This window comes from Paroedura picta, chromosome 6 (genome assembly GCF_049243985.1).
Source record: "Paroedura picta isolate Pp20150507F chromosome 6, Ppicta_v3.0, whole genome shotgun sequence".
In the NCBI taxonomy this organism is placed as follows: domain Eukaryota; kingdom Metazoa; phylum Chordata; class Lepidosauria; order Squamata; family Gekkonidae; genus Paroedura; species Paroedura picta.
In genome coordinates, this window is record NC_135374.1 from 82,640,280 (window position 1) to 82,784,458 (window position 144,179).

Sequence of the window (144,179 nt, forward strand, 5' to 3'; positions counted from 1 at the left end):
AGCACAGCTGTGAATTCCTTTGTGATCCCCTAGCCAGGGCTGTTCTACAGATAATCCATTTAAAAATGTACTCTGGCCTTGCTTTCCCAAATGCCACATTACAGCCTCATCTCTTATGGCATTCTGGCTGGCCTGAATGGAAGCCAGTCAATGACTAAGACGATTACATGTTCAGGATCCCTTTAAGAAGAAAATGGCTTAGAAACCTGCAATTGGATTGAACCCATAATCCCCTGAAAGCAAGGTGGCTTTTCAAATCCTGATGCTGAACTAATGTGTCTAGGAAGGAGCAGTTTAAAGAAAAGGCGGCTGAGGCCGTAAGCTCAGTACAAAGCTGCTCTTCCCTTTTTTACCTCCTTAAATGACTGAAATATATTTAAGTGCTTATCAGTTTGCCATAAGTCAGTCTGGTATTCACCTCAGGCATCTTCCTGAGGGGAAAAAAAGAAACAATTTTTACACATCCCTTGAGCACTCCTAAAAAGGCCTGTGCTCCTTAGAATCTCTGTTTCTATAGCATTTTGGGCCTGAATTAGAAAGCAGCCACAGGCAAAGGAAATGGATAGATACAAAACATTCCTGTCCAACCTTGTGACTGTAATTCAGCCCCATCTGGATACATTTTTATTTTTATTTTTTTGTTGTCTTCAAACTAAGACAAAATGCTGGAATCCATTAGCAAAACCTACCCAGTTTAGTCAAACCACTTAGGCATTCTTTGTTTGAAATGGCAGCAGAGACAGGGCATCATGAGACAATTGCCGCAGGCAGATGATTTTTAGGACACCAACCTCCCACCCATCTGCTGGCAACACACCATCACTTGCCATCCTTCCAGATTTATTTTTCACATGAGAGTCTGGCTACCATTTCTGGTTGCCAGTTGCCAAAGCAACCCAAATGTTAGCTGAATGATGATAAAATTAAGTCATGTTGCAACAAACTGAGTAACTGCTATGGGACATACATAGATGTTTGTTTTAAAAAATACCTGTCTGTCTGTCTGTCTGTAAGGTAAGGATCAGGTGAACAGGCAGTGCCAAGTACTGTACGGCTGCAAGAGCAGGGAGGCAGGTAGACAGGTGGGCAGGCAGAAGGGTTATAGCTATCACAATGGTGAATTGGGGCTGCTGAATTGATTGGGTAAGGTATCCAGCCAAAGCTGACCCACATCAGTGGCCAGATTACTCTGGGAAGCATTCTTTTTAGTTGATCTTGCTGGTGACTAAAGAAATAAGCCTGCATAAAACATAGCACATGCCATCCCCTCTTTGCCCCTTGTCCCACCTGTATGAAAAGTTACAGGAGAGAAAAGGGAAGAATTCCACACTAAGCAATAGCCATGATGACTGGACACAGGAAGCTGCCTTATACTGAATCAGGTCCTTGGTCCGTCAAGTTCAATATTGTGGGAGAGTGAGGGATTTTAAAGAAGGGGGGAAGAGACCTTTCAGAGAAAAGGAGGGACAAGGCCAAGTCTCTCAACTAGGAAGAAACTGACCTATCCTAAACATGCTGAGCTGGGTAAATATTATCAAATATGCTGATTCAGAAAGTCAGCACAGGGGACTTGGAGCTTTGGAAGATGCCAAAAAAATAAAAGAAGATAAATCAGCAGAGAGACATGAGGAAATGTTCTAGAGCCCCATAGAATGAAAAACAGAGTTAACAGCTTCTGCACAAGCAGAGAAGACCATCACTACCCTTTGGCTGCTGGGGCAGCAACAGCTGTGGGAGCCAACTCAAAGCAATACCAAATAAATAAATATAGAATACAAGAATATGGCATTAATCCAGGATGAGCCTTTGTCGAATTTTTGGATTATTTGCTTTTCCCAGGAAGGCAACAAAAGGGTGATTGCATACATGCAGGAGAATATCCTGGGTGAACTGAAGTTCTGGCAGTGTGGCAGCTTCACCCGAGGCAGTCTGACAGGAGACTTCCACGCAAGGTAAAACAAGCACATTTGGTATCTTGATAGTGATTAGGTTTTGTAGGAGGACTTGCATTTGCTGATAAAATTATATCAACAGACCAAGGTGGGTGCCCAGCTTTGAGATGACAGGTAGACATACTGATGGCCCATTAGTAGATCAATCTTCAGTTTAAGATTTATTAGCATAGCTTGACTAAAGAAAAGCCCTGAACTCATCTTCTCCAAAGGAAAGTTTTACTAGCTCCTTAAATGGCTGCCAATGTGTGAGTTTAGGTAGGATGAGGTCTAGGAAGAGATCCTTATAGCAGCAGTGGCATGGTAGGAGAGGCACTGTCTACTACCACCTTAGCCTCAATCAGTGAAAGATCTTGAGCTACCCTTCTTATTGGACATGCTCCTTTTTTCTTAACAAAAAAGCAGATGAAGCTTTCTGTGGCCTGGAGACTATTGGGTAGAAAACTATTATCTGCAGGAAGCTCCCACAATGAAAAGAAGTAACTCAGGTGGGATCATATCCAATCAAAAGACAACTTGTCTGTCCATGGAACTAGTCTCTGAATTTAAGTAGCCATTGATGGGTTCATGTAAAGAATTAGATATATTTATTGTGTTTTAAGAGCCTCTTGTGGCGCAGAGTGGTAAGGCAGCCACCTGAAAGCTTTGCTCATGAGGCTGGGAGTTCGATCCCAGCAGCCGGCTCAAGGTTGACTCAGCCTTCCATCCTTCCGAGGTCGGTAAAATGAGTACCCAGCTTGCTGGGGGGGTAAACGGTCATGACTGGGGAAGGCACTGGCAAACCACCCCGTATTGAGTCTGCCAAGAAAACGCTGGAGGGCGTCACCCCAAGGGTCAGACATGACTCGGTGCTTGTACAGGGGATACCTTTACCTTTACCTTTATTGTGTTTTAACATTTTATTCTGTGAACCGCCACAGGTTCTTAGGAAATGCGGCAGTATATATATCAAAAAAATAAATAAATCAAAATAAATAAGATGGAGCTCTGTTGAGAATTAGATATATTAAGGTTGACAAATAGGTAATTCTTAAATTGTTTTCAATTTATAAAGTTGGTGGCTTTAAAACATATTCCAGTTATTACACCTTCATTCAGCATGGACCTACTTGCTTTCGCAAATGAAGTGAGGTTCCTAAACGACTTGGCCATGGCCCTTAAGAAAAGCTATATGCAGTTGATTCTGTGTAATCATAACTGGTATTTTCTATAGTTCATGGTCATCCTGAGCAACAGAGCAAGACAAGCAAACAAACACCAGATCATTATATAAACAGGGAAGTTTATTAGTCACTACAGATTCCATAGTATTTAACTCAAGAGTATGGTTGTCAGCCAAACTGGAATGTGACCAAAACACTGGATCTATTTTTACACTCTGCCCACACACATTCCTTTTGCATGTCATTTGGTTATGGGACTTGTCACTTCTTGTTCAGGGTGTCTTGTAGGATGCTTTTTGTCTCTCTCTCTCTCTCTCTCTCTCTCTCTCTCTCTCTCTCTCTCTCTCTCTCTCTCTCTCTCTCTTTTGATTGTATAAACACCCACATAATTCCTACAGCAAAAAAGGCTAGAGGAAATTTTTCTGTGTAATACATAGGGCTGACAGATCGGCAGCCTTGTTTTGCCTTTAGCTTGATGGGGACCAAGTATTAGCAGCACCACAAGGGGTGCAGAGGATTATTAATAAATCACATACTTCCAGAGAAGTGAGAAATCCATCTCCTCCCATGACTGCTTCTCCCTCTCTTTTTAGTAGGAACCTCTGTCCCTAGCCCTTAGCTACACCAGATTTAAAAGCAAAACTATTCTTTGGGTTGCCAGTTTGGTAACAGTGTAGACATTTGCATGTCAGAGAACACACTGATACAATGTAGAACAGGCCACACAATACAGATACAGTCAGATACAGACACTTTTTATAATCTAAGTTACACTTGTCCATGGTTTCCACACAACCTTTTTTTTCTGCTGTCCTGCGACCTTAATGTCCAACATAACTCTTTAGCTGTTCTTGTTTACATCCGTATTTGTGTAGCTTTTTATCCTGTCATTCCTGGATCATACATCCCGAGAATAATACAGAAGTTTTCTGCAAAACACAGATGATAAACATAAGCTTCTTCTTGCAGTTACTTATTTACTTATTTAATTTATCATATTCTTCTCTTGTTGAGTCAGGCCACTGGTCTATTAAAGTCAGACCGATTCCACATGAGAAATTTTTCCTGGATAGCCTCTCATTGCTCACGGGTTTTGGTGCCGCTTCCACATGACATCAGCAGCAACCTGACGCTCTGCAGTGGGTGGTGCAAAGTTTTGTCAGATTTGCTCCATGATGAGGGAAATCGCCAAATACCGATTTCCCACTGCAAGTCATGCTGCAAATCAGGGCACAAACAGGGACAAGCCTGCCTGGAGGGAGAAACATGAGACAACCTCGATAGAGTTTTGCCCACCCTCCTCTCTCCATTTCTTGCTTGAATTTTTTTTTAAAATGGTATGGTCCACATTGCTACAGGACCACAAAACAACATGCCCTCAGTAAAAATAAAATGTTCTCTTTAATGTGTATGGGATCAGGCAACTAAAATGCATTCCTATTTGTTTTCCGGCAGTGTGGTGTGAATGGGGAAGGATGGGGGTATGTGATCCAGCAGCCCTCTCCCTATAAGCTTGGCATTTATACTCTTTATTTTAAATATTTATTATGAATTCAAACAATCATCAGCCTATCACAATTCTACCCAAACATATAGAGAGACCATTATACAAAGAATCCCAAAAAGCTATCTAAGGAATGTGGAAGGGCAATTTTTTCTTTAAAATGTGGAATTTCCCCAAAGCAATGCAGAAGTGTATTTTTAAAATTAATTTTGGTACTGGTGGGGAGGAGTTTGAGTCCCCCAAACAACTGCTGTGAAGGGATTGGTGGCTTGCGTTGATTGACAACCGGAGGAGTGGGGGGAGAAGTTCAGGGTGTCAATGCTTCCTGCTTCTCTGCCGCCTCATCAAGAGGCAAAAAGCCATGATGAGACAGCAGGATAATGCAGGAGGGGTCTCCCATCAGGAAGTGTGCAAATGTGTGGTTTCCTGTTGCGTGTTTGCAAACAGGAGGCAGCATGCATTTTACAGCTCCGTGTGGAATTGGTCACAGTATTATCTAGGAAGAGAACTTTCAGAGTTTTTGAATTGGAGAAGCTGCAAATTGAACCAAGAACTTTCTGAATGAATAAATGATCTATCACTGAGCCACAAACTTATTCCAGGATTGCAAAGTATGTGAAACTGGTTAAAGAAGAATGGCTGATGGAACATGCATTTGGTGTTCTACAAAAGGCAAAGCCAGTGCCACTGAGCACATTACAATGGCTGGTGTTCATTAATATTTTCATGATGCTGTACATGCGTGGGAGGTGATTTGCAATACATTTCCGTATGCTTCACATAGAAGCAATTCCGTAACTGATGTTTATAATCACCTGACACACACAGGACGTTCAACAGCTGACTACTGTTTTGGGTACTACTCTTCATGAGTGGGTGTGGTTGAATTTCATTGATGCCTTGAATTAATTACCAAAATTATTGGGCACAGCATACTCATCTCTTCTTTTGAACACAATAATTTAGTTTGTTTATTATTTAGGCTCTTTATTTTACAGTACTAACATAACAATCTAGTCCTCCTGCTTCATCTGCTGAGCAAGACAGGTTAACAACCAGAACTCCTTTGTGTCAGTGAGACACAAAACGATGCCAGGGCACTGAAATTATGCTGGCACAGAAATACCATTGTGCCAGTGACTGGCTGCATCAAGGAAATCCCTCTGCTGACGGAACACTGACTACACGAGGCAGCTGGGCAGCAGTGGGGAGGGGGGGAGAGCTTAGTTGGTATCTAGTACTCTCAGAGGTTGCTTGAAAAATAGCTGTAAAAATAGTAAGCAAAAGATACAGCACAGCTCACTTATACATAATGGGTTTTAACCTTAGGAGCACAGAGACTCCAGGAGCACTCCGGTTGTAATTACATGAGCCCGTACAATCTTCAACATTAAATACATCACATGCAATTGAGTGGCCACATTCATGCAAAACAAGCCTATCATTTTCCACATGACATCCCAAGTGTAGTTGTTGATGAGGCAGTGCAGTGCTTGAGGGACAGCAGTGCCTGGCAAGTCAGCAATTATCCATAAGCAGCCAAAAGTTATTGTGCTTCACCAGACTCTCACCAAGGGGCAGTGAGTGCTAAAAATATGTCCAATGCACACCCTTAGGTTGTACTAGGAGTGCTTGTCTGATGTGATTATTATGGACATAAAATGCCACCCAACAACTGTGTGTGTGACATATAAATATACTACCAAATCACAAGTTTATTTAGGACACACTGAGGTATCGCAAGGCTAAATCTCCAGAGGAATACATCCTTATTTTATTCTGATAAATTAATGCAATCAATTATGTCCAAGTTTTCAGACTCATTCTCTAATGGCATTGCTCTCTCTGTCTTACAGGAAGGTATTTCTTACTCTGAGTTCTTAGCCTCTGAATTCTTCATTGCAAAAAAGAAAGAAAAGAAAAAAGGGAAATGATAAAGAGCTCATTGCTTTGCAACCCAAGCTGAGAGAACGAGGTTGTGGGAAGAGGAGGGAAATTAGCCGTGTTCCTGCATCTCAGCAAGTCTGGGAGATGGCAAGGTTCCCAGTGTGGGACACCAGAAGAAACTAAGTTATATCAGCTGCAAATGGATTTCTGATTCCTTCCCTTTAATTTACTGAAGGTTAGTTGGGGGTCATCATCTGGACATAAAATTGGGGTCACTGTGGGTGGGCAAGTAGTTGTGAGTTTCCAGCATTGTGCAGGGATTGGACTAGATGATCATGGAGATCCCTTCCAACACCATGATTCTATGGCTGCCAAATAAGTCCTTCTTGCAAACAAGACATGAACATCCAGTTTAACTGGCTGCTGAACACCTCTGGTGGATGAAAAATAAGCTGATCTGGCAGGTGTCTGAGCATCCTAACCATGAACCAAGAAAGGCCATCTCAAATTTGCCCTCAACTGTGAACTAACAACGTAGCCTAAGGCAAACAGCTGCTTGTCTTACAAATCTGCTGTAACAATTGTATGCAAGGGACACTGGACTCTCCAAATATTAAACACTGCAAGGATTTCTTTAAAATGCACACTACACAGTTTCCATTCTTACCCTATAATGAAGAAGTAAGTTTAGAAATAAGTATATTTTCCACATGAATATATTTGGCTTAAAAAATACCTGTACTGTTCAGAATTGAACCAAAAAGCTATTTCTAATAAATGGTCAGTTCAAAATATTTTTTCAGTACTTGAACAGCAATAGCCAAGATAATGAAGGCTGAAACCAGATCAGCAAATGTACTCTCAGTAAATGGGATGGAAGCAAAGAAAGCTGCAAAATCAATTTAATTGTAGGGATGATACAGAATGAATCAGCAAAAGCCAAGTATTTATGGCTACACTGGAAGATCTTTACTGCTGCCTGATTTGGAATCTAAAATCCAGAAGCTTAAAATATCACAATTGAAATATTATCTTTCTTCAAAAGAAAAAGAGAACACTCCATGAGGTAGGGTGAATAATAGTAGAAAACCTGAATGGAAAAAAGTGGTATAACATTTACTAGCACTGCCATACACAAGAGAACCCTAGAAACAAACTAAAGAGTACAGCACATAGAAACATGTGAAACACTTATAAAATGGCTGAAACCCCTGGAATATGTGCAGGAAGATCCAAGCAAAAGTTGAAGTTACATTTAGGACAAACGTATGACTTAAGTAAAAACTGTCAAAATTACATTCTATGATACCTTTGAGTCACATATATGAAAAGGGAATGGACTGAGGTTTTATTGGGCTGTAGAAAGAATTGGGAGAACTTTGGTATGGAGATATGCCTATCTACTCTTTGTTTGCCTAAGAAATCTACAAAAGATAGGAAGACCATTAGCCAAGTTGAAGAATGACAGCCTCACTAAGGTTTCTAAACTTACAATATAAAATACAATATTCTTTTTTCAAAAAATGTGCACATAATTAGGAAGGATTAATTAAATTCATTTTGCCATCAAGTGACAGGTGACTTAAAGGCAACCCTATGGGGTTTCCAGGGCAAAAGTTGTTCAGAGGTGTTTTGCCATTGCCTGCCTCCACTGCAAGTCTTAGTGGTCCATTGCTTCCTTAGTAGTCTCCCATCCAAACAAACACCAGGACTGATCCTACTTAGCTTTTAAGATCTGGCTAGTCTAGGCTATTCAGGTCAGGAAAGCATTGAGTTAGATAAAATAATATAGGATATTTAAGAATAGGAAATTAATTTGAAATACCTCATTTTGTTTAGTTTGTTGCCAATCTTATTTTACATTTTTGGGGGGTGGCGAAACAATCTACGTTAACATGTCCAATTAACTGTAACATTTAAAAAAATTGTGACAGCCTTGTGAAGGTTTCCTGTCCCAAAATCTCATCCAAGTCAGTGTGGAAAACATCCTAAGCAACCAAGAATTGTGTAGGCCTTTGTAGACTAATAACTCTTGTTCAGATCTATTAATAAGAAACATGCTTTCTTAATTCCTGCCATTCTTCACCTTCAAAAAGCATAAGCTTTTGAGAGTCAAAGCTCTTTAATTAGATACATACCTAAGAAAGGGAACTTTGTCTCTTGAAAGCTTAAGCCCAAAAAATCTTGTTGGTCTCCCAAGAGGCTTCTGGATTCAAATCTAGCTGTTCTGCTGCAGACCAAGTTCGCTATCCTCTGAAACTGTCAAAAAAGTATGTGCTCAAAAAGAAAGCACTTTGTTAATTATTGTGCCAATAGGACTGCCATCCTTTACCCTGGTGGGCTTTTCATACTTTTAAAAATCTATCTTTCCTTCCTTCCATCTATTAGGGTTGCTAGGTGTACCTTTCTAGCACCCAATGGAAGAATTGATCTGTGATCTGCTGTTGCATTGATGCGGTCACTTCCGGATTTGTGCTGGAAGTGATTTTGTGCGTCAAGGTGATACTGAAGAGCCCCCTCCCCTCTCATTTCCCCTACTGTACTGTCAAGTGGTGGCAAGGATGAGGGGCAGGCTAAGGAGTCTGCCACTATACCTACCTTTTACGCTTCTTGTTTTTTTATTCTACCCTTCTTCTGGAAAGAAAAAAAAACATGATGGATCTGTGGCCACCCAGCAAGCTTTATGACTGTACAAGCATTTGCTTCCAGGTCTCATAGACCCTTGCTGACCTCTACACCAGCGATCCCCAACCTGTGGGCCGCGGACCACATGTGATCCTTCGACTAATTGGAGGTGGGCCCCAAAGGATGCCTTCTCCCCCCCCCCCGGTCCTTTACTTCATCCCCCCCAGCCCTTTACAACACACTTCATTGTTGTGGCGTGTCTGTATCTTATTTTGAAGGGATGTTTAAACATTACCATAGCGATCAGAGAGCGCTAGGGCAGTGGTTGAGAGTAGAGGAGTAAACTACCCCCCCCCACCGGGCCTCAGTAAAAGGCGTTGAGTGGTCCCCGGGGAGTGGTCCCCGGCGTTGAGTGGTCCCCGGTAATAAAAAGGTTGGGGACCACTGCTCTACACCATACTAGCCCCCCTTTAATGTCTGCAAGATGAAATGCATACTGGGTGGAGGAGAGAGATGAACTCCTCCTTGTTACAGAACTGATTACAGTACAAGAATCCAGCCTGGGAAAAAATTGAGCTCTATTGACAGTGCTTTAAAAACAACACTCCAGTACAATATTGTATTCTCTGATGCTTTATTTACTTAGAATATTTATAACTTATTCCCATATCTATTCATGTTTTCTCTCCTACAGTACTTTACACAACACATTTGTTGCAAGCAAGAGCTATTTGCAAGAGAAGCCTTCTTCCATGATATAAGCTTTTAAAATTGAAGCCCTATAATTCGATACAGGGGAAAAAGCTTTCAACTGGAAATCATTAGTCTGATTTTTTTAGTATCATTCTCTATGTGATTCTGAGTAAAGTGAAGATGTCATCTCGTCAGCCGACATTTTGCTCATTTACATCAGAAAGGAGAGGTCCAAAAGGACCTTTCCACATGCAGAAAACAGCCCTTCTGCTATACTGTTACATTTTTAAAAAGTGAAAGCAAATCCTAAAAGATTATTTTGCTTGCTCAGATGGTCATGAAAGGTGTTTTGTAAACAGACGCATGAGAACCACCTGTTACATCAACTGTATGCATCCTGTGCAAACATCTGTAGAAATCACTAATGCCTCTTTTATTTCTACTGATGTTACTTTGAGATCAACCCAGTCTTGTCTTATTTTCTTGTTTCAGTACAATTCATTAGCGATGCTCCCTGATAAACCCATCATTTTTTTCTGCAGTTGTGAACTGGCAAACGCAAGTCATTTCTGATGTCTTCTTACCACAGAACCAGTTGTTTACAAAGCCATGCATCTGGTGTCAGCTTTGAGAAAAGGCAAAATAAACAATTACATTAATTAAAAATGGCTTTACTTGCCTTACATCGTGCCACTCAAAACCACTTGTTCTATAATAAATAGCATTCACTTCACCAAGCCCTTGAGGATAGTGAAGTAGATTACACTGTCCATGTGATGCAACCATACAGCTTTTCTTACATGTGTAGGGAATGCCATTAGTGGAAAAATTACTTTTGCATATGAAGATTGAAGCTTCTTCGGTGTTGGAATGGGAAGCTCCTATACAGATAACAGTCACTTTGTCCTCAACAAATGTCTAAGTGGAGAATGGGGCAAAATACATTTTAGCATCAGTTCGGTGAGATTTTGTTTACTTATTAAGGACATTTTACCGCACATTCTGTCAGAAAACCAGGATGAGGCAGAAACCTGTTTTGTGTGTGTGTGTAAAATGTATTTCAACAAGAAGGAATCAAGGGAGATTACCAATGTCCAATATTCCATTATGTATCACTCCTGAGACTTGGAATCATCATTTTACCTCTATCTCTGCAAAGCCCTCTGGATTTGACTCAGATGGGTTCTTCTAGTTGAGCCACCTGAGACTGACTTATGGCACCTGGTTCTCCCAGAGACGGTAGGCTTTTTAGTTGAGCAAATGTGATCAGGCAAGGCCCCGGGCTTGACAATACCAGTCAATCTCCTGAACGCCAATCTGGTATGGTGGAGTAATCTACTACCCCATACTTTTCACTCAAATGAATGTCTCAGGAACTATTGCTATAGGCTGGAAACATGCAGTCATAGTTCCTATATACAAAAGGGGGGGGGCAGGAATGATCCTACATATCATCATCTTATTGGCTTGTTGTCAACAATAGGTAAGGTATATGCAGCCTTTCTCTATTCCAAAGTTATGCTGGTTTTATCTGTTTTGCTGTGCTTAAGAGCTGTTTTATGCTTATTATTGACTTATTAATAAAGGATAGGAAAAAAGCACTGGAATTAATGCTGCTTTCTGCAACTGATAAATCAGGCCAATGATCTTGTCTGCTTTCATATTAGCTGAATTTTCCCACCTCGGGTTGTAATTCTTTGGCACAAGGTCTGACAGAATACCAGGAACTGTCTTTGGACAGATTTTTGTTTGACAGTTTACTTTGTCCAGGGGTGTGGCAGGTTGTTAACTGCAGAGGGGCTCCCAAAGATCATGTGTTGATAGGGTGTCCCAGTACTAAAGCAGAGGCTTTCCACTTTGAGTTACACCAACTTCATATATGTATGCTCAACACCATATTTTATCCAGGACCAAATAACTTCTAAATAAGCTTAGATCCTACTTAAGACTTTCCTTGGGCACAACATGGAGGAACAATTTTGCACAACTCTCCCTTCTTGCAGCATCCCCCAGGAATCCTGAGGGATGGGGGACTTCTTGAAATAGCTTGGGAAAAGTCCTAGGACACCTAGAAAGGAAGAATTGGTGAAATTTACCCACCCACAGAAAGGCTACTCAGGATCCAAACAGTTGACTATAAAATAATGCTTAAAAACACACTTGAACTGTTTTAGAATAATTAATTTCAGCTATCTAAAGACATTACTGGATACAAAATAAAAGTAAATATTTAATGGATAATTCAACAAGTAAATTATAAATGCTAGGAGTCAAAGAGATTACTGTATCTACAAGGGCAATTAACTTTGGGTCTGTTTACATGTTGCTAGAGCAGTCTACATTAATAGTGTGATTTACTGAATATGCCTTTTAATCCTTTGTACTCATGCCTCTTTGTACATTTACTGAAACTATGTACACTTGTCAGAACAATACCATTTGAAAGTTTTTGCTTTAAAGTAATTGTACTATGTACAAAGAGTCAAGGATTCATCAAAAGTAGAATACATATATCAGAATTTTCTTCTTGTGACCTTCCAACTGAATTCTCAATATTAACTGACTGACCAAGAGATGCAGTAATTTATTTTGCTTGAGTAAGATGTTTTTATTTCAGGCAACTGTGATGGAGATAAACTTAATTGCAAGCTATAATACAGTGACTCTTGAACTTAGGAAAACACTGTTTTGCAAACACTTAAAATGTGACTCACTGTCATCATGAACAAAAGACGCTGCCTTTGATGCTGAATCACAAAGGGATTAACTGTGTCATTAACTGTCATTAATGTACAACTTGCATTGTGGAAGAGATGGAGGAGATTCATTTACAAGAAATACTGATTTGTCCACTAATAGGCAACAGCAGATTGAATAGCTATGTCCCTACTCAACCTTCCTGTTCCTACTACTTTGCTTTGCCTTGTCCTGCTTTGTGTTTGCACTTTTCCGATTCTTCTCTCACACTAATTTCCCTTCTTTTTACTTCTTTTTGCCCCCAGTTTCCTGTTGTTCCTACTCAGCTATTGCTACTCTAAGACAAATGATGAAAACCAGCATTGTTGGAAGAAATAAGGAATATACCTACTAGCCACCATTTGTGAAAAAGGCATTGACATGAACAATGGATGAAGCCTTATACCAATTCAGAATATTGGTCAATTTGCCTTGGAGTTAGACAAGATGAGATAGAGTCACAAACCATTTTGTCTTCAAAAAGTTAAATTACTGTCACATGGATATGGCTTAGGACACATGGGTATAGAAAAGGAGGTTTAAGTGTTCTGTTACTACAAGATTATGCTAATGAACCTCCCCATGCCTTATTAATTCTTCAGACATAACACATGGAAAGAATACCTCATTGTTTGCCATGTTTTGTTTCTGTAAAAGTATTGTCAGGCCAGTTTTGATTAGAAAAAATGTGCATCAATTAATGGATGGAAGGATTTCTGCCTTATTTGTGTGACCCTGATCCAAATGTGGCCTCGCTGTTACTGTAATTTTGTTTTGTGGAAAGCCTGCTTGGTGTAGTGGTTAGGAGTGGGGACTTCTAATCTGGCGAGCTGGGTTTGATTCCCCACTCCTTCCCCACACGCTGACAGCTGGGTGACCTTGGGCTCCCCACAGCACTGATAAAACTGTTCTGACCGAGCAGTGATATCAGGGCTCTCTCAGCTTCACCCACCTCACAGGGTGTCTGTTGTGGGGAGAGGAAAGGGAAGGTGATTGTAAGCCTCTCTGAGACTCCTTCGGGTAGACAAAAGCAGCATATAAGAACCAACTCTTCTTCTTAAATGATACTGGAAAATCCAGTCAAGATCTCCCAATGTATTGTCTGTTTTCAGCCCCACTACTGTACTCTGACAACGTCTGTCTGAGGTCTCAGCAATAGAAAGGAGTTTCCCAATACCTACCACCTGGTTGAGGTGCCTGGCTTATGGCACCTGGTTCTCCCAGGGACAATAGGCTTTTAAATCAAACAAATGAAATCAGGCAAGGTCCCTGGGCCTGACTTAAATTGTCAACCAGAATATCATGTGGACCCTTATCAAAAACCTTAATGGAATCAAGTTAAAATATGTAATAACTCTTTCAGAAAAGAAGATAAGCAAGTCTGACATGGCTTGTACTTGAGGAAACCATGTTGGCTCTTAGCAATCAAAACCATATTTTCTAAATGATCAAGGACTATTTAAAAACCTTTCCACAAATAGGCAGCATACAGATGGGTTGAATGTTACCTGGATAGAAACATATTTCAGGGGTGACAGCCAGAGAATGGGCCCTGGGCACCGTACAGCTGGGTCAGAAGGGAGCCACAGAGGCTGTGACTCATGCCCTGCCTGCAGCAGAGCTTCCAGTGGTCCTATGTGCCCTCCACCCATGCTTGATGTCCTGCAGGTGAAGGATTGCAGAACAATGGTAGTGGCCTGTCCAGATACTGTGGACCTATGGGGGGTGTGGCACTCCTCCACAATGGCCTGCCACTCAAGGGCCATCCAGACCAGCACAAACCCCCATGGCCTCAGGTCTATGGCATCCACCTGGGCCCACCCTATTGCCTAATGTTCTGGCACCTTCCCCCTGGCCTACCCTCTAAACTGATGGGGGGACTCGCAGCCCTAGACAACTGACCCCTCCACTGCTGCCCATGGGAAAGGTGTCAGGACATAAGACAACAGGGTGGACTCAGTCAGTTGCTAGGAACCTGAGGCAGGTTGCACCATTCTACCCAACAGCCACCCAAGCCAGTGCAAACTCTCATGGCTTTTCATCTGGATTAATGGGGGACCTTATACCCTGAGGTGGTCGGATCCTCTGCTGCCACCAAGGAAGAAGGTGTCAGGCAACAGGGCAGACCCAGGGCACAAACAACCAGGGAGGCATTTCTTTTGGGCAGTTACAGACTTCAGCTCACCACCCCACCCCTGTATCACCAAGCCCTGTTCAGCTGCCCAAGTCACATAATTAGCTAGATACGCCACTATACTTGGATCTTCCTTTTTCTCCTTCCTGAAGATGGGGACAACAATTGCTCCCCTCCAGTCTTCTTGCACTTTACCTTTTCTCCAACAATTATTTTTAAAATATAATGGCCATAGACTCCAAAATTACATAGCGGGTTATTTAGTACCCTTGGATCCAATTCATATGGCTATGAGGACTTGGTTTCATTTATCCACTCCATGCCTATCCAGACATCATGAATTCTCTTTTTTCCAGGTTGAGTAATATCTCCCTTGCAAGAGGAGACTGAAGCAAAATGAGAATGTTGCAGTCTTCCTCTCTCTTCACCATCTGCTTAAATTCTACTTTCCTCTTGCCATAATGGGTCTACCACTTTTTTTTCCTTTGAACATAACCAAAGAATCCTTGTTTGCTGTATTTATTATCTCTCACTAGTCTAAACTCATGCTGAGCTTTAGCTTTTCTAACACTCCCTACAAGCACCGAATAGTTGTTTATATTCATCATTAGTTATATGGCCCTCCTTCCATTTCCTGAGTCTTTTTAATTCTCAGATCCATAGTAAGCTGCTTATTTAGCCACCCTGCACAATGCAGGAACTCACCACTACCTGTCCACCCACACTGACCCCTATTTTAGTCATTATTATTATTATATTATTATTATCATCATCTTTATTTGGATTTATTACTAGCCACTCTCTGCAAGCCCTCCACCAAAAATCTCTAAAATCCAACTTAGCCTCTTGAACTCTCTTCTCCTTAAGTAATTCTGACCATTGGATTCTACCGAGCATAAATGTATGTTTATTAAAATTAGCTTTTCTAAAGTCCATTATTTATTTATATATATATAAATGTATGTTTATTAAAATTAGCTTTTCTAAAGTCCTATATATATATATATATATATATATATATATATATATATATATATATATATATATATATATATATATATATATATATATATACACACACACACACACACACACACACACACACACACACACAGCTTTTTCATTTCTCCAAGAGCCAGCTTAGTGTTGTAGTTAAGAGCAGTGGCCTCTAACCTGGGGAGCCAGTTTTGATTCTCCACTCCTCCACATGCAGCCAGCTGGATGACCTCAGGCTAGTCACAGTCCTGTTTCAGCTCTTCTCACAGAGCAGTTCTGTTAGAGCTATCTCAGCCCCACCTACTTCACAGGGTACTGTTTTGGGCGTAGGGGTTGGTGAAGGAAATGTGATTGTAAGCCACTCCCATAAGGTAATGAAAAAAAAAGGGTGGGGAAACTTCTTAAATTCCAACATTACATAGCTGCTACTATCCAAGGTGCCCACTACTTCTACCTCATCAACCAATTCTTCCCTGTTGGTGAGAATTAAACCCAAGACAACAGACTCTGTTTCCTTCTCTATCTTATGGAAAATGAAGTTATCAGCATGACAAGTCAGAAATTTATTTTTAGCAGAGTTTGACTTCCAACAGATATTTGGGTAGTTGAAATTTCCCATGATCACTGTGTCCAGTCTCCTTGAAAACTTTGTAATCTGGCCTAAGAGTGTCTCATCCAACTCTGGGTGATAGCAGAACCCTACCACAATATGACTGGTCTTTCTTACCTCTTTTGTTTTTACCCAGAGAATCTCAACTGACCTTCCATCCTCAATTCATCTATTTTATCACAAGTATACTCATCAATAAAATGTAATGCTACTCATTAAAAAAAACCAAGTACTAATACTCCAGTCTTGGGATGAGAAAGTTGGCAACGCAATTCACTTGCAGGAATGTTTCACACTTGTATGGAGACAGATGGGGCCAGCAGCAAATGGTGGGGTAGGAGCCACTGATCACTTACATAGACAGTTTTCTTTCTCCTATATTTTTGTGAACTGCAACTGAATTCAAGGGGACTGATTGGCTGTTTTGGCAAATAATTATCATACGGCTGTATTTGGATGTGTGACACAGTTTACTAATTTAACAGAATTAATTTTTGCTTTATATTCCCACTGTCATGATGGTAGTTCATAGTCTGAGGAAGAGTGCAAGCATTCAAAAGCTCACACCTTGAATAAATCCTTGTTGGTCTTAAAGATGCTACTGGACTCTGATTTTATTGTAATACTTCTGTCATCCCACCAAATTTCAGTAATGACTTCTAGGTTAGAGTCCCCTTCATATATCAGGGCTTCACGTTCCTCCTGCTTGCTTCCCATGCTCTGATAGGTCGATAGATTAAGTATCTTATTCTCAAATATATCAACTGTGTTATATCATTCCAGATATGAGTACTTCTAGTTACTTTTCTAGTTAAAACACGAGTTCATTTACATTGTAACTATGGTGGAAAATGAAGAAATGCAATACATAATATAAATACTATAAAATCTGCCTTCGTCTTTGGTCAGTATTAGGTCAAATTTTAACCAAAATGATCATTAAATTAGAAAATAAAACAGGATTAACTAAAATCATATGTAAATGCTGGACTAGCACAACTGCCATCTGCAGAAGAAACTCTGACTCATTAATTTAATGCATATGCTTGAACCAGATCCAGAATTTAACAGTTGTGTTTATATGATAAATTAGATGGTAACTTGACATGCCTCATGAATCACACGATACAGAATCACAAATAGAAATATCCCCCATGATTCCCATATCTTTCCCCCCCCATTTTATAATCCTGTGAACTTTATTGACTGATTGTTAAAGAACTCATATAACAAGTCCAGACCCATTGGTATTCAACTACAACTGGTCACAACCTGAAGACAGTAAACTTCCAGTGCAAGGACAGCCACTTTCCTTAAGAATCTGGATGTAGCCTTCCTCAGAAGACCTGAGACAATGTCTTTTCATCTTCTCCTTTATCAAAATATGCATTTCCCTCCTCTTTGTCCAGCCTTCCAAGGAAGCCTCTTTCTGTTCCTTCATTTTTTGATAATAAAGCTAATCCAAGACTCACAAATTTGAAGCAGTGATAAACAGGTTAGTATAAGTAAGTTAAGTATATTTTAACTATTTTTCCTGAATATATTTGAATTGTCAACAGCAAAAATGACAACAATAATGAAAATTAATGCAATACTCATTAAAAGCACAGGCAGATATCAAATGAGGCTGAAACACTTGCCACACCCATGCATCCCACTCCAGTCTCTCTTTCCATTACTGCTTCCTAAAGTCAATCCAAATAAGAAATTGAGGCAGCAAGGAATCAGAAGAGGGATGGTTTCAAGAACAGCCTTGGAAATCTATGACAACCAATATGAGTCAAGAGTTAGTACATCTTAGCTAAGATGGGTGCATCCTTATCTAGTTTTTAAAAAGGATGCTTGTTCAATGCAGTCCAGTCTAGTACAATCCAATCCCAAGCTACTTCAGCCTGACCCTATTGATGTCAGTGAGCGGAGTCTGGAGTACTTTTGCATTGGATTGCACTGTTCATTTCTCATAGAAATGTAGGGCTACATTTTGAAAGTTATTTTTAACCAGAATATGTAATATTTTTGCACACAGCGGGACATACAGAATGTGAATCTGGTAAACACATTTTGCAAGTATCCATATCGCCGAGATATACATGCCAGAGGGGTAGAATCCACTGCAGCTTCCAGCTGAGCAAGCTCAGATATGTACAGCAGACCTGACTATACCCTCTACAATGTACCTCAAGCAATATGAGCATTCCAGGATGCTTTCTCAGCTGGCGTTACACTCTGTCCAAGCAGATAAACTTCCTTAACAAGTATGCCATCCCTGGCAACAATCATCATCCACTGTCACTGTGATAAAAACATGAAGCCGAACTGAGCCTGAAGAACTGCCATAACTTGCAAGTCATCAAGATTAGATGCTTATGTGGCATCAATTAAATAGTTTTTTTTAATGTGTATATTATATATTACATTTTGTATTGCAGCCTAGTCCTAAGGGCGTTTACTAGGACATTCTTGGAATGAAAAATAACCATAGCTAAGCATGGAGGGTGCTCCATGTTTAGAATCTTCAAGGGTAGCATGTCCCTGAATACCCATTACTAGGGGCAACATCAGAGGCTGCTTTGCCCTCTGTGCCTCTGCTTGTGGGCTCCCTGGGACATCTTGTTGGGATCTGTGGGAAACAGGATGTTGAACAGAAGAGCTATTGGCCTAGTCTTGCAGGGTTCTTCTTACTTACCCCCCTAATTTCAAGAGGACATTCCTAAACAAGCATGCATGGCATTATAGCCTTGGTCTCACAATTAATTTTTCACCAGAAGGCATGTAACAATTTCTTCTGAGCAATTAACTTGCCACACTTGCTGCACAGCTACCATAGGCAGTGAGTGACACATATGTATACATAACTAGCTTATAAGACACTTGTAAATGATTTGTTCTTTTTTAATGAAAAAACCATATTGTGACAGGTTGCTATTAAGGCACTACATGAAGACTCGTATTCATCACAACTATTTGGGATTCTGTCTTCAGCTCAGGAGAAAGAAAAGGCCTATGTCACAGAAGGGAGCTTGTTAAAACATGAATCATACTCGAAAACCATTACATATGAATAACAGCCAGATCAAAATATGTGTTAGGCTGGAAAACCATTACATATGAATAACAGCCAGATCAAAATATGTGTTAGGCTGATAAAAACAAACAGTTTTTTTTAATAGTCCCATGAAATCTCATGACAGTTTGAATCCAAAATAATGGTGTGCAGTCAAGGCGAAATACAGTGTTCAGTGATTTCAGCAGAAAATGTGTATGCGTTTTCTTTCTCACCATAATACATGAGAGTAAAAGGAACTTAATTTTGGCTTGCTCATAGCAGTTGATATTCTTGAACAATACTATTCTCGAGTTCAACAGAGGCTGAAAGTACTACAGTCATAGAATCATAAGAGTTGGAAGGGTGATCCAGGTCCATCTAGTCCAACCCCCTGGGGAATAAGGGAAATTCACTACTACCTGCCCACCACACTGACTCCAATTCCCTGCCCAGATTACACCCACCCCCAAATACCAGAATCCCTAGCAAATCTACCCTGGAAGAAATTCGCCTTCTGATTCCAAAGTGGAGATCGGCATTTTCCTGGGCATGCAAGAAAGGGCCACAAGAGCCAAGCACCAACACAGTCCCTTCTGCCCCACATACAATCTGGCTAAGTTCACAGAACCAGCATTTCTTTGATGTGGCTATCTTGCCTCTGCTTTAAAACTTAGAATCATAGAACCATAGTTGGAAGGGGTCATGCAGGCCATCTAGTCCAACCCCCTGCTCTATGCAGGATCAGCCCTAAGCATCCAAAAGCATCCAAGAAAAGTGTGTATCCAACCTTTGCTTGAAGACTGCCAGTGAGAGGGAGCTCACCACCTCCTTAGGCAACCTATTCCACTGCTGAACTACTATGACTGTGAAAAAAATTTTTTCCTGATATCTAGCCTATATCGTTGTACTTGTAGTTTAAACCCATTACTGCGTGTCCTTTCCTCTGCAGCCAACGGAAACAGAATCCTGCCCTCCTCCAAGTGACAACCTTTCAAAAAAGAGGGCTATCATATCCCCTCTCAACCTCCTGTTCTGCAGGCTGAACATTCCCAAGTCCCTCAACCTATCTTCATAGGGCTTGGTCCCTTCCAAAGAAGGTGAACCCACCACCTCCCGAGGAAGCCTGTTCCATTGAGGAACTGCTCTGTTAGGAACTTCTTCCAGATGTTTAACTGAAAATTATTTTGAATTAATTTCAACCTGTTTGTTCTGGTCTAATCCTCAGGGGCAACAGAAAACGACTCTGTCCCATCTTCTATGTGACAGCCCTTCAAGTACTTGAACATGGCTATCATATCACCTCTTAATCATCTTATCTTTAGGCTAAACAGATCAAACTCCCCCAACATTTCCTCACATGTCTTGGTCTCCAAACACCTCACCATTTCTGTTGCCCTCCTCTGGATGCACTTGTTTGTCTACATACTTCTATAATTGTGGTGCCCAAAACTGAACACAGTACTTTAAGTGAGGTCTAATCAGAGAAGAGTATCAACTCACACAATCTGGACACTATCCTTCTTTTGATAAAGTTATACTGTATTTTTTTACTTGTATTGTAAGCTGCCATGAGATGACTTTGGTTGAGAGTGGTGGAGCAAAAATCTAAAAATAAATATATAAAATGAATGAATGAATGAAAATCTCATCTGACTTTTTAATTACGGAGTCATATTCACTGTATGGTTTACTAAAATCCCTAATTTTTGCACATAATACTAATGCTAATCTCCCTCATCCTATAAAATTAATTTGTTTTTTCATACCTAACTGCAGAACTTTACATTTATTACTATTAAAAATTCATTTTATTCATTCTAGCCCAGTTTTCCAGCCTTTCAAGATCATCCTGTATCCTTTTTATGTCTTCTGCTGTGTTTGCTACCTCTTCTCAGGACATGTTTTTAGTTTGTACTTGAAGAACTTGTGGAGAAAAAATTGGGATGGGGGAATCCCAGAAGCCTTACTACCACTACCAAGAACATAGTAATATAACAACACAAACCACCTTTAGCCAGGATGAGAACTTCATTAAGGGGCTTTCCCCTTCTATTCACATAAAATGAAAATTTGAAATACTTTAAGTATTTAAGTTGGTCCATTAGCCACAGCTAGTGCTCACTAGCCTTGCATGTTGTATGAATTACATCCTGACTTTTCCTCCAGTGCATCTTTTACACAATTCAAAACACCAGCTAAGTTTTAGTAGAGTGGTAGCTCATAGAGCACAGGAGACCAAACTAGATATTTTTTGGAGGCAAAGCAGAATTTGAGTGCCTATGACCTTGTTCAGAAACTGAACATAGGTTATTTCCACAAGACATGGAAAAGGTGAGGAAGCAGGCAGGAGCACACCTGAACATCTTGTCCCAATGCCACTGGCTGCTGTCCTCATCCTGCCCCCGCCCCCGCCCCCACTCCCAATCAGAAGTGCTCAGGTACTGATGGCTGTAAAGGGCCTCTGGCAACCCAGCTACCTCCCCATTGATAACTAAGCTGTCGCTAATGGGGCACCACAGCTAAGCAATTTAACATGATCAGATTCATCTTTCTCTTTGCCTTTCCTACTAATTATGTGATCTTTGTCTTTCCTACTAGAGGATGAAGTGGCAAGAACATCCTATAGGATGCTGATGAGAGCCTAAGAGATGGCACTGAAGGCTGCAAAGAGGTATTTCTATGCAGCCTCCATTGTGTCCTGAAGCTCACACCCAGTCCAATTCAGTCCCTTACTGCCCTCGAAGAAAGACACTCAAATGATAGTCAATCAACTTTAAACTGTAAGGCCTTTGTGAACCACTTCATGGGCAAAATCTTGCTCATCTGCTGCAACTTTCCACCAAGCCTTAACAGTTAAGAGAACTGGAGGTTCTTTGGCCACCTTCAAGAGATAGTTTTGAAAACTTTAGGTGGCTTTCACACTGTGTATAGGTTGCTAGCTTCTATGAGGCCAACCATTTGCCCCCTTGACCTGTTTTTTTTTATGGCTCCTTAAATCAGATGATAAGATCTGGAAATTTCTCCAAGAAATGATTAATCTCTCTCTGTCTTCAGAGACATTCCCAGTGAGGATGAAGGATGCTGTGGTCCAGCCATTATTGAAGAAACAATAGCTGGATCCACAGGACCCAGCCAGCTATCACCCCATCTGGAGAAGGTAATTGAATGAGTGGCTCTGGACTAATTAACAGTATACCTAGATGAAGCATCAGTTTTGGATCCACTCCAGTCCAGTTTCCAACCTGGCCATGGGGTTGAAATGAATCTGATCATTCTGACAAATGACCTTCAAATTCAGATGAGCATTGCTTGTGTTTCTAGATCGCACAGCAGCATTTGATCTAGTAGAGGAGTAGTCAACCTGTGGTCCTCCAGATGTCCATGGACTACAATTCCCATGAGCCCCTACCAGCATTTGCTGGCAGGGACTCATGGGAATTGTAGTCCAAGGACATCTGGAGGACCACAGGCTGACTACCCATGATCTAGTAGATCATGAGATTCTGGCTCACTGCCTTGCCAACATGGGGAATAATGGCTGATCTCCTTTCCCCAAAATTGGGTTGCTATAAGGGAAGAACTATCATGCCACTGTCAACTCCAATATGGAGTGCTGTATGGTGCAATCCTCTCCCCAATATTATTTAATATTGGGCTTGAGTGTTATCAATATGACAGCCAGGTTTATCTTTTGATGAGCAGCCAGCTGAACATTCCACCCAACTCCTTGTACAGGTGCCTAGGAACAGTGATGGAATGGCTTCAACAAAGCCACTGAAGACAGAGGTCCTGTGGCTGGGAAGGAAGGGATGAGAAGTTCAAGTGTAACTTCCTTGTCTTGATGGAGTGCACTGGCAAACAACACAGACTGTCAGGAATCTGGGGTGACTTTCAATGCCTCCCTTTCTATGGAAGTATGGGTCACAAAAGTACCTCAACAGGCATTTTTCAACCTATGCCAAGTGAAGCAACTAGCACCCTACCTGGACCCAGAACACCTAGGCACAATGATCCATATGACAGTCACCTCCAGGCTAGATTATTGCAGCTCACTGTACACGGGTTTACTCCTGACCCTAACCTAGAAATTACAACTGGTCCAAAATGTGTCTGCCCGAGTCCGTACAAGGACACTGTGGAAAATCCACATTCGATTTGTTCTCCAGCAGCTGCACTGGCTGCCAGTTGAGTCCTGGATCAGGTTCAAGGTGTTGGTTTTAACCTTCAAGATCTAACATGGTCTGGAACTTGCATATCTTAGTGAACGTCACTCTGAATACACCCCCTGCATCAAGAGCACTTCGCTCAACTAGCTCCACTTTACTGATATTCTGTGGCCCAAGAGAAGTGTACCTGGCCTCAACCAGAGCCAGGGCTCCAGTCTGTTGGATTCAGTTGCCAACAGAGATCCAGGCCCTATGGGAACTTTCAAAGGAAAACAGCACTTTTCCATCGGGTTTAAGATAAAGGCCAAGGCCAACTCTTCTTGACATCTGTATGCCCCCCCCCCTGTTCTGTTCATCCCCGCCATCTTATGCCTGGCTGGTTTAAATTTGAACTCCCCCCAGGTATCCAAGATGGAGCATATTTGTTTTTAATGTATATGAAAATGATTTATATTTTTGTATGGAAAGTTAAACTGCTGTTAGCCACTCCAACACTGTTGAGGGGTGACATAGAAATATAAAAATATATAAATAAATAATGTATAGAATGGCAGTTGTAATTCTCATTACAAAATTCCTACTACATGTGGCCACTGGGATTGCCAAGTAAAATTGCAAAAATCCTGGCTGTATAAAATCTGTTTCTGTGCCCGGCTCTTCTGCCTACCTGTTGCGGTCTCTTATCAGTCTTGTTCATCATCATATCTGGTAAGTCTTCATGGAAGTCCTATACCGATTGATGACCATGACAAAGAGGATGTACAACAGTCATGTGAAACACTAATGGTTCAAACAGTAAGGATTTGCCTAACATTTATATACCGCTTAAATGTTTAAAGGACTATAAAACTAGCCAAGGATCACTTGGTGCATTTCAGGATTATCTGTGCCTGTAGATTGTGCATTTTCCACTGCTGAGCTTCCTATTAATTTTCTAGACACTAGAATCACATTTTCTTTAAAATCAGTAGCAGAGCTAATATTCTTATTTGCATTCAAATGTTGTTTTATAGTTTGATGGTTTAAATATTTGTTTTAGTAAACACAGTTTACATTCCTAACAAGCCAAACTAAAGCTGGTGTTAACTTCCTTGCAGCTTTAAAAGGGCGTTAGATAGATCCAAGGCTCAATGACTGCTGGTTACCATATTCACAGGGAGCAAACTTCTGAATACCAATGCTATTATTGGTACCATCAGGGAAAAGCCCTATTTATTGGCGGGCTTGACATATCAGTGGTTGGATCTTACGTTCTTATGTATCGGCATCCACAGAGAATCAGACCTGCAACAGCTTCTCTCTCGCTTATTTTGTGTGTGTGGATAGCCTGATGAAGAGTTCTGGAGAAGTCGCAAGCCGACTTGCAGCTTTGCAGGGCTTTCCTAAAGCTGCTGATAGGGCCCGGCTTCTGTTGTCGGTTCATTCCACGTTTGGAATACTTTCCCACCACCCGCTTCCGCGTTTTCCTCGGCGGCCCATGCTACAGTGTTTCCAGCCACATGGCCTACTTTCGGCTTCTCCCAGTTCCACGCGCCCGCCGGAGCCACCCACTTCCACCTTCCACCCGCCTGCCGCTCCCTGCGTGGACGGCTGGCGCCGTTCCATTCGGTCTCGGCCGCTCCCGAGGCGTCTGCGGGGTGTGAAAGCAAGAGAAAGGGCAGGCAGGCGCGTCAGGGGGAGGCCGGAGGACGAAGGCTGCACAGAGAACGGCGAGGTCGAGGGCGGACTTTTGTTTCCTGGGCAAGGCGAGAAAGGCCAGCACGGCGGCAGCCGACGCCTCAGGCTGTGTCCAACCCTGTAGGAAGGGGAAGGCGTGCAACAAACCTTTCAGGTCCTTCCACTTCCTAGACGGCGGGCGGCTGGGGAAAGGGAAGAGACCCAGTAGCAAGGGCGACGACGTCGCACGGGCAAGAGAGTAGAGCAGGTTCCCCCAGCCGGGTTGCCACCGCCGGGGCTCCTCCCTCCCCGTTCTCCACCCTCCCCATCTCTCTCTCTGCCCGCCCCGCCCTCCCGAGGGCTCTGCCGCAGCTGCAGGAAGCCAAGCCCCGCCCTCCAGCTCCGCGTGCCACCGGCTGGCTGGCTGACTGGCGAGTGCGAGAGTGAGTGAGGGACGCGGCGCTCCCCGGGCAAGCCCATTGTCTGCGCTGAGGCGCCGGCGGGAAGCGCGCGAGGAGTGGAGGCGCACGACGGAGCCAGAGAGGCAGGCGCGCGCGCAAGGGGAAAGACGCTGCGCCCGGGCGCGATGTGGGGCTCCAGCCGCCGGCTTGCAGCTGCTGGGAGACAGAGGCAGGAACTAGCGTGGGCTCGGGGCGGCTGCAGTTGGTGAAAGAGGGAAAGGCCGACCCGGCGACCTAAACTTTGCCTGTGTGCCTGAGAGGACGCGCCCAGTTTCTTTTATTTGTGTCGTTTGCCCTTCCTCACATGGAGACGTTGAGCGCCGTGAGGGCGAAAGTAGGGGCAAGAAGCCCGGGCAGCTACGAGGCGGCCGGACCCGGCGAGCCCAAGCCTGCCTCGTCCTCGAGTCCCGCCGGCCGAGGCTCTCCTGCTACGGCGGCTGCGGAACCCCACGCGTACAGACTGGAGGACCTGGAGACCTTGGCCACTGTGGGTGAGTGAAGGCGGGCGGCAGCCAATGAAAAACAAAGGACGCGGGCAGAGACCGCACTCCCGCGCCCCCTCCCCCCGGGCCACCCAGGCGGGGTTGTGACTGAGGCGTCTCTTATCGGAGAGGACCACCCTTTCTTTTCGCGCCCCCCCCCTTTCCCGCAGTACGAAGAGATCAGTGTGTTTCGTAGTTCCGAACGCCGTAGCTTCCCCGTACGCCGTAGATCAGGTAGTGAAATATAGCCCTGCAGTGACCCTTCTTTTGGAAATGATGATCAGAGAGTCAAGGCAACAGGAAAGCGGTTGCTACCGTTTTTGCTTCCCCTGAGCCTAACCCCAGAGGGTGTTGCCAGCTGCTAAAGCTGTGCCATCGCGGCAACAGTGGGCAAGTGATACCGTTGGCTTCTCTGGGCTTCACACAAGCCATTCGTGCCTTCAGCCAAAGGCCACTGACTTCTAGGCTCCCTCTCTATTCTAAGCGCTTGGCATTTCCTTCCTGTTTTCTCATCTGGAAAGCTGTTCTGGTGTTTTATCAGAGACAGCACAGGGAGCTTTTCCAAATGTCAGTTGAAAAGCTGGCAGGTGCCACCAGGGTCTTGAGACCTGCCAAAGTCGACTTGAAGGAGTCTGATAAGGTGTGAAGCTCTCTCTGTGTGTACACACAAGTGAATGGATTTTGCAGGCTTCTCTCTCCATATTAGCACAAAGCTAAACCAGTTTTGTCAACAGTGTGTGGTCCTGTTTATCCTGGAATACTAAAACTACTTTTGGGTTTGCAAGCCACAGGCCCTTTGAACAGAAATATTTGCATGCAAAGTGCTTTGAGTCCAGCAACTTCAGTGGGTGTTCAGCTCACTTAATTGACTAATATGCAATTCAAGCAGCACATGCAGTATGCTGTAAAGAATCTTGATGCTTGTTTTCATAAGAACTCTGAGGGAAGTAATTGTTTTAAGGTAGTATAATTTCATGCCTCTTCAGGTGAAAATGAGTATTTGACTCCTTTATGGTTCCCTGACAAGTTCTGCCCAAGTTCCTGTTAATATCAAATATGGTTTGTATCTGTAGGCTTCTTCCTGTGTTCAATTGGTAGATTTTTCATTATATCTTAAGCACTCTAGCCATTATTCACATGTGAAACATGAATGGGTTTCTGTATTCCTTCAGCACTACAGGTTTTTTTAAAAAGTCTTAACTATTCAAAGACAAGGGAGCCCTCTCCTTGCAGAAAGATCTCAGTCCCATATTTATATTCTTCAAAGATGTTTGCTTCTGGTCAGCATAGATAATTAATACTAGCAGGTCACTAGAAAAATAATACAGCACTTAGCTACATTGAAAGAGGAAGGAGACATCACTGAAAAAAGCAGAGGATGTTATTATAGGGTCTTATTTTGTCATAAGGCATTGTGATCATATCCTCTGCTGCTCATCCACTCTAAGTGTTCAATTTTCTAAAGTGCAGTAGTCAGTAAAAGAAGAGAACACAAAGAAGAGAACACATGATGAAAACAAACTGTTTCTTTCCTTGGGTTTGTAGGCTTCAGGAAACAGCTTCCGGGAAGGTGTTTGTACTATGGGTATTGATTGCTCATTGTTATCCTTACTGCAAAAACTTCCTAACTAAAAGATCTTTGTATTTGTCTTGTCCTCAGAAGTGTAAGATGGGCCTGTCTAAACAGGTTTGGATAATAAAAAGGGAACCGTGAGCTCCTCTTTCCTGACTTTTCCAAGAAGGAAAAACTGTACTGGCTACCATAGGCCAATTGCCTTTGACAAAATAGAAAACAACAGTATTTAGCTTGGCATCCTTATGGTTTCTCCTGTTAATATTTAGAGAAGTTCAGTGTCATCTATCTGTCACCATTGTTATAAGGTGTAAGGTCTGTAACATCTGTAAGGTATTACTTTCCTCATGGGGAAAATGTTGAGTAAAAAGGTAGTGTTAAAAACTTGTCAGTTTGTATTCCATTGTTAATTTTGATATTATACATTGTTATATGCATGTTGGATTTGTAAACAATGTAAGATACTTTTCGCATGAATAGGTTCAAATGTTTAGGTTATATAGGTTAAGTGTCTTAAAATAATTATGTATGCATTCTTTTGCATGCATTAAAAGATGGCTATATGCACTCATGTGACTTAAGTCCTGACTTTATTCATAGTACCTACATTTCCTTTAATAAAGTTCAGTCAGTTCCTCTTCCAGAATTAACTGAATGAATATATTGACTAAATACAGAGTGGCATGATCATTCGAGTCTACTGGTGAAATAGCCAATTTAATCACAAATTGCTTATACGGATTTTATAAATACCTGGGTGTTCTCTTGTTATCAGTTGAATTGTATATATACCTTTATGTGCAGTAGAGACTTAGCACTCCTAAATTTCTGGTCAGGAATCTGAATTCTGATTGCATTCAGTTTGGTATGCCACAAAATTATACATCTGCCTAAATGTAAATGTTAAATGGGCTTAATGCTTTGAGCCAGTTCAAGCAACTATTCATGTGCTAATTGGAGTTTGTGTGTTCATGAATGTGCAAAAGAGTAAGAAAAATGTGTGCCTCTTGGATTAGTCCAGTTTTTTGCAAGTAACAATTTGGAAGCCTACAACATGCTTCTTTATGGTTATTTTTGGTGAGTGCTGTAGCATTTTTTCTACTAAAGTACTGATTTAAACCCAGGTTCGGTGGTCCACATTGCACCACATTTGAACCAGACACTCATCTAACAGTCTATCTCAAGCAGATGACATTTACTGGCATTCAGAATATGTGAAATAAGCATTACCAGTATTAATAGGGAGTTAATATGATTGTTTAGAATCTTTCTGGACCTGGTTATGTGAGTGAAACAGCCTTGGTCACTCAGGTAGATGACCTGAGCTGGGAGGCAGAAAGAGAGAGTGCTGTTTTTAATTCACTTGGACCTCTCACCTGCTCTTGGTACCACCAATTCTTTTGGACTGTCTCACTGAGCTGGGATTGAAAGGTACCATTTTGTGTTGATTTCAGGAATACCTGGAGGGTAGGCTTCAGAAGGTGGTGCTGGCTTGGCCTTTGGGGTCCAGCAGGGTTCTGTCTTGTCCTCTGTCTACATTGGTGAGATCATTCAGAAGTTTGAGTTGTGTTGTCACCAACATGTTGATGACACTCAGTTTTATCTTGTACTTCTGACTGATCCCAGGAGTACAGTAGAACCCCCAACCTGGTACCTAGAGGCAGTTGTAAAGTGGATGTGGGCCTGTAAACTGAAGCTTCATCCCAACAAGATGGAAGAACTGGTGAGCAGAAGGTCTGACTCAGGATTTAAGGTGTTACACATTATCAGTGGGGTTATACTCCCTTTGAAGGGACAGGCCCAAAGTCTGGGAGTACTTAGACCCATGCCTACCATTTGATAAGCAGGTAGCAGCCATAGCCAGGAATGTCTTTTACTAGCTTTGACTGGTTAGCCAGTTGTGACATTTCCTGGGTAGAAAAAAGCTGGCCACTCTGATGCATACCCTGGCTACATATAGATTAGACTAGCGATCCCCAACCTGTGGGCCGCGGACCACATGTGGTCCTTTGACTAATTGGAGGTGGGGCCCGAAGGACGCCTTCTCTCCCCCCCCCCCCCCGGCCCTTTACTTCATCCCCCAGCCCTTTACAACACACTTCATTGTTGTGGCATGTCTGTATCTTATTTTGAAGGGATGTTTAAACATTACCATAGCGATCAGAGAGCGCTAGGGCAGTGGTTGAGAGTAGAGGAGTAAACTACCCCCCCACCGGGCCTCAGTAAAAGGTGTTGAGTGGTCCCCGGCATTGAGTGGTCCCCGGTGATAAAAAGGTTGGGGACCACTGGATTAGACTACTGCAGAGTGCTCTATATGGGTCTGACCTTGAAAAGTGTTCAGAAACTTCATTGGGACAGAATACCTGAGCCAGGATGTTAATTGAGAAAGGTCACAGGGACTATATCAGCTCAGTACTGACCTATCTATACTGTCTCCTGATCTGTTCCTGGACATAATTTAAGGTGTTGGTCTTAACTTTCAAAGCCTTGTGTGAGTTGGGAGTGCTATTCCTGAAAGATCACCTATTCTCTTATGAACCTACCCACCCACTGTGGTTATCTTTGCTCGCACTGCTTCAGGAGTCTTTTGAAATTAACCAGATGGGAAACTGGGAGGGCACCAAAAGTCTGGAACTCACACCTCTTCTGTCCCCATCTTCTGGCATGGTGAAGACTTGTTTGGTTCATTTGGAATTCTTTCAGTGACCTTTCTTCCCAATGTTTTAAGCTTGGTTTATAATAAAGCTTGTTTGGGTCAACTTTAATGGCTTTTAGATGTGATTTTTATTACATATCTCAGAATCTTACACTCAGAAGGGGCCATATAGGCCATCTAGTCCAACCGCCTGCTCAATGCAGGATCAGCTTATGTTCTAATTTGTTGGCCTGCTTGGTGTCTCCACCAGAAAATAAAATATTGCATTTTAATTGGAAATTTAAAAAAAAAATTCTTCTAGGAAATATATTAACTGAATTTATGGCTTTTAAGTAGCTATTATAGAGATTACAGCAATTTGATCATTGCAGATGCCCAGTTAATGGAATGAACTATTCTTAAAGACAGGCTTTAAAAAAAAACGGTTTGTTTCACTGGGATTTTAACAGCCTGTGTTCAGGATTGCAGCATTAATGCACATATATATGATAGTATCTGAGGAAGAGTGCATGCACACGAAAGCTCATACCTTGAATAAAAATGTTTTGACCTGAAATGTGCCACTGGACTCTAAATTTGTTCTGCTGTTTCAGACCAACATGGCTACCCACTTGAATCTAAATATCTGATTGCTATGCATGCTTTCCTATGAATAACAAGAACAATTCATTAGTTGATACATTACGTCCTACACAAGGATTTGATGCTTGTTCTGTCTTCAGAATAAAGAAAGTTTATTTTAAAGCATGTTGTGGAAATGCAAAATCTTGTTTGGGTACTTTACTGGAAAGTGTGATAGGTCAGAGGAGCCAGAAAATAAAAAATGAAAGTTTACAACGTCTCATTTTCTCATCTGTTTTCTATGTCATTATTTTCCAGCTAAAATTAGCTGTTGTACAACTTTAAATTCTGTTGGCCTTCCAAACTGTCCCCTCTTAAAATGTGAAAACCAAAGCTTTGATAGAAAGATCATACACATGTCTAAGCCAGTTATTAGTGTAAAAAAACTGGGGTGTATTTTGGAACTTCACAACCTTAGCTTAGACAACCATTACTTGTGTCCATCCCCTCATTCCCCCAGAGACTTCTGGCACATTCTGAAAGTTCAGGGAATTAGTGTGTTAAATTTTATTTTGCATCAAGCAGAAGCAGTGAGAAACCCATATTGGTTTTTACTTTCTCCAAACTTGATATAAGGTAAAGGTAAAGGTATCCCCTGTGCAAGCACCGAGTCATGTCTGACCCTTGGGGTGACGCCCTCCAGCGTTTTCATGGCAGACTCAATACGGGGTGGCTTGCCAGTGCCTTCCCCAGTCATGACCGTTTACCCCCCAGCAAGCTGGGTACTCATTTTACTGACCTCGGAAGGATGGAAGTCTGAGTCAACCTTGAGCCGGCGGCTGGGATTGAACTCCCAGCCTCATGGGCAAAGCTTTCAGACAGCTGCCTTACCACTCTGCGCCACAAGAGGCTCTAAACTTGATATAGTTGTATAAAATACAGTAACTGTCAAGTTTTCTGAGAATTCTGGGCCTTCTGGCAGAAATGGTTTTGCTTCACCTTGCATTGGTATGGGCTTTGGAGGAACAGCAACAGTATTCTCTCTCTCTTTTGCCTGTGGCTTTCTAAAAGTGAAAGATGTTACCCATCTCTTGTTTGTTTTTTTAATTGTCCGAAGAATGAGTGGAAGAGAAACTTTGTGGTGAGCATCAGGTAAAGGGAAGATTGCCATAAGCATAATTATTTGAACCTTTTGGTATAAAACCACTGTCTAAATAGCTAAATTTTTACATGATATCTGAAAGATAAAAGGGCACGATAATGAGCGGAGTACTACCAAGAACCGTTTTATCCCATGTCCATTCATCTGAAGGCCAGGTAATAATACCAAACATCAATTTAAATTATCTGGCGTTCAGATGAATGGACATAGGATAAAAGGGTTCTTGGTAATATTATACTCATTATCATGAACAAGTGGCATATAATTCAGGGCAACCTGAAGTTTCTTCTTGATTGTGCCCTAATGCTATAACTTGTTTATCCAGAAGGCAGAACATTGCCTGCCTGTAGGGTGACTGGGATCTGTTGCATCACCGTGTCTCATCACTGTCAAAAGAAATGTCACCTGACGCATCAAGTGCCTCTTTTTCTCATGCTGTAGCCATATTATTTGCTGGTGCATGTGAGAAATACTTAAGAAGGTGAAGCACCAAACTTTAACATTAATGACTCTGTATACATAATTAAGGAGTCATTATAAGAATTCAGAAAGCAAACATAGGTAAATATTTTATTTATCTTTTGATCAAACTAGTAATTAATGTAGCAGAAAGATGAGAAAGCTAGTGATTATTCTTGTGGCCAAGGAACAAAAACTGAAGCTAGCACACTTGTCACATTGCATTGCATGCATGTCCTATTACAAACCACAATTTTATTGTTGAAAGGGCTTCTTCAGTAATCCTTATGTGATTTTTTTGGAGCCTTATGTTATCTGACAGTTGATCTTCTGGAGTCTTTTTAACTCTTTAGAAAGGCTAGGACACTATCTGTGAAAATTTCAAAGGAAATAAATTACCCTGTATAAGATAGCATGTTCTTTGAAGTAATAGAAAATATTACTTCTCACTTCAAAAGTATTCATTTTTGTTTGTTGTGCAAAGCCAAAAAGACAATGACTAAAGGAAGTATAAAGATGTTATACCTACATATGCCTACATATTTACATCTTCTTGATGTCCCACCCCTGAGAAGAGCTTTTCTCCTGGCACGAATGAATACTTTCCCCTCAAAGGTCTTAGAGGGAAGATTCCACCATATCCCATACCATGCGAGACTCTGTCCGTGTGGTTCTGGCTGCCCTGACTCTGTCTCACACATTTTGTTAGATTGACCCTTATATGAGCAGTGTCGGGATGACAGCTTTGTTGCTTTGCTGGGAAACAAGCCTTCTGTAAGTAAATCTATGACCATGCAATTTCTGCTCTCTGACAAAGACCCAGAGGTAACCATTTTAGTTGCCAGAGTTTTAACTAAGATGCTTTTATAATATGCTTCCTACCTTGTATTTTATCTTTTATAGTTTATTTAATCATTTTAAGATCTGTTTGGTTATGTAACCACATGGCCTATTTTATTATTTTGTTGAAATTTTAAACCCTATTTTTATATGTCTTATACATATTTTATGCCAATAAAAGGTTACTGACTGACTGTTACAGAACCACACAACATAGTGGATGAACAAGAACACGAAAATGCCACAATGAGACCCTGGACAATTAGATCATCCTTTATCCCCCTTGGATACAGGCAAAAAGCCCATCAACATGTATAAAGTCTATTCAAACATATCTATACCATTGGAGATAATGAAATCAACACCCAGAGCTTGGAACAAAATACAGCAAGGGGGAACAGGCCCAGAAAAACATTGTAGGGGTTGGCTTAAACCTACAGGTTACCAACTGTCATCTAACCAACCAGAACAGTGACAGAAACTTCATCTGATCATCATTCATCAAAAGCAGATCTCAGATGGGAGCATGTGCTCTCTATTCATCCATTGTGTTGTGTTCTTTTGTATCCTCATTTGCAGTGCACTGTTACTTTCTTTGGTTCTTGTTTTGGCTTTATACTGATGTATTGAGCACTTGCTTGTTTTTTTTCTTTGATATTTTAGTTGGTGAAGACCAAGTACATTGGATGATAATATGTCTCAGAATGGTACACCATAATTATTGTTAACAGTTGGAGGACCCTAGGGCTTGTGTGTTCTCTCCCTTCCTTCTTATGATCACAGTTTCAGTGATCTAAAGCAGGGCCACATGAGAGTCCCCCAGAGGTTACATGGCTTTTCCCAGAAGTTCAGATGGCTGCTGACATCACTAGACATCACTGGAGCCTATTTCCCCTGTTGATCTACATGCCTAGTTTCTTTCTTCACAATGGAAATGGTAAATGATTGATTGATGTAAGGGCTAGCTCCCATACTTTACTTCCATGCCCACTTCTCTGAAGGGTCATGTCACCACTTCTAGGGTCCCTTGACGCCTGAAAAATATTCCAGGAGTTCCTCCATGGTCAAAAGGTTGGGAAAGCCTGATCTAAAGACTTCTGCTTTCACAGTGAGAATGTTCTGTCATTTGTGTACAGTGCAAATTCTGGCTTGTAGGAAAGAGCAAATCCCTATTTGAATTTGGATGCAACAGTAAACTGTGGTTTCCTTCAGAAGTCCTTAGATAGCTTTGCCAGAGTTGAGGAGGGAAGTCTTGAACCCATAGATCTCTCTCTTCAGGTTCTTCATGTATTAACAGACTCATCTATTGTTGCCTCTGAAATGTTTTAATATCTGGTACAAACTCCTGAAATTCTAAAGCCAATCTATTTTGCATTTTTAAATAATGATGACTACTTAAAAGTGGTCAAAGGGTATTTTTTTCCAAGCACTTAAAATCCTAGCATTAGCTGTAGTGAAAGTATATGGCTAGTAGGATGGGATGAGAATAGAAAAATGTTCACTTTAGCTCCATGTAATACATTTTTGTGCAGTCGTTTTCTGTGCAACTCAAGATCAAATATTCATGTATGCATTCTGACAATCTATAAATAGCACTTGTAACATTTCAGAAAGATGCTGAAAACAGATGAGGGTGAAATTGTTCAGAGATTCTGTACTCATTACACGGCTTGCAAAGAGCCACATCTTCATTCACCATCATACAAAAGCCATATGATGGCCCTGTCTGTTCAGAAGAAGTAATGATGCACATGAAAGCTTATGCCCAAAATTAAACTTGGTCTTAAAGGTGTCACTGGGCTCAAACTTGGTTCTGTTGCTTCAAGTGAACACAGCTATTCACCTGAACATTAAACTATGGCTACAACCTTTTAAGTTAGTGGTATACTTCTGCTCATGTAGAATTATTTCTCCTCATCACTATTGAACTTTAGCTAGCACTTATATATGTGGAGTAAATGGATCTCTGTATCGTCTTCCTCCTCGTTATTAGGTACAGCAAGCCAGGCAAGACAGTGAGATTGCCAAGACTCCTGGATGAGGGCCAGCTGGCCCAGGAGGAAAGGGAGTAAAATAGCCACTCCACTCTCCTAGGCTGTGTTGGAGGTAGTGGTTTCACTCCCTTTTCTCTGCAGCCAGCTTCCTGTTCTCTCAGCATTTATCCTGGTGCTGAGCAGAAGCTGTGAGGAAATGCAGGAGGGGGGTTATCAGAGAGGATGGACTGTTTAGTTCCATCTGTGCCATGATGTCTGCAATGGGGCTTACAGTTTACCTGTCACCAATCCATCTAGAGATGGATGTTTTAAGTTGTGAGCCACCTGATAACGACCACTACTACCGGGCAACGATCTTTCCTATCTTTCTGAAACCTGGGGCTTGTGCCACAGTGTTTCAGAGAAGAGCAGCAGATGGAATGTCAGAGACCCCCACATATGGCTCCTGAGTTACCGAGTGAGCATGGCTGCTTAGAGCTGTTTATTCATTGTTTGTTGTATATATTATATTGGTCTTACTGCATTTTTTTAAATTGCAATTTGTCTTGATCACAGTTTTAAAAAATGGATAATTAGCAGCCTGCCAGATTCTTCTCAACTGGTTGCATGTATAGCATTTTTATCACTGTCCTCTGATATTCAGAGGTACAGTGTCTTGAAATATACATGTTCTGTTTTACCATTGTGGCTAATAGCTGTTGATAGGTCTGCCCAACGTTAATTGACTATTTTTTTTCTAAGCCATCTAACATGGTTGCCATCACTAAATATTTACGGGTGAGCTCTACATATTGATTATGTCACTTCTCCGACTAATTATCCCAGAATAGATCCTGAAATTGGTGTAATTGTCTAGATGTAAGTTAGGAATTGCAGTGTAATATGTGTTTAGGGCTAGCGATTTGGAAAGGGCTACTCCTCCCTTTGGCTGTCAGTCAAGATTTGATAGGTCATAGGGTAAAAAGCTTGCACACCTGGCTGCAATTATAGACGAATGAGTGATGAGCATTTTGCACCCTGGCCAAAGACAAGGGGGGAAAACAGTGATGAAAGGATTGGTTTAGCTTCCACCTGGAAGATACAATTGAAGAAGGTTCACCTCATGTTTTAGAAATTGTAGCTCTGGAGAAATTATAGTAACTTCTGTGATGTTTTGGGTTCCTGTACTGGGTTTAACTGGAACCGAGCTGTGTAATCTGCTGCTGATACTATTCATTTTTTCCCTGTTCCCTGGAACATCTTTAAAATATGAATTATGTTTGATATTGTTTTCATTCTGATTACCAGTGGTTGAAGCAGTCTACTGGCATAGATTTTGAATAGATTGTAGAATGTGGTGTTGATACTTGGCATAAGAGAACCAAAAATAAACACCATTCCCTTCAGTTGCACGTCTACAAATGTATTTGTTACTTCATATACTGATGGACAGATGGTACCCTAAAGATGGCTACACTTGCCAGATTTGCATACAGGTACAGGTTGGTAGCTTGGCAGTTTCTTGACTGCATGTCTATAGAACCAAACACTAGCAAACCAGTTCAGCAACATTTTATTTAAGGTTACATTCATACAAGGAACAAACTGTGGCTAGTGTTGCATAGTATGATTTCAATAGTTCTACTACAAAATTAATTTGATACTTGCTGCTTACAGTGTCTTCATACCCCTTTTAAAAAAAATGCTGGCAGTTTCTTGTAAGTCACAGTTCTCAGGTCTTCAAACTCTTGCAAGGGGGAGAAAATATCTTTAGGCTTATCATGCAAATAAGTATGTGAAAGTGAGTAGCCTGCCTGTGCATATATACCAAAGTAAATTACCAAATAAAGCAATACTTTCAGCCATATATGTGACTCTTAAGCAGGGTTTCATGAAACACTGGGGTTCCTTGATGGCCCTGGAGGGGTTTTTGAATGGCTGGGAGTTAATGTGTGTTATGTGTGTTAAATATGTATCGGGTGATATGACCTTATATGGTCGTGTTGACCCTTCAAAAATGTCCAATGATGGGCTTGGAGGGTGTGGAAATGGGAAGAGCCCTGGGTGGGTATGTACACAGGTATTCTGCACAACCATATTCTGTACAATCATGCTATTTCTGGGGTTTCTCAAAGCCTGAAGAATGTTTCAGGGGTTTCTCAATGGTAAAAAAGTTGAGAAAGGCTATTCTAGAGCCTACATAACACTCCTAAAAATAATAACATGGGACTAATAGGAACTGGCTCTTGATATTTCGTATTCCTGTGTTTTGGTGAAATTTAACTTACAGAAAGCTGTTTCTATTTTGGCTTTGAAGTTCACAAAAGCATTTTTGATTTCTGTTTTTCTACCTGCTTCCAGCATTTTCTAGACATTTTAGCACTGATGCTCTACAAGTACAACGTTTTGTCAATCAGTGAGTATTAAGTCTGGTTACAAAACCTGTTACAAATCACAGTGTATGCCAGTCTGGATATTTTTGCATATCTTAATTCTAATAGGTCCATGTTCCAAAACAAACAGTTGCAGAAAAATCCTAAATCTCTCTTCCGGGGTATTATTATTATTATTATTATTATTATTATTATTATTATTATTATTATTATTATTATTATTAGATTTGTTTCCCACCACTCCCTTACGGCTCGTGGTGGGTTACAGTGCCTTAAAACTCTCATTAAAACCCCATTCAAAGACATAAAACATTACCGACATGGCAGAAATCAGTAAACAATGTTATACAATCTTGTACAATGTTGTACAATGTTAATTTTTGTTCAGTGTTATACAGTACAGCATGCAAAATGTGTTCTCAGTAGCATATATGCTTTCCTAATGAAAGAAGAATGCTACTTTTTTCCATATAAGAACTGAAATGGTTCTGCTGTGGTTATGGGCTAGTGTGAATGAATTTACGAGGTAGCACAGTAGTAAGTATTTAAAGTTTTGATAGAACTTTACTTATTAGTAGTGATGCTTTGCTGAACCTCGTGTTGCAACTCCTTTAGATGTGAGTCAAAATGTGTGATGGGTTTTACAAGGAATTAGAAGGCAGGTGATAGAGACATATTTTTCTGTAAGAGTACACACTTGTATCTTCATGCTAAAGATATGATGCCTAGATTACAAATATGAAAGGAGTGTTCTTAATGAAGACCTAATCTCTTCTGATGGCATTGTAACAAATGAGACTTGAAAGCATTTCACTCCATTAGGCAGAACAGCACAGTGCCTTTTTTCTTGAATGACTGATCTTGTAGTAGAAAAATGTTGATTGACTAAGTATAATAGTACCTCTTGTAATTTGGAAGACTCTTTAAAGTATGTAGGATTGCTGTTTCGAGACAGTAAAACTTGTTTTCCCAGGTTTAAATTAAAGAGGAAGGGTGGAGAGTAAATGGCTTTGTGACTTGCCCACATGATCTAGTGAAGCATGCCCTAGCTACATTTGTGTCTGTGTGTGTTGAACTCTAATGACTTTATAATTGCATAACAACTGGATAGAATATGGTATGCCTTGGTGTCGAGGAGTCAGCCTTACTTTGGAGGGAGATGTCCACACAGTGCTAAAGGCTAAGAACAAAATTTCTCTTCATTCCTGTCCTAAACTGTAGTTTAAATAAGCTTTGTCCATTTCATATCTGCTTTCAAAACCAGGAAGTGAGAATGACAAGTCTCCTTCACATTGTAAAGTGAAACTTACATGATGAAGTAAATGCTGTGAAATGGGCAGCCTCCAAATGAACTAGAATACCTCACTCATTATGAAATGAAAGTTTTTCTGTGGCTGGCTAGAGAAGATAGCCTACCTGTTTTTGACTTCTTTTGTTGTTGGTTTTTGTTAAGCTTTGTTTTATGAATGAGATTCAGTAAGTACTGCCTTGCTGGAGCTACTGTGTGGAGAATGATAGCACAGAGTCTTCCAGACAACAAACGCAACAATAACAAGTTTATTAAATGGTGTAAAGCTGAGAAAGGAAGGATTTGTCTTTTCTTGCTGGTGAAACTACTTTAACATTCATACAGATATAAAACAGAAGAAGGTGAATGCATAATAGTTGCATGGTGGAATCATATTTTCCCTGTGAAAGAATACTCTTGCACTGGCACTCAAAGAATGTGATAGCCTTAAGCTGAGAGGTAGTCTGAGGAAAAGTATGAATACCATGCAAAAAATAAGTACCAACTGCACACTTACTGTACTCAAAAATAATAGTATAGAATGCTGCTAAATTAATGACTTAAAATTAAATAAGAGTTTGAGTAGGCTAATCATCCACGGGGACATTAACTAAAATGTTGTAATTTAGTAATAATACTGTATAAAGGAAAATGGTAGAACCAGAGCATTGTTGATGATAGTATGTTGCAGACCTGAGTATTCCCAATGACATGCTGGAGGTAATTTCCAGTACTTGGCAAGATAGTAGCATCCATATCATTTATGAAGATGGAATTTTATCCATAGGTATGTGTTAAACGTATAGAAATAAAAGCTTGTAGACTATTAATTTGCCAAGAGAACATTCTTTTCCATTAGGAGTGTTTTTGAAAGTTTATTTCAGAGAATTTTCAAGACTTGTAGAGATAAACGTGAAATAAAAATAATTCAGCAGGCTCTATCTGCTTGTAGGGTAGTTGTTTGATACATTGCCTGCAATAATTTATCTATATATATAATTTATCTGTTTTTCCACCACTGTGTCTTATGGAACATTCCCAGTGGAGTGCAAGAGATCCTGTAAGAAGGAAAATCATGGAGATTTAATTGTTGTTTGTTAGTAAATGTGACACCCAAATTTAGTATAATATTTACCTGAATTCTCCTCTCCCTTCAAATTCAGTGGCACAAGAGTGCAAGCTGTCCTATCATGCAATAATGTAGTATGATTACCATGTTGATGTAACATGAGGAATTTTGGTACTCTCTCTTCAAAAGCCAGATTTTGTAGGAAGATGTATTCTGTTAGAAGTTGATCAGTCTATTACCAAAACAGAATCCATTTGTTAATATAGTTATAAATAATGCAAATAGGAATACTAACTGGATTTGATTTTAATAAGGGAAGATTGTTAATTCTTCACAGACTGTAAATAAGAAGGCAAATGGATTGCTTGCTCTATTTTGCAGGTAGGCATGGCTGTAAAATGTGATAGAGAGGTCCCCCTAACACCAGCTTTAGAGATAGTGAGTAAATGAGATTTAAAATGTGTTTATTTGTCTTCCTTCCTCATCCTGTCAGCAATAGAGCCAAGCATGCCAAACTGAATGAGACCCCAACTTACCTTTTCATATTCCAGATATAAAAGAAGTAGTGGTTCAAGATCTAAAACCATTCAATGTCTGCAAATTCATATTAAAGCACAAAGAAAATACAAATTTGCCTCTTACCCTGGGGATGAGGATGAACTGGGAATATACCTGTTTTGTGAGCCATGAACTATCAGAAAATTTTATCCCCCAGATGAACTGGTTCAGTTTGTGACCAGGTAGAATGCCCCCTCAGCATGTTAGAGACACCAAACTATCAGGGGATCTTTGGCTAACTCCCCTCCACCTGCCCATCAAGAGTGGTGATGATTGGATTCATCAGTCCAAGTTATGGCTCCCCAAAGAAGGTGCCTCATCCTCCATAGTTTCCAGTGGAGGGGAAAATAGCAAAACAACAACAACGCAAGCCCCTCACAATATAATCAAAATCCCAGAAACTGTCTGCAGTAGAAACTGAAGATGGGTGGTCATTTTTGCAAGCCCCACATCACCAGTGCAATGTACAGGGTGCCCATCAGTACCAGTACAACCAAAGAGTGCCTAACAGAACCCAGTGTGAATGTGGCAATGCCAGCTCAACAAGACTGATGTCAAGCACCGAATTACAATCCAAATAATAGGGTTTGGTAGACCAGCAGAAACAATGCAATGTACTGTTGCCCAGCAGACCCCAGGACCTCTGTGGCAATGTTAGTTCAATCACAATCCTAGCAAGGGAGGCATTTTTGTAAGCCCAACAGAACCTGTACAATATATAGAACACTCAGCAGTAACAGTGCAGACACAAAGTGCCCAGCAGAACCCGGTGCCACTGTCATTGAAAGCATAAAATAATTGATCTCAAAGCACAGAGTTACAAATCTAAGAAAGGAGGAGAGGGATTTTGCAAGCTCTCTGCAAGAAAATCGGAAGGAAACTAAAAAGAACACCAGCAAAAGGAGTGGGATTCTTGTAACTGACAATGTTTGGTTAATATTATATCTGGAAATGTATCTATGCATGAACTGCGTACAAAACGATTAAAAGTTCATGGAAAGTTGTGACGGTTGACCTGCTATGAATTTCATTTTGCAAACCATGAACTGGTGAAAATTTGTCATAAACATTCATTTGTAGCTAGTCTGTGCCCATCCCTATCCCTACTTCATATATTGCAATTAACCCCAACAAACACCACAATTCCTTTCATACTAAAAGAAAATAAAGTTGTCGGGTTATTTGTAAACAAAATTAGATCATAGAAGTGAGTGCTTATCTCTGTGCCATGTTGTGCCTTATATGGGTGTTTGAAATATTATATTTCTTCTGAACAGAATCTCTTTTTCAGTAGAAAGCTAGGCTAGGGGGGAAATGCAGGGAGAAATACACACAGAAGTGTGATGCAGTGTTTGGCAGCAGTGTTGGAGATTCACTTCCTCTTGAGTGGTCCACTCTGCATTTGTTTAAAAATAGGTGCATTTGTGTGCACATGGACATTACAGCCTTGTTGCCCAAATTAGATATTTGAATGGGGAACTTAGCTAGCAAGAGGATTAATGACGGGATCTTAACCAGTGTATATCAGGGTTATTCTCTTTTAAAAACTCTTTAACCAAACCACAATAAATGAAAGTGGGTTTTTTAAAGAAGAAACTCAAAATAACTTACTCACTTGCACACCAAAACAAATGAAACACACACATACACAAGAATTTAAACTTAAGGAAATCAGGCTTGAATTAGAATAAAGAGGGAATAGAGGGAAATTATTGCTGCCATTATAATGCGAAGGAGGGGTTCACAGAGCCAGTAAAATCCCACCACTTCAGGACAACAGAAGAGCAAGTGGTGTATGCAGGATATCCAAAGCATGTGTGCGTGTCTTCACACACACAGAGATGGATGCTGGTGCTCAGCTTAAATAGGAAAATTGTGACCTTGGGCCAAGGTTTGGCACAGTAGCCCCTAGAACAATACATTGTGTTTGACAAAGAGATTGAAAGGCAGGCGATAGGTCTGTTTGGAGTAAGGACAACGCTCAGGATGGAACCCTGGAAGTCTCCTGGGAACCAAAACAAGAACTTTGATTGTTCTACCAGGGTAGAATTAGAGATGTACATGTAACTTGGGCACCCTTGGATTACAGGATGGGAAATAGCTAGGGTGGAGTGTGCTTTTACTGGTCACAACTAAGTTTCACAGCAAAACAAAATCAGAGTCCAGTGTAACTTTTAAGACCAATAAAGATTTATTCAACGCACGCGCTTTCGAGTGCAAGCATTCTTCCTTGGACTACGAGTCTGAGGAAGAGTGCTTGCACTCAAAAGTTCACGCCTTGAATAAATCTTTGTTGGTCTTAAAGGTGCCAATGGACTCTGATTTTGTTTAGTTGTGCTGCTTCAGATCAACATGGCTACCCATTTGAAACTGAGTTACACAGGTGTGACAGGGAAGGAGGTTTGGGGGTTGATGAGATTAGTAACACCATACTGGAGGTCCTATTGTCCTACCAGCATGCATCCTGGGTGAGAAACCAAGCACTTAATCAACCCCTAGCCATCTCATTTTAAAATGTGGATGCTTTTTTGTATCTGCCTGCATTTTTTCTGGAGTAACAGACTTTGGAGTAACAGATACAGTCTCTGAGCATTTTATCCTTAGTTAAATTAAAAACAAAGTTATGCACCAATTCTCTTTGAAAGAAACATAAAATCTGAATGTGCAATACCTCTAATAATGGAATAAAAATATTAACTCTATGATCCAAATAAAATTACAGTTAACCAAATCTAGGATGAACTTTTTTTTTGCAGTCTGAGTTATGCAAAAACTCAGCTCCTTTCTTACCTTGCCTAATTAAATCTGGATCTAAAATTCATTTTACATTTGAAAACATCTGGAAAAGATCTGAATGAATGGGAAGAGAAATAGGCATGGAAGTTGTAGGCATCTGAGTGTTGGACCCATCAAGTGATGGTTTGCTTATTATATGCTGGATGCAGAGCACCATGCATGGAGTTGTTGCTTGTGGATCAGATATTTTACACTTTTTGCAACTTTCCAAAAAGCAGCTTGTGAGTATCAAAGAGTGTGGGGGCAGTTTGAGTGGGAGATCCAACCTCATTACTGGATGAGCAGAACTGCATTGTATTCACTCAAGGACAGGTTTGGTTCCAACCCTATAGGATAAGACAAACTCTAAATTTGTTTCCATATATAGAAGTATACTTATGTTATTTAGTTAGTTGGTTAAAAGTATCAGAAGTAAGCATGGTTACTTAAAATTTGTAGAATAATTGTGATGAATTCTCTTTCTAGGTGTGAGGCATGCTTTATCCAGTCTCTGTGTTATGCTAGGAGTAGAATGAGTGTTGGCACATCTATTTGCTTCTAGGCATTTGTAAACTATGTCTTTAATTAGCATTAGCAATGCCCATGTAATCCATTACAAGTCACTACCTCCCCTCCCAAGGCCTGTACTTTTTAAAGCATTTTTAGTGGGCTCTGTTTCACTTCTCTGACCTGGATAGTACAGGCTTGCCAAATCTCATTACATCTTGATGGTAAGCAGGATTGGCTCTGGTTAATTCAATCAATCAATATTTTTGTTTTTATATCCCAACCTTACGATGTCAGCTCAAGGCAGGTAACAACAAAAAAATTTAAAAGTCAATATAAAAGACCACCAGAAGCCCAAGGTTACTGTGTGGTTCCAGGCAATGACAAACAACATCTGAAAGTCTCTTACCTTGAAAACTCAATGGGGTATCCATAATTTGGCTGTGACTTGACGTCACTTTCCACGCCCACCATCTATCTCACTGCTGCATTCTTTTTCTCCCATGGTGTATACTGCCTTGCTATACTATGTAGGAATTTATATAACCCTTTGAAAGGACTGTAATACTGAATGTACACACATCTACATCATCTTATCTTACATTTGCTTTTCAAAAGGATGGATGAACATTTTCTATTTCTCTGTAGCAAGGCTCTTTGACAGTTACCTGACTATCCTGGTATTTTGAAGAGTCATGGCTATCACAAGCACAGTGGCAACTGGGGGAAAAAGTTGTTCTTGTAGCTCACTGGAAATGGATTAGCATTTCTGTCTAGAAGTCTTCCTGCGCAGCACTTTCCTCTACCGCTCCGTTTTTTAAATTTTAACTTTCCTTGCAGGTGTTGGGAGTATTTTAAACAACCTAGAATATTTGTAAACTTTTGTGATATCATGTCAGATTGAGAATTTAAAAAAAATTGAGAAAAAAGGTTATAAGTAAATCTGCTCATGAAAAAAAAATGAATAGACAAGTGTTACTGTTGTATCACAAATATATGTTCTTTTGTGGTTTCAGAATGGAACGTAGGAAAAAACATATTTTGACAATATTTACAGAAGCGATCTATTTTCTAAACCCCCCAAAAAAACCTAATATACTCCTGTATAGTAAAATGTACTGAAATATACATACTTGTGCACACATACAAACACATAAGAATCTTCAGCCTCAATACATCCTTTGTGCAATGGCCACAATATCAAATGTCAAAAATGCTGGTAAGCCTTTCCCATCTGGTTGAGCCAGTTATATCTGATGTTGCTTTTACAAAGTGATTTCCAATAGACTCAGCATAGTTAATTAATATTCAACACATTTCTGTTGAAATACAAAGTTATCATGATCTAGCATGAAAGAAAGAAAAAAATCTCAGTAACACTGTTTTGCTTTCACCTTGTTAATGATGTATTTTCAAAATTGTCAAGCCTTTAGAGTCCTTTAGTATATACTCTGACCCAGTTCTGGTGATTAAGGTTGTGACAACCTGATTTGTTCATAATGATATGTGTGTGAAAACCACACTCCTACAAACACATTGGGTAATCCAGCAGTTTATTCATTCTAATCTGTTTTGTACTGGTAAACAAGTGATGTTATCCCAAGGCTTATATGCATTCGCTCTCCTTGCTCAGGAACAAGTTAGGATGCTTTTATATCAAGGACTGGAACTAGGGTTCTAGAGCTGGGCCTAGGGTTGCCAGGTTTCCTGCTGGCCACCAGCAGTGGATGGGGGATAGGGTTTTCAAATCTAGGTTAGGAAACCCCTGCAAACTTCTTCTGGATGTTTAGCCAAAAATTATTTTAAATTAATTTCAACCCATTGGTTCTGGTCCAATCCTTTTCTTCTTCTCTTTCCTTCTAAATATGTTCTCACTGTATATTTTCTGATTTACTGGCTACCTGCTCCAGTTTGAAAGAGGGAGCTCTAGGAAGAAAGAGAGAGAGAGAGAGAAAACTGCTCTGGAGTTGCCATTTTGCATTCCAGCTGACGGCTTCTAACAGATACCGGCATCATGACTGAGGGGGGGGGGGTGCAACAGGGTATTCTTGTTGGATGCCAACTTGAACACCTCAACATTACTTCTGAACATTTACAAGATTATGAGAAGGCTCAGACAGGCAATGGTCCAGAGCATGCTGCCCCAGCAGCAAAAAAGACAGACACTGTAGCTGAAAGGGAAGATTGTGCCAAAAAGAGGTGCAATGAAAAAGGCTTTGCAGAAACTCAGGCTTGCTTTCAAGGGCTGACGATCACTAGCAGCCATCTTGCCGGGCCCCAGGACAATGGAATACTTTGGACTGAAACTAGTCAGATGGGTGTACAGCCTTATTGCCCCAATTAGACTACCTAGCTGATAATACAAGTGGCATCAGTTCTGTCAAAATGGTGAGGGATTCTCAGATAGATCCCCCCCTCTATCTCTGCACCCCCGCTACCCACTAAGGCAAGTCAAAAAAGGATAAACTCGGTCCCCTAAAGATAGACTTCTTGAATGAGGAAGCTAAGGAAAAAGAAAAGGGAGAATTTCTTACTGAAGATGATGAGGAAATCCAAATCCCAGAACAGTCAATCCAGTTTTTTAAAGGCAGAAAATGAAACAATCTCCTGTATGCCAATAGTCTAAGAAAGAGCCTAGAGTCATTTATGGTCTCAAAGGCAGTCAATAATTTTTTTCCTTAGAACTGGGCTTCAGCAAAAAATGCTTCCCAGAATTATTTGAACAGAAAATTAGGGCTGAGTAGGTAAAGCCAGTAGCAAATGAACTGTTTCCCTCCTTTATTAAGAAGTTATATTATATACTTTGCCTGTCTATGCTGAGGAGTTCTTGCAAGGCTCCCTGGTGGTTGCTGTTGTAACAACAGTGCATGCTTCAGGTCATTTCTCTGAACTTGGAGAACTTTAGAAACATGGTGGACAGGAAGGCAGAAGCTGCTCTGCGAAGGGTGCATGAGGCAATGGCCTCCACCACTGGCTCAGTCATCAACTGTGTTATTAAGGAAGGTCCTTCAGTTGCTGCCAGAAGACACTTGTGGAATAATTGAAGAAGCTAATAATGCATCTTCTTTTTCTGTGGATGCCACTCTGGTTATGATTATTTTTACTTCCAGAGCCATGGCTCCAATAGCATCAGTGAGACGCATCTTTTGGCTGGGGGCCTGGCCAGCAGTTTATCATTCCAAATCTATTGTTACTGCATACCTCTTCAAGGGGAGCAATTGGCCAGGGCCTCCTTAAATTAAATCTTAGTAGAGTTCAGAGACAAAATGACAATGCTCCCAATGAATAGAAGGCATGACTCCCGCAAGCCATTCCAATCATATTCATTTCAACAGCAACATTCCCTACCCAGATTTCAATCACAAGGTCAAAGGGATCCTGATATCAGCCTAGGTTGAATTTTTTCTTTGGGGGGGGGGGGGGGCTTCAGGTCCCAGATAGACCTGAGAATCCTGACCCTAGATTTTAGATTTTAAACAAAATATGCTTTTCAAATACTATGTATGTGTTTATTTATTCCCATCAAGTCACGGCTGACATACTGTGACACCTTTGGGTTTTCAAGGCAAATTACATTCAGAGGTGCCTTGCTGTTTGCCATTGCCTGCCTCAATGCTGTGACCCTGGACTTCTGGTGGTCTCCCATCCGAATACAAGCCTGGGACAGTTTTTCTTAGTTTCTGATATCTAGCCTGAGCAATCCAGGTCATGGAACTATATTATATACAAGCAAGTTTGCAAGAGCATAGAAAATTAAAAGAAAACCAAGAAACCACCACTTTGGCAGGTAGCTAACCATTGTTTCTAATATCTACAGAGATTTTGCTTTTTCAGATCCTTCAGAGAACCAAAGTAGTCTCTGTGTAGCTGAATGTATCATCTGTCCAGCTAGGCAGTTTTCAGGTGAAGAGAAGTAGATGCACATCTGTAGCAACATCTCTTCTCCTGCCCACGACTCTGATAATGTGTCTTTGCACAAGATGCAGTCCTCCATTTTCCAAGAAACAAACTACAAAGATTTAGGGGAGAAAATACAGCTCAGCAGTAGAGCATATGCTTTGTGTGCAGGAGGTCTAAGGGTTAATTCTTTGCATAGTTAGTTACAAGGTTCAAGTAACAGGTGATGTGTAAAGCCTGCACCTGAGACCTTGAAGAGCCACTGCCAGACACAGTAGGTAATACTGTCCTTGATAAGGTCCGACTGTGTAAGGCAGCTTCCATATTCATGCACAACTGTTTTCTGTATCTTTAAAATATTTCTCCTGTGGCAAAGTATACTACAGGCTCTCCTTGTTGAACTAAATTTATGCTCACCATGGGCAATCTCATAACCATATTGGCAGGCCATAGGAGAATACTATGTAAAAGCAAATACAGTTCAGTGCCATGGTGATTTTCTGATCTATGCCTTGCCAGCTCTTAGGGAGGTTTTTGGATTGCTTGTTTGGTTTTTTGTTTAAGATTCTGAACGTACAATTTTATAAACATTGACGCAAAACATTTTAACTTAAAGGAAAATTTGCTTGCCATTGCTAATTTAAGTTAATTAACTCAAAGTTAGAACAAATATTTGATGCTAAATTAGGAACTTGGTGGGATCTTTAAACAATTCAGAAATGTACATAGAATTAATTTCTTATAAATGATAATATGCAAATAGAAGAAGGGTTTCTATTAGATATATGGCATGATGAGAGAATTTTAGAAATTTAAGCAGGCCTTGATTATTGTCTTTGGATCTAGAAACTATACCACAGTTTTAGGGAACAGACTCATCCATTACAAATCCAGTATTTTTGGAGTCATGTGAGTTGCCTCAATCAGGTCTCAAAAGAGCTAGTTTATATAGTTTATGGAATTTGCTTCATTATTTACAATTTAAAAATCTATTATGATGAACCTGATGGATCCAAATGATTTTCTGATGTCTAGGGGATTTTCCTGTTGATATGGTTGGTACTCCTGTTGACCTTTGGAATGAAAAAATAACCTCGGCAGGTGACATAAATGCATCCAGGCACCCCGTGTCAGGTGTCATATCCCAGGTAGCCCCTTGGTTTACTGAGGGGCAGTACACAATGGAAAGACAAGGAAAAACAGCTAGATCAATGGTGGAGGGACACAGTTCAAATGCAATAGGACACAAGGAAAAGTTCATTTTAAAGCATATTTCATGGCAGCGAAGAAAAAAACACTTTCCCACCACTATTTTGCCTGTACAATATAGGCCAGCAGACCTGCTCCACGTATTCAAATGCATGCTGTGATCTGGCCTGTTGTGACCATTTTGCTCAGCACAGATAAAATCTCTCACATGTATCCCAGCTTGGACTTTATGTTAGCAGGAACAGAATCAAATTGTGCCAGAGTGCCAACTTGTCCAGTTCTGTGGGACAATTTTCAGTTTAATCGGTCTGAGGATGTGGACAGGATTCTTGGAGGTTTGAGGAAGTTTTAAATAGTGTGATACTTCTACTTTGACTCAGGCAATCTCAATAATTATTGCCCAGTCTCAAATGTTCCATTGTTGACTAATGGGATTGAATGAGTGGTGGTTGGAGAACTCCAAGCTTTCCTGGAAGAGGAAGTAATTGATATCCCTTTCAGCTTGTTTTCAGATCTGGTTATAGAACTGAAACAGCCTTGGTCATGTTGGTGGATTACTTACACTGGGAAGCTAAAAGGGGAAGTGTAACTCTTGATTCTCCTGGACCTCTCAGCATCTCTTGATGCCATTAATTATGGTATCCTTCTGGACCAGCCATCTGGACTAGGATTGGGAAGCACTGTTCTGCATGGTTCCAGTTCTACCTGTAGGGGAGGTTTCAGAAGATGATGCTGGGGGACTGCTTTTCAGCCCCTTGGCCTTTGGGGTCCTACAATGTAGCGATCCCCAACCTGTGGGCCGCGGACCACATGTGGTCCTTCGACTAATTGGAGGTGGGCCCCGAAGGACGCCTTCCCCCCCCCCCGGCCCTTTATTTCATCCCCCCCAGCCCTTTACATTACAACACACTTCATTGTTGTGACGTGTCTGTATCTTATTTTGAAGGGATGTTTAAACATTACCATGGCGATCAGAGAGCGTTAGGGCAGTGGTTGAGAGTAGAGGAGTAAACTACCCCCCCCACTGTGCCTCAGTAAAAGGCATTGAGTGGTCCCCGGTGATAAAAAGGTTGGGGACCACTGCTACAAGGTTCCATCTTGTCTTGTATAATAATATGATATTAAGTAAAATATTTGTATGAGCCTCTTGTGGCGCAGAGTGGTAAGGCAGCTGTCTGACAGCTTTGCCCATGAGGCTGGGAGTTCAATCCCAGCAGCCGGCTCAAGGTTGACTCAGCCTTCCATCCTTCCGAGGTCGGTAAAATGAGTACCCAGCTTGCTGGGGGGTAAACGGTAATGACTGGGGAAGGCACTGGCAAACCACCCCGTATTGAGTCTGCCATGAAAACGCTGGAGGGTGTCACCCCAAGGGTCAGACATGACTCGGTGCTTGCACAGGGGATACCTTTACCTTTACCTTTAAAATATTTGTTGTCATTCTTAGCATTTTAACTTGTTAGCATTTCTAATTGCAGTCATGCAAAATACCTCTACCGGTTGAACAAATTAACGTTTAGTATATGAAAATGTTCTACTGAAGTGTAGAATATCTCTATCAATGGGAGCCCACCAAGATAACATATTGCATGCTAGCACAAAGAGGATTATGATGGTGTTTCCCCATGCTATAGTTATAGCAGCACATTACATGGAAATGATCCTGAATGTCTTCATTGTGAACTTTGTAGAACCTGTTGAACCTTCTCTATAGCATTATATACTTTGTTTGTGCCCCCACCCTTTAAAATCTTCAATAGCACTGTTGTTGTTGTTATGTGAGAAGTCGTGTCCGACCCATCGCGACCCCATGGACAATGATCCTCCAGGCCTTCCTGTCCTCTACCATTCCCCGGAGTCCATTTAAGTTTGCACCGACTGCTTCAGTGACTCCATCCAGCCACCTCATTCTCTGTCGTCCCCTTCTTCTTTTGCCCTCGATCGCTCCCAGCATTAGGCTCTTCTCCAGGGAGTCCTTCCTTCTCATGAGGTGGCCAAAGTATTTGAGTTTCATCTTCAGGATCTGGCCTTCTAAAGAGCAGTCAGGGTTGATCTCCTCTAGGACTGACCGGTTTGTTCGCCTTGCAGTCCAAGGGACTCGCAAGAGTCTTCTCCAGCACCAGAGTTCAAAAGCCTCAATTCTTTGACGCTCGGCCTTCCTTATGGTCCAACTATCGCAGCCATACATTGCAACTGGGAATACCATAGCCTTGACTAAACACACTTTTGTTGGCAGGGTGATGTCTCTGCTTTTTAGGATGCTGTCTAGATTTGCCATAGCTTTCCTCCCCAGAAGCAAGCGTCTTTTAATTTCTTTGCTGCAATCCCCATCTGCAGTGATCTTGGAGCCCAGGAAAATAAAATCTGTCACTATCTCAATTTCTTCCCCATAGCACTGTAGTTCTACTTATTTCTGAGGTGGAAGTAAATTTGTCAGACTGTGCCTTTTGGTGGGTTCATTATGTCAAGATGCCCCAAATACTTCTTATCTAAAGTTGCAATTTGTATTCCTGTTGTATACATGAGCTTCCTGTCTTTGAATGTTTTCTATACTATTTAAGTTAAAAGCACAAAAGTATCTTAGAGTGTTTTTCGTAGAAACACCACATCCTTGTTTTTCATAGAAAGATGCACTAAACACATTTTAGATTTCTCTTTAAAGGGGTGGGGGAGAGGGTTTGCTTTGCACCTTTCATGAATAATCCATAAGTAGACAGACAAGTTATGCTTCGAAAGGATGTCCTTGATTTGACTGTTGAACACTGAATCCCAAGCTATGAAATAATAAAGGTAAAGGTAAAGGTATCCCCTGTGCAAGCACCGAGTCATATCTGACCCTTGGGGTGACGCCCTCCAGCGTTTTCATGGCAGACTCAATACGGGGTGGTTTGCTAGTGCCTTCCCCAGTCATTACCGTTTACCCCCCAGCAAGCTGGGTACTCATTTTACCGACCTCGGAAGGATGGAAGGCTGAGTCAACCTTGAGCCGGCTGCTGGGATCCAACTCCCAGCCTCATGGGTAAAGCTTTCAGACGGCTGCCTTACCACTCTGCACCACAAGAGGCTCTTTATGAAATAATACAAATCTTTTATTAGGCAAAATGTTAATTTTGTTGAGTAATGCCTTTTCCATCAAGGAGTCCTATTCCGTGTCTGTCAGTTCACACCACTGACAGCATTTTAAAAGACATTTTTCAATCTAAAGTTTCTCAACTATGTCATGATTTTAAAATTGTATCTGAAAAGTAACAATTAAGTTACCTTTGTGTGATAAAAAAAACATGTTATATGTGTGTGTTCCTTGAGCTGTAAGGAACTTTCAGCTAGTTTAACAGGTGCGTACTATAACTGTGCCTTTTTTTTTTTAACTGAGCCTAGTGATTTATTTTGGGATGCAGATGTTCACTTCTATAACTGCAAGATTGAACACATTGTGATGAAGCTAATTCTGAGCACTTTAGTGCAAATAGTGCTGGCTATTGTATGTACCGAAAGTCTTTAAACAGTGATGGGGATTGGTTTCAATTAAATTGAAGTTATATTTGTTACAGCATTTAGTTCATGTGTCTTCCTCCACGCCCCCTTGTGTGATCATATCAAGACATACTGCATAACTGAGCTTCTGAATAATATTACCAAAGCAGGAAATTGCTCTAGTATAATACAAAGTGGCTTTTTATTGCTCTGTGAATGCAACGGAAAACCTTTGTACCTTGAAAAAGTTTGCTTTTTTTTTTTTAAGGCCCAGTTTAGATTATTAGGTCACATATTCTTGTTGTATAAAAATAGTTTTTGTAAGTAATAAGTTGCTTTCTAATCCACATGAGTTCATTTCATTTGTAGTTTATCAAATGGACAGTTAATATCTTGTGGAAAATTCTGTGGAATGGGCAACTGTACACAATTGTCAAGTTATTGTTACACTCTCCCCATTTTTTTAGTACTATAGAGCAGTGTTCCCCCAACCACCGGTCTGCAGCCCAGTACCGGGCTGTGGATGCCTCGGTACTAGGCTGCGGCAGGGGGGAGGGAGGCGCCGGCGCTGGTGCACCTCCCTCTCCCCCCGGTCCCTGGACCTCCCTCCCCCCCCCCGCCCTAGTCCCCAGCCCAGAAAAGGTTGGGGACCACTGGTGTAGGGAACATGACCCTATCTCATCCGAAGCTAAACAGGGTCAACTTGTGCAGAAATACAATCCTGTTTGCAAATAGATTCTTCCCATTTTGATGGGAAGGCCTGAATGATGGTGTAGGTCAATGTTCAGGAATGCTGAAATCTGTACTTGAAGGCCTGCTTCCTTCCTTTATGAGTGTTCGTGCATTGGGTTGCCACATTCATATTGGCAAAACCTGGGATTTTGAGGGTGAAGCCTGAGGAAATCAGAGTTTGGGGACAGAGGGATTTACATGTTGTATAATGCCATGGAGTCCATGTTTGTAAATGGAAATTTTCTCCAGGTGAACTGATCTCTGTCAGCTGGAGATCAGTTGTGATCACAGGAGATCGCCACCATCTGTGGTCATACATCTCAACTCTCAACCAAGAACATACTTGTTGTGCTGTTTTACCAGATTTATAGCTGGTTGCTGGTAGTAAAACACATGATAATGATCTTAAACCAACTTAAAGCAAAAGTGTTTGGGAAAAATGTAAGTTTTTTTTATTTTTACTATAAAATGTTTTAAGGAGAGCAACAAAACTCAATGCATAAATCTGCAAAACGGGGGTAGAAAGCTTCTGAGGGGAAGACTGAGTTCTGATTTCATGCAGAACTAATTATTTGATCAGAAACTAGCTTTGTATACATAGCTGCCATGTCATGCAGCTTAGGGCTTAAAACATGATAATTAATAATATACTTTCTTCTGCTATAGCAGCGGTCCCTAACCTTTTTATCACCAGGGACCAGTCAACGCTTGACAATTTTACTGAGGCCTGGGGGGGGGTAGTTTTTTGCCGAGGGACGTAGCCGCTGCAACCTGAGCCCCTGCTCCACTTGCTGTCCTGCCAGTGCCCCTGTCTTCCCACCACCCGCTGGGGGGTGCTGCCAGCAGCAGCTGCGCAGTGCCACGCTGAGGGGGAGCCCCAGCCATGACGTCCGCTGGAGAGCACCAAAGGTGAGCTGGCAGCAGAGTGGCAGGGCAGCCTCTGAGGCAGCAGCCAGGGAGGAGGATGAGGAGGAGCTGCGGCCCGGTACCGGATGAACCACGGTCCGGCACCAGTCCCCGGACCGGGGGTTGGGGACCACTGTGCTATAGGCTCCACTCATGTGGCTCTTTGGTGTGTATATCTTCCTCAACTCCCGTTTTGAGCTTAGTTGTGTGTGTGTGTGTGTGTGTTCTTGTTTTTCGCTTGCGTATTTAGTCAATATGCATGATGGTTTGTTTGTCCTTGCAAATATGTATGCATCATAGTAATTAGCCTACTCAGCGATCACATTCTTACTATATACTGATGGCATCATATAATTCTACAGTCTTTCCACTCATTGTTGGCAGATTTTGTTTTCCAGATGCCACACTGTAATTTGCCTTCACAAGGACAGACAAGAGTCCTAGCCAGTTGGGAGAGGGCCCAGTTGGGGGCAGGGGAGACTTTGTGCCTTCCAATTGGGCCCTCACTGGACAGACCAGAGTTCCAACAAGTCAGGAGGCACTTTGTGCCTCCCGACCCACCCCCCACCAACGGAACTTAAGGGCCAATCATTGGGCCAAAGTTCTGACAGGGCCTGCCCAGCCAAGGACAATCTGGAGACATCACTGCCAGTCAGCCCCTGACGAACGCAGGGAGAGGAGGTCAGTAGAGCTGCGAAGGGGGATGAGAACAGAGTCTTGGACAGGCTGCGCCAGCCCTTTTCACCCCAAGGCTCCCCTGACTGTCATGTCCCACTGTAACTTGCCTCAGAACCCTGACAGAGCTGGCAGGAGGCTGGTGAGTGCCCTCCCTCCCCCCTCCCCCTCCCTCCCCCTCCCCCCCTTCAGGCCTGCTGGGAAGGAGCCTCTGACAGCCCCTGACTGAGGGGAGGGAGGCTTTTCTGAGACCAATGCAGGGGAGTTTGAGGGCATGATGGTGGGCATTCCTTTTGAGAGGGCGGGAATTTCTCCTTCTGCCAAACAGCTGGCTGACAGTGAGGCCACAGAAAAGCCCCGTCTCACTTAAAATACTGTTCTGTCCAGGGGTTAGACACAGCCAAGCCATGTGTATTTCTTCTTCACAACTCTCTGCAGATTTGAGGCCTACTACACAGTGATATTCTGCAACCGAAACTGGATGCTGTTGTGGAGGTTCTTTTGTCTCCTATTTCATCTGCACAATAACCCTGTGCAGTAGGCCTCAAGTCTTTCAATTCAACAACAACCCTTGTGGGAGGCCTTAAATGTTTCTTCTCTACCACAACCCTGTCCAAAGTAACCCTTTCTGCCTGGGAAGCTGATCTTTATATTCTGTAAATGAGCTGTAATTCCAGGAGCTCTCCAGGCCCCAGCTGGAGGTTGACTATGCCTGGGTTAGAAATATTCCTGAAGGTTTGGAGGTGGGACTTCAAAATCATACAATGCCTCAGTGTCTGGCATCAAAAGTAGCCAATTTTGCCTGCAGAGCTGATCATTATAATCTAGAGATGAGCAGCGATCTAGATACTATGGTAGAGGCTTGCAGACTGCAGTTGGGGGAGGGGGGAGTTGTGCAGGTGTGTCCCTCCTGGGCTATGGGCTATGGCCCTTACCAGCAACTGTTTGTATTCTGGGGCACAAACCGACAGACAGACCAGCATTAGTCTTGTGAGTGTGGAAAGTGTAGAAAGATCTAAATATAGAATATTTACAGCCTGAAACTGTACATAGTGAGCAAGTAAATGGCTGGAGAGACATGGGAACTGAAGGGACTTTTTCAAGCTTGGCCTGGCAAATAAAAAAACAATATACAAAATCTTACTAAGGTCAAGACTGCTGTGCACAGGGAGACCTCCTTTTAGGATTGCCAGCTTCCATGTGAGGCTCTCTACCCTACCTCCATCACGGAGAGTCTGCAGTGGGGAGAGGAAGGAAAGACAACTGGAAACTGCTTTGAGACATCTGAGGCCTGCTGGGTCACTGTGGACCATTCCCAGTTCTCTCAGACCTCTCACAGCCCCACATACCTCGGAGGTTGTCTGTTGAGGGGAGACGGAAAAGATGTTTGTAAACCACTTTGAGACTCCTTTGGGTAGTAAACAACAAGGTACAAAAAACAAACAGTTCTTTTTCTAAGGAGCAACCATGAAAGAAGCATGTGGGCCCATAACATTTTATCAACAATGAAAAAATGAAGACAGAAGGAGCAAGGTGGACATTTGTGTACTGTGACTAACCCTTGTGTATTAGGACAGGGGGACATTTCAATGTCTGTGGCCTAATTCACACAAGAAGGGAAATGACGCAGAACTGGGAGGAATTGGTTGCCATGTAATCTCCCCCTAAAAAGAGTGTCCAGTCTGAATTTCCCTTCACATATCTGAAGACATGGTTCTGGAAAGCTCATCTGTAACCACTATGCCATAATTCCCAAAGGTCGGTCCTCTCCCACACTCAATGAACATTCCAAACCACATGTTTTGACACCCATATCTCCACACCCATGCCCTCATTTGTCACCATGCCACCACAACCTCCCACACAACCTCCCACACATTCAACCCTATGCCCTTACAGACTGAACAACTCCTCCCCTTCCTCTTCCCACCACCAAGCTCTAGTGCCTGTTGTATTCCTGGATACGGGCTTTGCCCCTAGTAGTCTACATCAGTGGTCTCCAACCTTTTTATTACTGGGGACCGGTCAACACTTGACAATTTTACTCAGGACTGGGGAGGGTAGTCTTTTGCCAAGGAACATTGCTGCCTGAGCCCCTCCCCTGCTCCACTTGCTTTCCCGCCGGCGCCCCTGACTTCCCGCTGCCCACTGGGGGTTTTGCCAGTAGCAGCTGCACAGTGCCATGCCGAAGGGGAGCCCCAGACATGGCGGCCGCCGGAGAGCACCAAAGGTGAACTGGTGGCAGAGTGACAGGGCAGCCTTCGAGGCAGCAGCCAGGGAGGAGGATGAGGAGGAGCTGCGGCCCGGTACCAACTGATCCACGGACTGGTACCGGTCCCTGGACCGGAGCTTGGGGACCACTGGTCTACATAATTCACAATCCTATTTTGAATTTTGAAATTCCTCAGCTTCAGAAAGAACTGTAGAGTGCTGGAGGTGGAGAGCGTAGATAATTGGAGGGTATCCAGGCTTCAGGGAAAGAGCAATAAATGGTTTGTCCATTTTTGGCATCTTCCTGTAATCCAAATTTATTACTATACATTTAATTAAGTACAGCATTCTCTCTTAAATGCAAAAAGTGTATTTATGCTTGAGGTTGTCAAAAAGCATATAATTAAAACTGGAGATTCAAAAGGTAAGTGACCACTTGTCTGCCTTTGCCATAGGCAGATTTCTGTTACATAAAAATAGGTTTCAGTGTAGTTAGGAAAATTGTTCAAGAGGACAAGGACTTGTTTGAGAGATTTTTAAAAAATTAATGTTAGCTCAGACACTTATCCACTGCAGCAGTAATAGCTTTGTTTTCAACATCTTGTTTGGTCGCTCTTTGCCAAGGCAGAAAGTTGCTTAGGAAAGTTATACATTTGTTAATGGGTCTAGGCTACTCTGTTTTTCCCTGGAACATCGAAAGCAAGATGTTTACCACATGTCTGGAACAACCTGTCTGATTGTTTTTGGAGGCTTATAAATAGCAAAGCCATATTGGTTAAATAGATGGTATTAGAGCTTTGGGCTTTCATCCTGAATTGTAACTGATCCATTGGGAAATTAGGAGCAAATCTAAACATTCATGCCACATAATTTTTGTTACAAATATTATAAATATTCAGATACTCTTTATAGCTGTCATTATAGTCAACACCATAGATTCAGACATTCATCACAGTCCTGCCCTTCATAAGGGTTTACTTTCCACAAAACCTGGTGGTTCTCATTTTGCATGGCATGCAGCAGGAAGAAAAAAGTTGTCGTAACTGTTTTTAGAGGATTTCCGTTCCACCTGAAACCTGCTTGAGGTAGCTCATAAAGTAAAATATGATAAAATCATATAAACTGCACATTATTAAAATTAACAGCATACTGTATTCTACATTCTACAGACTGGTTTATGTGTATGTTAACTTTAAAAAAAGAAGAAAACCATTTTTAAACACATAGGTCTCTTTCAAACAACCTGTATTGGATGTATTTGGATGTTGTGACACAATACTAATTTAACAGAATTAACTTTGTTTCCACTGACATGATGGTAGGTAGTCTGAGGAAGAGTGCTTGCACTCAAAAGCTCACGCCTTGAATAAATCTTTGTTGGTCTTAAAGGTGCCACTGGACTCTGATTTTGTTTTGTTGTTAAACAACCTATGTAATCCATTTTAGCAGCCAGTTGCTAATGGATTTTTGTGCCATTTCAAATAGAACCATTTTAGCAACTGGCTGCTAACAGATTTTATTTACCTGTTCATACAAAACTGCTTGTATCCCATTGGCAAAGTGGGGCTGAGCTGTTTTTGGTGTAAACTGCTTTCTTCCATTTTCACCTATTCTTTGTGTTTCTGAGTCATTGTAGTGTGCTGTTTAAAATGTATGCAGTTCTTTGAATAAAGCCACTTCCCCTCCCTGCCTTTTCCCCCTGTGAAACTATTGAGATGTCTGTGGCTGTTGTTAAATCAATAACAATAGCACTGGGCTATTTTGATCTAGCATTATAGCGCTCATTTTAGAATGTTAAAAAAATCTACAAGAAAGACTGCTCAGTGAAAAAGGGCAGGGGAAAAGGGGCTCTGAAATGGCCAGGACACTTTCAAAATGGCTTACTAATAAGATGAAATTCACTATGTAATTGGCCTAACAATGGATAACCTTTGATTTAGAAGGCTAATGTGAAAGGGGCCTTAGTTTCTCCATGGCTTAAAGACAGTGTTTAACTTTCCATGTGCTGAGTTTGTAATTGAGCAAATATATTGCACAAATGGAGAGGAGAATGAAGATATAGAACTGATTCCAATACTCTCCTTGCCTCATTTCTTCAATGATTGTACACTCACTAGGAAAGGTGTCATGTTAACTGAATATTGTATAGCTCATAATATCATAAGACTAAATGGTTTAACAATTTTCACAGCTGCAAATGAATTTTCTTTTCACCCTGTGAGTGACAGCAGAATAATTGACTGCTGCCTATGCTCAGCAATTCTACTTTCTGCTATCAGCCATTCTGCAGTACTGGACTAGCTGCAGATGTAGCATTGGTGGGAGCTTGGTGGAAACCATCCCTTCCTCCAGGCCCAGTGGCAGTATTAGGCATAGGAAGGACTGTTTAGGGGATGGCCAAAGGCTTGTGTGCTGGCCTCCCCAAGGTGAGGGGACCCCCATATGGGGTTGCATGAATATGGAGCCATGCAGCACACTCACTCGGTTGAGAGGACTTACAGCTGGTTCACATTTCCAGGCAGATTTGGAGCTCGACAGAGGCTAACACCCACTGTGCTCCATTTGGTGCTGCCTCCCACAGGATAGCAGGCCTAATTGGGTTCTGAGTGCCTGGCGGGCTCGCCAGCAGAACTGGGACAGTGGCCTGCTGCCTGAATGCCATGAGCAGCCAGCTGGCTGCTAGTTGGCAGATGTCCTTCCCGTGCAACACCACGCTCAAGGTTTAATAAAGCTGTGGCCACATTATGCCAATTTTTGGTGTCAGAGTCCTTATTGTGATGTGAATAATACCCCCCTGCCTAAGCAATATAGTTTCAGTGCAACCAGGAATTGAGAACAGCTAAGGTCTGCACTTGGATCATGACATAATAACAAATATTATGAGAAGAATTAGATGGTCCTCCAAGTTTGAAGAAAGCTTTAGCTCTGTTTAACTCACCCCTGTTGATAGAACTCAGATGCACTCTTATTGAAGCACGTTCATGCAAAGAAGACCTCTCTGTGTATTCTAAGACATTCCTTCAGTGTGGTACTATGTCTAAACCTTTAGTCACATCAACAATAACTTTTCATAGTTTGACAAGATTTGACCCAGAGAGAAAAAAATAACAGATGAGTATATAAGGAATTTTAGCAAACAGGAGATGTAAATAATCTTATATTTAGATCATAAAATAACTTGCCATCCGTTTCTCTGAAAAGAAGAAACTGTTTTACCAGAAAAAAATGGCACACTTTGGCCATGCCATAAAATATAAGAATAACCATACTTTTTGGAAAGCCATCTTGGGTTATAAAAGCAACAAATTGCCCCGTTCAAATTATTCTATCTTACCTCAATCCTGAATCAATCATTTTACGAATATTTGAGGGGGACCTTACGGCCCCTCCCTCCAAGGTTTATGATGCTGTGTTCCTAGATATTCATAGTTGGCCTCTTGTCAGTACTGAGGTAGTAGAAGTTCTAATTTTGGGAATAAAACCTGGTCCTGACCGCCTTCCGGCAGAATTACTTTAAAAATATGCTGAATGGTGGGCCCATCCATTAGCCAATCCTTTCACTATCATAAACCAATTTGGAATAATGCCTAATTCTCGGCTGAATTCAGTAATTATTTCCATCCATAAAAAGGCAGTGTTGACCAGTCAGACAATTTTATCCATCATAGGCAAATTAGATACAATATTTGTGTACCTTATCTCTCTGTATGTTCTGAACTAGGCCAAAACCGTATTGAGATCAGAGCTTGGTTCTCACTGTTAAAGTTCTGGCTACAAATACATTTCAATTCTGAGATTGGTAGTTTACTGTACTACCTTATAAGTGACTCATATAGAGCCACATGGTTGTCAGTGCTTAAGCTAAAACTGAAACAAATTGGCAAATTCTAGGTGGCAGGCTGGAAACCTTCAGGAAAATGGAAGAACGACAGGATGAAAGAGACAGAGAAAAAGAGAGGGAAGGGAAGGGAGGAAGGCATCAGTTCTCTGGAGAAAATAGCTGCTTCAGAGGGTCACTGGCCCTTCTACTCCCAACCCATAAAACAGAGTCTACACAGGTCACCACTATCCCCACCTTCCCATCCAACCCCACAGTTTTGAAAGGCTAGGCCAGTCACGCTGTGGGGGGCTGCCTCCTTCCTGCCCCCTTGCTCCCATCTCCCAAAGGCCAATCTGGGTGGGGAAGGCCACAGGGAATTGCCTCTTTACCACCTACCCCCACATCTCCCAAAAGACAGGCTGTTTGGGGAAGTGGGTGGGGGGTGAGCTGCCTCCTTTCCACCCAATCCCCATCTCCCAAAGGGCAGGCCAGGCAGTGATCAGTACACATGGAGAAAAGGGCTACTTGGGAGTGGGGAACTCTCTGGATTTCAATCCCATAGGAGGTGCAGGGATGCCAGACTCCAGATGGGAAACAAAGAGAAATGCTGTGTGGCATTAATTGCTGATAGCAATAAACATCAAATAACACATACACTTGTCACTGTTTCTTCCTTCAATGAAAATATTTAATTGAGAGCACAATTTTCTTGAATAACTGAAAACCTTTCATTCTGTACATGCTTCAGTTCAGTTGAATATAAAAATAAATCAAAAACAGTTACAATAAACCATGAAAACATTAGTAGGCAAAGAACTTACAGAGGGTTTCTCAATTACTGCCTCTATGTCAGCCTTTCTCAAGATTTTTCACCATTGAGAAACCCCAGAAATATTCTTCAGGCTTTGAGAAACCCACTCGTTAGAGTTGCCAGCCCCCAGATGGGACCTGGAGAACCCCCAGAATAAAAGCTCCTCTCCAGACTGCAGGGATCAGTTCCACTGGAGGAAAGAGCTGCTTGGGACAGAAAAGGGGGCTGTGTAGCACTCTCCTCCTACACAAACATAGAGAGACAGAGAATACAGAAGACAAGAATGTTTTTCCCTTCTCAAATTGAAAAACTTATGAACCACACAATCATCTCTCCATGTAGGAAATACTTGAGTGTCTCTCTCCTAGGATTGCTCAGAGAAGCTATTGGCCAGAAGGTCCAAATTTAAAGGAAAATAATCCCATAACAGTCAATGAGCAAGTAAAAACAGGCTCATACCATCCTTCTGCAACAGCTGCTTCTCCCTGTGCTCTAGCTACATCTTTCAGGCAATGGCAACTTGTACAGCTTGGTGTAATGGTTAAAAGCAGTGGCTTCTAATGTGGTGAGCTGGACTTGATTCCCTGCTCCTCAACATGCAGGGTGACCTTGGGCTACTCGTAGCCTTGTTAGAAACTGTTCTCACAGAGCAGGTTCTTTCAGAGCTCTCTTAACCTCACCCACCTCACAGGTTGTCATTTATAGGGAGTGGAAGGGAAGGCTATTATAAGCCACTTTGAGATTCCTTTAGGCAGTGATAAGCAGGGTATAAAAACCAACTCTTCTACTGGGAAGGTGCTACTGGAAAGCAGTGTCTCCCCCTCCAGGGCCTCATGGTGCTTCTGTGCCCCATCTACAGTTTCCTCTTCTTCCAGACCATTAATCTCAAATTTACTCTGTTGTGATGGCTTTGGGAAGATTGCAGCAAGACCAAGGTGGTATCCATATGGAAAGGGAAAGCGTACATCTTCCCAGTCCCACCTACATCAGCATTATTTCCCCTGCTGCAATTGCCTTTGATGGCTACCCCCAAAGCATTTATCCTTTTTCATATTGCAAATTGCAAACCTCACATGAATCATAGAATCATAGAATCATAGAATCATAGAATCATAGAGTTGGAAGGGGCCATACAGGCCATCTAGTCCAACCCCCTGCTCAACGCAGGATTAGCCCTAAGCATCCTAAAGCATCCAAGAAAAGTGTGTATCCAACCTTTGCTTGAAGACTTCCAGTGAGGGGGCACTCACCACCTCCTTAGGCAGCCTATTCCATGAGTAAACATTCCCAGAGCAGACGCTTTTCCTGGCTGCCTTGGGTCCCAGAGGGCTGGCAGTGCAGTTTCCAGGCCTCCCACAGTCTCAGAAAGCACTCAGAGACTGTGCCAGGAGGCAGCTCATCTCCCCCCCCCCCATATGTCCTCTGAGTTAAATGAGGCCAGGAGGCCAGGGCCACTTACTGGCAGCAGGGCATGCTCTGAGGCTGGCTCCTCTTCCACCCAACAAACATCAGAAACTGTCAGGGAGGTGGAGAGCTGGCCAGTTATTAGTCTTTCTTGGCTGAAAGCTTCTTCCTGATTGCAGCTAAACTACTAAGGCGGGCCACTGTTGGCTAAAGGCCATGACTTACTCATGTGTAACCATTCCCAGGGTAAAGGCTTTTCATTGATGCCCTTAGCACCAGAAAGCCAGCAGTAGGGCATTTCTGGGCTTCTTCCAGTCCCCCCTCCAGAAGGCATGAAGAATGCAGGTTGCTTCCACCCCCATCCTCTGAGTTGAAAGAGACCAAGAGTCCAGGATAACTTACTGGCCATAGGGCATGTCTGAGGCTGGCTCCTCTTCCACCCAGCAAACTTCCGAAACTGACAGAAATTCGGAGGTGAAAAGTCACATCCCTTTCTATGAAAGACTCTGCTCATGTGAGATGGGTCTGCTTGATTTCATTCCCCATATAAATCTTGAATGTCCTTTCTTTGAAACTCTCTAGGAAATTTCTTCCAACTTTACTACAGGATGAGGCCTACGTGGGCAAAGCCCTGGCAAGCAACCTCCTTTTGAAAAACATCAATGCTGACTTTGCCAGAGAGATTGCTGTATTCCTTGCTGTTGTTATCATGTTCAGTTCTAATCCTTAACTACTATTTGTTGATTTTTATGAAATCCTGGTTTTATCAAATTTTATTCTTTCTAATTGTAGTTCGCCAATTGTTTGTTACAGTGATTTTATAAACTATTTCCAATAGTTTTTAATAGCTAATGTATTTTTATTCTGTTGCTTTGATCTCATGATCAACCTTATTGTTATGACTTTATTGTTATTACCAATCCTCCCACTATGCTTTTATGACTGATATATGCCAATAAGGGTAATTGGCCCCACTATGCTTTTAGTGGTGGTTTGCCAGTGCCTTCCCTTGGCAAACCACCCCGTATCGAGCCATGAAAACGCTATAGGGTGTCACCCCAAGGGTCAGACATGACCCGGTGCTTGCACAAGGGATACCTTTACCTTTATGCTTTTATAACTTATATATATGCCAATAAAGGTAATTGACTTACTGAGTGAATTTTTACAGATAATTGATTGAGTTGTATTGTGCAGGAGATAGTTGGATCTTGTTGTAAGTTACCATGAAACAAAGTTGTTTACTAATACATTTATGCAATGACAGTAGTGTTGAGGGATTTAATCTCATGTTAGGTTTCCCAGGATAGCAAATGACACAGGTGAATATATTAAGAACACTGTTTTAATTTTTCTCCTTAAAGCACTGTAGTTCAAGCAAGGTGTGATAAGCTATTCCTGATAAATCAGTTTTATTTAGAAGGTATTTGTGTTATTACTTCACATGTTAAAGTTTTTTTGCTTCATATTTTTCTATGCACTGCTAATGTGAAATACCTCATTAGCAGTGCATAGAAAAATATGAAGCTGTGTTTTGAATAATCATATAGGAACAGTAATGACTTTTTTGTTTGGGGTTGTGTTTTGTTTGTTACTTAATGTTTATTTAATGTATATGGGATACTCTTGTTACTTCAAGTATTATTATTTACTAGAATTAAAGCCCATTGTAGCAGGTACAATGGGCACTAGCATACGGGGAGGGGGAAAAGAGCAAAGAGAGAGAGGTAGAAAGACAGTGATTAAGAAAGAGAGATACAAAGAGAGAGAGAGAGAGAGAGAGAGAAAGAGAAAGATCAAGAAAGAAAGAGATAAGAAAAGAGCAGGAAAAGAAAGTGATAGCAAGAAATATAGGTAGAAGGAAAGAAAGAGAGAGATAAAGATAGAAAGGAGATGATGATAATGATGTCATCCATTGAGTCGTGTCCGACCCTTGGCAATTCTACAGGAAAGTCTCTGTCAATGACTGCTTCTTTTAGTTAGTCATGGTCATCCCTGTGTTGGCTTTGATCATGTCGAGCCAGCAGATCCTTTGGCGACCACGTTTCCTTTTGCCACTGATCATGACAAGCATTAATGATTTTTCTAATGAGTTTGATCGAATGATGTGTCCAAAGTACATGAGCTTTAGCTATAATCTCTTGCCTTCTAATGACATAGTTGGTTTGATCCTCTATAAAACTGTCTTGTTGGTAACTTTGGCTGTCCATGGTATTTGCAGAACACAGAGACAAATTTGGGGGGGGGGAGACAGAGAATAAAGAGATAGAAATTAAGAGAGAGAAGTAGACAAAGAGAGGGAAAGAAAGAGAAAAAAAATGACAGAGATAGAGAGAGAGAACAAGAGTGGGGGGGGGGTAGAAAGAGAGTAAGAAAGAGATGTAGAAAGAGGTAGAAAAGAGAGAGGGGAGAGGGAGAAAGTAGGGAAGGGCTGCTGTGGCATCTCTCAGGCTGGCCAGGGCTTTTTACATCCAGTGAGGTTGGGATAGGCAGTGGCAGACAGCCCTCCCGGGTACACTTTCCGGTGGGCCGCAAAGCCCTCTTGTGGCCTTGCAGAGGCCACAGGAGAGCTTTCCAACCCAGCCAGCCCAACACACACACACACACACTCACCAGCAGGTTCTCTGCACGGTGGGCAGGAGCTCAATGGTGTTAAATTTGCCAGAGCACTCCTGGCCGGGGCTGTTGGGGGGCAGGCAGTAGTGGAGCTGGACCAGTCAGGAGTCCAGATAGGTGCTCTGCCCAGGAGGGCTCAGAGCTTTTATATATATAGCTACTGGTTACAGATTGGGACCTTTACAAATAAGTTTTTGTTAAGATCATATAAGTACATCAGATTTACTGAAATGTTTCCCAACTTCTAGAACACTTTATCTTTACATCCACCAACCTTAATTAGTATGCATTCGATTTGCCAGTTTGGTTTAGTGGTTAGGAGTGCGGACTTGTAATCTGGCATGCCAGGTTCGATTCTGCGCTCCCCCACATGCAACCAGCTGGATGACCTTGGGCTCGCCACAGCACTGATAAAACTGCTCTGACCGAGCAGTGATATCAGGGCTCTCTCAGCCTCACCCACCCCACAGGGTGTCTGTTGTGGGGAGAGGAATGGGAAGGCAACTGTAAGCCGCTTTGAGCCTCCTTCGGGTAGGGAAAAGCGGCATATAAGAACCAACTCTTCTTCTTCTTCTTGCATCTTATAAGCAGGACTTCTGTCCATTGGGGTGAAAATACAATGGAGTTCAGATCACTGTTTCTTGTACTGTTTCATGTATATGGTGTAGTGGTTAGACTTCTAATCTGGTAAGCTGGGTTTGATTCTCTGCTCCCCCACATGCAACCAACTGGGTGACCTTGGGCTTGTCACAGCCCTGATAAAGCTGCTCTGACCGAGCAATAATATCAAGGTTATCTGAGCCTCACCTACCTCACAGGGTATCTGTTGTGGAGAGAGGAATAGGAAGTGATTGTAAGTCTCCTGTTTGAGAAAAGTGGCATATAAAAAACAACTCTTCTTCCTTCTTTTCCTTGTACTGTATATCTGTGATTAACTTCCAGCCATCCTGTATGCTTACAAATAAATGAATGGGTGGATTGTAAGGCAGTGATTTTGTTAAAACCTTAACACAAGTCAAGGGAAGCTTCTCTTTTTATTTGACATATTTTATGTTGGAGAACAGGATTTGGTTATGCTTTAGATTTTATCAAATAAGGATTGTACGTAGTGGTGTTCTTTAAAAAAAAACTACTTTGTATTAATTTCATTCCAATGTCTCTGAAAAATGAAATAATTCTTTTCATTGGAACAGAAAGAAAGCAAGGAAACATCCTTAGAATTCAGACAATAATAACATAATGTGTTGCTGTGTTCTCAGCTGTCAAAGTAATGATTGCATCATTGATAATGTATATACAAGAGATGCTTTTGGTAGTTGACTGCATGGTAGGATTAATATAGTTTTCTGTACAGTCTTTCATTAACCTGTATCTTTTAAAAAGCATATTTAAGTAGCTGTATAATTTTCAGTTGTACTGTAACATAAGTTGAATACCAAAACTGACAGTCGCCAAGGGAAATGGGATCCTTGAAGCATCTTATCAATGTGTACAATTCTAAACATAATTAAAATTCAGTCTTGTATCTCCAGATGCATCCATTTATCATAGTTTACATAATAATATACTACGAAATGTGGTTTTCTGGTATTTAGTAACCAGCTTATTTTAAAGTGTGAGAAAGGAAGTAGCTTTGCATGCATCAGAATCCATGGGTGTAATTCCCCACTCCCACCCCCAGAGCTGAGTCCTGGTGTACCACTGAACTGAGTTAAATGTTTTTGAATGGAAGGTGCCCTCAAGTTACAGCTAAATTGTGGTAACCTTGTAGGGTTTTCCTGGCAAGAGACATTCAGAGCTGATTTGTCATCACCTGTATCTGTGTAACAACCCTAAACCTCCTTAGTTGTCTCCCATCCAAATATTAACTGGCCTAGTCTGGGCCATTCAGATCAGAGGGAAACATTTTTGCATTTGCTTTAGAAATAAATACAATTAAGGAATGACTCCATCATTAACAATATTAAGTACTCATAAAATGCGTATTAAAGGTAAAGAATGTAAAATGTGCAATTGTCTACAGCTTTGAGAGATCAAGGCAGAACATATAAATTATATTCAATAATCTTAGTTCCCTGTGTCTGGCTGTGGCATACTGCAGTTTAGAGCTGACTGAAAGAGTCAATTTGTAACAAAAAATCCAAAATGATGAAGCATAGAAGTTCAGTTGAAACTTTCTTCAGTGTTAAGTTCGAACCATAAATAAAAAGTTAACTCCTTGTATGTTTAATCCTGTGGGATTGTCTCAGGGAAAGAAACCTACACACAGAGAAAAGCTAATATCTTGGTCCATATATATTTAAGGATATGACTAAATGGTGACAGCATGTGAATGTATTTGTCTGGTTCATGCATTGCTTGTCTATATTTCTCGTGCATCGTAACTACAAAATGTCGTTCTCATTTGACACAGTTTGTTTGTTTTTTTTCATTTTTAGGGACAGGTACTTTTGGGCGGGTTCATCTGGTGAAAGAAAAATCAGCTAAACGTTACTTTGCATTGAAAGTAATGAGCATCCCAGATGTCATTCGACTAAAACAAGAACAACATGTGCACAATGAAAAATCAGTCTTAAAGGAATTGAACCATCCATTTCTGATCAGACTGTAAGTCTTTCCCACTTCTTATGTGTTTTTGTGGAATACTTTTTCAGGTTTATCTGAATAAATACAGACTTTTGTGTAGTTAATGTTATACATTCACTTTTGAATGTAGAGAATAATTCTGAGGGTACTGTTTGCATATGTTTTGTCATCTATTTATTTTTAAACTATTGCAAAGAAAATGATTTTTAGCATCCAAAAGCATCTTTAGTTTAAGAGTCCATGTTCCAAAACACTTAAAAATGAATTTCATTCATCATGTTGCTTCTCTGTCATGTGAGCCGTAAACACATATACTTGTCTATATACTAAGTTCTGTGCAGTCATACACTGTCCTGGTGTTTCACTTGACATTGGACTCAAAGAAGTTATCCAGGTTGAAATTCAACAGAAGCAGCTCTCAGACATTACTAATCCACAAATGAAATATATTCAATTGAGAAATGCTATTTGGAGTACTGCATAATCTGATCTTTCTCTGGAAACCAAACAAAATGTCAGGATGGTTCCTTTTATTCCCCCAAAGGGCGGGTGCAGCACCAAAACAGATAATTTTTTCAGGTAGTGGCACCCCCCCAAAAAAAAAAGAAAAAAAGAAAAAAAAAGAATTAAAACATTTAGAGGCATTTGGAGAAAATGTAATCCTTAAGATTACAGTAATATATGTAGGTTTTTTGTACTCTAATTTCTCATACTTGGCCTTTTAAGTGATATAATCTAACCATAATGACCCGGAGAAGCATCACAGAAAACCTTGACATTGTTCTTCAATGTTGTTTGCTTAATCCTTATTGAAATCTACCTTTTTGTTTTAAAGTTATCAAAATCTGTAGTTCTCAAACCTGTACATACTTATATCCAGAGATTGGCACCGTAAACAGACAAAAATGATCTTTCTACAAACCTGAAAAGCCTCCCACTTGCAGGAAAAAAAAGAAGAAATCTTCTAATAAATAAATAAAAATGAGTGGGTTAAACCCTGCCAAAATAATAGAAGCAGCACCTGTAGCTTTAATAAACAAATGTCCCTTGTTGCCATTGATAGGCAAGCACAATAGTATTTCAAGTCTTGGTTTCAGTCAGTGAAAGGCAGTGGGATAAGGGTTATTTTGGCCCTTGTGGAGAGAACTCATTTGGGCCAAGGCCAGCAGAAATCACTAAGCGGCTTGCTACTATGCAATTTCCATGATTTACCCAGGCCCATTTACTGTTCATGAGCCACCCCATGAAAGACAGTTAGTGGTTCAAGAGTTGGTCTAGGATGAGGAGATCCAGGTGGAAACCCCCAGTCTGACCATAGGCCAATTACACACTGTCAGCTGAACTTGTATCACAGGGTTGTTGTGAAGATAAAATGGATAGTGATATATACTGCTTTTTTCCCATTGTGGAGAAAAGTATGGTATAAGTGAAATAAACATAATAATATATAACAATTATAAAGGGAGGCATTTAAAAAGTCTGTGGATGGGAAGGAAGGGAGCAAGAAAGCAGGGAATAGTAAAATATCATGGTTTGCAGCAGTGGTCCCCAACCTTTTTATCACCGGGGACCGGTCAACGCTTGACAATTTTACTGCAGCCCGGGGGGAGATAGTCTTTTGTCGAGGGACATCGCTGCCGCCTGGGCCCCTGCTCCACTTCCTTTCCTGCCAGTGCCCCTCGCTTCCCGCCGCCCGTTGGGAGGCGCTGCCAAGGGGGAGCCCCAGCCATGGTGGCTGCTGGAGAGCACCAAAGGTGAGCCAGCGGCAGAGTGGCAGGGCAGCCCCTGAGACAGTAGCTGGGGAGGAGGACGAGGAGCCGCGTCCCGGTACCAACTGATCCACGGACCGGTCCCGGTCCCCGGACTGGGGGTTGGAGACCACTGGTTTGCAGGAAACAGACGTAGGAGAAAGTGAGGTGCCCCTTGTTTTTGTGGGTTCTGCATCACATTGCTGGGCCCTTGTTTTCCCAGATAAGGGCTGCCAGGGAGACAGAAGCAGGGAAGACTTGGGAGGGTATGTTGTGTGATAGGTGGAAAGGAGAGAAGGAAGCAGGAAAAGGTAAAAGACTATCAGGGCTTTCAGAAAATGGAAAGCAGAAATAGTGGGATACAAGAAAATGATCTGCCTCTGTCAGAAATCCATGCAGGTCCCTGCTAGTTGTATTTATTCAACTCCACTGCTATTATGAATGGATCAGCATTTTGTTTATATTTTGTGGGAAAATGAGAGGCACATTTTGCTGTGTATGAAAAACTTAATTTGAGGTTGTGTATCTGTTTTTTGTTGAATAGAGCAGTCTTTTATGTGAGAGTTTGTAATAGCTTTTTATTATCAAGAGAAAGGTTTATGATTGTTACCCTCTAGGAAAATTACAATAGCACAGCAGAAACCTTTCCTAATATTTACTGTAGTACATACTGGTGAGCAAATTGAGGAGGATCCTGCCACTTGGCTAGGCTCAGCAGAGTTTGAAGTCTTTCTCCAGCATAAGAATCCTTCCTGCAACAGAAGTGTTCATTACTTTTTAATGCCCATTTATACTTATTCCTGTGATTGAAACTGCACGAAAATCTGTTCTTAAATGTGTTTTACTGTTGCTGTGAGTTTGTGGTGGAGTAGTACACACCAACCGGAAATGTGAAATGCTGACAAGTAAAAATAGAGTACAGATTGCAAGAGTGATTTCAACATAGTAAGATTGCATCCTGATATGGTGAAGACGATATAGTGAGCAAGAAAAAAACAGGCATACTTTTAAAAAAAGTATTTCTGATTGTAATACAGGCTTCTCTCAAATTAGTAGAACAGATATATATGCTGTATATAACAAGTAGTCCATTAAACTCTTAGCTAGCTTATTTTTCATAGCAACTTAATTTAGAATGCAATGGTCAAATTGTTTTTCAAAGTTATGGTAGCAAAACAGGAATTAAATACCGAGTAGTATTACTGCAGAGCCTCCTGCGGCGCAGAGTGGTAAGCGGCAGAAATGCTGTCTGAAGCTGTCTGTCCATGAGGTTGGGAGTTCGATCCCAGCAGCCGGCTCAAGGTTGACTCAGCCTTCCATCCTTCCGAGGTCGGTAAAATGAGTACCCAGCTTGCTCGGGGGTAAACGGTAATGACTGGGGAAGGCACTGGCAAACCACCCCATATTGAGTCTGCCATGAAAACGCTGGAGGGCGTCACCCCAAGGGTCAGATATGACTCGGTGCTTGCACAGGGGATACCTTTACCTTTACCTTTATTATTTCATAGCTTGGAATTCAGTGTTCAACAGTCCCAGTTGACCCAGTTGCTTGCACAGGGGATACCTTTACCTTTTTAGTATTACTGCAAGATATCTATTGGATCTGTAAGTAAAGACAATCTTTTTTCTTTTTTTCTCTTTTTTTTCTTTTTTTCCCTTCTTTTTTTTTTCTTTCTTTTTTTCCGTAAAAGCAGTCATTGCTGGATTAAATTCAGATTGTGACCATGTCCCTGGGTTTGAAGGTTCCTCTGTGCTGTTTTCTCCTCCAGAGTTTTACTTGCTTTGAGAAGAAAATATGCAAATAACATAGTGGAGCAAGTATGCAGGACACAGAGTTAAACCTCCTTAATTCCTAGACCTATAAAACTGGAGAAAAGTGGCACTCTAAATGCTAACAAACTTTATTTTAGCATAACTGTTTTTGAGTCCAACCTCACTTCTTCATATTCATAGGATGGAAGGTCCTATAGAGACTTTTATAATCAAGATCACTGAGGGGTGGGGGAGAATGTAGCAGACTGAGACATGTTGTAAATCCTGTTGTGTATTGTTTCAATGAGAGAGTTTATGTAAGGGACCAAAGGGACATGGTTGTGATACAGAAACATAAGAAAGGTCAGAGGATCCAACCTCTTGGGATACAGGTGCAGAAAGTGATAACCATTTTTTAAAAATCACCAACTTTTAAGGCAATGTAATAGATCTCCTTGGATGTAATAGATCTCATGGCCACCTCATGAGAAGGAAGGACTCACTGGAGAAGAACCTAATGCTGGGAGCGATCGAGGGCAAAAGAAGAAGGGGATGACAGAGAATGAGTTGGCTGGATGGAGTCACTGAAGCAGTCGGTGCAAACTTAAATGGAATCCGGGGAATGGTAGGCCTGGAGGATCATTGTCCATGGAGTCGCGATGGGTCGAACCCAACTTCGCACTTAACAACAACAATAGATCACCTCATAACTTACTTAGCTTTCAAATCATAAAACAAGGGTTAAACTATCTGTTTGAATGGTATCTAGAGCAGCGATACTCAGTCGCTTGGGATTCATGTGTGGATCTTTGACATGCTACCTATAGCACCATTTCCTTGTCTGGTTGGGACCATGATTGACTGTTGGCTTGCACCTTGGGCAAAAAAAACCTCCTGGTAGAGGAATAAAAAAAGCTGTGAGACTCCCTAATGTACAGGTCATGTTATGGAAAGAAGTAAAAGTGACTCTTTTAGCTGTCTATAATTATGAATGTCCATTTCCACAAACTTTACAGTGAGTATCACTAAACTAGAGTTAAAAGTAGCTTTTTATGAAAGATATTTCCCTTTCAGTAATTGAGAGAACCTCTCATATACTTTATTGAAGGGTCTGCTGTATTTTCCTGTTGTCAGTGCAGATTTTAAACCACAAAACACTTCTTAGACAATTGTATCAATGGTACATAATTATTGGGTAGGATGGCTTCTCCAGGAAGTGCTGTCATAATATGGTGCAAATGAATGTTTACTCACATTTCCTCTGTAGAATATCAGATTTATCAAGACTAAATAGCCTCAAATGATCTCTAATGATAGGGATAGATATTGCCCCTAGGAAGTAAAGAGAGTTGAAATTCTACAGGTTCATTTCCCAGGTAGCAGTCCTTGAAACTTTAAAGAAACACTAAAAAAAAAAACCAGAAATATCTCCGGGGAGTTTGTGTGTGTGAACTTTACTTCCTTTGCTGCTTATTGGTCAGCAAACTACAAAAGTTTCCCCACTGGACTATGTCCTTCGCAACAGCCATGTGTTCTTTGTTGTTCTTTCTGTTTTTCTTTGGGTTTCATCTGAATTGCCAAGCTATGCAGCCCCAGACAACTGTCCCATTGTTCTTCTAGGTGATATCTGCCTTGACTAGCCTAGTTCATTCACCTGATTGTGGTACTTGGGTGTTTGCCCCAGTTCTAAAGCCCCTTTTGCTTTGGTTGTTTGGAATTCCTCTTCACTTTCCAACTGTGATATTTCTGTCTGTCCTTCAACCACTGAATGAACAAACCTTGGTATAGTGTTCTGGTCATCATAAGTGAGGAAATTATTCTGAGTAACCATTATGTATGTACAGAAATATGCTATTTATTCTGAGTGGTGCAAATTTTGCTGCATGTTGCTTTCAGATCTGTAAATAAATGCTCAGGTCTTTTATGATTTTCTAATGAATGTTCTGTTTATCTTTTGTTACAGATTTTGGACTTACCATGATGAACGCTTTCTATATATGTTGATGGAATATGTACCTGGAGGAGAATTGTTTAGTTATCTGCGCAACATGGGACGCTTCAATAATAGCACTGGACTCTTTTATTCTGCAGAGATTATTTGTGCAATAGAATATATCCACTCAAAAGAAATTGTTTACAGAGACTTAAAGCCTGAAAATATTTTATTAGACAAAGAGGGGCATATCAAGCTTACAGACTTTGGATTTGCTAAAAAACTGGTTGATAGGTAAGATATAGGTATATACTTTTGGTATTGAGCTTGTGGTGTTTGCTGTGAAATTGGTTCTGACTCAGTTTTAACATACGTACTCGGTATCTAGTTATAATTATACATTTTATAAAGAGGACTTTGAAAGAGACTCAGCTAAAATATGAAAACTTTTTGAAAGAGAACTCTTTAAAGAGTAGAAAATATTTTCTAATATATTCAGTCAAATTAAAGTCATCCAGGTGTTAACTGGTAAGTATTCCAATAAAGTTTCCTAGTTCATTATATCCTTAATCTAGAGAAATCTCATATTTGAAAACAGTTACTGTTGTTATGGCCCAACATATTCTGAAACTGACTGCGAGAATCCTGCTGTAAGAGAAGTCAGGGTAACTGGACTTTGTGGAAGGTAGTTAATTTGGTGCAGAGTATATATCTAGTATATAATCATTATAGTGTTCACTCACTTCCATCAGTGAATGGCTCTCAGCTGTAGAGGAGTTGGATGAATATTGGTAAATATGTAATGCCAGTGTGGGCATTCCGGCCCATGCATAATGGGTCAAGGTGGCATCAAAATACAACAGTTTAGTATCTCTCTCTCTCTCTCTCTCTCTCTCTCTCTCTGTCTCACACACACACACACACACACACACACAGAAGCAGTAGTAAGGGAGCTCTTAGATCAGCATGTGTCCAGGCAGCTTTCTCCTCTCCCTGTGAAGAAATGGTCCAGTTCTGGGAAAGTAAAAATATCTATACTAGTCTATACTAGGTATAAAGGAAGGCACTCACTTGGCTGAAAGGAGTCTTTGGAGCTGACCAATATCTTTCACTCAAAGAGTTCCAGGGAACTATGGTATTTCCCAACTGAAAAGATTAGTTATAACTGATACTGCTTCTCAAAACTGTGTCACCACCATTACCGATCTTATTCTGTAATATTCAAGGGGATTTGGGTAGTGTTAGAGAACAGCCTTATTTCATGCATAGGCATAATGTGCTACTCAACTCTGCCTGGACTGACTGTGCAATATAGGACATGTACTTAGAATGTGTTGCAGAATGAAGAAGTTCTTCAGCAAACATAATAGCAGGGAAAGTTTTTTGGTGTGACAGTAAAAAGTTTGGAAGTATTACCATTATCTATGAGGATCTTGACTGATATAAATTAAAATCAAGTAAAAACATTTAAGCTCAGAACATTAGTGCTCTCTCTCATGTATGTGTATTGACTTGCAGGAGGGCATTATGTGCTGGAATAAGATACAACAGACCAATGTTGGGTATAAACAAGGCCACAGCTTGGCCCACGGGACAGGGAGTTAAACTGTTGGCACAGTTTTGGAGAAGGAGCCTGATCTAGCAGTCAGCAGACTGCACCAACACCCCACGGAGTTCAGAGGCGCCCTGTGGACCCGCACTGTTCCCATCTGGGAGAGCACATCCCCTTGTTTACTGAAGTCCACCCTAAGGGAAGTGACCTATGAGGGTGCCAACCTCATTTGGCTGCCCCCAGGCCACCTGGCAAATGAGCCCCAGGCCTTCCAGCTCCAGCCCAGTAAGCAACACTTGTATATGTGCCATCTCTTAGGGAGGCACCAAATCCCAGGGAGTCCGATTGCATACCAGACTCCCCACCAACAGGCTCCATCCCATGCAAACATACAGCTGTGACAAATTATTGACTGTATGACATCCACCTCAAACTCTGAACAAGGCTGCGTACACATCAATATAGGGTGGGTGGGAGGAAAGGTGCTCATGTGGCATCCCAGGTAAAGAGGGTGTGACCAATGTCTTATATAAGTGCCATGGGTCCCTCTTTGCCCTTGACGCTCTGCATGCTGTGTTCTTGCAGCACATACCCCTAGTGGGCCTCTGAGGCAGTCACGTCTGCCTTCAGCAAGCCCTCCGCAGCATCAGTCATCAGCCACAGTAAGTCTCAAGCATGCTTTTGTGTAAGAAAACTAAGGATTTTACCTGATTTTTAATTCATTTTATTTGCTCAGTTGTAATCTCTTGACATTTGCCAGCTTTTGCTGGCAAATCATAGCAGAACAAAAAAAATCATGTTTCCAGCTCAGAATTCATATGGAAGATTGAAACTAATAAAATAATTACTGTTTATTAAACTGACTTTCTACAACAAAACTTTCCAGCTTGATAAAGCTGGATATTTGTTTCAGTACAAAGAAGTGTAGAGAAGTAGCAAGTCCACCTTTCAGTATAGTGCAACAGAAAGAACCAATTGACTGCCAGTATATAAAAATAAAGTATATTTTTATAGGTTTAGGGCCTCTGGGTTATCTGAATGTATTCTTGCCCTATGTGGAATAACTGTTTGAGCAGAGTTGTTGACATGGTAGCTTTTGGGCATACTCCCTCTCTTTTTTTGTCACTGCATGATTTCTGTTTTCCATGAGAGCTGAAGGGAATGAAACAGGACAATAGATGAGTAGAGAGCAGTTGGTGGTTGACTCATGCTGAGGAGGACAGATTGTGCCAATGGGAGAATTTTTTTAAAGGCTATAAATGCTACAGTATTGACAGTAACTGAAATGTCTTATGTATCTGCTGCTACTACTATGTTTGCAAAATGCCATGCCACAGAGTTATTACAATTTATGTTGGCTTGGCTCATTGTAGCTGTTTTCACCTATACTATCATCTGTCCAGTATGACCTTTAACCAGCTGCTTTGCAGATGAAATTGATGTTTGGTTGTTTTGGAGCTTCTTGTTGAATTATCTGAAGGAGGATATAGCATAAAAAGAGGGGTCACAACTCTACTTTCTCAGCAAAACTGTCACACAGCTTCCTTGTTCTTCCTCATTGTCTTACCCAATAGTGCCATTACTAGACCCTTGGCTGTGTGGATGAGATATAGCCTCCTGAGATGTAAACAGTAATGTGGAGGAGGCAATACTAATTTGAAACAGTTTCTTCTGAAGGATGACTTTCAAGAGTTTAACCTTCCCCCATTTGTATTGTCTGCCTTCTGCCATAGGTTTGGACTGTTTAAGTTTGACTATGTTTCTGGTGGTGTCACCTTTTCAGTTTGTAGTTGTCTCTTTACCAGGATAAGAGAATGAGCATTACGGAGGGAGGGTGGTTTTGTAAAGTTGGGGAATAGTTTTGGTTGAGAGCTTAGTGTAATTCAAATTCAAATTTATTTTAATACAGCACTGCGGCCAGATAAAACAGATGAAAGCTTAGTGTAAAATAAATAAACCCAGAACCATCCACGCTCCTTCATCTGAGTTAGGAGAAAATTGTTCATACTGCATAGAGAAACCAATGCATTTTTTTAAAAAGAAGAATGCCAGGTAGCCTCCATTCTGCAACAGACTAATCAGACTTTTAAATATATATATATATATATATTCTTGATGGCAGTTTCTCAATCACCTTATTTGTAACTTTCTGTTTGGGATCCAGAATGTTTTGTGAAGTATTGCTGTATGGCTTCAGCCATGCTTTCATTTCAGGAGGTGTGTAGATGCTGATCATGCATGAATATATATCTCATTGTCATGTGATTCATATCTTTAATAAGTCCTGGTGCTTTCCAATGTCTGGCCATGATCATAGGCTGGGATAACTGAATCTGCACAGGCATGAGAGAATATTGATTGGCAGGTATTGTGACTTCATGTGGTGGCTTCTGCTATTATAGAATGGAATTGCTTACTACATGATGAGGATAGATAATGAAGAGAACTTTGTGACAACATTCATGTTGTTGCATGTGCCCTGAGCCAGACCCTGAAAACAGGAAGATTTGCTTTCATGAATCTCAAGAGGAAGGAAAAAGCCATAGATGGTGTAGAACAGGATCAGGGTTTCCTGAAACCCTGGAGTTTCTTGACAGCCCTGGAAGGGTTTCCAGAATAAGTGGGAGGGAGGGAGGGAGGGAGGGAGGGTGTGAGTGAGTGAGTGAGTAGGAAGAGGAAGAGAAGGAAGTGGAAGAGTTGGTTCTTATATGCCGCTTTTCTCCACCCGAAGGAATCTCAAAGCGGCCTACAGTCACCTTCCCTTTCCTCCCCCCACAATAGACACCCTGTGAAATGTGTGTGAGAGAGAAACTTGTTAAACATTTATGAGGTGATATGACCATATGTGGGAAGGGGCCCTGGGTAGCCATGTATATAGCTATGCTTCGCAACCATTTTCTGCACGATCTCTCCACTTCTGGGATTTCTCAAAGCCTGAAGAATGTTTCAGGGGTTTCTCAACAGTAAAAAAGTTGAGTAAGGCTGGTGTAGAACCCTGAGTATGGTACATAATACATTTCTTAATGAAAAGGTTGCTATCATCCAGCAGAGCATATATACAGCAGTCTTGAACACCCAGAGATGAAACCTTTTCCAGACAATGAGAACAAACTGGTGCCAACGCAGTGCTTTCTGTGATCTCTCTTTCTGCCACCTTAAAGCTGGGCTGGGGATCATCCCCATTCCCAATGCTTGAACAGCCTATTTCCTTCTCTCTTGAATGTGTTGTTATATTTTCATGGCTTCAACTCCCTTCTTCTTAGCTCTGCTTATTAGTTAGAATTGTAGATTGCATGAATTCCATTGTACAGAAGCCAGATGCTCTCATCATTGTATCTCATTTTAATAAATGGATATTGTTTTGAACACACCCACCTTTGCTATGAGAGCCAGTTTGGTGTAGTGGTTAGGAGTACAGACTTCTAATCTGGCACGCCGGGTTCAATTCTGTACACCCCCACATGCAGCCAGCTGGGTGAACTTGGGCTCGCCACGGCACTGATAAAAGCTGTTCTGACCGAGCAGGAATATCAGGGCTCTCTCAACCTCACCCACGTCACAAGGTGTCTGTTGTGGGGAGAGAAAAGGGAAGGTGACTGTAAGCCCCTTTGAGACTCCTTCGGGTAGAGAAAAGTGGCACATAAGAACCAACTCTTTCTCTTCCTCTTCTTCATGATATACCCAGGAGCAGGAACCTGAAGAAAACATCACATGGTATCAGAAATTACCCTGATATTTTTCAAGGGTCTGCAACACTGTACAAGATTCTTACCCTTTGCATTCTTGCTTCATTGCATAGGAGGAAAGGCCCTTGAGGTGTATAATAATACTCTAGGGTGTTGGCAAACCCTGACAATAGAACTGCAGCAGAGATCTTACTGTGAACAAGGAAAAATCCTGTCCTTGAGATATTCCAGTTCTGGCAATTACAAAATAATGAGGTTGCTGAAAATAGATTATGTTGTTACTGAGCTAAGAAAAAAAGGCTAGCCTTGTAAATTTGGCCCATCTCTGTACTTTATGCTAAGGGGCAAATCTGTGTTTAGCATAACTGATTGAAAACTTAAGGGATACATTTAGAAAAACCTGTCCTCACCCTTGAGCAGGCTGTGGATATTTGCAGAACCTAAGTTCTTAACAGTGCTCGGGCTAGAACTATGGCTGCAGAAGCAACACTTTATGCAGTTCAGTAAATACTAAATTATCCCAGCTCCCTGCATAGGGAAGACAAACTTCCAACAAAATGTCCAATGCAAACAGCTGTCCCAGCAAGCACAAACAAGATTTGCAATAAATGTGAAACTGCACACAAACCTCAGGCAATGTCCAGTCTTTAGATCAATTTGATATTTATGGAGTCTCTGTCCAATCAACAGATTTCCTAGAACAATGATCATTTTCACAACCGCACAAACACCACCACCGTCACTGAAATTTAGACATCGTAGATTGGTGGTCTCTGTCAATCATCTGTTATCTCTCTTTTAACAGAAAGAAACTGAATGTGGGTTTGATAATCACAGGTAACGTTTTGTTCTAGGCAAAATTGACTGACATGGCAATAAAAATAAGATCAAAGCAAGGTGACAAACTTGTTCTGCCATCACTTAACAACTACAATAGCTAAATGTGATCATCAGCACATATTTTTGAAAGTACATTTGCCTTTCTTCAAAGCCATACCATTGTAGTCATGTGAACAACTCCCAATAGCAGTTTCATTAAATTCCCCCATGTATTCAATAACAGTGCTGCAGGGTAATCACCTTCTGATTAATTTGGCTTCAGTTCTGTATTCGTGATTTACTGAAGCAGAGAAATTTGTAGTGGTAGAGTGCATCATTCTGTAGGATGATAGATTCTTCCTTTTATTTACTATGATTGGCTAGCATGCATGTGGGTTCTGAATTCTTGGGTGTCTGTGGCTAGAGACAGTTGAGTTGGATACTGAACCAAAATTTGCCCCTTAGCATAACCAAGATCTCCAGCATAGGCTTTTTGATGGTCAAAGGGGAAATCACCTATCGGCTATAGGAAAAGCTGGTTGGATCTAATTTATCATTTTAAGGATGTAAACTATTCTGCTCTGACTGCTTGTTTAAGTCTATGGAATGTTCTTTTTGCTTCACATTATATTTAATATCCAAGAAAGTTTTTTTTAAGCATTTTGTATTTTATGATAAATAATAATAATATTCAGTTCATATGACCAGATTACCATGTATTGTCTCCGTGTAGCTGATGTAATCAGTAGACCAGTGCTGGATGGAATAGATTTAAACTCAGTATGATAACACTGTTTTGTTTCATAAAAAATAGATACAATGCACAGAAGCATGAATATGCTAGAAATCTTCTCATATGTTGATGATGGTGGCGTGGTATCAGGTTAAGTAGTGCAAGAGCTTACAAAGGAGACATTATGGTTTAAAAAGTAGATTTAATATTATCCAAAACTGCTGCTAGATGGTGCTAGAGTGCACTATTTTTGGTTGTATGAGGAGGAAAAAAAATTCTCCCATGAATTAAAAGTGATGAATCAGATTTCATAAACTGAAAGTTTACTGTAATATTCACCTAAAAATGCTAGCCTTTCCTCCTTTTTAACATGTTTTCTGCATTAAGCAGGGAGGGGATTCATTTCAAAACTTATTACCTTTTCAGCTGAAATATGGCACAGTATATGGGACACCACTGTTTTATCAGCTATCGTCTGGTAAGGATGACTGCATAAAACAACTATACTTTCTTCCTTTTTTTAGAAAAAGGAAGAAACTAGGTTCAGATTAGTTGTTTGCTTTTTCCTCTGATGGTAATTGTAGATGCCAAACCATAAGACTTCGCATCAGTGTATTTGTATGCAACATATGTTATCTCCATCATGGATGTTAATGTGTTCGGATACAGGTTTTAGGAACTACATACAATTTTGCATTTTTTGTTAATATTTCAGTTGCAGTAATGTTAAATACTGAGTATGATGTACATTCCAGAGTTGTTTGAGATGCAGATAATATTATTTTTAGCTATTTCAGGAAAGTATAATTCTTCACAGGACTTTTGTTCTCACCTTTTGAAAAAGTACAGGAGTTTTACATAGTACAGGAGTTTCCATCGCATGAACACATGAAGCTCATTTATACAAATCAGATCATTGGTCCATCAGAGTCAGTATTGTCTACTCAGATGGCCATCAGTTATCCAAGCTGAGGCCTTTCACAACATCTACAACCTCATCCTTTTAATGCCGGGGATTGAACCTGGGACCTTCCGCCTGCCATATAGATGTGCTACCACTAAGCTACAGACCTCCACCTAACCATTTGATGATATTGCACTCCAACTGGTATTGTTTTTTCTTCATGACAGTGTGATTGTTTTCTGCAGTGGAGTAGGTTGTAATCAGAGTTTTTTATTTAGCAGGTGCTAAGTGAAAGTATTTATATTTTTTGGTATTTTTATTCCTTAGACTTCTATTCTGCCCTACCTCAGCCAACTCAGGGTAGATTATAACATACTTTCTTAAAATTACATAAAATACTAAAATACAATCCAAAACATGATTTAAATTAAACTTCTGGAATAAATTATTCTCTAATATTGCCCATCAAAAATCCGGTCCTGGGACTGGGAAGGGCATGATGTGAGAACCATTTGGTGGATGCAGGTGCAGGTGGAGAGGTCTATTAGATCAGATGTCAGCTTATCTTAGACTTCAGCCCTAGGCCTGGTGAAACAGCTCTGGCAAGTCCGTGGAACTGCAATAAGTCCCACAGGGCTCTGGTTTCATTTGGCAGGACGTTCCGCCAGGCCAGAGCCAGGGATAAAAAAGCCTTGACTCTGGTTGAGGCCAGTTTGATCTCTTTGGGGCTGGGGATCCTAAATGTGGTTCACTAGATCAGGGGTAGTCAACCCGTGGTCCTCCAGATGTTCATGGACTACAATTCCCACGAGCCCCTGCCAGCAAACGCTGGCAGGGGCTTGTGGGAATTGTAGTCCATGAACATCTGGAGGACCACAGGTTGACTACCCCTGCACTAGACCATAATCCCCTTTGAGGTCCCAAAGATACAAGGGTCCCAAACCTTTAAGAGCTAGTTACATATTTCTCTCATATCAAAGGAAAATTGAGAATGCCATCTTCCTTAATAAGACATCGAAGCAATTCCTGTGTAGTCATGATTTTCATAAATGTTGATGCCCCACATCATTTCTTGTGGTTTCCCTTTTCTTAAACAGCCAAGGTTGTACTGAAATTCAACTTAAAAATGCAAACAAAAGTATTAATTGCAGGTTTCTTCGGTTTTCTTTCCTTAGGACATGGACACTGTGTGGGACCCCAGAATATCTTGCCCCAGAAGTCATACAGAGTAAAGGTCATGGAAGAGCAGTAGATTGGTGGGCTCTGGGCATACTAATATTTGAAATGTTGTCTGGGTAAGTTCTAGAGAAAGAATAGGGAACATAAGTACAAATACTGTCTTTTTTCATTGCTTGGGGAAAATCGGGGGGGAACCGTTTTGCAGCTAATTATCTCAAGATTCCATGTGTATTGGAGGAAAATAAAGGTTAATATAAGTGCATGAAACCAAGCTGAATGCCTGCTCTTTAAAAATTAGAAGAATTGATTAAAAACTAATTCCCTTATATGAAAACGATGGACTTTAAACATTCAGCAGCATAGGTGCTGTTGAATTATGTATGAGTGGCTCTCACATGACTGGATGCTGCCCCTAAAAGGCCATCAATATGGAGATGGGTATATAGACTGACTGTTTTCTACAAAATGTGTTCTCTCTCCCCCAATACTGATTCCATAGGAAAGACTGCGGTCTTTGACCCTGTCACTAAATCAATTATACATTCACAGATAAATGCCTATCATGTCTGTGGACCAGCGTTCATTAGAATCCAGAAATGATTTCATGTTCAGCAAGGCACCCTTTATTGTGTGTATTAGCTGATGTTATTTGGACTGTGTTTTTGTCTTGGGTTCACTCTGCACATGTCAGATAAGTACTTTCAGTGCACTTTAGAAGTAGATGTTCTTATTTTGCACAGGAAAATCCAGCTGGAAAAGCATATTGGAAGTACCTTATCCAACGTGTATAGAATGAACCTGTCAAAGACAGTTTTAAATTTTGTCTTGTCTTTTTTTGTTTTGTTTTTGAAAAAGTATTTTAACCATAACCCAGACATGGGAAGGATATTTGTTTTTTTGAGGGGGAGAGATAGGCCCCGTGGTGCTACTGAAGATTGACGTTGGGGAAGAGTTCCACGGGTCCAGTTTAAATGCTCGGCAGTGGAACCCCACACCAGGCTATAGCTTTGTATATGAAGATATCATCTCAGAAGTCCCCATAATACCCTTAAATCCTGAATTTAAAATTCCGACTGTGTCACTGATCCAGATAGATTTTATGGCGTGTTTAAATAAAGCCAAATGAAATTTAATGTGCAGCCATGGCTGAAACAAGACTGCCTGTTGATGCCATGGTGGACCAGCCACAAAGGAATGTGGTGTCAGGACTGCCAGCAGGCACGTGCACCAGCATAGCAAACGGGGCGGCCCTTTGGGGATGGAGGAACGAGCGCCTGTTTAAGGTGCCAAGTGCGTTCAGCTCCTTCTCTACACCCGCAGCCATTAATGGAACACCTTCCCTCCAACCCTTTCCCCTTTGTTATGTGTTAAAATGTTTGTGAATGTTGTATGTGAATGTTAAAATTTTTGTCACAACTGCAGTTTAGGGGGACACAAGAGGGAGCTCATTTGGCAGGGATCCCAGTTTGCATACTTAGGTGTGGGGGTCTCCTTAAAAGATTGGTTTGTAATGAGTGTGGTCAACCTGGCCAGGAGTTTGTAGCCAGGTGACCGGGACTGCCAAATGAGATGGACACCCATTGATATCCACTCAGGTCGCTGTCCTTGGAGGGGATTCCAGAAGACAAGGGGCCTGCCCTCCCGGCTGGGAAAGGTGTGATTCCAGGATACCTATGGACCTGGGTATACTGCAGCCAGATGGCTGCAAGGTCAGGCTTCGTATCTCATGCCAGGACAACCCTTTGGTGGGTTGAGAAAGCTGTGGCCATGTTAATGCCAATATATGATGGATCGTGTCTTATTTTTGCCGGAATGCCCTCCTGCCAATCAAGTGTATTTATTTAACAGTATTAGTCAGTATGGATCACATTATTTGCTGCACACATGCATACAAATTATTGATTCTTGTGGTATACATTTGTATACCATGTATGGACATTCATTAATCATTGATAATTGTATTATTTATCAAAGCAAACACTCTTTTGAAGACAGAATAAATAGCTTTAGTCAAATTTCTAACGAAGATTTCTAGCCATTCCTAGTCATGCAACTGGAAGACCTTTTCTTCAGTGGGCTTAGAAGGGTGTAACTCTACTTTGAATGGGAGTGGTAGAATTATAGTGTTGGAAGAGGTTTTTAGGCTATCTTGTCCAGTGCCTGCTCAGTGCAGAATTCAAACACTAGCATCCCTGGCAGATGAATGTCTAGCCTTGGTTCCAGTGTCTAGCCATCTCCAGTGAAAGATGGTTGGTTCCATTTTGTTTGTTTAGTATAAGTTGTACCCATATTTGTATTATACTTGTTAGATTTTATTTCCAGTAGTAGATAGACACAAAGTTGTTGAGCTCCATTCCAGCACCTTTCAGGAAGAATATTGGGAGATTTTCCCAATGGAGTGTATTTGTGTAATGAGTTAAACTACCTTCCTGTCACATTACATTCATATTCAAAGTGTGGTACATGCTGGATAGTTTAATCAACATTTATCGTTGAACACTTTGAAATTAAAACCATATTTTGCATACTAAATGTGAGATTTTTAATGCTTTTTTCTGTGCCTGTGATGTAATTCTCTCTGTCCTATAAACCTAATTTTGGAAAATATTTTGACTCCAGTAGATGGCAGCATTCTCAGAATAATGTAGTCAGTTTAACTTGCTTCATTGCTAGAAGACTTGAAATAAACAAATTGTACAAATTGTTTTAGTGTGTGCAAAATACAAACCTGCCGAATTATTAACTGAGAATTGAAATTAAATGTCTTCTCTAATATTTTCTTGATAGTTATATGAACAAGAATGGTTGCTGATGTATACTTCTCATATAATATGCATAATTTAGTAAATTTTATTCTTCCTGTGCTTGTAAAATACACTTATCTGATACTGAGATCAAATTGATCCTAGTTATAAAGAAGAGATATAATTGATATTGACTACACATTTACTATAACCCCCCCCCCAATAAAAAACAACACAAAGTTCTATCTGGCCTTAACTAAATAATAGTGGCCACTGAGAGAGATGCGTTCAGTCTGGCTTTAATTGAATCTTATACTGCAGTCATCATTCTAAAGTTGAGTACTTGACTATAGTCTTAGTTTAAATATTTCTTGTACTTTTTATGGTACCTTATTTTAGACAAAAACTGATTTTTTACTTATGACCTTATGCTTCCTGTCCAAGTGGTTCCCCTAAAAACATTACTATGAAACTGCTACAGAAATCAGCCGGAGAGAGCCAGAAGCATTTCCCAGGATGGAGTATTTTGTATTGATTTTTTTTTAAAGACTTGGCTTTCTGAAAAATATCACCCTATAGACTTTTTAAAATTGATTCAAGCTCATTATTAATTTAATTTTCAAAGAACCAGGAAAAACTTGTTACACCATAGCAGGAGTTCCCATTAAACCTTGTCAGTTCAAGCTATTCATCGTCCATTTTAGACAAAGTGCAGGCCTTTAAAAAGCAAGTCCATAAGCAAAGCTTTGCTTTCTTGATACCAGTTATGTATAATGATGATGATGATGATGACGACGATGACGATTACAGGACGGATATATTAAGTGTTTAAATCTAGGATTTTTCAAATTTTTATTGTCGTTCTAGCTTACAGCAACAAATTTGAGTATGCAACAGAAAAGAGGCGGGAAATAAATCTAATAATAATAATAATAATAATAATAATAATAATAATAATAATAATAATAATAATAATTTTATTGACAATTTATGCTTTTATTCCTGTGAGTGGTTGTGTAGGCAGGACCTTAGTGTGATGCTTTGTCCAGGGGCCTGTAATGCTGTTAAGACAGTCCTGGTGCCATCATAGAGATTGGCTCACCATCACCAAGCCCCATTTCTCAGACTAGGCATCAATGTCATACTCTCACAAATTCCCAGTTGTAGACACCATGGCTGTACTACTACTACTACTACTATTATTATTATTATTATTATTATTAGATTTATTTCCCGCCTCTCCCGATAGGCTCGAGGCGGGTCACAACAACTAATCCCATTAAAATTCCCATTAAAACATCAATCTACTAACATGGCGGCTAAAAATCCCATCCCTCCCCCAATTATTAAGAGGTGAAGAGGAAAGGATAAGGGAGTAGCGTACACTCCAACTCCTAGGGGGGAGCGATGTCCCTGATTTGCTGACCCCAGCCTCAACCATAGACCTGGTGGAAGAGCTCCATTTTACAGGCCCTGCGGAAAGCTAACAAATCCCGCAGGGCCCGCAGATCACCTGGGAGCTCATTCCACCAGGTAGGGGCCAGGACTGAAAAATCCCTGGCCCTGGTCAAGGCTAGGCGCGCTTCCTTCGGGCCGGGGACGACCAACAGGTTCTCACCTGCAGAGCGTAAGGCCCTGTGGGGGGCATAGAGCGGTAGGCGGTCCCTCAGGTATGTGGGTCCCAACCCGCGTATGGCCTTGAAGGTTAAAACCAAAACCTTGAACCGGATCCGGGCAGCAATTGGCAGCCAATGCAGCTGCCTCAGCACCGGCTGGATGTGGGCCCTCCAAGATGTTCCAGTGAGGACCCTGGCAGCTGCATTTTGTACCAGCTGTAGTTTCCGGATCAGGGACAAGGGTAGGCCTGCATAGAGCGAGTTACAGAAATCTATTCTGGAGGTGACTGTTGCATGGATCACTGTGGCCAAGTGGTCAGGGGACAAGTAGGGCGCTAGTAGCCGGGCCTGGTGAAGGTAGAAAAATGCCTGGCCCGCTACTCTCTTGACCTGAGCCTCCATAGTCAGGGAGGCATCAATGGTCACACCCAAATTCCTAGCTTGGGGCACGATGGTAAGTTGCACCCCTGCTAGGGTGGGTAAATGCGCTACCTGTTCCCGCCCCCTTCCCCCCAGCCACAGGACCTCCGTCTTGGAGGGGTTGAGTTTCAGGCGACTCTGCTCGAACCATTCTGTCACCGCTTCCAAACATATATTTATCAGTACCTCCAACAAATTGTTTAAACGTTAAAACATTATTTTTCTTCCCTTCACTTTATTTGCACTTCCTCCAACCATCCATTACACAAATAGAATTCTTGGAACACAAACTCAAGTCACTAGACAGATTTTAGCATGTAAACACTATACCTCAGTATTTATTCTTTATATTCAAATTCTTTACCACATGCTGGTTCACAACACTGTAACGCAAAGCCTAGCCTCATTTCTGTTGAGGTCTACTTTCTACAATTTTCACATCTCACATAAACAGGTTGTCCACTCACATATCACAAACTATCAATGCATACATAGATTAGGCATGGCCCCCCTATGCTCATGAGGCCCCGGGCCACTGCCCAGCATTCCCATGTGTTAAGACAGCCCTGAGTGGCACCCTCAATAGGACCCTATCTCTGTGCCTCAGAAAAGTTAGTGGTTGACATATGTAACTGTTTAAAATTACCATGTAGCAGTTGTTTGATGACTGACATGTTTTCTGTTAATGCATACATAGAGGCATAGAGGACCAAAAAATAAATATTGCATTTATTTTTTGTTTCTAGTCCCTTGGCAATTTTCATTGTGCTGTTCTCTGTAGTTTGCTTCCTGAAACAGTGAACTCTGCCTTCATGAAAGGGCTGGACCTGTTGTTCTTACAGGCTGCTAAGGCTGTGAAAGGCAATCAGGGAACAGTTTGCCTTAGTAAACACTCAGCATAAAAAGTGCCTACCACAAGCTGTAGGCCATCTGTTAGAGAAATATGTCTAATATTTAGAACACTAGCTATGAATGACAGCTGAATGTTAGACTACAAATAGGAGACTGCTTTTAAAATGGCTATTTTATCATACAGGATGTCACATTTCAACTCCTGCAGCAATAGAATACCCTATGGCAGGGGTAGTCAAACTGCGGCCCTCCAGATGTCCATGGACTACAATTCCCATGAGTCCCTGCCAGCATTCACCCTATGGCATGAGGCTGTTACTTTAATGATACCATGTAAGGAACAGCTAATCCCTCTCTTTCCTATGGTCAGATTCAAACGGGTAGCCGTGTTGGTCTGAAGTAGCACAATAAAATCAGAGTCCAGTAGCACCTTTAAGACCAACAAAGATTTATTCAAGGCGTGAGCACACCCTTGGTCAGTAAGAGTTCATAGAATTTGCTTTCTTAAAGAACAGTAGTGGTAACACCTGTGGGCCTTTACTCTGTCTTATCTCTTTACAAGGTCAGGAGAAGTGAGGCGTTGGATTCGGGTGGGAGATTTTGTATTAACAGAAATGTCAAATGCTAATTAAAGGAATACTCTGGTTGGTTGTAGTTGTAGAATGATGGTGCCTTTAACCCCCATAACTTTAAATTGCTAAGTAGCAACCCTTCACCTGTCAGAATGCCAAGACAATGGACATTGGAAGATAGTAATTAAGGAATATTTTTCTAGGTCTAAGAGTTATGCATTATAATACTAAATAGAACTTTAATAATAATAACACTAATTATTTCGAACCTTCTCTAAAGCCTTCTTTAAAAGCTAAGGGGGGGGTAACAACATATGTAAAAACAATAATAAAGAACAATTGATATTTTAAAACATTCTACTTCCAAGTTGGTTAAAAAGCTCTCTCTAATTTCCCAGTGTGGATGGTACCAGCGCCAAGTATGGTGAGGCTTAAAGTATTAGTCCGTAGGAGTTTGTTTCTAACGCATAGAGTCTGACAACAGTATATTGACTGAATTTTTATTTTTTTTAATTTTGTTTTTAATAAATATTTGTTGTATATGTTTACAACTTGTGTGTGTCTCACAGCTGCTTATTGCTGTGAGATGAATCAATCTCAGAGAGGCATATTAGTGTAAACTTGAGGGAGCTTTCATGCCTAGGGTTCAGGATTGAGAGGTCTCCCTGTGAGATAAGACTGTCCTGGCCCTGGGCCAGTCCTTACATGTAAGTATGAGTATTTTAAAATAGGAGCATGAACAAATTTAACAAATATTTTAGGTACGTGTGAAAACTTGCTTTAGGAAATTGACATTTCACACAACAGTTGATATTTATGTATATGTGATCTTTGGAAACTTTATCCATCTTTGAAGTTAGTTTGTAGAAGCCTTAGAAGTAAATACTCTTCTGGAGCCAGTGTGAATCCCAGGTCTGAATGCCCCCCCCCCCCGCCATAGAAGCTTGCTGGGTTACAGTACATTGAGCAGCAGCTGAACAACAACAACAATGAAACAAAACCCTATGTAGTATTCTAACTGCAATACTAAAGGATTGTGGAATTGGATTGTGTCATCAGTATGCAATACTGTGAAAGGCTGTCCTGATAGTTCCTGATTTGAATATTTCACTCCCAGTAACATACAAAATATCTTGAATTGGGTTGGAAGACCTTCATTCCTCAGGAGGCATGTTGACTCATTAACCTTTAAAGAGATATTGTTTGAATGGGTGGTCAACTGTCCATTGAAAATACTGACCCTCGAAATTTTAAAGGCCACTTCATGAGTTCAATGCACTGTGGACCAGCTGCCTCCTCCTGGAGGCAGCAGGAGTGGCAAATAAGGGAGAGAGAAAGCACATCCTCCCTTAAAACGTTAAAATCTATTGCAGTAGGCCTAGCTTTTCAGTCCAGAAAGCATGTCTACTACTTAGTGATTCCAGTGGAATCATATTGGACATTAAAGGGGTGTATGACCTAGAAGCCACTCCACGAAAACCAGTGGGCCATAATGGAATTTCAAACCCAGGTCTAAATCCCTGCTCTAACGTGGAAGTTCACCAGATAACCGTAGTCTAGTTATTGTCTCTCAGCCTAGCCTACATCACTAGGTTGTTATGAGGTTAAAGCAGAGGTAAGGAAAATGATAAGTCACTTTGGGACTCCACTGGGGAGAAAAATATAATATAATAGCAACTGTATATGTAAATACATATAATACATGTAACTGATTATGGAAGACATATAAATATAAACATATAAATGATAGGTTGGCTGAGGCATGGGAAGGAGAGAAGGAAGCAGGGGAAAGGGAGAGGCTAAGGGGGCTTTCAGGGAAGAGAAACAACAAATAGTGGGGAGGGGAAAATAAGATGCCCCCTATAAGTCCTTACAGATTGTCCAACTCTATTCTCAAGCATGAAGTTGAAAATATATGTTTAAAAGAAAGGTTAGTTGTGTGACCACCTAGCAGTTGTTCTTCCACAATGCCTTTCCCTTCACCTTTGCTTTGCAGCTGCAGAATAAATGCAGAGCCCATAACTGAAAGGAAATACATTGAAGTTAGCAAGGGAGTTGATTTGGCAAGCAGCTAAGTAGAGTACGCCAGAAAAGCAGAATAGATAGAAATTTTTGTATAAATTGTCTCTTTTTTGTGAAGTTCTAAAGACCTTCACAAACTGGTTTAGTAACTTTACATGTCTATTTAGTAACTTTACATGTCACTAACTTTGCCTTTAATAGAAGATGTATAGCTCCATCAAAAAGTCTATTTGAAGAGTAAGTAAATACTTTGTAGCGTTACATGCATTAGACTCTTTTTAGACTAACAGCATATTTTGTTTTGTGTTCCCCCCTGAACAGATTTCCTCCATTCTTCGATGATAACCCATTTGGGATATATCAGAAGATACTTGCTGGCAAAATAGATTTCCCAAGACATTTGGATTTATATGTAAAGTAAGTGCACTAACGTGAATAAAGATCCCAGAGAGAGTACATAAAGAAACTCTGTCTGAGCTTTAACTCACTTTGATCAAGGAGCTTCTTCAAACTTGATTAACAAGAGTTGCTCAGCTCCTTTATTCCCATGTTTCAAGAGGTTTCTTGAATTTGTGAGTTTGTTCAAAACTTGCAAAGACAGAATTTCAGTAGACTAGTTGAAAGCACATCAAAAACAGCTTCTCATCAAGAAATCTTTCAACAATATTGAAAGTAAAAATGGAATTAAAAGCCTGTTTAAACTGGGTTCTTAATCATTTGCTTTTTTAAACTAGCATTGATGAGGATAACTTAGAATTGCGTGTCAGTGAAAAATGATATATCTGTATCTAATTTTATAAAATAAATAGTAGAAACTATTTTAACTATAATATTGCTTTCTTTGGCTTCTTTCAGACATTGCAGTAAACTGGTTTATTTAAAACATATTTACACAAACCCTGGATAGTCTAACACAGGCTTTCTCAACTAGGGTTTCATGAAATTAAGTGGAAGTTAATTAATTTTTAATATATTTTTAAAATGTGTTAAACATTTATTAGGTGATAAGACCATATATGGTCATATTGACCTGCTCTCCCCTTCCCAAAATAGCCAATGATAGGCCTGGAGGGGGTGGGACAAGGAGGGACCCTAGGTAAGCATGTATACAGCTTTGCTTCCCAATCATATTCTGCACATTCACACAACTTCCGGGGTTCCTTGAAGCCTGAAGAATGCTTCAGGGGTTTTTCAATGGTAGAAAAGTTGAGAATTGCTGGTCTAACACATGGAAACCACATTATCTGTTCCTCTTTGTCCTTCATTAACAATGATGATGTCTCCTATTAGCTGTCTATAAATTTTGTATATTAATATAAATGAATAGTTCTACTGACTTCCTTTACTTCTCTGATATATGTATATATCTATATGTATATATCCATATGTATATACATGTATGTGTAGATAGATAGATAGATAGATAGATAGATAGATAGATAGATAGATAGATAGATAGATAGATAGATAGATAGATAGATAGATAGATAGATATATTTCTATATCTATCTAGATATAAATATTTTGAGATGAGGAATGGAGAAAAAGTAATGGGAAGCAGAGTCCTGAGAAAGTTGTATGGAGCTGCTGCTGAAAGCTTTTCTGTTGTTCTGTATCTCCCTACCTGTATGCCGAAGACTGAGGGCTGAATTCAGCCACCTTTGCCACTCATTTCCCCTCCTTAACCCAACTTACACCGTGCATCTCTTTTGTCTTCACAGGCCCACTAATCTCCAGCATAGCCTTTTTTATGATAAAGGGGATTTTGTCCTTCCTTTTCTACCAGCGGAAACACTGGTTGGATTCATTTCTTAGAGCAGGCTTTTTCAACCAGGGTTTCATGAAACCCTGGGGTTTCTTACCAGCCCTGGAAGGGCTGGTATATTAATTTAAGTATATTAACTTTTAATATACCGTATTTGCCGGCGTATAAGACGGCTTTTTTCCTCTAAAAAACATGCCTCCAAATGGGGGGGCCGTCTTATACGCCGGGTGCACTTCAGTCTGGGCGAGTGGCGGCGGCGAGCAACGGCGGCGGTAGCTCCCCCCCCCCCCACTGGGCGAGCGGCGGTGAGCGGCGGCGGCTGTAGCTCCCTCCCCACTGGGCGAGCGGCGGCGGCAGCTCCCCCCCACTAGGCGAGCGGCGGCGGCGGTAGCTCCCCCCCCCACTGGGCGAGCCGCGGTGAGCGGCGGCGGCGGTAGCTCCCTCCCCACTGGGCGAGTGGCAGCGGCAAGCAGCGGCGGCGGTAGCTCCCCCCCCCCACTGGGCAAGCGGCGGCGGCAGCGAGCGGCGGCGGCGGTAGCTCCCCCCCACACTGGGCGAGCGGCGAGCGGCGAGCGGCGGCGGGCGGCGGCTCCCCCCCCACTGAGCTCACGGCTTTGAGAAGAAATGTTGGGGGGTCGTCTTATACGCCCAGTCGCCTTATACGCCGACAAATACGGTATATATATATTTAAAATTGTTAAACATTTATCAGGTGATATGGCCATATATGTTCATGTAAACCTGCCCCTGTTCTCCCAAAATGGCCAATGAGGGGCCTGGTGGTGTTGGGGAGAGGAGGGGATGGGACTCAAGTAGGTATGTACACAGCTATGCTTTCTAACCATATTCTGCACAATCATGCCACAATCATGATGGTGCTACTGAATAAACTGATATCTGTGCTGAAGTGTCATGATCAACAACAATTTACCATAACTAGAGTTTACAAGTCCCAAACAAACCATGGTTTAGAATCCTGGTTTTAGCATCAGCCTACAATCTATATTTTGTGTATCATACATTCAGATACTTAACTAGAATTTAATCAAATCATGTTTTGTGAACTGTAGTATAATTTACTGTGACATCTGAGTGTAGTCAGCGGGCCAATTAATTAACTTAGATTGTTGACAAACCAGCTTGCATAGATTTGTGAAGTATTCAGTTCATGTTAAGTCATGTGGTTGAAATCCAAGCATTAATCACAGAGCTGAAAATTGAACTTTGTTCATGGTTCTCCTACTTCACTCCTCAGATATCGTTGTCTTTAACGTTCCAGTAAACTTGAGCTTTGGAGTTAAAATTTATATGCTGTGTTCTGGAGTTAAAAACCTATATACTCTCCAGGAAACTACATTAAAATGTATTATGTTTGAATACAACAAATATTTTCCCATTTGTGCAGGGACCTTATTAAAAAGCTGCTTGTGGTTGACAGAACAAGACGGCTTGGGAACATGAAGGTAAGTTTTAAATATTAAAGACAGATCTTAATTTGTTGATTCAAACCATTACAGAGATGTATGGCTTCCTTCAGTCTGGCAAATCATTTTAAAATCTAATATATTAAGGTTCATGTATTTGCTATTATATATCATTCTAACTATGAAAAAGTGTTATTTGTAATCTGAACTTATTTTAAATGACCTTCATGTCTGATAAAGCTTTAGGTTACCTTTAGTATGTAGGAGGAAACGAGTGTGGTGTATTCAAATTATAGTGGCATGGCCTCCTTGACTGATATTTTGATATTTCTAGAAATCCTTTTATTTCTCCACAAGAAATAAAATTCTGTTTAGAATTAATTCTTGTTTTTCCCAAGGAAGCAGTGTTGCCACTTGATCTTGATATCTGAGTTCACAGCACCATTGACACTGACTTCCAGAGCTAAAGCAGCTATAAAAGTTAACATCGACTACTATAATGCTGGCATACCTTTGAACCCAACTCCAAATGGCTTGCAAATTGCCTGCTCCCACAACCCTTCTGTTTTTCTAAAAAGGGAAGGGGTAGTAATCAGCCATAGATGCTTATTCTTTAAAAAGAGTACAAGCTTATTTTTCCCACCAATTATTGTTTCTGGCTTCTCAAGCATGACTCCTACTGGAGGTAGTGTCAAGTAATTTTATCAGTCTTCCCAATTGGTGCCTGTGCTCATCAAGTCTTTTCAAATGTTGATTGGTTTGAGATTGAGCATAGGGTTGCTTGTCTAGCAACAACCGTTTATTCTAATTCTTATACGGTTATGTTACTTCTTTAAAAAAACACTGCGTTTTGACCAATGCAATTTGAAATGAATCAAATCCCTACTTAAAACAAAGACACCATAAGGAAATCAGGTATTCAAGGGACTATTAAAAAAATGATAAATTTGAATACGAACTGAAAAGGCTATTGTTCACCGATGAAAAAAACAGATTGAATCACCAGGGCTTATAGGAAGATAGTAATTTTCCTTTAGTAATCAAAATTGTAACTTCTTGATATGTAAATACATCCATATACATATTTTTTCTTGAAAGAATGGTGCAGATGATGTGAAGAGGCACCGATGGTTCCGATCTATAGACTGGGATGCTGTACCACAAAGAAAATTAAAGGTGAATTGCGTTTATTTTTTCCCGTTTGATCTCTTTGCAGTGACTTAATAATTCTAAACGTATCATTTAATGAGTACTTTTTATGCTGTACAAAAAGGCTTGTGAAGATGGTCTTTAAATAACAGGCAAATCCAGTGTAGTTGCTTCCATGCAAACCAGGAACTTCTGCCATGAATTGATGCAAAATTAATTCTGTTAACTGAGTGACTAGACAGATTCAGAAGTCATCGATACATCAGGACATCTGAAGCCAAACCAAAGCAGCCTGAGCTGATGTTACATCCTGTTCTATAGAAAAATCTCTAGGGTTAGCCTCATAATGGAGTTTAAAGTGTATTTTACTCAGGGTATTTTTTTTTTTCTTACTCAGCCTCCTATAGTGCCGAAAGTATCAAATGATGGTGATACATCTAATTTTGAAGCTTATCCTGAAGATGACTGGAACAAAACACCCCCTGTATCTGCTAGAGACTTAGAAATTTTCAAAAACTTTTAAGCGTGGGGACACAAAGCTTATTTAAGGTATTGTATATTTGTTTTTTAAAGATATTATTCAAACATATATAGTAAGCTTGGTGATACATTTTCTTTGTTGTTGCACAAAGGATGAGCATAATGAACTGATAATGAATTGGATCAAAAGATGTTTAGAAGTGCTTTACTTGAGGCCGATACTTTCCAGTCAAAAGAATTCCTGTTAGAGTTTTAGTTCACAAAAATAGAACCAAATCCTGCAATATTATTTTGTTTACATAAAATCTCATGAAGGTTTGAATAGTTTCTTGGCGAATCACAATTATGAGAATGGCAATAGAAGATGTCCATTACAATAATTTCATGCACTTTTGTGCAAGTTATTGAAAAAGGACCTGTGAAAACAGTCCTAGCAATTATTTATTTTGTTAACAAAGTTCTTTGGCTACAGTTAAAGAGTTGGCTAAAGTTTGCAGTTCCTGGACATTCAATTTGAACTTCAGCAGCTTATTGATGTTCATCTGCACTGCAAAATGAATACCATTGCCTGAACAAAGATAACTTTTTTCCTCACTACTCTTCCCCCCCCCCCTCCCGTGACTGAGATACCCAGCACATACTGGTTGCTGTAGTTTCTAGGGCAGCTGAAATCCTAGGAACTACAGGGAGGGAACAGAAGGGAGAAATACTATTCTTCCCCAGACATCTAATGGCTGGCAGGATGGCCTCATTGCTTATAGCAGCAGCAGCTTGGACTAGCCAGTGTGTTGGATTGTGAACACTTTTCAAGTCAGGGGCTTCTAAATCACATTAGTCTGCTTAAAATCAATAATGTGCCATTATTGCAGGTAAGCCTAAAAAGGCTTAACCTATTACAACACACAACTCAGTAAATAGTTGCTGTGATATTTTAGACAATCATGTTTTTCTTTTGACCTTTGAAGGTGTATTTTCTTACATATTTTGACTGCTGTGGGGAAAAAGAATATAAAGTTAGTGGCAGCACATTTCCATATACTGCCTACTAACTACTGTAAAAATTAAAGATACAACAACAATGCAACAAATTATATCGGTTGGCATTTCTAGCAAAGCCTGCATTTTTGCATTTTTCTCTAATTTTGTTGATTGCATGTATTCCTCTTCCTACTAAACTTTTTTAGTTGTAGTCCACTTTTAGTCTGGAAGTTTGTGCTGACCCTGTAGAGTTTTCAAGGTATAAGGTGAACAGAGATGGTTTCTTATTGCCTGCCTCTCTATATGGATCCTGGACTTCCTTGTTGTTTTCCCATCCAAGTTAGGGCAACATAAATAGTAAGTGGACCCAAAAGTCTATAATAATTAATCTGGTATCTTTGTTTGCTTGGTAGGAACTGGAAGATCATCATAGCTGGGAACTCACAAAGAAGAACTGAAAATATTAATGAAGAATTTCTTTGAAATGAGTGAATGTTACTATAATATGCACAGCCTTTAAAAATAATTTTAAGAATTGGAGGAATTAATTCTCATATTTAGTTGGTCAGATTTGGCATTAGTTAAGTAAACTAAAATACTGACACATCTACCCTGAGGTAGCCGCATTGGAAATTGATATAGTTTTGTAAATTAAAGTTTATTTTTAGTTTATTTCTTGATATGCCCAAATCTTTTTGCATAGTTGTCTCATAGACTAACTTTATAAGTTTTACTGAAGTTGTCATTTGAAGCACAAATTATTATATATGTATATAAAGAAATCAAACAGCTAAAGTACAGCTGTGCAGAAATGTAAATTTTTGTACTTTACAGAGTCTATGGTTTTTATTCTTAAATGTTTTTCAAGATGCTGTCTAGAAGTTAAAAAAACTTCAAAGGTTAAATAAGTTTTTCAGCATCTTATATATGTTTTATAATACTTTGTAAAAAATATACAAGCAAGTTTTAGAAAAAAAACAGTAAAATTTCCAGTGCTTCACAGTTGCAGCCATAATACTTGAAAGCTGAAAGATAAAAGGGCCTTGTTTTGTTTTTCCCCCTTTAGATTACATTGCAATGTTTTCTTCAAAATTCAGTTACAGTGATGTGTCTGTACATCATTATTTTTGGTAACTACAGACTATGTATATTGTGTTGTTTTTTCCTCCTAAATATATGAAATCGTAGCTATACATCTGATGCAGCAACTTTTGCTGATAATGTGGCAATCTCTGCTGATTTTAGCAGCACAGTCCTAAGCAGGGTTAAATCATTCTAAGTCCATTGAATTAAAGGTATAACTCTACATAGGTTGGCATATAAAATTAACTTTAGATTTTTTTACATTTGCAGGAGACTAAAAGGCAAAACAGGACAGCAAAGTTAAAGCTTTAATACTGTCTGACATCATCTCAGACTTAGTACAGTTTAGTTTTCTGAGCCATCCACTAATGTGCACACATGTAACTCCAAAAGAGGATCTTCTGTACATCAGCTTATCTCCAGTCCAATAAATTTACATCATGTTATTTTGGAATAAACCAGAAAATATAAAATGTGAAGAGTGGTAATATGCATTTACTGTATCATGAGGTTACCTTGACATTAAATAAACAAAAAAATGGGTTGTTCAAACTTAGAACTAATTTTAGGTACTTTCAATGCCTACATTTGCTAAGTTTAATTTTGAACTGGCATGTGTTGAAGAATAAAATTCCGGCAGATCTAAATTCAGAGTATTTATTTTTATCTTTGAAGCTCTCTCAAATAAAAGGATAGAATATCTGAAACCCTGGTAGATGCCCATTCATTGTACATATTCATTTTTTTTAATTACTATTAAGAGTATCATGCATATTTGATAAAGGTAAAGAATTGTCCAGGCTTCCAGCCTAGTCAAGTATCTTTATAGACCAGAGATATGATCTGTTGAGCCTGAGTGATGGTGGTGAAAATGCTGTCAGGTTGCAGGTGGCCTACAACAGCCCTGGGGTTTTCAAGGCAAGAGACATTCAGAAGTCGTTTGCCTATGCATAGCCACCCTGAAGCTTATCCAATATTTTAGCTTTCATTCTTGGTGTCAAGGACATCTATCACCACATTGGGTAGAGGCCGCATAAGTCACAGGTGGTCTTGAAGTTACCAATAGGCAGAATTCTTAACTTTCAGTGCTCCCATATTGCCTACCCAGCATCCCCATAAGGTCTATTCCTGCTCCTCCTCCTGTATTGTTACTATGCTATTTATGCTATTTGCAGTCAGCACACAAAGTACTTAACTGGGAACAAGCAGCAGTGTTACTATTCCTGCTGATTATGAACACACAGCATAATTGTGACTTACACAGGGTTTCTTTCAGTGTGATCCTGCCAAAGTTGGTATTCCTGGTTTCAGAATCTTGGCATTTGACTTGCAGCGAATGGAGGTTCTTTCTAATAGAACACATTGTACTTCCTGTTCATGTCTGTTCTCCAGCTCAGCGGTCCCTAACCTTCTAGTAGTCGGGGACCGCCTCCGAGGGTTGGAGAGAGCCGGTGGCCCGGCCGCCGCCGCCGCTTGCAAACGCGCACGCGCAGTTGTCACGCATGCGCGTTTTCGCCACTAGGTGGCGCTAACGCGCATGTGCAGAGCTGCCGCACGTGCGCATTTTCGCCAGCAGGGGGCGCAAACACGCATGCACGGCAGCTCCGCACATGCGCGTTTGCGTCCCTGGCGTGCCGGCGGCCGTGCCTGCTTCTTCCCCCCCCTCGCTGCAGGGGGGAGGAAGGCGCAGCCGCTGGCGGCCCGGTACCATGGCCTTTGCAGCCCGGTACCGGGCCGCGGACCGGGGGTTGAGGACCCCTGCTCCAGCTGATAAGCTTTTGGAAATGCCATAAGCAAGAGAATGGATAAATTAGTACCAAACTCTTCCATAAATTTTATACATTAAAAATAATGCTATTATAGATAACATTTTAGAACATGGGATATTAAGGACAAAGGTAATTCCATTTCAAAGTACATGGAGTCTCAAGAATCCCAGTGTTGCTATAGCTGACTCTAACAGATGAGTTAATAGGGTAGTTATTCTTCATTGCCTTCATTGTTCATCTTAACCTTAGTATCACTATTGGGAATCATTGATACCTCAGCAGCAGCTGCTAGAAGATAGAAACTGACCTTGTACACTTAATACTTAGTATACCATATAATTAATTCAAGCACTCACTTGGTTGCCAAGCCACTGTACTGCTTCCACAATGCATGCATGCATTACATGGTACCATGCATTACATTTTTAAAATAACCTTCAGCTGCATTAGTGAAGGTACATTTTAATAAATGTAATTTCTCTTAATATAATACAATGTAAAAGTGAGGCTGACACATCAATTCATGGGCTATTCCCAACGCTAAACATTACTAAGTATACAGAAGTCTGAAGCTTCTCCTACAGTTAATTTTGGATTGTGGCTCTGATGCTGGACAGAAGGTCAATCAATAAAGTAGGATACCATGCAGTGCTACAGTCACTACATTAATCATATCACTCAGTCGATTTGAACAAGCACCAGTTAGCATAAGTCACAGGATGGCTTGTAAGTGTCAGGATAAAATAATTAATAGCTGTCAGATCCACTATTTTTATGAGCAATAGGTGCCCTGATACACTTACATCTCAAACTGATAAAATTGCATAAGAAAAAGAGCCTTATTAAAGCTTTATGCCATTTCCAGAACAGTTCACAAAATCATTTTAAATGCTGGTTCTTCCTGTGATTAATTTTTACTGATTATATTTAGAATATTATGTTTTGCTGGCATGAAATTCTCAATTCAAAGCTTTGGGAAAATGCTTCTTTCATTAATCTTTTGAACTTTGAATATTAGTTTCCCCTACTGCAGGTATTTGGTATCGGAGATAAATTTGTACTGTGTGAGATTTCTTTTTTAAAAACATTTAAGGTACTTTTTACCCAGCCAAGAAGGGGACTTTCAAAGCTACTTGAGCCAAGCTCACAGATGTCTGGACAAGCATCATGTGGTGGATTGGTACAGGCATTCCTTCCCTACCATATGAATACCTGAATCGTGCTGCTTTATCTCAGAATAATAGGGAGGGGAGTGTCACTCAAAAGTGACAGACAAAATTGATAGCCCAATTATATATGACATAGAACTGTTAATCAGTTGCTACCAAACAATTAACAAATTGCACATGGACATACCCACATCTTATCACAAAACCAATTTGTTGTACCACTACTGTGATCATGAAATCAGTTTACAGTTTCAGCAGATCAGACTATTTTGACCTAATAAAATGTGCTTGTAAACTGTCCCAAGTGCTTCCATACATAATGATCATGAACACATAAAAATATTTAAGAGTGAACAACTTAGTCCTTTATATACATATTCTTTCTTATTATACAACTGAACCTTATTACTAGTTGACTATTTCTATAACACTTGGCTTCTTTAGGGAATTTCCAACAACTTTTTTTTTGTAATGCCATTCTTCTGTTTTCCACCCCTTTTTGGCTTCTGAATTGCTGTTTAAAATGTCCATAGTGCTTCCTACAATGCTGTTTTTTCCCCCTGTCCTTTTTTTGCAGCACAATCTTCCACAATTTTTTTCTAAGTTGAGCACCATAGCACTTCAGTGCTATAGCATCACCATTGAGATGCCTTGACTCCATTAATTTACCCCTTAAAGAACTTCTAACACAACATTTTTATATAACTGTGTCAAACTTTTGTACTTGATCAATACACAAAACCAAGCTAAGCCATTGCTAGCTCTTTCTGAAGGCCCTGCTATAACTTGGATCATTAACATAGTTGTAACTATGATGCACTGTAAATAGAGAACATGCCATAGATTGTCCTCTTAATGTCCTTGACTAAAAAAAGGTTCTGCATTTTAACCAAAGTGATCTGCTATAGAAGAGACATCTTAATGATGTCTAAATGAATGAGCAAGTCTTGGAAAGAAAATAAGTAGTGGTAAACAATCAAGCAATCTTCTTGCCATGCAGGAAAGTTGAGCTTCCTATACTGAATAATTTTTCAGCTTTCAAGAACTGTAGCATGATTCCTTTGTACTGTACTGTGTACAGATTTCCTATGTTTTGCACTTTTCTATGGCAAACGTGACAGCTTCATAAATATCCTGCTGTACAGTAAGTAAGGGATAGTTGCATCTGTGTACAAAACCAAATTTGTGACATTGACATCTGTGCATCAGTCTTGGAAGTCTGAGAAGTTGCTTGCTAGTTCTCATGTGTATAAGTACTGTACAAATATATGTCAGTCCTAATTGCACAATGAAAATCACTGTGATCTGTAAATAAAACTTAGTCTAAAAATGCATCTGTTGTTTAACTTATTAAATATCTGTGGCTTCAGGAATCATTCTTGTAATAATTGTGTGGATTGTACTTTTTTTCCCCATGAAGAAAAGATTGCGGTATTACCTTGCAGTGGAAAATAATTTTTAAATCTCAGGCCTTCATTAAGCTAGAGCTCTTGAGTGTGCTTTGTATTTCAGTTAGGAATTATATTGGAAATTTGTCTGGAAATTCTTTTTCCTGGAAATTTGTCACCAGGGTGGCTCCTTTACTGCTGAGAAACTCCTGCTACTGCTACCCCTTTGATTTCCCTAGAAGACATGATGAGGGGGGCCTAGTAACTGATCATAACTGGTGAGCTATGACGATTGTACATCAAAATTGGTCCCGCAACATGTAGTTTGAAGTCATGATTTTTAAAGGTCTTACCAAAATGATTGAGAACCAAGAAGTTGCAAATGCAACTCCTATCAATTGTGTTTCTGATTTTCCAAACCTGACATGATGAGTGGTGATAATCCTCAACTATCTTCAAGAATAATCTGAATATAAAATGGCATTACAATAAAAGATGATACTCATCAGAATTAAAAAAAAAACATTCTTAGAGTTGTATTAAGAAACATCAAGCTGTGCAATTACCTGCTCATTAAAAATCTATACTATTCTAAGAGCGTATACTATTTTTGGCTTTTTGTTTGAAAAGACTAGTTTTCAAGCTTATGCATATGTTTAGTGCTTGTACATCACTTCTGTTAATGATAAACTTTTTTCTTATTGAGTGTGAGGGAAGAAGGCCACAGGAGCTGTGTGTCAGCCTTGTGCTGCCTCCACTCTGGCCAAGTTTAAAATTGGGGGGGGGGCTGTCTCCCCTTTCCCAGGACAGCAAAAGGACGCTGTTGAGGTTAGACCAGGGGAAGACTTATCCGGCTTGTTCCAGGAAGGGGTAGAGATGACTCCCATTGAAGAATGAGGATTTGGGACTGGAGACAAAGAGGACCAGGAAATAGAAAGCAACGCCAGACAGAGCTTCTCCCTTGTTGTGGCAGAGCCAGCAAGCAGGTTCCAAGAGAAAGGACTGGGGGCTTTGACTGAAGTAACAGTACTCCTTAGCTGCATTATAAAGAGCTGCTCCTGGCAGCTGATGATGAGGGTAGGCAAAAAAGGGAATGTCATGTGATATGTACTATTGAGCACAAGGATGACATTAGTGATAAGAAGGCATGACAAGTACCCTAGTCAGTTGTCTAAGGTTGTATGTGTACAGTGATAAATATTGTACTATTGCAACAATAATTATAATTTGATTTGCCTTTGTGGACAAGACAATACAAGATGTGAATCATTGTTATAGTGCAACAACACAATAGCTAATGATGTGTGGATAACAACCTCAGTGTATATGGTCACCTTTTCAATTTGAACTCAAATCCATGTTGAGCATAAGAATAGGAAGTTAACTTTCTCTCACTCCTTAGATGCTGGATTAGCTTCCATATCCAGTGGGCCATATGGCAATAATATGGGACAACTTACGCAATGCCAAAAAGTACAGAACCAAAGTACAGTATCTTACCCCAATTACAGAGAGGTCAAGTGGCAAGATTATTATGTATGGACTGAGAAATGCCAATTGGACCTCAGGTGTGTCTCTTCACTGAGCAAAGTGGGGGGGGGGGAGAACATGGGAACAATTACAGATCAGATAAGAGGAGAGTTCTAGAAAGGGAGGGAGGGAGGCATTCTGGGATAATCCTATCCTAGTTAGTGAAGTGAGGTTTTGCCAGGCAATTTAAATAGTACAAATTGGATCTGCAGGACAAATAGTCTTAAAACAGGAAATTAAATGTAGGCTTACCTATGTATGGGCGTGGTTCATGTGTAGTAAATGGAGGTGCTTAGAATGACAGGATCTAGTGGATAGGCACACTGATTAATTACTGAGTGTCCTTGGTTGACAGTCTGAATGGACTGGGAAAGGTGAGGTTTCTAGGTCACCGTCCTCCTCCAATTAATGTGATTTATTTAGCCACAGTCCTGCTTTCCTTGCTGGCTGGCTGCTGTTTATTATGTACTAGCAAGAAAGCCCATTGCAAACAGGAATGCAATGGGCGCTAGGACCCAGGGGACACCAGGAGGTGCAGATCTCTCTGTCTTTTTCTCTCCCTCGCTGCTTCGAGGCAGAGCAGATAATTAGGGCTGGTTTGTAGGAGGGAAGGAGGGCTGGTGTGCAGTTTGGGGCAGCTCTCTCTGTCTGTGTCTCTCTCCCTCTGTAACAGCAGGGGTGGCTCCCTCTGTTTCTCTGACAGCAGCTTGGGACAGCTCTCAGCAGGAGCAATAGGAGAGAATGGGGGCTCATATTCTAGTGGCAAGGCTCTGTGTCTCTCTCTCTGCCTCTGGTGCGTCTGAGAGGAATGTGGCGAGCATCCAGGGAGGGAGGGTAGGAGCTGTAGGGGCAGGGCCAATCAGGGTGCAGCCAGCTGGCTGTACCCTGATCGGCCCTATTCCAACTTGGACAGCCAGACACGTTCCACCCCCCAGGCTGTTTCATAAATATATAGAGGAACCATGGATGGATAAAGATGTGCCAAAGATAAAGGCCTGATTTACAAATGCATGAGAATGAGAGTGTAGAATGAACTGTGCCATTGGAAGTGGCAGATTCTAGCTGAGAATGCTCCTTTCACATGAAATGCAAATGAAAAGCAAGCGCAACAGGAAGAAAACTTCATACCCCCTTCTTTGTTGGCTGTGCTGCGTCGTCTATTGTAGGGAATGGTTCCACACTGGGATCTTTCACTTGCCGTGCCCTGTGTCACAGTCCTTTCTATTACACCAGCACTATACATCCTCATTCCCCATAGCCGCAGACTGCCATCTCATTTATTCTGCCTGCATAATTGGGACTTTATTTGCATAAATGCAAAAACATAGTGGAAAACTGGTCCTGGCAACAACATTTGGTACAGAACAAAGTTATTATACACACTCTTAAAATACAGATATTTAAAATAGTAACACTACCCAAAATCGAATGCATGCCTGGGCTTCCATGCTTGAGCTGTTGCTAAAATTGCTCACACCCTTCAAATCCCCATAGATACTTCTCAAATGTTTTCTAAATTTGAATATTACCCCTTCTGGCTCTTGCTTTCTGAGGAAACAAAAATATGTCAACAGACTGATAATTTTAAAAGGTGAGGCATCCAGTGCTGAAGCATGGTTGGGCATGATGGGATATGTTAGAGAAAGGGCAATGATGATCCTAAGAGTCTGAGAATGTGGAATAAACTCAGTCTAAACTAGGAATAAACTCAGTCTAAACTAGTGAACTGGATGACTGAACCAGGCCAATCTTGTCAGATCATGGAAGCTAAGCCAGGTTGGCCTAGTTAATATTTGGATGAGAGACCACCAAAAAATTACAGGGTCTTTATGCAGAGGAAGGTAAGCCACCTCTGAACGTCTCTTGCCTTGAAAATACTACAAGATTGCCATAAGTCTGTTGTGCCCTAATGATACTTTACACATGAAGACTTAATAAGGCTGATTGTCCTGGAGGTCTTCCACATCCATGGAGAGAAAATCAGCTTCTCTCAGCGTTCAGACCTGGTTTCAGCCATGACAACACTGGGATTCTCCCAATTTGTTACTGGTCCTGCACATGCAGCTGAGTCTGATACAATCTAAAAGAGTACCATCACTGGACCACATGGTCCTCCCTGTATTGGTGGAGAGCAGTTTGGTGGAGAGCAGATTTATGCTTGTTCAGGGAGACTTATCAATCTAACAGGATTCTAGAGTGCTCTGCAGGATACAATGCCCCCTCCCCACACACACACACCAGAAACTCAGTAGATGAGCTGGTAGAGAACTGGAACAGCTGTCTCTCTGAAGCTGTCAACAAGACTGCTTCCCAATGCCCTCGCTGCTCTTGTCTCAAGCCAACTTTGAGGTAAATCCTGGAGCCATGTAAACAGAAATGGAAGCTGAAAGGTACTCCTTGAGTGAGTCTGGCAGCAAACTCTGGATGAAGCTTCAAGAACATCCTCTAAGATAGCGATCCCCAACCTGTGGGCTATGGACCACATGTGGTCCTTCGGCTAATTGGAAGTGGGCCCCGAAGGACGCCTTCTCCCCCCCCCCCAGCCCTTTACTTCATCTCCCCCAGCCCTTTACAACACACTTCATTGTGGCATGTCTGCATCTTATTTTGAAGGGATGTTTAAACATTACCATAGCGATCAGAGCGCTAGGGCAGTGGTTGAGAGTAGAGGAGTAAACTACCCCCCACCGGGCCTCGGTAAAAGGCGTTGAGTGGTCCCCGGTGAGTGGTCCCCGGCGTTGAGTGGTACCCGGTGATAAAAAGGTTGGGGACCACTGCTCTAAGACACTTATGAATGCTTATGAGGTAGCAGTAAAGGCCACAAAGAGGGAATATTTTGCCTCACACCCAGCACACTTATTTAAAATGATCAAATCTCTGCACTGTGGGAGAATACCTCCCAGTGTTGTTTCCTGATATGTAGGGTTCCACAGGAAGCAATTCTCCCCATGATGTTGTTTAACATATACATGTGCCCCCTTGGCCAGTTGGCCTGGAGTTTCAGGCTGGATGTGATCAGAATGCTGATGACACCCAGTTGTATCTGTTGACAAGTGGCCATCCCTCCGCCCTCCTGAGTCCTTGGCCAGATACTTGGAGGTCATGGAGAGCTGGCTCAAGGTGAGTCAGCTGAAGTTAAATTCAGCTAATGTGGAGGTACTATGGTTGGGTTGTCATGCCCTGGATGGGCTGCTACAACTCCCAGCTCTTGATAGAGTCCAATTAACACATTTGGCAGCCATCAGGAGCCTGGGTATGACACTGGATGCCTCAATATCAATGGAGGCTAAAGTCACAAAAGCTGCCCACCAGGCTTTCTGCTATCTCTGCCAGGCATGGCAGCTGATGATCTATCTATCAATACCCACTGCTTCTGTTCACTGCAGTGCTCATGATGGCGCTGGCCTCCTCCGTGCAGCCTTGGCGATCTCCGTGGCTTTCATGAGCTCTGAGGTAGCATGAAGGAGGCCAGTGCCATGCCACCGCCAAGCTGTTTCAGCGACCCCCGGAAAAAGTTTGAATGACCCGCTCAAGCGGTCATGACCCCTCACATTGAGAACCACTGCTGTGGAGGATCTACATACAACCTGGACTTGCTCAGATGCACTGGCTCCAGACTGGAGATTGGATCAGATTGAAATGTCTGGTTCTTACATTTAAGGTTCTTAACAGTCTGGGGCCCTTGTATCTTAGGGACTGTCTCTTCCATTATACCTTTCAAAGGGCAATAAGGTCTAGTGACCAACATCTACTTAGGACTGCTGGTCCAAAAGAGATGAAACTGGCCTCAACAAGAGCCAGGGATTTTTTTTATGACAGTCCCGCAGGACTTGTAAGGCAGAACTGTTCCATCAGGCTGAGGCCTAACAAGTCTGGACCTCTGATCTCATAGACCTCTCCACCTGCACCTGCATCTGCCAAATTACTCACTTGGGGAAATTACTTTATGCCCTCCCAATCCCAGGATAAGATTTCACTGGCAATTTTAGAGGTTAATTTATTCTGAAATTATAATTAAATCAGTGTTTAGATTGTATTAGTATATTTTATACGGTTTTAATTATATGTTGCAATCTGCCCTGAGACAGAGAGGAATAGAAGTTTAAATAAATTGTATCTAAAGTTTCTGTAATTTTAATCTTTCCTTTACAAAGACACTGACGATATGCATTGCATGAGCCTTCTTACTCTGTCTTTCATATAGATAAGTATTTTAGACATGATCCCGTTATTGCTTCATGAATTTGATTGCATTTTTGTTTTCAAGGCCTGCATGACTAAAATCATAGATTGATCAGACTGACATCAGTTGCTTTTGAAGAAAGCACACTTAAAGTATATTGGTTACCAATGTGGAAGTAACTTCTGAAGTGCATTAGACTGTAGATTTACCTGTGAAATTCCCAAATGAGACCTGTGGGACACTATTTATAGATATGATTATGGTTTGGGGAAATGGGTTCTATGGAGTTTATGCTCAGCAGCATCAAAAAATGAAAAACAATGTCCTCAGTGGCAGACAGAAGTTTTGACAGCCTTCCAGCCTGTAGAAATACCTGGGTGGGGAGGTTCTCTCTAGATGGCCCCAATCCACAGATTTAAGTATCTACAGATGGATCCATTTTGAAAATTAGAAATATTTGTGATTATATATGAAATTCCAATGAGTGAAACAGGCTAAGCTTTTCCAGAGATACTTGGCTCTCACAACACATAACAATTTCTGATGTTGATGCTGTCTTTATGTATAGTGTGACCTTTGCTAAAAATAGCCATGTGCCAGTATTTCTGAAAGAACAGAAAGAGATAATGGCTATTCTCTCAGGCTGTGGAATGTCATCAAAAGAAGACTTGGATGAGAGATGCCAGAGGAGTGCACATGGGTTTGACACAGGCACTCTGAAAGTTATTTAAAACTTCACTTTGAATTTATTTCGATATGTGAGCAACACATATTATGATTGGATCCATGGCCAGGAATAGATATGGCCCCAGAAGACCCCAACCCAGATTTTAAAGTAACTCATGGCAAATGATGATGTTCCCATCAAAATGTCACCTTTTTAAAAATGTGCTGTAATGGACACAGCCAAGAACTGGCTTTCCTTTCTGTTCCATGTAATGTTAAAATAATAGATAAAAGGAATCATCTGAGAAGAATGTGCTATATATTTGTAATAAGTGTTCCTTGTGTGTCTTTTAAATAAAAATTCTAAATCAAAAGTTGTATCATCTATATTTCTTATGGACAAGGTGCAGGATTCAATATCACCCCACATTTGTTCTTTTCCTTTAATACCAAATTGCCACAATAGCGAAATGTTCCTCAGCCATTCAGGTGCTCCCATCTTGTCCTTTCTTCCTGGAATGAGGCAATGTGGAAAAGCCAAATGCAGAATCACTGACACAATGAATCACATATAGAACAGCATGTCACAGAATCATATTTGATAAGTAAGACAAGTGGGGGACATACAGGGACTTCCAAGTTGCATCTCATTTCCCACTCCCCCAGTATTTCTTCATACTCTTCCTTGAAAGTGCCCACAGCACTTTTCTATTTCTTGCTTCCTTCTCTTCTTCCCACCCACCAGCTAACCTACCTTTATCTCCCACCCTGTATTCAGCTTTCCCTCATTCCCTTCCCCTGGCAGCCTCCACTGAGGAAAACTATGGCTGAGCTGTAGGGTGCCAGCTGTGCTGTGTCATGTTGTATGCAGGGAACCTGGACAGACTTGCAAAGAGTTACATACTTTCACCTATGTCATCTAACCATGCCATTTCCCATTTCCCTTCTCCTGGCATTCCCCATTTTTCACCTTTCCCTTTTTCACCTTTCGTTCTCTCCTTCCTACCCATCCACCAACAGGCCTTTTAGCTGCTTCCCCATCTACCTCAATATTTATTCTTTCTTTACTTAATGTATATGCCATTTTTCTCCACAATGGCAATCCAAAGCAGCTTACATCACTGTCTTCACCTTCAGTTTATCCTCACAAGAACCCTGTGGGTTAGGCTAAGCTTACAGGGTGTGTCTGGCCCAAGGTCATCCAGTAAGCTCCCACAGTAGAGTGGGGATTTGAACCTGAGTGTAAATGGTTTGGACCTAAACCCGGGATGACCTGGGTTGGGCCATGAATGGCCAAAAGAGGCCTGGTGAGAACCCTCTCCCTGCTTTTCACTGACAGAAACCAAGACTTGCAGGCAGGCAACTACAGTTGTAGTTGCCTAGGAGCTGCTAATGGGGGAACTTGCTTCTTAAAGCTACAGTCACTCCATTTATACACACACACACACACACACACACACACACACATATATATATATATATATATATTTAGAAGCCTCCCAAGTGTGTTCTTTTTTACATTTCAGATTTTTCAGCAAACCTGGAGCTTTTCTCAGCTTTATAGAAAGTTCAGCTGATGGATCTAGTCTCTAGGTCAGGGTGAAACCTTGGGGTTTCTTGACAGCCCTGGAAGGATTCCTGAATGGGTGTGAGTTAATTTTGATTGATTTTTATACCGCCACTCTTCCATTGATCTCACAGCAGTTTACACAAAATAAAAACAGTAAAAATACAATAAAACCCCATAAAACACCCCTTATAGCACGATAACAAATAGCAATATATATATAATTTGTAAAACATGTATTGGGTGATATGACCATATAGGGTCATATCAACCCATCCTCCCTCCCAACATGGCTAATGTTGGGCCTGGAGGGGGTGGGAAGAGGAGGGCCCCTGTAGACATATACACAGCTATGCTTCCTGACCATATTCTGCACTCTCACATTCCTTCTGGGGTTTATTGAAGCCTGAAGAATGTTTTTTAGCTGTAAAAAAATTTGAGTAAGGCTGCTCTAGATTTACATAACTACAGATGAAGTTATGTTGAGAATTAGCTATGTTGATACTTGTGTAGTTTGTGGATCAGTTGGCCCAAGAGATTTTCAGCACTTTTACAAAAGCATATTCATTACAGCCCAGGAAAATAATCTAATAATAAAATATCCAGAGGTTATACAGTCTTCCTCTATGTTAATCCCAACTGCCACATAACCCTTTTCAGTCTTCACATCTGTTAAAGTCACTATCAATGTCTGCAAACATTTTTACTGAAAAATGGTCAACTAATTTCCTTCATTCATCAAATACCAAAGAAGAAAAATTCAGCTACCATCCTTTTTTCTTCTTTCATTTCTAGGAAAATCCTTTCCATTAATAACATCTTTAAAACTTCTTGGCACCCTTTGAAACGATTGAAAAGACAAAAGCTTCAGAAGTTAATGGAAAACAACCAGTGATTCTCAAAACATGTGTTATCCAAACTTGTTCTTCTACAATAATTAACAATAACTGTATCACAGTAAGAAACACTCTTGAAAAACTACACAGAACGGCTTGGTGACCAAATTTCCCTGTGTTGCTCCTATCACAGCTATGTTTTCCTCAGTGTGGCTTCCTTTGGGGAGATCAGGACTTCATTGTTCCTTGGAAATGTTTGCTGCATTACTGTCCCTCGGGCTACATCTGCTGACATCCATTGGGGCTCCATTCTCTTTATTTGATCAGGAAATCCTCCGTGACTTGCTTTTTCAAGAGAGTTCTGACAAATTAGTGGCAGCAAACTTCAGCATGAAGTAATGCTTCAATAGCATGCGCCATATTGAAATGCTGCAAGGAGGAAATGGACCATAGCATACCAAAAATGAAAACAGAAAGGTCAGCAAGGCTATTCTAATAAGAGATTGCCCATAAACATGGGTTTAAATTAAAGCTATTAATGCTCATTCAGGTTTATACAGGTCAGGATATATTGAGTTACCACCTTGTTTTCCCACTTGCCTTTCTCCCACAGAGCTAAAGGGAGTGTAGCTGATATTTTACGCTCACAATATCTGTGTGGAACCCAAGTATTATATTTTTGGCCCTGGTACAAGCCTTTAAAACCACATATAGCTCCGTTAATGAAAGAGTTGATTTTTACACCCCAGTTTTCACTACCTGGAGTCTCAAAGCGGCTTACAATCATCTTCCCTTCCTCTCCCCCAGTGAGGTAGGTAGGGATGAGAGAGCTCTGACAGAACTGCTCTGTGAGAAAAGCAATGAGTAGCCCAAGGTCACACAGCTGGCTGCATCATATGGAGGAGCAGGAATAAACCCAGCTCTCCAGATTAGAAGCTTCCACTGTTAACCAGTATCACCTCTTCATGCAGGAAATACCTGAGTGTCTCCTTCATTGCTCTGAGAAGCCATTTGTCACAAGGTCCAAAACTGAAAGGAAAAGAATCCCCTACAGTCAGTGAGCAAATCAATAAAGACTTACGCCATCCTCCTGCAATCGCTTTCTTTGCCTGTGCCCTATCTATATCTCTTTAAGGGAGTGGTTCTCAACTGCTCCCATGCCACAACCCCAACTGCGGCGGCGGCGGGATCGTGTCAGCATCATGCACACATGTGCAGGCAGTATGTGCGTGCATGCATGCAGACAGCATGCATGTGCATGGACGGGTAGCATGGAGGCAGCCATTGAAATTGCTTTGCTGCCACCACCGCTGCCCCGCTGCCGCCCATTGCCACTTCCCGCCGGCTGCCCCAGCCACCATCGCCCCGGCCGCTGTCACTGCCCACCCCTGGCTGCTGCTGCAGCGGCAGCAACCAACCAGGGGACCCCCACAAAGGGTCCAGGCGACCCCAAATAGGGTTGTGATCTCTAGGTTGAGAACCACTGTTTTAAGGCAATGGCAATTTGTACAGCTTGGTGTAGTGGTTAAGAGAAGTGGCTTCTAATGTGGCGAGCTGGATTTGATTCCCTGCTCCTCCACATGCTAGTCACAGTCTTGTTAGAAACTGTTCTCACAGAGCAGTTTCTCTCAGAGCTCTCTCAGCCTCACCTATCTCAGCCTCACCTATGTCTGTTGTGGGGAAAGGAAGGAAAGGATATTATAAGCCACTCTGAGACTCCTTTGGGCATTGAAAACCAGGGTACAAAAACCAACTCTTCTACTGGGACAAGTAGAAGAAGCTGCTACTGGAACAAGTTTCTTATCCCTCCACACATCCCTATGGCTTCATAGTGCTTCTTTGCTCCATCTACCATTTCCCCATCTCTCATGACATCGGTCTCAAATCTTCTTTGTTGTAATGGTCTTGGAAGATTGTAGCAGCACCAAGGTGGCATCCATATGAAAAAGGAAAGTCTACATCGTCCCAGTCCCACCCACATCAGCATTATTCTCCCTGCTGCAAGTGCCTGTGATGGTTACCCTCCCCCAACATTCCTCCCTTCTCAGATTGCAAATTGCAACCCTCGCATGACTTACTCATGAGTAAACATTCCCAGGGCAGAAGCTTTTTCTGGCTGCCCTGGGTCCCAGAGGACTGGCATGGGATTATTTCTGGGTCTCTCACAGCCCCCCTTTCCAGAAAGTATGCAGGGACTGCACCAGGAGGCAGTTCACCCCGCCCCATCTGCCGAGTTGAAAGAGTCCAGGAGGCCAGGGCCACTTACTGACAGCAGGATATGCTCTGTGGCTGGTCCCGTTCCCACTCAGCAGACTTCTAAAACTGGCAGAAAGTTGGAGGTTGAGAACTGATTCCCTGTTAGCCTTTCCTGGCTAAGACCTCACTCCTGATTGGGGTTAAACTACCAGGGTGTGCCCTGTCTGGCTGAGGACCATGACTTTCTTATGAGTAAACATTCCCAGAGTGGAGGCCAGGACTTACTCATGAGTAAATATTTCCAGGGTAGATCGTTTCTGGTCACCATGGATCCCAGTGGACAAGCAGGGGGCTACCCCAGGATGCTGCTCGCTCCCCTCACCCATGTCCTCTGAGTTGAAAGAGGCCAGGAGAACTTACTAGCAGCAGGGCACACTCTGAGGCTGCCTTCTCCTCCACCCAGCAAACTTCTGAAACCAGCAGGAAGCTAGAGGGAGAGAGCTGACTCATTACCCCATCCACAGTGAGGGTTCCCTTCTTATTGGAGCTAAACAACCAAACCAGGCTATTCCTGGCTGAGGGACATCTCCTATCTCCTATTGGAGGAATACTTCTGATGGGGCCAATCAAGTATGGAGTAAATTGTCCACATGTAATTTGAGCTGAATGGCCATCATTGGCAGAGTGCAATTTGAACTGATTGGCCCTCATCGGCAGAATGCTCCTTCCCTATTAGCAGCACATCCACAGGGAGGGCCAATCAGGTAGGGATTGAGTTCCTTTTACAGGAGAAATTTAATGTGAGGGAATGGAATGTTATAAAAATATAGAATCTTTTTGCAAAAGGAAGCAGTGAAAGCTAATTGGAATTGGGTAGGTTAGAACAGCAAAAGTCAGAAATTCTAAAGAACTAAAGGTCAGCTTGCTGAGGGGCCCTCTGGAATCTGGAATCAATTAAATGGTGGTCAAATCAGTTGAGATATATTGTGTTTCTGTAAACAGATTGTTGTATTTCTTCAGATACAAAATGTCAGATCTGGTAAAGCATTTGTTTCTGCTGGATGGATTGCATATACATTTTGTGTAATAACAAGAGAGACATTTTTGCAGTCATCTACTTTTAAGTGGTCATCTCTCCAGTAACTGTTTAGCGGTCACCTTTCTTTCACAACTGTGAATGATCTCTTATGCTTTGCCCAGTTTGAAAATGGAAACTAGAATCCTTCCTGTAAGATCTAAACCACATGGACACAAGACATGACCTAATGTGTGAAAACAGTGTGCTCTCCACCCCCGAGAAAATGATTCATGCATTGCTAATTCCTCAAAGTTCTTATAACTCCAGGCAGTGGCTTTGATTTGTTTCCATCGCTAAAGTGTTTTCAGAGTGAAGCTAAAATGTGCTTTAATTAGAACTGTACTGAATATTTTTCATGAACATTTTGGGAGCAAACAGTGTCCTTAGAAAATAGCCCCCCCCAGTTCTTAAAATAATCTTTTGTGTACCTTTCCCAAGCATTGTCTGCAGCCATCATTCCTCTAGACCAGTGGTACCCAATCTTTTTATCACCGGGGACCGGTCAAGGCTTGGCAATTTTACTGAGGCCCGGTGGGGGGTAGTCTTTTGCCGAAGGATGTCACCACCGCCGTCTGAGCCCCTGCTCCGCTTGCTTTCCCACTGGCGCCCCTGACTTCCCACCGCCCGCTGGGCAGCACTGCTAGCAGCAGCTGTGCAGTGCCATGCCGAGGGGAGCCCCAGCCATGGCGGCTGCCAAAGAGCACCAAATGTGAGCCGGCGGCAGAATGGCAGGGCAGCCCCCAAGGCAGCAGCCAGGAAAGAGGATGATGAGCCACAGCCCGGTACCAACTGATCCACGGACCGGGACCGGTCCCCGGACTGGGGGTTGGGGACCACTGCCCTAGACCACTGAAGCCTCAGTGCCAGACTGGACCTCTTGAAGAAGAGAGTCTAAGCCTCTCTCTTTCTTGTCAAATAGTGAGAATGTTTGGTAGAATGCCATTCTGAAGTGAGATTGAGGTGAATGCAGTCCAGTGTGGCTGCAAGCTGGCAGCCCATAAGCAGATCGGCAGGGCTTTGACCCATGGGCATGATGTGCTACTGGAGCAGGAAGTCCAACAGCTGCTGTGCCCAGTAACCTTGAAAGATTCAGGTCAGTGCCTAATTTCTTGTCCATACCATCTACTCCACTTGCCCATTGGTCAGAGGATGGAATGGCACCAAGATGTGGTATGCATACGTGAATTCCTGGGTATTTGCCAAAGTGAACTGGGCCCCATTGTCTGACACAATGGTATCCAGCAGGCCATGTGTCACAGAATGTTTGTGGAAGCTTTGATGATGACTTGTGAAGACATTGTGGTGACCAGCACCACTTCAACACTTGGAGTGCAAGTTGACTATGATGAAGAAAGTCTGGCCCTGGAATGGGTCCACAAAGCTGATGTGGAATCTTCACCACTGTGACTTCATCATCTCCTAGTGCTGCACTGGAGCTTGAGGCATCTTGGGTCTGTTCGAACATCAGTTGACCCAGTCTTCAATTTCTTTGTTCATGTCCAGCCACCACATGTAGCACAATGTTCAGGTGGCCCTCGTGTAGGGCCACCAGCACCTGAGCTTTGTGGAGATAATGACAGCAGGCAACACTTGTGTCCTGGCACCCCTAATGCCACTCCCTTCACACCCAGTTGAGGATGCAGAAGAAGGTGCAGTCCTTAGCTGAGAAGGTAGCAATGTCTGAGGTGTGGAGAAGTGGCTTCAGTGGACTCTCCAGGAGGAAAACCCCATGGGCAGGTGATGGGTCCACTTCAACAGCAGGCAGGAGAAAATGGCTGAGGCCATTGGCATTTTCCAGGCCCCAACTTAAGTGCTTAAACGGTATACCACAGTGATTCAGAAGCACACAAAAGGGAAGAAATTGGAATAAAACAATTTCCCTCAAAAACTGATGAATCATGCTGTGCTAACTTGATGCAAGTGGGGTTGTATGAACAGGTAAATAAATTCTACTAATCGCCAGTTACTAAAATGGTTCTGTCTGAAATGACAGCAAAACTCAAATACCAACCAGTTACTAATACAGGGTACAAAAGCAGTTTGGAAATGGCCTATGTTTAGTAGGAGAACTGGAGTGAAGGCTTGTATGATGTCTGTTAAAAAAAAATAGTCATACTGCTATTTTACTGTCAGTTTTAATGGCAAACTTTGAACATGTGATCTGAAGGTTACCTAACAGTGCCTCATAATTTCCATTTTTCCTCTTGTCTGCTTTTTCCAAAAGAGCTATCAGGAAGTCAAGGATTTGCTGTGAATCATAATATGGCTGTTGCTTTACATGACTTCACAAAGCTGAAAAGCTTTCCTATTATACTGGGTATTTTTCATGTCCAGCTTCTGTATGTTGAGGAAAACACTGCATGGATTTAAGTGACTAAAAAGAATGCCATATTGTCAATTATGCATTTAGCTTATTTTTTCCATCTTCTGATAAAAGATTTTCCCATTAGCATTTAGAAGTTGCAGTTCTAAAATTGTGAGTAAAACTTCGTATTGTTCAGAAGTACTGATCATCACACTTAAAAGCAGAAGGCCAATTCAGAACATTTATCATTTTGTGCCCATCCCAATTACTCCTACTGGATGCAGTTCTGCAGTAATGCTTGTACTTGGAAACTTGTTAATATTTCATTTTGGCTAACTTAAACATGAGTGCAAGTGAAGTGGGCCAGGCCTGTGCCAGATGAATACACACATCTGAATCCAACTTTCCTGATGTTCCTCCTTCCATTTACTTTTTTTCAAAGCATTGCTATAATTGTGGAAACTGGGCTGGCTAAAAATAAGGGATCACGGCAACATTTCCCAGATTTCACTTTTGCAAGACTATTTAATAGTCACTTCAGATGTAATGCAACACTGTGGTTTATTTTAACTATCTTTTGTGACACAAGTCTTTTGGACATTAATCTGACAGCAAGAATCAAAGAATTATGAAATCTGTATGAGACCATTTCAGCCTTCCAGGGCACTCAATGGGGGAGCTCAAAATAGCTGTTTTATTGCAAAGGGATTTCACAAACACACTAGAATGGGAGATTGCTGAGTTACAAGTTATTATAACACTCAAGACAATGCAACTCCCAGGGCTTAACAGAGATATCAGGTTCTTATTTTACTTCATACTAAGGCACTCAGTTTTCATTTCGGTTTGTTAACTATTTTATTATATGTACACTTCTTATGAAAATGTCCATTTTTTAGTTGCCATTGCAAGCCAGAGTAAAAACCAGGGTCCCACTAGATGTAAAAGGGTAAATATTCATATAAAATAAGTCTTTTCCAGGAGAAATTCCTAGGCTACTTGAACTACTACTTCAGTCTGAACACTGAAATGGAAAATTATTGAAGCCATGTCCCTAGAGAACCATTCCTATACATCTCCATTGCTTACATTATTATCCTTCTCACCCACACCTATTGCAAGCTTAGATCTCCTTGTTCTATACAGGAATGAAATATTTAAAGATAGTTTGCCTGAAGAATACAATTCAAAGATAGTGGTTGGTAATGAGGGATGGGGACAAATCAGCTCATAGTGAAGCATTTCAGGTGGTTCATCAAGGCTCACAAAGTCAAGTTCATGACAGTTCAACCGGCACCAACTTTCCGCAAACTTGTAAGCTATTAATGGAGGTTTATGCTGGTTCATGGGTTATTTTGGTGTCTCTAGCTTGGGGTGACAGGTGGTCATATCTCCAGCAAACACTCTCCTGAGGTCTTCTTATTTGGGGGACCCATAACCTGGACCTCATAAATCCAATCTCCAAGACTGACTGACAGGTAAAGGAGAATCGGTTGAAGATCCCTGGTGAGTTTGGTGTCTTTAGTATGTCAGGGAGACATTCTGCCACCTCAAAAACTAAAGCAGTTTGTGAGGCAGCTAGTTCCTGACACTCCGTGGTTCGCAAAAGGGCCTGCCACAAGCCACAATCCAAACCACATATTTTTGATTTGTGCCCATCCTATTGGTAACATTATACACAAACTTTGAAGATTCAGCTAGAATGTAATGCATAGAAAAGCCACCAAACTGCCAGTGCTGAAGCCTTCTGTCTGCCTGTAGCAAGAATTTTTCTACATGGATAAGTTATAGTACATTTGGTCCAGGTTCTGATGAAACTTTACTGCAGCAAATACTTGAACATAGGTGTAGAGCCTCTGCCAGTAATTGCTGAAGGATTCTTGTAAGGTAAAACACAGATGCAGAGAATAGCTTGGAGAGGATTTTTCACTGTTCAAAATAGGCAGGAAATGAGGGAGGGCTGAGCAAAACATTGAAACAGCTGGAAAAGACCAGGGAATTGATGGAGAAGCTATGAAAATAATTCCTCAAAAGATGTTTGCAACATTCAGGATTCTGTTTACTGTGCCCCAAGGTAAGCCAAAATAAGTTAGGAATATCTGCTGTTGAAATCTTATGGGTTCAATCAGGGTTAAGAATTTTATCTTGGCTACGCAAAGTTACTATTTATTCATTATGCTTTATTTAAACAATATTCATTGCAATTAAATATGAATTCCAGACACAGAAGAAACCAAATAAGAGAATAAATCTGGTTAAAAATAAGCACACAATTGTATCAGCACTTTACAAGTAAGTCTCCAGGTACTGAAATAACAGAAAACAGTAAACGAAGAGCTACATTTCTCAGTAAGGCAGAGAGCTTGAGTGACAGGTTGCTCCAAGTGCTCTGATTGGCTAGCAACACCTGTGAAAGAAGTAATAAGAGGGAAGAGTTTTAGTTCAGGGCCGTTCCGCATTCGTCCAAAATAGCACAATGGTTACAAATTGAAATCGCTACAGTTTTGCCGTTATGCACAATGTCGTTGACAATCTGCAACACTCCTGAAACCAATCCGCAAAAAGCGCTTCGTTGTAGCGCTTTCAGGGAAATCTCAAAAAGTGGAATCACCCTCCGGAAAGCGCTACACTCCTGCAACCAATCTGCAACACTAGCAGAAAAGTTCTGTGCGTTACCATTGTTGCGGTTTCTGCAAAGTCCCTCCCCCTGGCTCTCTCCTCTGATCTTCCGGCAAAGCGATCACCATTTTTTTTTCTCCGAGCGAGCGGAGATCAACGCACCGGCAAGCCTTCATTTACCCAGCGAGGCTTCCCTGGCTGCAGTCCCTCTGTTTAAAGTCACCAAGCACAAGCAACACAGAGGCCCGTTTGCTGGTTTATTTTCCCTTTATTTTTCACACTATTTTCGGCCGAAAATCGTGCCCGTGAGGGGGGGTTTCACTCGGGGGGAGCGTGGCAATGATGAAACGGCAGCTCAAACACCACCTGCTAGCTGGATGGGTCTCTCCGTTGCAACGAATCAACGCAGATTCGTTGCAACGTGTGTGTGTGGCTTTTTAAAAACCTTCCTTAAAGGGAAAGGGGCTGTTTGGGAGCATGATAACGGCCGCCCATTGGCTGCTTGACGGCCAGGGGCGGGACACAGCTCAGCAATATCGCTTCCTGGCTAGTGATTTTTGCCGAGACCGGAAACCTGTGGGAAACGATAGAAACGCAATGGATTCCACTACAAAGGCAGGTATGCATAATGACGAATTCCACTATTTAAAATGGCGATTTTTTGTTCCGCAAACAATTTGCAACATGGATCCTGGTGCGGAATGGCCCCCAGTATCTGAAAGTAGCCTTTGCTGAAAGATCTCCCTGTTCCTTAGCTGTGAGGAGAATTTAATCAGAAAAAATGTTCTTGATTTATAATCTGGATGCACTTTAGGGCCTCCGTTGCCCCACAGCAAGGGAATGTGGACATATCTGGGTTTCCCAGGCTGCTGCGAGGGCCAACAGGGCCTATACAGCCACAGACCCATGTGGCATCCCACAGGGGACAGAATATGCCCTGCTTGGCTCCATGGTGCTTCACAGCATTGTGAAGCCAAATGGGGCATTTTTAAAATTTTAATGAAGATGGGATTGCATTATAATGCTTTTCTGCCAAAGAGGATTTTTACTTCAATGTAGGCAAGTGCAATCTAGCGTTATTTGGGTACTGAGAGTACATGTAGTAATCTAACAAGCAGTTTCAGCAGGTCTGGTATCCTATATTATGATTTTGAGATGTGTTAGTCTTCTCACACCTGTCCAAGAGATGTTAATAGAACTTTGTGTTACACAGTGGACCCAGCTAAGTTTTCATAGGAATAACTCAAAAAGTAATACTCTCAATCTCCGTAAAGGAACACTTCTCCTTATACCTTTACCTGTAATTAAAAAAAAAAAAAACTATCCTCTACAATGCACACAAAAAATCCCTTTTCAAATTAGTTCATCTCCAGAGAGATGGACTTTTCACTCTTCCCACATTCCAATGTCAACACTTTCCCCTCTCCTCAATCTTAGCAAAAATGTATAACAAGTTATCCTGCAGTCCATCCAATTTGTAGCAGGTTTTGGATCCCAGCCTGTTACCACAACACCTTGTCCTATATTCTCCTGTGCATCTCCAGAGCTGCCCAGCTGTCTTTAGGAAGCAGACTTGTATGTCTTTGATTCTCCCCTTTTAATTTCTCCCTTAGTAGCAGGTTGTTTGTTAGGGAATGGGTTTAAACTGTGCTTGCACTTCATTTGTGTATTTATTTCCTTTCTGCGGTGCCTTTTTTGTGTGCCTAACTTAACGATTCTGTTAATTTAATAATTTTCTTATTTAAGAAACTCATTACCCTTCATTTTTTTGAGTGTTGGTCTGTATCTCAGCCCCCATAGATACAGGTTGCAGTCTCCACCATTAATCCCCCACCACACACATGTTTTCTTTTTGCTAGCAGAAAGATGTTTTTGCTAGCTCCAGGGTCACTACCAATACTGATATCTGAACACACTCCTAGTAGGTATGTGCAATGGTTTCCCTTCCCACATGTTGGTGTTATACGATCATAAGGCATAACACTCACTTTTTGGGCTTGAGTTCTGATAAAACATAACATCACCTATTTATGAGCTGTGATTTCTGTCTGCCAACAAAAAAGTAAGGGAGAAAGAAGAGTTATGCTTGGCCAGACACACGGGGAGCCCATGAACTCTCAGCAGTGGTGCCAGCTCCACAGGGGCTCACCTTGGAACTAGCTGGCACTTGGGCAGGTCTCAAAGATAATGAGAGGTGCAAGATTGCCAGCCTCCGGGTTGTTCTTAAAGATCTCTGGCCATTGCAATTGATCTCAAGACAGCCAAAACCCATTCCCTTGGAGCAAAAGGCTGCTATGGATGGTGGATTCTATGGCATTAGACCCAACTGAGGTCCCTGTCCTCCCCACCCCCCCTACCCAGGATGCATCCCCAAATCTACAGGTATTTCCCAACCCAGAGCTGGCAGTTTTAGGCATAAGCCATGGTATTGCCTCCTTCCATTCTATTGACCTAGCTGACTACACCTTTGCCTCAGAGACTCAGGACACTTGCTTGAGCAATCTATCCTTTGTGTTACACAAATCTGTTTTTCATGCTTATATTTGGCACACATGTTGAGGGTTTCCTATGTGGGGCATCTGGTTTTCCACAGTGCTGTTCTTCAGACAACTGTTTCTTATTCCATGTGTGTTTTCTGCAGTTGGGTTGTCACCAATTGATACTTCTGCTCTCCACCTTCTTCGTCTTCCACTGTAACAGTCTTTTTGCTAATAACTTGGTCTATGGCTCAAGTAGGGCAGTTTCATAGGCAAACTGAAAATACCAGTCTTTGAACATACCATTGGCACATGGTCATTTCTCTACCACCTTATTACTGAAAACGAAGTGAAGGGTAGGGGTATACCATGCTAAACCTGTAGGACTAGAAACCTCTGCCTGCCTGATGAAAGAACAGAACCACCTGGGGACACTACCATTTTCTCTTTCATTTGCTCATCTCACATCACTGATCTCATTCTTCCTTTAGGAAACAAAAGGATTTAGAGAAATTGTATTAAGATGACATAATTCTTAGAACAAGCAAGGACATCTGTTAATTCTGAGTGATAATGGCTGCGTACAGTCAGGAAGTCACAATCTCTGATCTCAGTAGAAGGTAATCCTTTGATCAACAGGAAACTCTGAGAGAAGAATATTTATGGATTACACAGTTTTGCTTGTATGAATTAGGATAGCAACTGCCTTTGTTCAGCAGCAAAGGAATCTGTTCGTCACTCTTGAGCAACTACTTGGCTGTATAGGTGAATTAGCTGTTTGGGTGCAGTTCTGGACTGTATAATGGCCGGTGTCTGATTTAAACCAAGTTGCACCTATGAAAAGCAGCTGGATGTAGTCAGTTAGCCTGCCAGAGGTCCATAGTCTAGCTGATTTGTGCTGGCCTGTTCCTCAAGAAGCCCTGCTTAAATGAGACAAAATCTTTTGTCTACATTTAGATGAGAACGAAGGGCACAGAAGAGACAGAGAAATAGGTTGAGAGTGCAGAAAGAAAATGATATGAGATGCATATCATAGAAGACAGGGTAGTGGTCATAGTCACGGAAATGGAGAAAGGTAAGAAGCGCTGGAAAACTGCTTGAGGACAAGCAAGGAAAAGTCATTGTAAACCCTTGAAAAAGTCAGAACTAATGTGGAGACACAAACCAGTGATTAATATGTTATAGACTATTCTTTAAAGGCATTTGCAGGAGAAGGAATATACTGAACTGACTCAACATAAAAATGTTGAGTCTCTCTCTCTCATATCAAGCTGCCTGATCCTGCTTCTCTTGTAGTTTAGGCATTAACCTGAAATTCAGAGGTTGATATGGTCTTATTCAGAGCTGCCTGCTCAACACATATAAAACATCCTTCAGCAGTACTTTTCTGTATATGTTCTTTGTTGCCTATTATTTTGATCCCTTTTTCTCTTGTTATAAGAAGGAAAGAAAAGAGTTGGGGTGTTTCCGCACCAGGATCTATGTTGCAAATTGGTTGCGGAACGAAAAAACACCATTTTAAATAGTGGAATTCGTCGTTATGCATACCTGCCTTTGCAGTGGAATCCAGTTGCGTTTCTATCGTTTCCCACATGTTTCCGCTCTCGGCAAAAATCGCTAGCCAGGAAGCGATATTTGCTGAGCTTTGTCCCGCCCCTGGCTGTCAATCAAACGAACAGCCAACGGGCAGCCGTTATCATGCTCCCAAAAAGCCCCTTTCCCTTTAAGGCAGGTTTAAAAAAAAAACACGTTGCAACGAATCTGCGTTGATTCGTTGCAACTGAGAGACCAATCTAGCTAGCAAATGGCATGTGAGCTGCCGTTTCATCGTTGCCATGCTCCCCCTGAGTGAAAAACACACACACACACACCCCCGCACGGGCGTGATTTTCAGCCGAAAATAAAGGGGAAAATAAAGGGAAAATAAACCAGCAAACGGGGCTGTGTGGTGCTTGGCGACTTAAAACAGCTCTGGGGAGGGACTGCAGCCGGGGAAGCCTCGCTGGGTAAACGAAGGCTCGCCGGTGCATTGATCTCCACTCGCTCTGAGAAAAAAAAATGGTGACCGCTTCGCCAGAAGATCAGAGGAGAGAGCCAGGGGGAGGGACTTTGCAGAAACTGAAACAATGGTAACACACAGAACTTTTCCGCTAGTGTTGCATATTGGTTGCAAGAGTGTAGCACTTTCCAGAGGGTGAATCCACTTTTTGGGATTTCCCTGAAAGCGCTACAACGAAGCGCTTTTTGCGGATCAGTTTCCGGAGTGTGGCAGATTGTCTACAACGTTGTGCATTTTCGTAGCGATTTCAATTTGCCATACTCCTGCTACAAAGAATCTGTGCGGAATGGACCTTGGTTTTTAAAACTGGCCCCATCTACCCTAAGGAGTCTTGAAGCAGCTTACAATCACCTTCTCTTCCCCATAAAACCAACTTTGTGAGGTAGGTGGGGTTGAGGGAGTTCCAGGAAAACTGACTGGCCAAGGTTATTCTGCTGGCTGTATGTGGAGGACTGGGGAATTAAACCTGTTCTCCAGATTAGAGTCCACTACTCTCAACCATTATACATCATGCTGGCTGGTTGCGATACTTAAAATGTTTATATAGTTGCATTACTTATCAAGCTTGATACAGTTATCAAGCAATGAAATGGGTTTGAACTTTGAAAGTTTCTCTCTCATATGTTGTTTTAATTACACTAAGAGCTGACATCACTTCTCCAAAAATCTTTTCCTGCATAAAATATGGAATATTAAATCCTTCAACTAGTTAATGCAGAACTATATTTAATATCAGACATGGAAAACACAAGCATTGCTGGGGAAAATAAACATGATAACCCCAAACATCTTGTTGTGGAATGGAAAAAGTTATTTCAAGTAAAACAAAACTCAGTATTCAGTCACTAAAGCAATATATTTGTCTATATCTCTTATCTCATCATATCCATGGTTCCTGTCAGTGGTCCCCAACCTTTTTATCACCGGGGACTGGTCAACGCTTGATAATTTTACTGAGGCCCGGGGGAGGGGGTAGTCTTTTGCCGAGGGATGTCGCTGCTGCCTAAGCCCCTGCTCCACTTGCATTCCAGCTGCCACCCCTGACTTCCCACCACCCACTGGGGAGTGCTGCCAGCAGCAGCTGCGCAGTGCCTTGGTGAGGGGGAGCCCCAGCCATGGCAGCCGCCGGAGAGCATCAATGGTGAGCCGGTGGCAGAGTGGCAAGGCAGCCCCCGAGGCATCAGCCAGGGAGGAGGACAAGGAGTGGCCGCAGCCCAGTACCGACTGATCCATGGACTGGAACTGGTCGCTGGACCAGGGGTTGGGGACCGCTGCTTTATATATTTGTGAAACAGCCCGGTTGGAGGAGCGTGTCCTGGGCATCTGTGAGGGAGTACACACCAATTAGGGTACAGCCAGCATAGCTGGCTGCACCCTGATTGGGCCGGCCCTAAGGTCCACCTCCCTCACAGTGTGCCTATTATGGTGGGAGAAAGGGAAAGCAAATTTAAACTGCTGAGAAACACCTGAGGCCTGCTGGGTTCCTGTGGGCCATTCCTGGGTCTAACTAAGCTCTCAGCCCCACTTCCCTGACAGGATGACTGTTATGGGGAGAGGAAGGGAGAAGGAAGGGCCCCACAGCCTACATGTGTCTGTGTGAGCGAGGCATCAAATGCCGGTGGGCGGGCTGGATACCAGGAGAAAGTCGATGGCCTGTGTCTTCAGTGGGCAGCAGGCCCACCGTCACGGCAGTCGCCGGCGCTGCTGCTGCATCTCCCCAAGCTTCTGCTGCCGGCCGCCACTGGCTGCGTGGGCCAGAGGCTGATGTGTCATTGTTGCGGGCGGCGCAGCTAGCGCTTGCGTGGCAGCCGGCGGCAGCTGCAGGGGCTGCCACTGCCACTGCTCCTTCAGGGCATGCTGCCGGCCGCTCCTGGGTGCATGGGCTGGAGGGCGAGCTGTCCTCTGAGCGGGCGGGGCAGGTGCCACTGCGGCTGCTGGCATGTCTGGCAGTGCTGGTTGGTGGCGCAGCCCATGCCCACCTGTGCGGGCCGGTGGCGAGGCATCCAGTTGTTGGCTGTGGGTGCAGCTGGGCCCTCCTGGGCATGCGGCCAGGCAGAAACCTGCCCTCTCGATGGCGAGGGAGGTAATGGCGGCAGCCGCCCACATGCAGATGAACTCGGAGGGGGGCAGATTGGGAGGCGCAAAGCGCCTCCCAATTCATCAGTCCGGTGGCAAGGGACCAATTGCGAACCATGCTGCGCCTGCCGATTGGGCCCTCCAATTCGTCAGTCCAGTGGCAAGGGACCAATTGCGAGCCGCGCTGCGCCTGCCGATTGGGCCCTCCGATTGTCAATCTGGGGGAGGGGCCTATCAGTACCCTTCCTCATCCCGACAGGGCCCACCCTCAGGGCCCTTACTGCTTTATTTTATCCGCTCCACAGGAGTGGTTAAAGATATTACCTGCCCTGCTATTTGGAGATTCCACATCTGGCCAGCACTCCAACAACTCAGCTGGCTCCCAATTGAATTCCATATCAGACTTAAGGTTTTGGATCTTACCTTCAAAGCCATGCATGGTCTGGGCCCAGTGTACCTGAGAGACCGTCTTTCTGCCTATAGCCCCAAAAGAGCCCTATGCTCTGCCACTGGCAACTGGCTGGTGATCCCTGGCCCCAAAGAGGCACGGTAAACCTCAACAAGGACCAGAGCCTTCTCTGTACTGGCCCCCACCTGGTGGAACAAGCTCCCTGAAGAGATCAGAGCCTTGCCTGAACTCTCACAATTCCACAAGGCCTGAAAAAGGGAACTCCTTCACTAGGCATTTGACTGAGGTTAACCTGACCCATCAAAATCCGTGGGTCCCACTTCATGATTTTCACCTCCCTAGGAGTTCCATTAATATTGTTCCTACTGATATTGTTCAATTTAACCAGTTACATAAATTGTTAACTCACATCCTTGTTGAAACTGTTAATGTTGTGTTATTTATATCTCTGATGTTTAATGTACCTCATAATGTTCCATGTAAACTGCCCAGAGCAATATGGGAGGACAGTATAAAAATTGAAGAAATAAATAAACAAATAGGGTAGCTCAGGCCGCACATGAAAACTGCAAAAAAGGGGCCCATGTGGCTTTTGAATGACCTCTGTAACTAACTGTCATTCTTTAAACTGCTATTGCATCAGTCGTACTTGTGCAAATGCATCGGCTCCAGTTAGGTGGAAGGTAAAAATATTACTTGTTTGCATCTGGTTGAAACAGCTGTTCCCACTAAAGTGTTATGTGATGTAATTGGAATGTCCTGTATATACTTTTGAGATTTGGAGGAGTAGTGGAATGGCTTCAAATATCTCCCATAATGATAGTTGCTTATTTGTGAGCTCTAGTGATAGATTATGAATGCATGCACAAATCATATGTGATTTTTATCTGACATTGATATGAGTGGTTCATGTGCTTCCAAAAGGGCTTTACTTCAGGGTACGATATATGAGGTGAACTAAGAGAGTATCTGATCTGGCTGCATTAGGCAAGTCTCATCAGATGTGTCCATTTTATTCAATGGACTTCTAATGGAGTCATGAGTTAGACATAGAGACAACTGAAATAATTTCTCTTTAAGAACAGAAAACCTGTGTTTGTGAAACAAGCAAAACAACATTTGCTTACCCTTTTATTTTGACAAAAAATGAAATGGATTTTTGCCAGAAAAGTGATAAAGTATCTCCAGGTATAGTTTCCCCTTAAGCTACATTACTTTTCTGAGATTTACAGAAAATATTAGCTATCCAAAGCGCCACACAGGCAGTCTCTCAGATTAATTTAGAGCAGGAAAATTCTCAATATGTGTCTTGTGCAAAAATAGGATTTTTACTTCCCACACTTATGGAAATCCCATTTCAAAACAATCCACTGGTGGTGGTGGTGGTGGTGGTGGTGGTGGAAAGGGCCATCAAGAAACAGCTGATTTAGTGGAACCCCATATGGTTCTTGAGGCAAGAGATGAACAGAGGTGGCTTTCTGTTGCCTCTGTCTATGTGGCAACCTTGGGCTGCCTTGGTCGTCTCCTCTCCAGATAGTAACAAGGGCTGACCCTGCTTAGCTTCTGAAATCTGATGGGACTTGGTTAACCTGGACTAACTAAATCAGGGTGAGATGAGTATTCCCACAATTAGTGATCTAACTAAGGCATCCCTGAAAAGTATCCACAATTCTTCTTAAAAAAAAAAGCACTTTGAAAGTCATTATTCTGTTAATTTTTAAGCCCTTTTGCTGACTTTGGAATTCTTATTCATCCTTCAAACAACTCAGGCTAATGACTCTCCCCTCCTGTCCCAACACCCCTGTTATGTTGCAAGAAAGGGGCCTGTCAAGTGAAAGGGAGAAACATAGCAAGCCTGTTGAGTAGCCAGGGAGTAGCAGGGAGGCTGCTCCTTACATGTTGGATCTTGCTGAGGGATCTGCTCCCCAATCTTGTAGCTGGTAGGTAGAAACAGAGCCAAAGTGGAGAGTGGGCATCCCTAATCCTAACTGTATACCATTCTGGCTCTTTCAAAATATAAATCTCTTTTAGGTGTTGAAAATGGTGGCCATGTGTAGGGTCATCCTATCAGGTGTTTTCTTACACAGAAGAAGAAGAAGAGTTGGTTCTTATATGCCACTTTTCTCTACCCAGAGGAGTCTCAAAGTGGCTTACATTCACCTTCCCTTTCCTCTCTCCACAACAGACACCCTGTGAGGTGGGTGAGGCTGAGAGAGCCCTGATATCACTGCTCGGTCAAAACAGTTTTATCAGTGCTGTGGTGAGCCCAAGGTCACCCAGCTGGCTGCATGTGGGGGGAGCACAAATTCAAACCTGGCTCACCAGATTAGAAGTTTTCATTCCTAACCACTACACCAAGCTGCACTTTCAATCCACTTTCAATTCACTTTGTAACTGGATTTTGCAAATGGTTGCTGAAGTGGATTTAAACTGCATTATTTAGTGTGAAGGCTTCCATCCACCTATTCTGATCTATAAGGTCTTTAAAATGGCATGCTGGTGGGCAAATGCCTGCCTGAAGCAACAGGAAAGGTGGGGTACAAATATTTAAATAAATAAAATTCCAAACTATGGGCCTTGGGCAAAAATTGGATTCTTCCCCTTCCCACGGTTATAGAAATCCCATGAATCCCAGTTATGGAAATCTAGCTATGGAAGGATTTCTTCTGGTCCTTGGGCTGCTTAGCTGGTTGTTGAAGAAGAAGAAGAAGAAGAGTTGGTTCTTATATGCCGCTTTTCCCTACCCGAAGGAGGCTCAAAGCGGCTTACAGTCGCCTTCCCATTCCTCCCCCCACAACAGACACCCTGTGGGGTGGGTGAGGCTGAGAGAGCACTGATATCACTGCCTGGTCAGAACAGTTTTATCAGTGCCGTGGCTAGCCCAAGGTCACCCAGCTGGTTGCATGTGGGGGAGCGCAGAATCGAACCCGGCATGCCAGATTACAAGTCCGCACTCCTAACCACTACACCAAACTGGCCACCATTCCAAAGGCAGAATCATCCACAGCATCCTTGGGTGGCTGATGCTGTGGATGATTCTGCCTTTGGAAAAAAAATCTCTGGGATATTACAAGCGATAGAATGGGAGAGGAGCAGTAAAATGGGGTCTTCAGGGCTGCTGGTCCAGAAAGAGGCAGCATCTAAATTAGACCCCTCGAAAGTTGTTTGAGACCAAGGTGAAAGTGTTGGGTACTCTTACTGTAGAATCATGGATGGCCAAACTGTGGGGCTCGTGGGAGTTGTAGGCTCCGGACATCTGAAGAGTCACAGTCTTGCTTTATTGTAATTGTCTTGTGGTTCCAGCACCTTTCAGTCAGCAGTAAGAAAAAATATTTCCCATGTCTTAGGGTACTTTGTCTAGTCTAACTCAAAACTATATGTGCCACTGAGGTTTCCCCTTATTTCTACTGATACATTCAGCTGGAGATCTACAGTAACCACATACTGTGCTGACACCTTCTAAATCTCATTTTGGAGTCCATTGAAAATAAGCACATGCTTTGGGGGACAGAAATGAGTTGTTACATCATTTCTTCCCACGTATATTTATGTCTCATGTTTGTTAACCACCTGATACTGAGAAAAGATTAATGAAACTGATATTACTCCATATCATTAAAACTTGCCAAAAGTCATAAAACTAAGAGTGGTGAACATAAACTCAGAATTTCCAGAAGTCTTTAGCCAATGTTTTATAATGGAAAACAATATCAGCCATTTTTTAAATTATATTCAGATGTACAATTCCTTAGCAGAGATTATAAGGTCGACTAGGTAGAGGTTGCTTTAAAAAGGTATATAGAAAGATATTCTGTTTTAGATTTCTAAAATAAGAAGAGGTAGAAACTCCTTCCAGAGTTCAGTTTATATGGGATAGAAGAAGAAGAGTTAGTTTTTATACCCTGCTTTTCATTACCTGAAGGCTTACAATTGCCTTCCCTACTTCTCCCCACAAGATACCTTGTGAGGTAGGTGAACCTGAGAGAACCCTGAGAGAAACTGCTCTGTGAGAACAGCTCTTACAGGACTGGGCCTAGGCCAAGGTCACCCAGCTGGTTGCATGTGGAGAAGCCGGGAATCAAACCCAGCTTGCCAACTTAGAAACAGCCGCTCTTAACCACTACAATGGCTACACTACTGTGCAACAGCAATACAAAAAGGGTGCTGGATTTTTTATTTTAAAGGGAAACTCTGGATTGTTAAAAAGGATGCTGTAAGTAACTGGAGACATTTATGGAAACTCTTGAAAAGTCAATAAACCAATTAATCCCTTGTCTAAAAACCTCAACTATTCTAACTCCTGCGTAGCTTTTCTCCTTCCTTTCCCATGACCGACATTTGAATGTGCATCAGGCCGCATGTATTTGCATGGACTGTGCAGGGGGGAAAGAAACACAGACTACATGCAGCAGACTGCGCGTGAGGGATCAGCTTTCACTGGGAACTGCTGTGTGGGCTAAGGAAGAAGGCTGCAGGAATGACAATGGAGGGGGGAAACCAACAACTAGGCATCCTTGAGTCCTGAGGCAATGTCTGACAGTTTGTTCTAGATCTCTCAAAGCAACAGGTCACCCTAGCGCCATTTGAGACTCATTCTAATTCTCCAACTTCCATTGCTCTTTTGAAATCTGAGACTCTTGAATATTTGCAACTGACTTTGATAGCCATGGCCTTCAGCTAATTTATGCTGTTGCTATGCTTTTATAGAAAGTGCAAAGAGAGTGAGAAATGTTGGCAGCTCTTTCATGCACTATGTAATATTATTGCAAGCTTCAGAATGAAATATATTTAAATATAAGTATAGATCCTTTCCTGTGGTTTATGTGATGTACATTCAGTACAACTCTAAGTGCAGAAGTCCAATAAACTGATGGCAGAGAACTCAGATGACAGCCACACCAAGGGAGTTCAGAATTCAGCTGCCTAGAGGCAGGGACATATTCTTAGCTGGCATGGTTCCCTCTTTTCTAGCCTTCAAATTGCAGCCAATACATTTCACTGCTTCCCTTTTTTCAGACCAGCCTGAAGGAAATCCCAACTGCTAATCACTGCCAGTTGTGGAATTGTGTCTCTAACAAAACAGGATATGCAGACAACTTATTCGGTCTTCAAGTTTGAGGGATTTATTCAGCCAGTCCAGGTCACAAGGCACCAAATCTTAATGCTGTCACATCCATCATTATTCCACCTATCAGAGAGAAGGTGTCTTTGACCACCCCCACTCCCAAACATTTTAGAGGTATTCCAGTTTAGTATTCTGGAAACTAAACTTTTCACTGTATAGTTCTGAAAAGACTTCAGCTTAAGACTCCATGTGTATTCTGACCATCTATTTGGTATTATCCTAATAGTACTGGAAGCCTTACAGATATTGCATTGTAATTCAGATCCAGGCAGCAGTCTCCCCAGCTTCTAAATCTGTTTTGGTATACCGAGTTAGGTCTTTATATAGTTTAGGATTGGCAGTTCCATCTTGACTGGGAAATTCCTGGAGATTTCAGGGTGAAGCCTAAGGAAGACAGAGTTTAAGGAAATGAGAGTCCAGTAGCACCTTTAAGACCAACAAAGATTTATTCAGGGCATGAGCGTAAGGAAGAGAGGGCTGTCAGTGGGGAATAATGCCATAGAGTCCACCCTCCAAAGCAGCCATTATGCCCAGGCAGACTCTGATCTCTGTCATCTGACAGAAGCCACGGTTTGAATGCTGACAATATTATATCTGGTTGCCTAACAATGGCCACTGCAGAGGGCATTTGTTTCCTAAAGGTACCCATTCTTCTACACATCCCAAGTTTTTAGGCTGCAGATTTTCAGCAATCCTGGGAATTTTCCAGGTTTTCGGGAACAACTGTTTTTTGTAGGCAAGAACTATTACATTAGTTGATGAATGATGAAAAGCAGAAGTCCTTTGAAATTCACTCAAAGCAACATTTCCCCTTCCTATTCTCTATTCTGTTTTTCCCCCTCCCCTGACGAGCTAATCACCGCTCCTTCCCCAATGCATGTACATGGACCCAGTTAGCAAAGTCACAGTTCATCACCCCCTTAAAAAGCATGTTGGGCCCTTTGCAGCACCTCCCTTCCAAAACTGTTTTATTTCATTAGGGCATCATAAGAATGGTTCCATTACATCATTGTGGTCTCTAGAAATATTCTCCAACTGTCAACAGGTGAGATTATCTTTCTTTTAAGGCAGGTAAAAATATATAAATGTTTGATCTTCTGACTGCATCATTTATGTCCTAGAAGTCCTGGCAATCAACAATTTCCAGGGAGTTTTGCTCTGGGATATTCTTTTTAGGAGGCTTAGTGGCCTAAAGATCCAAGAAACCGCCCTGCCCCATCCTTTCCACTCCACTCCTTTCTCTCTTCCCTCCCCAGCTGAAATGGATATGTGGAAAGCAGAGGTAGCAGGGAAGCTCAGAACATCTAAAGATAAATGATGAGCTGGGCCAAAATCCAAAGAAAACCTTAAAAGTCTATTCTTCTAAACTAGGTTTCTGATCACCGTCTTTGCAAGCTCAGCAACATTACTTCTGAACACCTATTCAATAAACATGCCTAATAGTATGCCAGCCCTTTTATAAGGCGTATTTTGTAAGATAAAGTGTCATTAATGCAATGTCTTGAAATGGATCACCTTGAGACCTTGATTGTATTCTGTTCCTTATATATAAAAAATTTGGTCTAAACTAAAGGCACAAACAGAATTAAACTGTTTTTTTCATGAAATAATTATTTTACACTCCATTTTTCTTTTCCCAAAATAAAAATTCAAGGCAGCTCACGAATACAAATAACACATCAGTCTTCACCTGGTGGGTAAGGACTCAAAACAGGGTTACAGGTCAGCCTGTGGTTGGTCACATAAGAATACAGGCAAGATCCAATACATTGATACTAGATAAATCTTGCAAATATGCTGGCTTCTCTAACTGTCCCTGTGATGCATATCCAGACAGCGTTCCTGCAGATAAGTGATTATAAAAACACTGGAATTTTTAAGATCTTCTCCAATGGAAAACGGCCTTCTAAAAGTAACCTTTTTATAAGGGTTATGCACTGCTTTATAATGTGGCCTGACACTAGGCTACAGTGGAAGAGTGAGAACATTAGCACCGGCTTCCTATGCAGACAGTTCATAAAAGCTGTAGAGGAAAAAGGCTAAGTGACCTCAGAACACTGCAGTGTCAAATACTAATAGAAGGCATTTAAACCATTAACTGACAGTGTTGTGATTCTTAAAAAAAAAAAAAGAAGCTTTTGTGTTGAGATAAGTTATCACAGGCTAAAAGTAATTTAAACAATAACCAAGGCCATAAAGACTCTGTGCAGTAGACTTTATGCCATAGGTGTGGGTGTTAAATCAGAGGCGATCTGGAAGTTGTTCATAGTAGTCTGGGACCTCTTCCTTCTTTAAACCAAAAAAACGTATTGTTTAATAATGAGCAAGAACAATGGTGGCTTTAATGGAACAACATGTGAAATACTGCTTTAATGCAGTACAAGAAATGCAGGCCTGAAGTGACAGAGGAACTGAGCCAGTTCTCTGTACTGTATAAATTTAAACTTAGGGCTTGTAGAAAGCAGACCACTGTACTGGCTCCAGTCCAGTGCTAATCTAAGACAGGCCAGAGACAAGATTCTCCTCTTAAACAAGGCAGGTTTTTTTTTTAAGTGCCTGAGTTAGAAACCAAGCTGAAGACGTGCCATTTGATTTCATGGAAAAGTCCACTCTTTGTTGTATTAGTAAGGTTTTAATTTAAAATAGTCTCTTTTTCCAAGTCTTACACCAATGTTGTCTGCCTAGCTTCTTAATGCTCAAGACCAAGATGCAAGAGAAATCTATTTGTGGGCGGGGAGGAAGAGTTGTTTGGAAGACCAAAATGATAAGTCCAGAAGAACAACAAAAATACACTGTTAAGTAGCTTGACCAAAATAACATGCATCTGCTGAAACGCTTAATGAGTCTTAGTGGAAAATCTTAAATGTGTAGGTGGGCAGAAAGAGCTAGGGATATAGATGCAACAGTCACATAATGTTCAGCAATGCTTCATAAAAATATGAACCAGCATTCAAAGACTCCTTCTTCCATGATTGCTCAAGCGGTCAGTAAGTCCATCTCAGCACTTATGGACAATTCTGGATTAGTTGTAATGCCCTTTATCTTCCCAATTCCTTTGCATTTTTCATTGATTCAGTATGGTATAACAATAGAGTTGCCATCCTGAGAAATTTTGGATGGAGAAGGCAAGGTCCTACTGGTTTCAGCATCCCCATTGTTGTGATGCCACTTCTAGTTGTCCATGTGGAGGGGAAACTCTTTAGCATGCATCCGTATTACTATGGTTTTACCACAGAGTTTGGGTTGAATAATAGAGCATTGCCCTAAACCATTAATGTAATTCCTGGTTCATGCTGAAAGTGACATTGTGATCCTAGGGTACATTTTCTTCCCTCACTGGCCTATTGTGTGGTGGCAGGGAACAGGGGGTCCAGCCGAGATATTTCCCACTATAGCAGGAGACATGCCACCCTCCTATGTAGCAGTTACAATGTGAAACTGGACCCAGTGTAGCATAGTGGTGGTGTTAGACATGGACCTAGGATATCCAGGATCAAATCTTCACTGTTTATTTTCTGGTCTCAAATTCTTCAGAACACAGGTTGTGTCCAGGGGTCCATTCTGTGTCTCTGACACTCACGTGTGAGTGATAGGTTCTCCTTAGTTTCTGTGTGTCTTTGAGTCATAACTGAGAAGGGTTGTGGCTCAGTGGCAGAGTGCCTGCTCTGCAAGCATCCAGGTTCAATCCCTAGCATCTCCAGTTAAAGAATCTGTTAGTGGAAATATGAAAAACCTCTACCTGAGACCCTGGAGAGCCTTCGCCAGTCTTAACAGACACTGCTGATTTTATTGGCCCAATGAGCTGATTTAGTATAACACAACTTCAAATGTTCACTTGAGGTGAGCATGTATCATTTTTTCAACCTGCAATAATCCCAGGAATTTTCTGGTTGGCCTGCTGAGGCTGAACCCCTTTTCCATGCATGACAGTCTTGAACAAAATTGGGCAGTGGGCACATGAGAGTTCAAAGGATTATTGACTGCAACTCATAGGACACTGCAGTCAAAAGAACAGTCAGTCTGTTAACCACAATAATAAAGAAGGTCTGGGTGATGCTGAATATGGTAGGGAGAGATCCACAGCAACCCTATACCTAAGCAATCCTTAGAAGCATGGCAATTCCATTAAAGCTAATGCCTGGAGTCTCTGATAAGTTTCCAAAGCCCATTAAATATAAAATGTTAACACCTCTTACACTACATGTTCATTGTGAGCCAACAAATTTTCACTTAAAAATGAAGTGTGCCGAGTAAAACCACCCCAGGCCAGCACATTGGGAGGGGTGAGATATTAATCAAATAATAAATTTAAAAAATAAATGAATGAGGCAGTACAGGATCAGTGATCATGGTGACAGCTGTGCCATAGGATTGCCACGAGTCAGACACGACTGAATGGCTGACAACAAATTCATGGATCTGTTTTATGGATACATGTGAACTTAAAACAGGAATTTCTCTTTCCATAGCAAGAACTCTAACCAGTTATCAAATTTATTTGCAGTCATAGACCAGAGGCATAACATCAGTAGTTATAGATGAAATATTATCAGATATCAGATCAAATAAAATATATAATATTGATATATAGAAACAGAATTAAAACCAGGATAGAATTTAAATACCACAAATCCTTATAACCAGCTTCCACCTTTCAGCAGGGCCTGCAAAACGGAGCTCTTCCACTGGGTCATTGGTTGAGGCTGGGCAACACGGTAAATCAGGGCCCCCCATAGGATTGCAGCAGCAGTAGCAAATGTCAACAGTGCCCTCTTTCTCCCTCCTGTCCAGTATGTTCAGGGTTGGGATAGTTATTTATTTTTCCTCCACATCTTTGTTCTCTATTGTTATATTATGTATGGGGTTTTTATTTTTATAGGGGCTTTTATTGGGGCTATATTGTAACTTGCCTCGAGCCTAAGTGTAGAGGTGAGTAATAAATTCAACAACAACAATACTACTACTATTACTACTACTACTACTAATAATAATAACTATTAGGAGAGAGTCCAATCAAACTTCCAGCTTTGCTGTTGTTAGTGGAAACAGGAGTATACAAACATTTGCACGTGGGAGAACAGGGACAGCACAGCAAGGACCACGAGGAAGTCTGTCTACAGCCCTGTTCAGCTAGCTGCCAAGCCTCCAGTTCTTCTCCTTTTGTTGTGCTTCCTAATTCACCCAATTGGGCTAGCAAGTAGAGATAGTGACAAGGAGGAGGAATAGCAGCCCCCTGCCACTCTCTTCCCCACCCTAGTGCAGGCAATAGGCAGGATGCTTCTTCTCCCCAACCACTTGCTCACTAGTACTGTACCAATCCAGTTGCCAGAAAGACCCATTATGCACGGGGGTTTTAGCGCACATTCGGGGTGGAATGGCGGCGACTAAAATCACGGATAACGCACGGAGCCGGCTGCAACCGGCTGCAGCTTCGGTGCATGCCGCCGAAAAAGCCGCGTCAGTGATACGCGGAAGAAAGCGCAGCTTCCGGGTGAGCGGGGCGCAACCAGAAGCGGCGCCCGGATTGGCCCGTGCATAATCGGTTACTCTGGGTTTTGCCGCCGTCGCGCCCCACCCCGTGCATAACCGGTATGCGTTGCGTCTTCCCCCTCCGCGTTTTCCACGTGACCCGAAATCGCCGTTTCAGCGGCCGTGCATAATGGGCCAAAGGGAGGCAATTGAGGGCTTCAGTTCCTGCTCCCTCAGTTCCCTCAGTAGGGAAAATGGGAACATGTAGCAAGGACCTTCAGCTTACCCCCTGCCGTTTTATCTTCCTACTCTCTTCATTTGGAAATGGATTGGTTGAACATGTAAGAGGGAACCACTGAGGAGAGGGGCACTAGAGGGTATTCCAGAGGGTGCCATTGCTGAGGTAGCCCAAACTTGGAACTGCTCTATACAAACTCAGCTATTATTCTCCTTTTTGTTCAATAAAATTAATGTCGTCTTTTTAAAATTCTTGGTTACCGACTTATCAAATATATCTTTGTGTAATGTTCTCTGAAAGAGCCTCTTGTGGTGCAGAGTGGTAAGGCAGTGACATGCAGTCTGAAATCTCTGCCCATGAGGCTGGGAGTTCGATCCCAGCACCCGGCTCAAGGCTGACTCAGCCTTCCATCCTTCTGAGGTCGGTAAAATGAGTACCCAGCTTTCTGCTGGGGGGTAAACAGTACTGACTAGGGAAGGCACTGGCAAACCACCCCGTATTGAGTCTGCCATGAAAACGCTGGAGGGCGTCACCCCAAGGGTCAGACATAACTTGGTGCTTGGACAGGGGATACCTTTACCTTTTAAATGTTCTCTGAGATAGTTTTTCTGAGGTAGTCAAAATCTTGCTCAGAGTCATACTTGTCAGATGTATAATACTGAAAAGAAAACAATGTCAGATATAGTGCTTTGTTTTCTTATTATGTAGGACCTGTGATCTGCAGCTATATTCCATATTACATGGTAGCTTCAGAAACTATTGCTGCATCAGATACAAAGGGCTACTGAGAGTTGATCTGAAGCCCGTTCCAAGTGCTGGCAAAGAAGCTGCCATAGTTTCTCCTTCCAACCTGCCCCACACAGCTGAGCTGTACCAAGGCAGGGGTGTAGGACTTGCTTTCTGATTTCAAACTGTGAAGGAACTGCATTGGTAGGCTCCTATAGCATGAAGTGGAGGCAAGTGGAGAAAGTAGGCTCAAAGAAGCAGGAAGTCTCCAAAGAGCCAATCAGGACACTGGAGAAGATTATCAGAAAAAAACATCAGGAAGTTCTTAACCTAACTATGCTAAATACATATCTCTCCTCATGCCCCTTGAGAACATTCTTTATATGGGTCTGAATCCTGTACTGTACAGATCCTGCATATTCCAGCATCCAGGTGTATCAGGATTTAGCATAATGGTTTATGCCCATTAAACTATCAAATTGGTCTGGGTCACTCAGCAATGATGAGCTTGAATCAAACATGGAAAAGGAAGGACATAAGCCTGACTACCAAATGTAGATTAGTTAGATCTATCATCTTTCCAATAGCCACTTATGGCTGTGAAAGTTGGATGGTGAAAAAATCAGACAAGAGAAAAATAAATTCATTTGACTTTGATGTTGGAGAAGGCTTCTGTGGGTTTCATGGTCAGCAAAAGTCATGATCAAAGAAATACTATAGCGCATGAAGTCTGATATATCATTGGTAAGCAAAAATCATGAAACTCTGACTCATTTACTTTGGCCATATCATGTGATCCAAATCAATGGAGAAAGCAATTATGCTATGATTGGTCAGTGGAAAAAGGAAACCAGGTCGACAGAGGGTGTGGTGGTTGGACACAATCGGAATGGACACTGGCAAAAATATTGCACGGCTGAGAGAGGTGGTGCGGGATCGGGGATCGTGCTGACACTTGTGCCACGGGATTGCCAAGAGTCAGACATGACTGAATGGTTGTCAACAACAACAACATAATGCTTCCCTATCTTTTGCATCCAGTGTTGACATAACTTCTTTGTAACAAGCTAAGTCTCCAATTTTTATAACACCAAGAAATGTGGTGAGAACAGGCCTTTTGTTAGGGGGATTTATTTCCAAATAGACATCTAATGGGACTTGAGGGTCAGGTGTTGTTAAATTTGTAGAGGGAGCACGGTGCTATACTACATGAGTCTAGAACTTTACTTTGAGTCCACCTGCACCTTAATGCAATACTTTAGTAGAACAAAAAGGACACACGATTAACATATCATGAAATTAAGCATCTACTAAAATTCTGGCTAAACTAAACCATTAATGTTGTGTTGCAAACTACTGCATTTACTTTTACTACAGAGCCAAAGCCAGTTCATAGATAGGAAGTGGTGTCATCTTTGGAACAGTTAGCAACAGACATCCTCTTTATGTCCAAAGCCTTTGTGGAGTTTCTTGAAACAATTTATCATGTTCCCCCCATTACTGGCATTCCAATTTTATTCCAAACTGTATTTCAAACAAACTGTTATAGAGAAATTCCAAGTGAATTACATAAAGGGTAATTCTGTTCTCAAATGTGGGTTATGCATTAATTTGTCTTTCACATGATTAATCGGTATTCTGATTACCTCATGTGCTGTTAAACCTTATTTACATGAAATATGTTCCTGGAAAGTAAGGATGGATAGATGGAGAGTAACACCTTAACAAGCAGTGGTTCGCCAGATGTTTTGAGTCCAGTGGCACCTTTAAGATGAACAAAGTTTTAGTCATGGTATAAGCTTTCGTGTACATGTATACTTCTTCAGATACAAGTGTTCGTGCAAAATGAAAGCTTATACTTTGAATAAAACTTTTGTTGATCTTAAAAGTGCCATGGGACTCAAACTTTGTTCCGCTGCTTCAGATCAACATGGCTCCCCAGCTGAATCTAGCCAGATCTTTCTTCCTCTGACAGTTTTATGTAAAGAATGGGTAATGGTCTTAATTCCTTGAGTCAGCTAAGACACAGGTTCTTAGAATTTGCTATAGGGAGGCACAGAGAACTTTCATCACAAACGTCTAACAATGAGTCCCAGTAGGCTGGAACAACAATATATCACTCAGATCTTTCCAATGTGATTCATCCCTTGTGTTAGTTATCTATGCTGGAATATTCAGCATATCTATCTTGCCAACTGTCTCCTTACTGGCCTTTCTGTAGGGTCTTTAAAGGAAGCTTTATTCTTTTGCAACCTAACTTATTTTTCACTAATTTTCCATTTTCACTCATTTTGGACCCTTCTCATATCCAGAAGTATGCATACTTGCCTAGAATAAGCATGCTGCTGCCAACTCCCATCCGTATCTTACCTAGCATTCTGGGTTTCTAAAATCGTGCATCCCTCATCCATTCCCATCAGAAGCTCTGTTATGTGAAACTACCTGTCTAGACTTTGTCTCCATAGAATGGTGCACCATTTAGCTCCATAGTGTGGTTGTGGTGCGTTCATGCATGAAACCATGTTATGCTTTGGGAGGTTACTACATGGAGCATTCTTCTTTAAGTGCAGGTAATTTGACATTCTCTCTCTTTTGCTAACCTTTTGATTGTACACAATTTGCCAGTAGGTTCTGTTTGGGGGAACTCTACTGCATTGATTGAGAGAAAAGTCTAGCAGTCTAGCAGAGAATCCAGCTAGCAGCAGCATCACCCCATCCTATGCATCCAATCACTGAACTTATTGCACCCACAAGGAATTATGATATCATGTTCTCCAATTGTCCTTTCTTGGAGTTGGACATTCAGTGTTTGTAGGGTAAGTTCCCTCTGCATGAGAAAGCAGACATTGGTGACCTTTTAATAAGTTATTTATAAGTATACAAGTAGAGTAAATATTCGATGGATCCAGTTACAAGCACATAGGCATTGCGAGCTGACAGAATCACTTCCACACACCTAAACCAAATATTCAGCTGAGTCCAAAGCTGCTGTCTTACAGCTTGTCCGTTCTTGTCCATCCTCATTGGTGTGGAGAAATGTTAGTATTTTACATGTAGCAATCAGTCTAGGCATTGAAGCATTGACCTTAATTGGCACATTAAAGACCTCAAATAACCTAATTTTAGGGTTGCCAGCCTCCAGGTGGTGGCTAGATATCTCCTGGGAGTACAACTGATCTCTAGACAACAGAGATTAGTTTGCCTGAAAAGAAATGTCCACTGGAAGGTTGGTTCTTTGGCATTATAACCATTGAAGTCCCTCTTTTCCTCAAAACCCACCCTCCATAAGCTCCACCTCCAAATTCTCCAATTATTTCCCTAGCCATTTTGCTTGTCAGGAAAATTTGTCAATAGCACGATTGAAAAGAGAAAATACACATAAAGAAATACACATCACTGATAGCCAGGCCATGTGAGACTTCTAAGTGTCTCACATATTCCCTCCCCCACACTACTAAAACAGAGCCAGTACAATGAAGTGGACGTTCCACCGCGGTTCAAAACACCACTCAGTTAAGAAATACATTAGACGACCTTGGACCAGTCTATCATACTTTTATTCCACCCCTGTTCAATGAGCTCCGGACATCCTGCATCATTTTGCCTTCCTTCGGGGGGGGGGGCAGCATGATGAGACTAGCAATATGAGTCTTAGATTTAAAAAAAGCTATTGACAGGGAAAGCTTTTCTCACAAACTACCACAGGGTGGATTTTCACAAAAGTCAAATACAAAATGGAAAGATAAAAGAAGATTTAACCACTCCCTTTTTTGCACTGTAGCTTTGCATGTGGAGACTCTGTGAAGCTAGCTACCATTATGCCCCACTTCCCCATGGCTCACTAGGGTGGGTGAAAGAGGAACCAGCCAGGCTTGCCTGCTAGCTCTGCAGGGTCGATAGTGGGCCCATGGGGTCACTCAGCAGTCCACTGGTTATTTGAGGAACAGGTGTCAGGAGGCCTCAACTGTCCCAGGGGCTCCTCTGTCCACAGTGAGACCTCCAAGCTGCTCTCCAGGCCAGAGAGGTGAGCAGGCAGGATGGCCCTATAGTGCAGAGACATGTGTGGAGGGAGGGGGATGAACACCTGGCTCACCAGGCATGTCTCTGTGCTGCAGGGCCATTCTGCCTGTTCTCTGACTTCTCTGGTTTGGAGTGTTACCTGGAGGCCTTGCTGTGGGCAGAAGAGCTCATGTGCCTGGTGCCTGTTCCTCAAATGCCCAGAAAGCTGGCCTGTGAAGTGACCTCACAGACCTACTGGCCTACCCTGTGCAGTTGGCAAGTGAGCCCTGGCTGGTTCCTCTTTTGCCTGCCCCAGTGAGCCGTGGAGTCACAAGGCTCAATGGCAGCCAGCCCCACAGAGTCTTCCCATGAAAAGCCACAGTACAAAAAAGGAGTGGCTGACATATCTTCTCTCTCCCCACCACCACTTTGCATGTGACTTCTATGAAAATCCACTCCATGGTAGTTTATGAGAGAAGCTTTCCCTGTCAAAATTCATATATATCGGCTTATCCTGCTTGTAACCTCCCCCCCTTAAATTTTAATGATTGAAAAAGTAAGCAATTCTGAAGCTTGTATACCAAAGAGCAAAGGTGGTGGCAGAAGGTGCAGTGTGGGAGCAATGACCTCAATGTGGGCTTCCAAGTAGTAGGAAAAGGGCAGGAGGTAAATATGGGAGAATCTGTATGCTCTTGAATTACCTCTGACATGGAAGTGAAGCACAAAACCATTCTCAGAAAACACAGGGAAACAGCAGCTGGCAAGTGAACTGAGTGCTGAAGGGAGGGAAATCAATGCAGAATGAAAAAGAAAACCTGATGGACATGCATGGTAAAAGTGCGGGAAAGCACCTGTGTATAAATGGCCTAAGACTGACACTTCAGCCTATCTCATGGAGTAGTTGTAAGGAAAAAAGGAGATCATCCTTTGATGTCCTTGCCAAAAGGCTGACAATTTTAATAAACAAATTCAAAATGTGATTTCTGGTCTTCATAACTTTAACATGTGAACTTTTAATTAAAAAAATAAATTAAAGGCCTGTCTTGAATAATCAAGTGTCTTAAAATTATTTGTGAATATTAATTATGTACTTCTGAAGTCAAGAACAAGCTATTTTTCTTAAATATGAACAAAACCAACAATGACGTTCCTTCTGTACTTCAGGACCAAAGATAAAATGGCAGCTGATGTTATAATCCTAAACATAATAAAATTATAAATCTCAGTGGAATTTTTTTTTAGCAAATGTGTTCACAAATTAATTCCACTGAGATCAATGTAACTAATAAAAATTAGCTTGACGTCAAAAAATACAAAACTATATCCCACGGATGGCATTCTGTGTATGTATTTGAGTACATTCCCACCAAGATCAAATGATGGTATTTGTGGGTTGATTTTAACACAACATATGAAGTGTGATTTATTTCCATTCTGAAAATTGGGAACATGTCTATGGAGGGAAATATGTACCTCATTAGAGTTTTAAAGGATCTCCACTCTAAGCAATTTTCTCATTGTGATTTGAGTGTTCTGACCACCAATGAGGTTTGCATCCGTAAGGTAGAAACTGCATCCTATGAAATGTTCATGAAATTGGCTTATAAAATTACCTTATTGAATTGCTCCTATTTTATGGGAAATTTGTATTCAGAAAGCAAGTGTCTAGACTTGAGAGACCAAAGGCTGCTGTATATGTTCCATTGCTGTTCAGTTAATGTGCACAGAAGGCAGAGAGGGATCACACATGTGTATTTCGAGCATTTTGCCTCCAGTCTGTTGGCATTCTTGGCATGTGATCGACTCATCTCTTCCCTTGTTTTAGAGCTGTTCAGAATATTGCAGGTCAGAGTCAGCAACTGTGCAGGAAAATGTATAGAAGTGGGCAACTTTGCGTATTGAATTGTAGAAGTGAAATGCAATAGCCAAATGACTCATTTGCAGGAAAATACAGTCTAGAAGAATACACCTCAAAAACTGGCATTTTAATTCCATATCAGAAAGCCAAGAAAGGCATGATTATTGTTTCCTTTAAAAACTGGAAGTACTATTGTTGTATCAGAGGGTCACATCAGAATATTGAAACACTATCAGTACTCCCCAAATTTAGTAATAACAACCACACCCTTTTCAAAATGGCAAAATGAAATTTCAATGCTTTTTGAAGTGCCTGTGCTGCTTCTTCCAAGAGGCAGCAGGAGCAGAAAAGGAGGGGGAAAGCATGCCCCTAACTGATCCACAATGCATTGGCCATATAAACACCATGTAACTCAATAGGAGAAAGGCTGCCAGACTCCAGGGGCCAGCTCTACTGCACACTGAAAAGAACGGCCTTTTAAAATGTAAAGGGATTATGCCCCACTTCCCAGCTAGGGCCTACCCCCTCTTTCCTAGCCACTCCTGCTACCTCCCAGACATAATTCTGATTCCAATATTTCTCAGGAGTAAAAAAGAGAAACTGGGAATATCAGACATGCCTTTCATGCTATTAGATATTACTGATCTGACCTCAAAAATATTGAGCATTTTATTGGATTTGCAATACCTGACTATTACTCTGTGATGCAATCACGGTGCTATTGAGCGTAGTGCTCTGTTGTCTTTTCTTAATTTCTTTCTTA

At 41.7% G+C, this 144,179-nt stretch overlaps 1 protein-coding gene and 1 long non-coding RNA gene across 3 annotated transcripts; one reads left to right on the forward strand and one right to left on the reverse strand.

The window, feature by feature from the left end:
• Positions 1-3,407: 3,407 nt before the first annotated feature.
• On the reverse strand, positions 3,408-25,479 carry LOC143840156 (uncharacterized). Its single transcript, XR_013232052.1, has 2 exons — positions 25,337-25,479; positions 3,408-4,044 (listed from the first exon to the last, which is right to left on the reverse strand). It is a non-coding gene; the product is annotated as an uncharacterized LOC143840156 (long non-coding RNA).
• Positions 25,480-25,481: 2 nt separating this feature from the next.
• PRKX (protein kinase cAMP-dependent X-linked catalytic subunit) lies at positions 25,482-101,944 on the forward strand. 2 transcript variants are annotated; one of them, XM_077343310.1, is made up of 9 exons: positions 25,482-26,120; positions 68,116-68,284; positions 73,727-73,990; positions 82,566-82,685; positions 91,117-91,212; positions 93,966-94,023; positions 95,083-95,160; positions 95,531-95,682; positions 97,005-101,944. In XM_077343310.1, exons 1-8 carry the CDS (start codon positions 25,934-25,936, stop codon positions 95,654-95,656), a joined length of 1,098 nt encoding a protein of 365 aa, XP_077199425.1. In that variant the 5' UTR covers positions 25,482-25,933; the 3' UTR covers positions 95,657-95,682; positions 97,005-101,944. The 2 variants fall into 2 exon arrangements, with proteins under 2 accessions (XP_077199425.1, XP_077199426.1); XM_077343311.1 differs by lacking the exon at positions 82,566-82,685.
• Positions 101,945-144,179: the final 42,235 nt, after the last annotated feature.

Excerpts from the sequence above, each read along its gene's own strand:
- PRKX (XM_077343310.1), top strand. The coding sequence starts at position 25,934 with ATGGAGACGTTGAGCGCCGTGAGGGCGAAAGTAGGGGCAAGAAGCCCG. Across the intron at positions 26,121-68,115 it reads GGAGACCTTGGCCACTGTGG|GGACAGGTACTTTTGGGCGG; the intron begins GTGAGTGAAGGC and ends TTTCATTTTTAG. Across the intron at positions 82,686-91,116 it reads ATATTTGAAATGTTGTCTGG|ATTTCCTCCATTCTTCGATG; the intron begins GTAAGTTCTAGA and ends CCCCCTGAACAG.